Genomic DNA, 120,252 nt, shown 5'->3' on the forward strand with positions numbered 1-120,252 from the left:
TCTTCTAGGCATTCCAGAAATGAACATCAATCGCAGTTTAATTTACATAACCTTTTCCAAACGCCCGTTCAACCTGTGAGTGGACCAGGGCAATCCACACGTTTTCCAGCTGTTTCAGGAGGTCTCGGGGCCGCGGCTAAGGGTCTTCCGAATGCTGTAGAGCCAAGGTCTGCGAATTACAACCGAACTCCTCCCCCAGAGCGTACAGGTTACGGGGCCGCCATTAGCAGTAATGCTTTGCCCCCTTCACAGTTTCTGCGCCGCTAGGTTTTGATCGCCCAGCTACACGTAATTTGGGTGGTTGTGAGAGGCGTATCGCGTCTCCTGATTTTAACGTGTGTGAGGATCGTGATCGGGCTGTGCACGTGACTGAGCCCACTCAGCCCCTTAAGGGATATAGCTTGTCTTCTCCCGCTAAATCGAGTTCTCAACAGCAGGATTGCTTTTTTGAATACCAAAATAGTAGGACGTTTTTCGATAAGGCGGCCTTGATTGGTTACGATGGTAATAATATGCCATTTATCTTCTTTAAAAATCGTGTTACGGCCTTAATGGCAGCTTCGCCCTTTAAGGGGACTTGTTTGACTTTGTTACAAGCAGCTTGTGTTAGAACAGCTGCGCAAACGATTGCTAATTTGGTTTCTGACACCCCTGGCTTGTCAGAGGAAGACAGGATAGAAATGTCGTTAGCTCGCTTGTCCCAGCGTTTTGGGGTTCGTGGAGGTCTTTTCGCCGAACCAGAAATTAGAAAGTATCGCTACGGTAGCAAATTGACTTCGACCTCTTCCAGTGATCTGAAAGAGTTTAAAGATGAATTATCGTAGTGTTTGCTTTATGCGCAAGCTTATGGTCAGCGTGATAAATTAGAAGGACGTTTTGTTTTGGATTTGGCTAAGCGACTCCCGTTTGACGCTAAGCAGCGTTATCTTGACTTTTTAGGTGATCAGTATGGTGGCACTGATGAGCCTACCTTTCAGAGTTTGTTTGAATTTGTAGTACGGGAGGAAACGCGTAAGTCGACTGATTTTAGCATTATGCTAATGGGCGATTCTGGTGAGTCGCAGCAATTTAAAAAGTTTGGCAAAGGAAAATTGCCTTCATGTCCGGATAGGCAGACGTCCGTAAAACCCCATGATGATGTGATGTCAGGAAGTTCGCAGTACTCGACTGTTGTTGGCGCACCGCGCGGTGGTGAAGCCAGACGTAAAAACCTACCGGCATGTATTTGTTGTTCGTCACGTGGTCAAGTTGAATATCATTTTTTGTCTAATTGTAAAGAATTTTTGCGCTTGACACCTAAAGATCGGAGAGATGTCATTGTGAAAGCTGGCAAATGCTTGAATTGTTTGCGCCAGCATATGGTTAGGGATTGCGTTCATGCAAATAACTGTCGTAAGTCTGGGCCTAACAACGATAGGAAACACTATTTTCTTCTGCATGATTTTTATGTGACGTCACGTGATTCTCTGGATTCGGTCGGGAAAGATGATGCTCGTGCCAGAGTTCCTGTGCGTAATGTTAAGATTGGAAATGTTAAAGCAGCCTTTAACCGCGTTACTGCTGCTCGTGTTTTGAATCCAATGACTGGCAAATCGAAGTTGGTGTATTGTCAGCATGATCCTGGTTCGCAGTTGACGTTTGTTTCGAGTGATTTGGTGTGTGAACTTGATCTTAAACCGTACGATAAAGCGTCGTTTAAAATGGATACCCTGGCTGGTCAGAAAGCTACTTGTGCTGACCTTGTCAAACTCAACATCCAGTCGTTAGAGACAGATGAACTGTTTTGTGATGTAACTTCGGTGGTTAACCCAGCTTGGGCTGACGATGTTAAAACTTTACCGCATAAACAAGATTTAAATGGTTTCCGTCATTTTCATGACGTGAATATGTTTCATTTGAATGATTGTAGTACTGTAGATGTACTGATTGGCAACGACAACGCTTATTTGATGTGTGCAAAAAAAGAGCGTGTTGGTGAAAATCGTAGTGAACCACATGCTTTGCTCACTCCTCTCGGTTGGTTGGCTTGTGGTGGTAAGTCACCCTTAGATGAAAGCGTTGCTAAAGTGTGCAGAGTGCAGACGTCTTCAGAGTCGGATGTCATCTCTGGCTTTCAGCGTAAAATTGAGTCTCGTGATATGGAAATAGCAGACCTGAATAAAGTCATTCAGGATTTGACGTTGCAAAATGAAACCTGTGAATTGTCTCGCAATGATAAGTTGGCTAGAGAACTTATTGAACCGAATATTGAGTTGAAAGATGGTCGATTTGAGATACCTGTTCCGTTGAAGGAAGATATTGATCTACCTAACAATTTTGTGTTGGCGTCAGATAGAGCTGCTGCTTTAAGAAAGAAAGCTTTAAAACAACCTGAACTTCGTGATTTCCTTACTGACACCATGAAAGATCTTAAATCAAATGGCTATATTGAGCGTACTGGTGAAGCAGGAAATGTCAAGGGATTTGAATGGTATTTACCATACTTTGTTACGTCACAATTAAAAAAGCGCATTGTTTACGATGGCAAGTCTGAATTTCGAGGAACTTGTGTTAATGATGTAATGTTTTCGGGTCCTGACTTGTTAAACCCTCTGGTAGATGTCTTGGCTAGATTTCGGCTTGGTAGATTTGGTCTCATGGCTGATGTGACTAAATGCTTCTTTCAAATAAAGTTACCTGAGTCGCAAAGGGATTTGTTTCGTATATTGTGGTTTGAAGATGATGACCTTGAAAATGGTAGGATGGTACCATTTCGTTTTTGTGTACACCCTTGGGGAATAAAGAGTAGCCCGTATATCGCTTGCTTGGCTATAAAGAAAATGATCGAGCAGAATCCCAGCAGTGCTGGTGAATTGACTCTCTGCAATATTGCAAATAATATGTACATGGATGATTTTATATTTTCGGCTGATAGCTTAGAGGAAGCTCAGCAAATCACTCATGAATCAATTGCTTTGTTTGATAGCCGTGGGTTTAAACTTGGTAAATGGAGTGCTAACAAGGAGGCTATGATTGTCTTGTCAAATTTGGATAATGAGATGAGATAATGAGAACCTTTGATTCGTGACATTGACTTTCAGACTGAAAATATGACTTTGCCATCAGCGAAGACATTGGGTTGTGTGTGGCAAACCGAGTCTGACGAGATGCGTATCGCATGTTCCTTAAAGCCCTTAGCTAAACACACGCGCCGAAGTATGCTCAGTCAGCTTGGACAAAATTTTGATCCGCTAGGCTTTGGAGCGCCATTTTTTCTAAAGGCACGCCTTATACTTCAGCAATTGGCGATAGACAAGTTTGATTGGGACACCGAGGTCCCTGATAGCTTTGTTAAAGAATGGGAGTCGTGGCTTCGCTCTTTGGACCTGCTTAAGGATTTTTCGTTACCGAGATGGTATTTTGCAAACTCTGGTGTGTGCAGTCCGGATGATATTGTTTCATATCAATTGCATGGGTTTAGTGATGCTTCGAATCAAGCTTTCTCTTCTGTTGTTTACTTAGGTAGACTGGTTAACGGAGTTCCGAGTGTGTCTTTCGTTCTGGGTAAATCTACCATTGTTGTAAAAAATCAGTTTTCTTGGCCGATAGCTAGGAAAGAGCTTGTTGCCGCTTTGAATACAGCAAGACTCGTGAAGCAGGCCTACGAGGCATTGAAGATGCCCGACTGCCTTAAGTATTTTTGGTGTGATTCTCGTACTGTGTTGCAGTGGGTTAAAAACCCTGATTTACGTTTGAATAAGTTTATTACGCGTCGAGTTGAGCATATTTTATTGTTGTCTGGAGCCCAGGATTGGCGTTTTTGCCCTACCGATATGAACCCAGCTGATGTTGGCACAAGGCCAAATCTTATTACAAAGAAAGAATTTCGAGAGTTGTGGTTAAATGGTTCTAGTCTTCTCTACCAGTGTGAGGAAATTCCATCTGTAGAAAATGCCACTCCAGTACCTGTCCATAGCCTATATCTTCGTGACGAAGAGGAGTCGCTTGACGTTGGACAGGGTGGTCTTCACAGATTGATCGAGGCCGGGCCTTCTTTGTATGTTATGAAAAAGAGAATCGCTTATTTGGTTGCTTTTGTTGAATTTTTGTGCTGTAAAACGAGAAAGCGTAGCTTTGTGAAGCCAAAACTGGATGTATCTTATCTTAACAGTGCTTCAGAGTTGGCTGTGAAGTATGTTCAGAAGAGCGTGTATGGCGATGTGGTACATTTAATGACCAAACGATCGCCGGATGCCCTTGAGGAAGTGATAAAGCGAGGTAGTGTTGGCGTTTCGCAACGTGAGAAGGAACGGTTGAAAGAATTACGTTCACTTAAAAAGTACAGACCTTGTGTAGATGACGCTGGTGTAATCCGCATTGAAGGGCGCTTAAGTAATTCTCCCGAGATCTCTCTTGAAGCAAAGCATCCGATTGTTTTGCCTTCGAAGCACCCCTTCACTAGGCTTGTTGTACTGTCGCATCATAATGGAAATGCGCACTGTGGAGTACAGCACACTTTGTTGTCTACGCGACAGAAGTTTTGGATCGCAAATGGTAATGCCTCCGTGAAGAGGTATCTTAATGACTGTGGTGTATGCGCGATTGAGAAAGCTCGACCTATAAGGCAGCTCATGTCTGATTTACCTTTGTCTCGCACAACTGCGCATAGGAAACCCTTTTTTGATTGCGGCTTAGACTATCTTGGACCTTTAACTTTCGTTGAAGGTAGAAGTCACAAAAAAGCTTGGGGACTCTTGTTCACATGTATGGCATCTCGCGCTATTCATGTTGAGCTGGTTACGTCATTGTCGCTGAGTGATTTTTTACTTGCCTTTACAAGGTTTACAGATTTACGTGGGCAGGTTAATGCTATCTATTCCGACAATGGAAGTACCTTTCAGGCAGCATCTAAGAAGTTACCCGAGTTGATAGGATCAGCTGAATTTCACAATGCCCTGAGACAGAGAGAGATAAACTGGGAATTTATACCTCCGTATGCTCCGGCGCAAGGTGGCGCCTGGGAGGCAATGGTTAAACAATTTAAAATCGCATTTTTTCACATTTTGGACTCTTCAACACGTAAGCCCAGTTTTATTGAACTGCTTACGTACACAGGCAGTGCCGTTCGGATCGTGAACGAACGCCCTTTGGTACCTTTGAGTGACGACCCTAGGGATTTTACTGTCATCACCCCTGCCTCACTTTTGACCCCATACTTAGACCCATACTGTGCTGTTGGGCAACCACATGATCGTGACCAACTAAGAAGGGATTATCGGTTCAATTTGTCACTTTTTCATCAGTTTTGGAGTAAATGGATCGATTTTTACTTGCCAGGTCTTCAGGGCCGGAAAAAATGGCTAAAAATGGCCGAGAATTTGGAGCCTGGTCAACTTGTAGTGGTAGGTTCTCTCCAGGACATTGGTAAACGTGGGAAGTATCAACTTGGGAGGGTGCATGAGGTAGTTCCACAAATTAGGAAAGGGAAGCCTGTGGTTCGTAGAGCTAAAGTTGCCGTCTGCAACTATGATGAGAGTACGGGGAAAGTGAAAGTAGACTATGTGTTGAGGGATATTTCGTGCCTCGCCCCCGTAAAGAACACCTAAGTGTTAGGGTTTGAGCCTGGTTTTGTCTGCGGTGGCCGACACTTGTCTGAGCCCAGAACAGTCGGTTATTATCGCACCATGGTATATAGCGTCATTTTTTTGCGTGTACCTACTACCTATGGTACCAATTTCATGTATCGTCGTGTTTATTCTTATTGCTGTTCATTCTTTGCATGCCCTTTGTATTTGCGTATTAACTTAAACGTGAGTGATTCAAACAATTTGTGTATCATGTGTTTTTATTCATTGGCTCACAATTGTCGTCAATTCTTTTTTAGTTATGCCATGTCAGACTGTCATAACTAGGGGCCGCTATGTTACAGACGGTTGTTCGCCTGGTCAAACGTCATGTAGAAACCGTTCGGGTCTACTGAATATTACGTCATGGAAATTCCTAAAACATGAGCCAAAATTGCACCATCGTCCGTAAGACTCGTGTCAGACCGGTTTAAACCTGTTTCAGTTTGAGACCTGTTTGGACATGAAATATTGCGTCACACGAACTGCTCTCGTGCCTTTGAGTTATCACAAATTTTTCTGATTCATTCTCGAAGTTGTTTGTTGGAAGTCGGTCGCACATTTAACTGGTTTATTTGGTGCTTGCTAGCTGGACAAATTCTCCGTCTTTTATCCAAGTAATCTGTATCGTAGTGACAGTTTAGAGGTGTACGGCGTTGCACCAGTCATTTCGATAGCCGCGGGCTAATTTTACTGGAATACACTTTGAATAGACGTTTCGAAGGTGTGTTTATTTTTCGGTCATTACGTACAGACAAACGGATCCGGGAACTTTATGTTACAATTTTCCCACGAAGAATTATGGTTTACCGCTGTGACCAAATGCCCCCTTTGGCACCTAATGTTGCCCATTTGAAGTTCCCCTTGCTGCTCTATAAATTTCCAAATTTGGTTGGTTTTGTGGCGTATTTTGGAATTTATTTATTGTAAGCGCCAAACTTGAACACAGCTAATTTTGAATTTAGGGGATTTTTTGGTTTTAGAGTCTAAAATTAAAATTAAATTTTAGAGTCTAAAATTAAAATTTAGACTAATTTGTCACTGTGTGTCGCGGTGGTGCCGCCGCTTGTGTTTTAGCACAAGATCTTATGGTTTTACTTTTGATCTTGTGCTTTAAGTTTTACCTTATTTGCATAAAACTATTAATGCCAAATTCAAAAACTATTAATGCCAATTCAAAGCTTTTTTTAATAGTTTTATGCAAATAAGGTAAAACTTAGCATTTGATATAATTACTTGCAAATACCAAAATTGCTTCTTTTTGTAACACTAAAATATCGGTATCGGCCTAAAAAAGTGATATCGGTATCGGCCAAAATATTGGTATCGGTACATCTCTAATCATGTTACTTCTTTGTATTAAGGATAAGATACAATGTACCGTAGCCTACCATTGTTCTCGATTATAAGCTGTTCAATTGTTCATACGGTACTGCATTTTCATAATTTAATTTTCTCCATTTAAAGATGTTTATATCCAAATCATTCTTGGTCTGCCTTTGTTTCTTTTACCATTTATCTTCGCGTGTATTAATGATCTTTGTAATGAGTTTTGCTTTATTGTGTCTTCGGAATATTTCAATTTATCTAATTTAACTGTTTGTAAGTCAATTTTATTTCAATTGAATTTGGATAATATTTCATTGTTAGTGATATTTTGTTTCCATGAAATTTTTAACATTTGCCTATATCCAGAGCTTGAAGGCATCATTCCATTTCTTAATTTTTTGTGAGACTGTCCAAGTTTCAGAATTGTATAAAAAGGTTGACCAGATATAGCATTTAATTATTCTTTGACAAATTGCTAAATTTAAACTTTGATTGATTGAAACATTTTTCGCTTATGGGCAGTTCCATCGTGACGGACGTGCCATTCAGAGAGTTATAGCAGTCTATAATTGTTGATGAAATGGAAATCCAGGCAATTCTACTACATAGCATGAAAGGGTACCCTACCACTATGAAATCACCCCAAAAATTATTTCCTAGCTGCTTTCTGTAAAATAGATACAGCTCGTTTATCATGCGTGACGGACGTATGCAGAGAAACAAGAAATCATAAGTACCCTTCGTAAGATACAAAACGCTCTGAATTGTACACAGGTAACTGCAATTTTTTAACTTGATTAGTTTAATGAATGAATAAATTAACTCACAAAAGTTGTTGCACAAATTTATTGTATGAATTGAATACACTATGCCCCAGAATGTAACGTCACAGACATACAAAATTTTCGTGACGGACGTACGACTCTGAATTTTAAGCAAGAAAGGTGCAAGAAGTCTACTATAAAAGAAGTGAAAAATCGCATACATAGTTCTAAACTTAATGGATGGGCTATAATTGCCAATATGTTTTATATGAGACTATACAAGTAATTGCAATTATAGTTGAAAACTGAGCTCTTTCGTCCAATATTAAAATGAACTAATTTTTATATAAATGGTTTATTTTTCATAGTTACACACATAGTTATACACACATAGTTATAGAAAACAGCTTAATTTGAATTTTGGCAGTGAATTTCAATTGTTATCAGCGCAGTAATTTCCAATTATTGTGACTGATGTACATTGTACAAGTGTTAAAATTCAGATGGTAGCCAATACCGGTATACAATAGATCCACATAACCAGCGTATCTACATGCACATAAGAGATTACAATGCTACAAAACACAGTGCTCATTTCCATAGTACACTGAATACTGCAGTAAGAAAACTTTAACACATTTTGAGAAAAATTAGTGAAGCCCAGACGGAATCCCAGTTAAAGCACAGGCTAAATAACATATCATGTGCAGTTGTGCATAGCAAAACTAACAGTTTAACAACCATAAACAAACAAAAAACCAAACAATAATCATACAAAATGAATTCTACTAAACAATTTTTAAAGGCAGTGGCTATTTGACCGGCTCCGGTCTTTGAATCTGAAACACTATTTGACCGGTCATGACGTCACTACATAAGCGCTTTTTTCTTTTTCTCTTTCAAAGCAACAGACGAGAAGCGCCGATATAAGTTCTAACTTCAACACGTATTTTTCAACTCAGTCCGTGGCGCGTGCGATACGTCTCCGGCTGCCAATCTAGAGGAGATGAGTTCGATACTACTAGCATTCTTCTTTTTCATTTTTTTTTATCTGAATTTTGACCCGAAGCGCATTTTTGTGGTCAATTTTTAATTTGAGTAGCCTACAGCCCATTTTTTATGTCTTTTCAAATGTGAGTAATAATGTTAGAGTTTTTTTAATTTGCTGGAATTTGAGAGTTTCTCTTGGTAATTTTCGGATCGTCATAAGTGAACGTGTGTTGCCGAACGACCCTACATTTTTCTCTCAAGTTAGTTATATACAATACTTCTTTAAAAAATGGTTTTACCATTATCATTTCTTTTAAAAGAAGTATTGTATGTATTTATATAGCTAACTTGAGAACTATACTTGAGAACTATTAACTAACTTGGACTGTAGGCTACTCAAATTAAAAATTGACCACATAAATGCGCTTCGGGTCAAAATTTAGATAAAAAAAAAAAATGAAAAAAATAATGCTTCCGAATAGTATCGAACTCATCCCCTCTAGATTGGTAGCCGGAGACGAACCCTACGCGCCACGGACTGAGTTGTGTATACGTGATGAATTTAGAACTTATGTCCGCGCTTCTCGTCTTTTGCTTTGAAAGAAAAAAGTGCTTATGCAGTGACGTCATGACCGGTCAAATAGTGTTTCAGATTCAAAGACCGGAGCCGGTCAAATAGCCACTGCCATTTTTAAAAGAACTAGTTTGCAGTTTAGTCAACGTCTCTAAACTTCAAACTCCTTTAAATTTAAATTGTCCACTGTATCCAACCACCTCATGTTGATTCAATTTCTTTGCAACTTTTTCGTCAGTGTAAACAATTTTGTCCTCAGGTGGAGGCCATCGCCACACACTGCCACTTGTGGGCATCACCTAAATTTCGTAGTTTGTGCCGACTACTTGTTGAACTTCACCAGGGTAAAATCCACTATCATATTCAACAAGTACTCAATCACTTTTTTGATAGCAAACACTTTCTTCTGCTTCGTTTATGTCTTCATTAGATTCTCCATAGTTGGAAGGTATAATAACAAATAGGTATATAAGTTTGTGCAACAACTTTTGTGGGTTAGTTTATTCATTCATTAAACTAATCAAGTTAAAAAATTGTAGTTACCTGTGTACAATTCAGAGCATTTTGCATCTTACGAAAGGTACCATACTTATTATTTCTTGTTTCTCTGCATACGTCTATCACGCATGATAAATGAGCTGTATCTATTTTAAAGGAAGCAGCAAGGAAATAATTTTTGGGGTGATTTTATAGTGGTAGGTAAGGTACCCTTTCTTGCTATGTAGTAGAATTGCCTAGATTTCTATTTCATCAACAATTATGGACTGTTATAACTCTCTGAATGGTACATCCGTCACGATGGAACTGCCCAAAAATAACTAAGATTTGTGGTACCTGGTACCAATAACTTTTTAAATCAGTGACAGCATGAAATATATAGTGACAACATAATCCCTGCATTAAGCACCACAAAATGACTAAGTTAAAGTTAGTTAAACAGTATAAAAACCTGTGATGGACGTACATGACGGGCGTACATGATGGAAATTCCATTACGGTGTACATCCGTCACGCATTTTTACTTAGTTAAACAAAAAATTTTAGAAAACCATTTGGGTTGTAGGTTGGTATGTAGGAACTAAAAGAAGAAATGAAGTTTCAAAATTTTAATTCATCTGATAATTTTATAAAATAAAATAAAGGAAAAAATTTGTGACGGACGTACAGGACCCCCAGGTCGAAGTCCTACATGCTATATATAAGTCCAATGTTACATCCTGTTCAAAAAAATTTTTTTTAGAGATTAATCTTACACTCATTTCTGATTGTACAACTGCGGTATTGACAAAGTTTCTTGAAATATCAATCAGAAGCTTCAGAATTCAGTATATGAGTATTTTTCATGATTTTGTAAAGGAGCTGTGGGTAAAGGAGCTGTGGGTTTAATATTGTAAAGGAGCTGTGGGTCTGTGGGAGTGTTTGCTGTTTTGCATTAGTGTTTTTACTTCTATGTTAGAAATTTTGAGTTGTAGTGTTGACAAGGCACACATATACTTGAGACAGAAACTTATGTGCTAATGCAGCTTGTAAGTTCTTAATTCAGATTTTATTATTTTTATATGTATGTATAAGGTCATTCCATGCCAAGCGTCCTAGACCTATCAGTTTGACCCGTCAATTTTGCTCAAACTAGGTCAAAATGTTTTTTGGCATGAATTAGCCATGCATTACAAATTTTAGCTCAGTATCTATTATAGTTTTGGAAATATGATGCTTTAAAGTTTTAGGTACCGGTACCCTCTAAACTTTTCCGCATTCGTTTTTTTGGACCATTTTCAATTAACCATATCTTTTTCTCCGAAGGTTATATAAAGTTGATTTTTAGTAAAATAATTCACTTTTAGCTATATAACATGATTGCATTGTCAAAATGCAATTAATTTGTAGCATAATTCTTTTTTCACCAAAAACAAATTTTGTGCCATATTTGGAAGTCTGTAACTTTTTTATGAAAAGTAGGATGGTTATTATATTTATCATGTATGCTCTTTCCCTACCAGGCAACAACTTCACCAAGTTTGATAATTAACATTATATTTATTAGAAAGTTACAATGCATCAAAATATGCACCCAAGGCAAAAAAGCCCAAATAACGCCATCTTGTGGTATAAAAATACCCTCGTAAAAAAGTGTTTACAAAATAATCTTTTTAACCATTTGAAGAACATTACCTAAGGAACTTGTGTACAAAGCATTTTATCAAGTGTCTTGCCAAAGCACCAATGAGTTGTTTTAAAAGGATTTGAACCGATGCTCTGGCAAGTGCTGAGCAGATGATCAACCATAGTTTATTCATTGCTACACTTGGACAATTTTAGGATGGAATGATATGTGTCTTTAATGAGGCTTTTTATGTTATAACCAGGCATAGAATTGTCACCCTGAACTGATGTGTGAACGATGTCATCTAATCAACGCACGCCGTATCATGCACAACCGCAGATGTATGGGAATCGTCCAGGTAGAAGTGGTGGTGCTCCATCGCCATTCTCAGGATCAAGAATAGATCAAACTGCAGCAAGGAAACGACCAGTTCATTCTGGATCTCCAGTAGGACAGATTGGAGGTGCAACAAATGATGTTAGAAGCAAACAACAATTTAATAAAAAAAAAAAATTGGCTGATAAAATTCTTCCCCAGGCAGTTCAAGACCTTGTTCCTGAGTCCCAAGCGTATATGGATCTTCTATCTTTCGAAAGAAAATTAGATTCTACTATTATGAGAAAGCGATTAGATATCCAGGAAGCCTTGAAGCGCCCAGTAAAAGTAAAACATAAGCTTCGAGTTTTTATATCTAATCAGTATTACCCTGCAAAGCCAGATGCTGATGCAAAAGATGAAAATTCCAAAGCTTCTTGGGAACTAAGGGTAGAGGGGAGGCTTTTAGATGCTCCCACAACTCGATATGAGGGAGTTAAACCAAAACGCAAATTTTCTTCATTTTTCAAAAGTCTGGTTATTGAACTTGACAAGGACTTGTATGGACCAGACAATCATTTGGTTGAATGGCATCGTATGCCAAGCACGCAAGAAACAGATGGTTTTCAAGTAAAACGGCAAGGTGACAAGAATGTTCGTTGCACCATGTTATTTATGTTGAACTATCTGCCACCTCAATTCAAAGTAGATGTCCGTCTTGCTAAGCTTTTGGGAATTCATACTCAATCTAGGCCAATGATCATTCAAGCTTTGTGGCAGTACATTAAATCATTCAAGCTACAAGATAATCATGAAAGGGAATACATAAATTGTGATATTTATCTTGAACAAATTCTTGGAAAATCTCGGATTCGATTTGCTGAGATTCCACAACTGTTGCAGCCACTTCTACACCCACCAGACCCCATTGTCATCCAGCATGTAATAAGCGTAAATCCAGCTGATGCAAAGAAACAGTCGTGCTATGACATAGATGTGGAATTGGATGACAACTTAAAAACTCAGATGAGCTCATTTCTTTTGTCATCCTCCAGTCAACAAGAGATCGCAGAATTAGAAAGGCGTATCCATGACACAATTGCTACTGTGAAGCAACATCGAATTCAAAGAGAATTTTACATGGGATTTGCTGAAAGTCCTCAAGAGTTCATCGCTGATTGGGTTGCTTCACAAACACGTGACTTAAAAGCAATGACAGATGCTACAGGAAATAAAGAAGAGGAAAGAATAGCTGATTTTTATTATTCTCCATGGTCTCAAGAAGCTGTCACAAGGTACTTTTACTCCAAGGTTCAACAGCGTCGCCTTGAACTTGAGCAGGCTTTGAAAAGCTCCAACATCTGACTCTAAATGTTTGGCTCTTGATTTTCTTTTCCCATTGCATACATGTCGGAACACTTATTACACCCTAACATACTGTGTAGGGTTCATGACATTTTCACTTTATAGTTAGACCATTGTGGTATTGATTTAATTTGACATGTGTAGGCCTATACATTTATTTTGGCATTAGGCCAGTTAATTGGAGTGAAGTGCAGTTTATTGAGTAAGTGGTTTGTTTGTTGAGCACAATGCATTTTATTAATACACAAGTAGCAGTCTTATGTAACAATTGTACCACAGTATGATAAAATAGGTCCAACAACAAAGTAAAAATGTCATGCAACAACTTTATATGATAATGCAAAGTTGAAACAGTTCGTTTTTGTGGTTGATTTCATAAATGTTTCAAAAAATTCAATGTATTTCAATCAACTGTAAGACTACAATTTTTGCTTTTAGTGAACTGTTGTGGATGTTTTCTTCTAAATGTTCAAGCTTGACACTGCCTTATTGATTTATTAGTGTAATGTATGAAGCGTTGCTGCACAAAGCCAATTTCGGTCCAAATTATTGGACGCAATAGGTTTTAGTGTTTTTGTTGACATTGCTAACAATGTAACATGTTTATAGTGAATGTGGTACCGAAACGTGATATCATTAATTTTCAAAGCAATTTTGACTTCACAAGATAGGCTACTTGAATAGAGTGTTCTAGGTAGTGTCAGCTCAAGACAAAAGTAGCGGGAGCGCGCTACTTTTGATCCGAGTGCGGTAGCGCATAACTTTTCATCAACTGGTAGTAGAGGCGTGAGACCAGAGGGGGGGTACCCAAAAAATAGTATATCCAATTTTATTTTGATAGATAATTAGATATACTAAATCTAGGCTGTATACCAAATTTTAAGTCAAAATATTTAAAAACCATTCATTAGGGGCAAAAAATGTGATTTTTGACCCCAGTGAGGGAATTTTTTTCATAAAAATTAATTTTGGATATAAAATCTGACACAGTTGAGGGAATCAGTTCATTTAAAAGTGTATTCCTACTCATTTTTCAGCAATGAATCCATTTTTGGTGCTTAAAATCATCTATCTCAAGTAGAAAGTGGCCAAAACTTGATTTTTCTTCCAAAAATACCCCTCAAAAAAAAATTATTGTAAAAATTTTCTTGCTGTGCCCCCCACATCCCAATTCCAGTATTTTAAGCCCTCGTGTGAGATGGTCAGAATAAATGCAAACATTTTGGTGCAAGAAAAAGTGAAAAAGCTCTTGAAATGGCCAAATGGTGCCATTTATGGTATTATATACATGCAAGAATTTGAAAATTTGCTTCATTACATAGCACATAATTAACTCACATAATATATATGTACACAGTATATTGAGCACAAGGATAGACTACAGTCAGTGTTGTGTCCCAGGGGTGAATGTTCTTCCCCAATGCATGTGGAAATTCAAGGGTTTGTATTTGACTCCTTCTTTGTTTGTTTATTATATTGGTGGGGGGAGATTGAGAGATTAGCAGGGGATTATATCAGGTGTTTTGAGAAGAATATTCACCTCTGATGTGTTCCAATATTTCTATGTTGCCATAATGAATGTTTATTGTTTATGCATATCAGAATTATGTTCATTATTACTGATATTTAGATCAGCAATTGTGCATGATATTGATACACTTAGAAAGTAGGTTTTGCTTTGTTGAATAGAGCTTCGATTTCTTTGGCATTTTTCAAACAGAATTTGTTTGTTCTACCAAAGTCCCATTTTCCTGTAATAATAAGCCTTTTTTCATTTTCATTTGTAAGGATCTGTTCTACATCAACTTTGTCATCAACTGGTTTTTCTGCATGTACCCAGTAAACATTCTTTTCAGAGTCCTTTCTTACAAGATGTTCAATACTATATACAGTAGAACTTGGATAACTCGTCTTCGGAAAACTCGTCAGTTTGCCCAAGTCGTCAATGATTGCCAGGTCCCGGCAGAAAGCCTATCTTTTGTACACAATCAAGTTCGGTTAAGTGGTCATCGCATAATTCGTCAATTCGATTAAGTCGTCACTGTTTTTCTTCCCCTGGGACGTAAAATTCGTCTAAGTTGTCATCCACCCAAATGCTGGCGTGGCATTTACAGACTCTTTCGAGAAGAAATTACTGCGCTAAGACGTGTGCACGCACACACTCTATCGGGCCAGACGCACATGCGTGGAGTATGTAGGTCTGGTCGATTGCGGGTGTGCGAGCACCGCGCACGTGCTCTGTTGCCGATAAGAAAAGCGCTGTTCACCACGTGCGTGCGTGACAATACCGTTTCGTGTAAACAAAAGTTGCAGCAACGCAGGATGACGAAGAGAAAGGTAAAGTGCTTAAACTTACAAGCTAAGTATGAAATTGTAACGAAATTCAAAGAAGGCGAAATTAGGAACAAGACTAAATTTTCTGAAGAACAAGACCTACCAAAGACGACGTTGAACACCCTCCTAAAAAATTCAGAAAAAATTATTGCGGATTATGAATCTGGTAAGAATAGCACCTCAAAAAGGAGAATACCACTATCGCATTTAATTAGGTCGCGGAGCACCATGAAATTAATGCGACACGAAAAAATGGCAAAATTTGGCTGTTTGCATTGGTCGTCAGTTCGCGTAAGTCGTCACTTTTTCTGTTCCCCCTAGAGCAGGGGTGGGCACACTTTTTGAATTAGGGGCCAAAATTATTTTGTTCTTAGACTGGCGGGCCAAGTGATCGAGCCGCCACTTACATATAGTTTGTCACACGAATAACAAAGGGACAAAAAAAACGGAAGATTAAATTAACAAATAACTGAAAAATACAACCAAAAAACAAAATCGAATTTAAATACGACGTCTGACAGGATTGTCAAGCTTTATTTTTTGCCAAAGCATCGAAATTTGGCATCATTTTGGTTGTGGCGATAGTCAGGATAGATTTGAGGTGCGCATCACTCAGCTGAGACCTGTGGCTAGATTTGTTAAAATTCATCAAGCTGAACGTCTGTTCACAAATATATGTGGAACCAAACAATACCAGCATTTTTTGTGCCACCTTTCGAATTTCTGGAAATCTGGTGTTGCTTAGCGATGCGTAAAACTCATTTAGCTTCAGGGCTTCGAATTTCTCCTTTAAAACGTAGTCACTCTGAAGATCGATCAATTCCAACTGCAGTTCTTGTGGTGCTGTTGCAGCGACTTGTGAAAGTGGAGCCGAAATAATCTGAAATGGTTTTTGGAGTTTTTCGAAATCAAGAAATCTACGGCAAAATTCGTGGTGCAAATCATTTAGTGATTTGCTGTATTTATTTGCATGTTTAGGGGCTTCTTTCATTGTCAGTAATGTGGGGAAATGAACAAAAGAATTGTTGGACATTTGTGCTGAGAATAAAGCCAATTTTGATTTGAAAGCCGTAACGCTTGTGTACATATCGTGAGCGAAGAGTTCTTTCCCTTGCAGCTTTGCATTCAGCTCATTCATATGTGTTAATATATCGACAGAAAAAGCAAAATCACAGAGCCAATCTCTGTCCTCCAGCTCAGGAAATTCATCAGCTTTCCCGATTGACTTCAAAAATGAGGTAATTGCCTCTTTAAGGTTCCAGACTCGTTTACATGCTTTACCCAAGCTTAACCAGCGCACATGAGAATGATAAAGCAAGTCCTGGTGATCAGAATCAATTTCCTCAAGAAACTTGATAAATTGGCGATGGTGAAGTCCTCTCCCTTTTATGTAGTTGATCAGTTTTACTACTGCCTTCACTACATGATTGAGCTGCAGTACAGATTTACACAGGGCTTCCTGATGGATAATGCAGTGCAAAAAAGTTATATCCACCCCAGCATTTTCCTCATTCATCTTATCTTGAAGTCTTTTTAGCAGTCCAACATTTTTTCCTGTCAAATTTGGTGATCCATCAGTGGTGACATTCGTAAGTTTGTTCCATGGTAATTTAAACCTGTCGATCACACTAGTGACTTTAAGAAAAAGGTCCTCTCCTCGAGTAGTCCCTTTTAACGACTCCATTGCTAAAAGTTCTTCTATTATCTCAAACTTGTCATTAATTCCTCTGACGAAAATCAAAAGCTGTGCCGTGTCTCTTACGTCATTACTTTCGTCCAGCGCTAACGAATAAAATACAAAAGAATCTGCTTTTCCTTTCAACTCGTTAGCTAAGTGCTCATCAATTTGTTCTATACGGCGAGTTACAGTTCTGCGTGATAAACTGATTTGTTCATATTTGCTTTTTGCATCTGGACACAAGAGACTTGCTGTCTCTACCATGCACTGCTTGATAAATTCTCCATCGGAAAATGGTTTGCTTGCTTGTGCTATTTTGAAAGCCAGTAAAAAACTTGCCTTGGTGATTGACTCAGAAACTGCACTCTGCTGAAAAAGAGTGCTTTGCTGAATCCGAAAATTTGCCACTAATCTCTGAGAAACGTCCTTTCTTTGCTGAGTTGACAGGCTGCTATGATGGTTTGCATGATTGGTGTCAAAATGGCGGCGGATGTTGTATTCTTTCAAAACAGCAACGTTTTTTTGGCAAATAAGGCATACCGCAGTTGATCCCACTTCGGTAAAAAAGTATTTCGTCGTCCACTCCTTTTTGAACACTCTGCGCTCACTATCGACTTTACGCTTCTTCGCTGCACTCATTTTAACAATATAATTTATTAACAACTTAGCAATGTCTATTTCGCTTAGCATTCCACACTGACGAAACTGTTGATAAAAACACTAAACTAAGAAATATGGTACATTACTGGTTAAATTGACTAATAAAACTTTCTGTTTTTAGTGAACCTCCCAGCAAACTGTCCACTTGAAGCGGTTGACTGTCTCTTATCTATAGTCTCGTTCTGTTGCTCAACACAACAAACAGTTTACCAGCCTCATTTTTAACGAGACATTACTGGTTAAAAGCAGAAAGCACTGTTGCGTCAAGCGACGCACAAATGTACCTGTGACATCATAATGCTCTACATTCTACATTGTATCGCTATTTAGAGACAAGAGGTATCTAATCCTCCTATTAAAACTTCACAATAATAAAACTTGCAACATGTCGATAACATCCGGCGGGCCAGAATACAAGAGCCGGATTTGGCCCGCGGGCCGTAGTTTGCCCATGTCTGCCCTAGAGTGACGAGTTATCCAAGTTCTACTGTAATAATCTTTGGCTGAAAGCATCTCCTTGAAGTATCCAATATACCAAACTACAGTATCTCGTTCCACCATAATGTAGCGCAAAGTTCATTGACCTCAAAAAGAGAAATAGGAGCAGGTTGGTTCGAGATTATTGCCAATGCGTCTACATTGCTAGGCAATGCTACATGAGCAGATGATATTGATGTGCCATAGGAACCGCCTAACAGTATGCAAAATCACATTTTTTGCCCCTAATGAATGGTTTTTCAATATTTTGACCTAAAATTTGGTATACAGCCTAGATTTAGTATATCTATCAAAATAAAATTGGATATACTATTTTTTGGGTCAGAATGGCCTGTTTCGGTGAGTCCGATTCGGTGAGTCCGATCCCTTAACGGGGGATTTTTTCATTTTTTTTTTAAATTATCGGGTACCGTAGCCTAATTATCATTGCCGTTTTAGGGTTAGGAGTTAAGGTTAGGGGTTAGAAATTAGGAACTCACCGAATGGTAGCAGACCCTTTTTGGGTACTCCCCCCCTCTGGTCTCACGCCCCTACAGTGGTAGCGGAAGCGTCCGCTTTTGGCTTATTTTAGCGGTATCGCGCTACTTTCAAAGTATCAGGTGTCCATCCCTGCATCTATGCAAACTAACGCAGAAGTTCCATATTAATTAAGTTTGGGTATAAACGTTGAACATTTTTGCTTTCCCCACCTAAGCAGTTTTCATTTATGACCACCACAGCAAAAAATAACAAATGCGAAACATAGCAAAGGTCGAGAAAAAATTAAAAGCGGCAAATTGAAAACGTTACGTGTTTGATACCGAAGGACGATAAGATTAAAAATTGGCATGGTTGCAATACCAAGCATTTACACTTTACAGGCAATGGAATTTAAGTTGAATAGAGTCATTCTACAAAAAAAACTATTCTGAATCAAAATTAGAAAGTTGTGAGTTGTTGACAAACCTTCACTTTCAAATATTGTTCATTCAAATTGCTAAATGCTTTTGTACACTGTTTGAGGGATTGAATAAGTTACATTGTAGCCTACAGTAGCTTTTCATTGCCAGCGTTTACGTGTATTTGTTGTGTGAAAATTTGTCTTTCAAGACATTTCTTTCGTTCAGTTGCCTACACTTTTGCATAAGTTTCTTGTGTTCTTTTACTGACTTTCTGTAAAGATTGAAGGTACAATAAAATTTTCATTGTAAAACTGAGCATGATATAAAACTATTTTTTGATAACGACCGAAGGATCTCACTGGTGTCTACAGTCTGTAGGGATTGAAACTTCATGACGTATACCTGTTTATTTTTATAGTTGAAATTTGTCAAAAATCCTGCAATTTAATCTGCTTGCTACTTTTCACAATGATTTTATAACACGATGAGCACAAATGTTCGTCTGGGATTTTCACAATTGTTTGTTAAGTAGCATGAAATTTTAAAAGCCGTCTGATGTGAGCGCACATTTCCCTATATACACCATACTGTACTTCAAATCTGTACTAACACTGGAAAGGGGATTGATTTGATAGACGTGATGGTTTTAAATGGATCAGATATGTCTGATTATAAAGTGTTTCTGGTTATTTAAAATGACGCAATGTTTGCTGACAACCCTACCAACCGAGATAATTCTAGGTCATTTCCTGCTCAGTTTATGACCTATTCCCCCTTCCCCCGTGAGAAGGCAGTTAGAGTTGTAAGCACCAGGCTAACAACTTCTCTATCTTCTCATCTGCCGATGCTTCCAAAAGTATGGGACTACCTTTCATGGGCTAATCACTCTTGCAGATGCTCAACGCTGAAAACCGCAGTTACACTCGCTGGCCTTCAAACAGCCGATGACTTTCACTGCGATACTTTCATACTTCGTGCAACAAGATTCCAAAGAACCAGGCATAATATTACTAAAACACAGAGCCGCTTTCTTCGCAAGATTTTCCAAACTTAATAACTAATTTTATTATTTCATGGCGTAGAATTCAAGACGAGCGCCATTATGTATATTCACAATCATAAACCGTACGGTATAACAAAATGACACCTTATGTACAATCTGTGAAGTTTAAAAGGGTTTAAAAGATTAATTATTTATCCAGCGATTTCCAATGTTTCTGTACAAGTGCAACCTTCCTTTCATCAAAATTTTACAGCTTTTTTTGGTAACTTCAAAAACTTCAAATACAGTATCACAAGACATTTTCCGTACTCTTCTACATAGGCCTAACGCAATTACGCAATATGACTTTTCTGACAGAACCAAACGTTCGGATGCTACTACCGGATATTCTGTGCTGGCAATCATTAGCTTAAATTATCAGTAAAAAATCCAAACATAGCCATGAGTCAATTAACAGCACCTGATTTTGTCTAAAGTTTCCATGTCATACGGGATGTGGAAGAGCAAGAAACTGGCATCGTGTAATATTGGGAACAGATTTGATAAGGAAGTTGCTGTAATCTTCTGGACAATCGTGATTAACAATACTTAAATTGCATCACAGTGCTTCCAGCAATAAAAATAGCGATGATGAAAAATGCGAAAGGAGAAAACCAACGCTAACATGAAATTAACATTGTTACAAAGCCACTGCTTCTGAGACCATAGTATATTATATAACTTAATTGATTTTTCAAACATTTATATGCTATTCACTATCAGGCTAAGAAAGATCACATGGAAATTCAATTTTGAGGGTATCCCAGACGTATGAATCCATTGATGCAAGCCCGGTCAAGAAAATTAAGAATCTGAAGTGTGTTCCACCTACGACGTGCCGCTGGTAGAGATCTGTCAGTGAAGTGAATTACTAGGCACACGCCCAGAAAGTTCAATTAACTTCGTTTGATATCGCCGTTTCTTCGTTTGCTAGGCCGGCTAATATTCCGCTGACGTAATCGTCCCTGAGACGTCGAATCAGCAGATTTAATTTTTGTCCGTATTCTGCTTTTTCGTAGTCTAAGGGAACGTTCAAATATTACGTAACGCTTTCGAGGGGGAGGGGGGGGGTTTATGCAAAGCGTTACGTTAGCGTCACATCGGGGGATAGGGGGTTCAAGCAAAACGTTACGTAACGCTTTCGAGTACGGAATGGTAGTTTTTTGTGCTGAATTCGTAGTGAAAAAGCGTTACATGGGGGAGGGGGGGATTGAAAAAAGCGTTACGTTGGCGTTACATGGGGGAGGGGGGGGTCAAAAATTCGGAAAAAAGCGTTACGTAATATTTGAACGTTCCCTAACGTCGCTTCAAATTTCCAGACCAAATAATGAGAAAAAGTATAAGGTATGAGTCAACAATGCTACAATCAGCGACCACAGTCACCGTCGGAACAAATTTAGTGTAAGAAAAACGATCAAGCTTTTATGTACAGAATCTTCGAAGAAACATCCCAAAAAAATTGTTCACTGATACTTTCCATTGACGTCATCATACTTTGGGGGTGGCTGCTGAGCAGAGTACTGAGGAGGGAGGCTGGTCTGCGCCGCTTCAGCAGCTTTCGGATCTAAAAACAAGCGTTTTTGTAAAAAAAAAAAAAAAACAGCACAGCGCAACCCAGTTGAAGATGTACAAAAGAAAAATGTCTCTTCGATAAGGGGTTAGGATATTTTAAATAGCAATTAATATTCAACTCAATCTTAATCCTGTTGTTTGATCCTGTACATGCATAGCTGTATCGTAGAATGTGAGTATCAAACATTCGAAGTTAACCCACGCGAAAGGCATGGCCTTTGTATATTTAAAAGCTGGTCATATTCATCTACTAAAAACTTGTCAACACTCAACCAGGAAACGAAGAAGTGTACCAGCAAACGTCTATAGGATTGGCCCACGATACAAAAGAACGATTCACAGAGGATACAAACTGATGCACAAATCAACAAGTGACTAAAAAAATAACAGTAACCTCTCAAGTACATGTAGCTCCACACAAAGTGAAAATTATATGACTTTTGACTCTTTTTTTTTAAATTTTTTTTTGTTCAGTTGACAACAACTTTTAGTTTGTTACTCCAATAAAAAAAAAACATATGAGAGGCATGGTAGGTTCTATTACAAGGGAAAGGTAACATATTTCCATTATTATACATTCCTGCAATTGCTGCTCTTGGCCGATGAATTGCACGTTATAATTATTTCTCGTAGTGTTCTTTAAAAATGTCGTTTGCGTGATGATTCTCAGTCAATACCACGAAATAAATTTATATGTCGACACTAGAAGTACGGTCGGGGTCGTTCTGATCCACAGCAGTGAAAGTCACAAGTTTGTGTGGACTTTTCAAAACTTTGACTTTTATTTAAATTAGGTAATACAGTTAGGTAATACAGTCAACATATGTCATGTTACGGAATGGCCCGTTTCGGTGAGTCCGATCCCTATTCGGTAATTTTTTCAATTTTTTTTTTACTTATCGGGTACCGTAGCCTAACTATCATTGCCGGTTGGGGGTTAGAGGTTAGGAACTCACCGAATAGTAGCAGACCCGTCATGTTATACCTACGTCCTACAAGTACTGAGAGGGGTCGTTTTGACAGTAAACATAATATGAGTGATTAATAGTAAATGGTTTTACACTGTAGTATTAAATAGATTAATAAAAACATGATTATTCATGATAAAACTATTGAACTTGTATTAGTGGTCAAATTGACTCCTTTTAGTACTTTTACTATAAAGAATGTAAAATTGGCCACTGTACTTCTGGTGTTAAAGTTACGGCACCTGTCATATTATATCCGTCATTGTACATTGGCGGTGGGGCGTACGCAGGGGGATTTGGTTGCCCAGCATACGAGTACATCGGAGGTGCATTTGGAGCCGGAGAGGAGTAAGCGTTAGATGTGCCAGGCATAGCATAGCCTTCTACACCGCAACTTGGATACACAATGACTGTTGCTGCTTGTTGGTACATCATCTGAGGTGCTGAGACGAAATTATATATGTAATAGGCTTATAGAGTATTAAATCAAGAAGTCAACTTTTATAGGATCTACTATATAGCCTGCGGTACATCCCAGCTATTGGTTGCAATTAATGAAATAACGTAACTTTTGCCAAAAATAACAAATTTTGTCGTCTTTCCCAAACACCTGAATTATTTCGAGCTAATATTTGGACTCCGCCTCCTGAAGTTTTAAAAATCTAAACAATTTGAAAGGAAGTTTTATTCATTGACCTGTGTATGTGTAATGCAACACCAACAAAATTTCCATAAAAGTTTGTGCAACAGAATACCCAGTTAACCACATCTATAGTTCAAAAATTTAAGAAAAGGAAAAATAAGAAAAGGCTGCATGGTAGATTGGTAGGTTTCGAGAAAACAAATTTTAACTTCATGCTCAAAATTGAACCTTCTTTTGACGTATAAAACCTGTTTAAAACAATCTTGATTAATCCAAACAAACTTTGATATGTACCCGAGGATATAGATGCCTTGGAAACATATTGATATGATGTTATTGTGTAATCAACCTCGGTTATGGTACAACAGTAAAGAATGCACGTAAAAATACATGCAAGCAAATAGGTAATATATAATACATGCAATATATATACAGTGGGTGATACATACATCATTTCCATGTATGATACATGACACTTTCTACTCACGTTTTGTAGCGTAATGCACTAGTTTTTGTCCGATGTCGATAGCCCCTCCATTTTTGAAAGTCATCACAAAAGTTCCTGAGCCTTCCCAGCCTCCTACAATGTTGAATAATATGCTAATTTTAGCTAACGATCCAGAAATACATTCTGTAAATTTTGGCAATGCACAGTGCACACCCATTGCATGCTCTTAAACACATGTTTTAAAACTAAGAATGGAACAACCTTAAAATATTGTAATTTTATTACTGCAGTTAAGTGTTGCAACAAAAAACTTACTGATGAAATACATAGTTAAGTGTTAGGCTATTATAATATATACCCACAGGGGGTGCCTAATTAATAACTCTATTGCTCTTCTTTCTCTCCCTTTAACTAAAACTACAAAATATGACATTGCTCAACCTATGTCATGTAAAGTCAGTTCAGACTAGAGATGTAAATGCAAAAAAAACGAACCGTTTTTTTTAAAAAAAAACGTGTTTTTTTTCAAAAAAAACTTGAGCCAAAAAAACACTCGTTTTTTGGGTTTTTTTTGTTTTTTTTCATATTTTTCTGAAAAAGTTGCAATTTTTTTGCAATTTACAGCTTAGTTTCATTATAGTGCTCTTGAAAAACATTAAATTACTAAAAATAGTTTTATTGGTGTGCTGAAATTCCTAAGTGTTTGTGTTTGGCAGCATATGTTCTTGCATAGTCCTATGAGGACCTATGTTGTTTCGCTTTCTTCTTCATTCTCTGGCATGTTTGTGGCAGTAGACCTGACAAACATTGAATTAATGAAATTTGATACATGACATAATGTAGATGAGTTAATTTCTTTTTCCTTTTATGGAAGTTAGCCTATGATGTTAGTATACTGTGGTACTGGTTATTCTTGTACACACACAATGGGTTGACGAAATTTTGACAAAACAAGGTGGCAGTATTCAGTACACACATTTACCTTGTTTTTGGACGTGGTAATTTACTAATGCAAGCTATTGCCAATAGCTTGTTTAAACATGTTTTGTAACTGATAGCTTGCCAACGCTGTATATGCTTTATAAATGTTGAAACAGAAGTATTCTTTTCGTGTGTTGTAAGATCTTGGATTGGACACTTCGTCATTGATGCTTCTTGCAGATTATTTGGGACATATAATGCAAGAGACCTTATCACTGATATTTTTAGCTGTCAAAAGTTAGTGCATTTGTCAGAAAAGGTTTAGGTTAATGTTCCTTTCAAATGCCCACCACCCATGTTGACTATTGCTAGTAACTACCATTCTACCAACCTTGAATGAAGAAATTTTTCCTTTAAAGTGGAGTTTTTCAGCACTGCTCAGTGCTCAGTGTTCACATAGTGAATAAATGCTTTATAATGCTTTTCCTGACAAGAATAAAGTTTTACCCATATTCCCACAATGCAGGATAAAGATACAAAACAAACATCAAAGATGAAAACTTATTTTATTTGAGAACTAGGCCTACTGTTTTTTGAGATAAAAAGAAATTGACCTCTTGTCGTTACGCACCAATAAAACCATGATGCAAACTTTAATTTTTTTTATTGGGCAGAGGAAAGATTGACGAAAAGTTAGGCAAAAACAAAAAAAGTGCTAAAGTCTCAAAGTTCTGCAAACTAGTTCAAATTGGATGGATTAAGTGCAACCAATAACCATACTTCTTTTAAACATGTCTATGACAGCACAATGGTGTGATTAAGGGAAAACAAACATGACTATGACGTCACAAAGGATTATTGAATCTCTTCAGGGAAAATAAAAAAACATCAAAACGTTTCCATCTTTCACTACATTTAAATGTGATTTGGGCTAAAAGTTGGGACTTTAGCACTACACTGCTTTTGCCAAACTTGTCATCAATCTTTCTTCTACCCAATTATTTTTTTTTTTAATTTACGCACCATGGTTTTATTGGTGCGTAACGACAAGAGGTTAATTTCTTTTTAGCTCAAAAAGTAGTAGCCAAAACTTGTTTTAATATTCATAAACAGATAGCCCACGCCATAAAACATGGGGGTAGAGCTAAAACTTATGTAAATATGTTGAGCGGTTCTTGAGATATGGCCGTTTTTCTATTGCTCCTTATCTATAAAGCCACTTAGTGGCTAAGGTTATTTCACTTATAACTCGAGAACCGCTTGTGTGATTTTCATCACGTTTGCACCAAATGCACATCAACTGGAACAATCTCTTGACGTTGTACTGGTAATGGTGTGGTGTGCTGGTGAAAAGTGCCTTTGTGAAGTAGAGAAACAGGACCCTGACCACCTGGTCCTAACGTAACATGCCCATTAACCAAAATCCCAGGTGGCTTCGAAACTGTACACGAGTGTGGTACTGCATTTAACAACTGGCTGAACCAAATTACAGACAATACTTGAGATGTGCCAACCATAGGACACTGTGTTACTATTTGAGACGATGAGAAACCTTTATGGCTCGTGTGTTGAGACTTGAGAGACATATTGTCTCATTTGAAAGATGTTATACGAGTTATGAGACTATTTTTTTGTTGAAAGAGACGCTATTGCAATGAGTTTACCCTAATTGCTGCATATTGTGACATTTAATAAAAAAATAGGTAAAAAAAACAAAAAAAACAAAAAAAACGAATAAAAAACAAAAAAAACGATAAAAAACAAAAAAAACGAGCTCGTTTTTTTTAAAAACAAAAAAAACCGTTTTTTTACATCTCTAGTTCAGACACCTCCTCCAGAGGGCAATATTTGATGAGTTTCCTACAAGTCAGCAGTTGTGAACTGAACACATGACAGTTGAGCACGGAATGGCCCGTTCCGGCAAATCCGATTCGGCTAGTCCGACTAGCCAGCGTTTCTCAACCTGGGGGTCGCGACCCCCAAGGGGGTCACGAAGGTCATTTCAACGGGGTCGCAAAGATATTCATAAACAATTTTCGAAATCGCAAAAATTTCCAGATAAATGAAAAATCTTTGCAGCAATCACTTTAGTATACTTTAATGTCGTAGCAAGTGACTGATTGGTTACACTGTTACGAAAGAGAACGGATAGCTCGGTGGTAGGCCAATTTATCATCGTTTGTTCAAGTAGAACGTTATTTCTCTGAGCTCAAAGAAAGAGATGCCGCGTTTGTACGAAATCCGTTTTCTACTGCTTTGGATGTTGGTATTATTCCATATGAATTACAAGACTATTTTTATGATCTAGAAAATGATTCTTCCGCACGTGACGTTTTTCAAGAAATGCCACTCTCTCAGTTCTGGTGTGCTATGCGTAAATCATACCCACAACTATTTGAACTAGCTTTTCGAATATTATTTTCATTTGCCACAACATACTTCTGCGAAAGTGGTTTTTCTGCTCTTGTCCATATCAAAACGAAGGCAAGAAATCGAACGAAAGTTGAAGATGATATGAGATTGGCGTTATCAAGCACTCAACCACTAATTTCGAAGTTGGCCAAGCAGTTGCAGAGTCAACCGTTGCATTAAAAGTTGTGACATTCACCAGTTCTTTGAAATTAAATGTTATTGAAATGTATTTTTGTGCTAATTTGTATATCCATAGAAAACCTAGCAGGAAGGTGGTCGCAGGCTGAATTAAACTAAAAGGGGTCGTGAACCACAAAAGGTTGAGAAACAAAATTAGCCGATTCGGCTAGTTCCCTATTCGGCTACAGTTTTGAATTGTACTTTATTCCACAATATCGTTTCTTTTATAGTTGAAATTATCGAAGCTATAAATGAGTGGGGTTTAGACCTAACCACTGAGATCTTAAAACTAAATTTATTTTTGAATTATTAATGTTTGCTCAGATAAAATTGACATGTATACTGCGTCGCCGTCTGCATGCAAACTTAGAATATATTAGAATCCTCATCTATTACAAAATTCTAAATCCAACGACGCCTTCTGTTTATTTAGAGAATTTTCTATTTTATTCCACAATATTGTTTCTTTTATAGCTGAAATTATCGAAGCTTTAGATGAGTGGGGTTTAGACCTAACCACTGAGATCTTAAATCATATTTATGACACCGGAAACATCCCTAGTTCCATATTCATAACTTTACTAAAGAAAACCGGAGCAACAGAATGCTCACTCCACAGAACAATTAGCCTTGTGAATCATCTAACAAAGATCTTACTCCAAATCATGATGATGAGATTGAGACCAAATCTAAAATCGGAAATTTCAACAGCACAGTTTGGATTTGTTCCAGACAAAGGGACCACAAAAGAAATTTTTACATTGAAAATGATAGCAGAGAGATGTATGTCCGATTCTTCTGTTTATTTAGAGAATTTTGTATTTTATTCCACAATATCGTTTCTTTTGCATTCTTGCATTTTATCTAGTGAAGTGTTTACCTTTAAATGCCTTCCCAGACAGCAAAATCCGTCATTTCGACATTGTTTCAACGTCTGCAGACGTTGAATCAATGTAAAAATGACGAATTTTGTTGTCTGAGTTCGTTCAAAATAAGTGTTTTACATCAAAACAACATTTTTCATGATTAACAATAGAGGCTAATGAGATAAAGTCTCAGCGAAAACGTGTCAACGAAAAAAAGACAGTTGCCAAATAGCGTTTGACATAAAAGATGAAGTTAAAATTTGTGGCAGTTTAGAATAAACCTGGGTTTCGGCGTTACATGACCTGGAATATTCCTTTGGTTACTTCCTTCGTTAGACTCTCAGTTGATGTTACTTTATCATGGCAGAAAAAGACTGTAGCCGAATAGTAGCAGACCCGTTGAGCAAGTGACAACTGAGATGGCAACATTTCAGCAAAGAGCTGAATGCTGGTAAATTATGAAACTGAGCAAGCCGAAGCTTAGCATGTCACAAGTAAACAAAATCAGTTTATTAACAATCACGTCCGAGCTGAGAAAGTAAATCTTATTTGCGGACTTAGCAATTGCTGAAATGTTATTGCTGAGATAAAGCACTTGCTGAGTTGTTGCCGAGTGGTCTGACGACCATATGATATTGGAGTAATCTTTATTGAAATTGTAACTTTAAACAGTTTCCTTCAGTCAAAAAAAAATCGTAACTTATACTATGAATATTTGTTGTACATCCAGTGATCCAGATTCCAGAGTAATAATAAGAAAAATCCATGTCACTAGTTGTCGTTGTCTTCCAAGTTCGGTTCACAAATGATGAGAAATATCTGGTTTACAAACTATGGCTCTTACACGCCAGGAAAATTTTTATTTCATTCATAGATAACAATACTTCAACAAGCAAACATTTCACTTTGTTAATTTCGGTAACCAGGCCTGCATCAGTAGTTCAAAGCCTAACCAAGTACACTTATAAATGCGAAACTGTCAGTGATTAAGCATGCAGAGAAACTTTCTCAGCACGATCATAAAAATTCACACAATCAAATAAACAACTAGACGAGTCAATATACGGAAAAAAGGCACCTAACCCCAAAAAAATTGATACAAAAGATTTTTCAACGGATTCTGTTACCAATGGGCATACTAAATAACATACTAAAAGTCTACCAAAATCGGACCCCCAGAAAGGGGTCATTTTCAAGGAAACATGCGGCATATTTTTAACTAATTTTGCGTATTTGGTAGATGGTGGTATTCAAGTTGTTATTGTTCTTGTGTTTGTGACATCATAATCACATGAATGCGTGCATAGTCGCATCACAATGCAAGCGAAGTTATCGTTGTTAAAGTCAAAAAGATTTATTCAGGCAAAGTCACTCAGGGCTGCCAGAGCTTGTTTTTTTAATGCACTTCTGTGGTTTTATTTTTGAGTCTGGGGTTTTTGAACCATAATTTATAGGCTTTCATTTTGCTATTTTTAGGATATTTTAAGTGCTAAAACGCTAATAGTGTTAAGAAAGTTAGTTATGAAAAAAGCAACATTTTTTCGCCCCATCGACGCGATATTTGCTGCATAGTTTTATTTTGACCCTCCTGGAGCAACATGCTAGTTGCAAGAGTTTTGCCAGGCGTGCTATTTTCCCGCCGACTTTGGCTAGTTTGGCGTTTTTTGTACACAATCAAGCGGTATTTTCGGTGTTTTTAAAAGCTGGGGCTTTTTGTTTGGATCTGGAGTTTTTGTGGAGCCATGATCGGAAGTTCTTCAGAAAATCTCACTGGCACCCCTGAACTGGATGAAAAGCAGAGAGCCCTTTGGACCATGTCCAGGTCCATAACATCAATGTACAACATCGCTATGCAGGAGTTTACAAACTTGTCATTCACGACATCTGAACAGCACAAGGATTCAACAAAGGCAAGGATGAAAAGAGACGCTGCTGACCTGGAGAAGATCAGTTCAAAACTTGTCGTATGTTCACCTTTTTTGCAAGATGCTTCGTTAAGGAACGTTGTCACTGGTGTTGTAGCCGATGATAGTGTGAACGTGCACGAATATAAGACTGTTAGACAAAAAATCTTACAAAAAATGACAGGACAACCTGCATTCGCATACTCATTTAGTAGAAAAGATAAAGCCAGGACCCTTGGGCAAAAATCTGCTACCAAGGTCGCTCCTGATCGAACCATTGATACTGCACTTCTTTTTCAACGCTTCATTGTGGTCTCCCAAGCTGGACATCTATCACTGGAGGAAGTTATGTATTACGAGCTTAGTCCTTTCCCTCCTGCTTTCTTTGAATCGAGACATGTATTCCGAAAGCTGATAAGCCACAATTAGCACACGCGATCTGTGATCACGCAAGTAATGCAATCCTACATTCTGTGCCAAAAACGGAGTGCCAAGTACTTGATGGTGGTTCACTCCTTCACCGCATACCATGGCAGCGTGGACAAAGCTATGGTGAAATAGCACGGTCATATGCTGATTTCCCCATCCGGTAATATGGATCCGGTACGACCATTGTGTTTGACGGCTATGAAGAAGGGCCGACCATTAAAGACAACATGCATCAAAGAAGAGGACGTAATCTTCATCCCGTTGTCAACTTTACAGCTGAGACTATGTTCACAGGCAAGAAGGAGGAGTTCCTTTCACAAGATGCCAATAAACAAAATTTGATTTGGATGATAAGTGGTAAACTTTGGGAACAAAATTGCACCGTGGTAAATGCATCTGGGGATGCTGATGTAGAAATTGTGAAGGCCGCAGTGGAGACATCTCTTCTCCAGACAACAACGCTGATTGGAGAGGATACCGATCTCCTTGTGTTAATTGTTTACTATGCATAAGAAGATAGTAAGGGCCTTTATTTCAGGTCAGAGAAGTCCAAAGCTGATGGCAGTACCAAAGTATACAACATCAACCGTTTGAAAAAAATCTTTGGACAGGACATTTTGTTCTGAGTTGATATTTATCCATGCCATGACTGGTTGTGACACTACGTCTCGGATATTCAGTGTTGGCAAGAAGACTGCTTTTCAGAAACTTGTGCATGGGGCTCCTGTTCTTCGGTCTTGTACTAAAGCATTCACTGCCCCAAACCAGACCACAGAGATAATCGATGACCTTGAGTGCCAAGTAATGGCTGTCTTCTTTGATGGCCAGAGCACAGATTCCCTTGCGATAATGCGATACAACACCTTCAGCAAGAAAGTTGTCTCTGCTTCATCATTTGTAACGCCTAAGCGTCTGCCACCAACTGAATCTGCTACCCAATTTCACTGTCGTCGAGTTTACAACCAGATAATGGTCTGGATGGGAAAAGCAGTGAGTATGGATGTCATAAATTGGGGGTGGAATCTGCAAAAGAATCGGCTCATCCCACTTATGTCAAAAATGAACGCTGCTCCAGGCAGTCTCTTGAAGGTCATTCATTGCAATTGCTCCACTGCCTGTAAGACACTCCGCTGCTCCTGTAGAGGATACGGACTACCATGTACCGCTGCATGTGGACCATGCCAACTGCAAGAATGTGACAATCCACATAACAAGTTTCTTCTAGACGAGTCGGAAGATGATGAATAGAGACAGCCGTAGGCAATAAGACAACAAACGGGCTGATCACCCAGGTTTACGATTTACCTTTGTAGCCTACTGTTGTAATTCCGATGATTTTCTGAATGTGTCTGTGTCCAGACTTTAATGGTACGCCATTCTTTAAAACAGATTAATCCCCTGTATTCATCTACTGTAGGAGGCCAAGTATGAGCCTCCTGTTGGTTGCAGTTTTTCTTAGATGCTTGTATTGATAGTACCTGTTATGCCGCATGTAATATGCTGTTACGATAATTCCATCTTATTAGGGGAGATTGGGGATGGACGGATTTTCGAGTGTTTTGTTTTCGAAAAAAATGTTTTATTTTAAAGTGTACTGGAAACCGTTTTGCACCAATACATATGGAATTTATTCAGATGAAAAGTGAGGAGTTGTCTCTGAAAGTTTTACCACTATTCGGCTTACCAAGCTGCCAAAAGTATAGAAACTGAAATGTTGGAAAACCACTTTTCTCAAGCTCGTGTTACATAATGGAAGTCAAGATGATTTTGTTTGCGGTTTATCTCAAGCCTCAAGTGAATTTGCTAATATCGTGCTCTGCTCCATCTGATGTTGGCCTATCGCTGCGTCCGAAATGTCCCCGGGCTCCCCCAGGTCGTATATTATATACAAATCATACGTATCTCAGCAGATAATCAGCCTATCGTAATTTAACCTATTTAATTCGATTCATTGACCCCGAAAACCAAGTATAGACACCTAAACCGCCTTTCTAGCTTGAATAGCAATTGAGATCATCATCATCATAATCCATCGTCGGTTTGTTCCCCACTAGTGGGGGTGGCCGATTGTTTCCGCGCAGCAATTGTTTTAATCCCTTTTCTCCATTTCACCCTGTCCCTTGCATCTTCCTCCTTCAGTCCGACTTTTTTAAATTCATCCTTCACTTGTTGTTTCCACGTTCTTCTTGGACGACCGCGTTTCCTCTTCCCATCGAGATATAGGCAATATAACATCCCGGCGGCCATCTTGGACGCCATCTTGAAAATGACCCCTTTCTGGAGGTCCTATTTTGGTAGACTTTTAGTATGTTATTTAGTAGGCCCATAGGTAACAGAATCCGTTGAAAAACCTTTTGTATCAATTTTTTTGGGGTTCAACCTTATTATTGACTCGTCTAAACAGGAAATGCGTTCATCTGAAGCAAAACTGCTTTGCATAGTTTTCACAGAATCTGTCAATAAAACAGAAGAATTAACCACAGTTAGTCAAATTAACTGCAGTTCATTTTAGCAATAGTTTTCCCTCTGACCCAGGCCGGAATGGCCGTTTCGGCGAGTTCCCTATTCGGCGACAGCCTTTTTCGGCGATTTTTTGAAAATCCAACGACGCCTTCTGTTTATTTAGAGAATTTTGTATTTTATTCCACAATATCGTTTCTTTCGCATTCCGACAAAGAAAAATAAATTAAAATGAAATTTAGCGAAAAATGTTTGAATGATAAATTAAAATGTTTGCTCACATAAAATTGACATGTATCCTACGCTAGGCCACGATCCTACGTCATCCACCTTCTTTGCGTCATGTTTGGGTATGAGTATGACATTCGTCATGTCATTCATTTTTTAAATAAGTTATATGTTGATGTTATATGATATTTCAAAAATATTTTACATCAAAACAACCTTTTTCACAAAACGATGCTGTAAAAGTAAAACAGTCAAAGAATTTTTGATGTCAAGAAAACTTTTGCATGTAATGTAAAGGTAATTACATCGTTTTAACATCGCCAGACGTTGAAATCGTGTACAAAATGGAACTTTTGCTGACCACTGACCAGGTATAGGTTGTACCTGAGAAACATTTACAAAAGCCATTCGATTTGTTCAAAGAACCCAATTAGCCTAACAGTTCATATGTACATTGATTCCGTGTCTGAATATTGAATAACATTCAATCGTTGGATTTACAGAAGGCGTCGTTGGATTTTCAAAAAATCACCGAATAGGGAACTCTACGAAAAAGGCTGTCGCCGAATAGGGAATTCGCCGAATAGTAGCAGACCCGACCCAGGCCTCTAGTTATGCCATTGTCAATAAACTATTACTATCTCACCATTTCTCTCTGCCACCAGCTTTCCTTGGAGATAGTTTGCACCAAAAACTGGTTGTTTAATCTCAAAATCTTTGATTTGTGGAAAAGGCATACTCAATTCATGCAACATGTCACTTTTGTTGTCACTGACAAAAATTAGCTGAAATAACAATAGCTGAAATAACTGTGTATAGAATATAAATCCCTTGGGTCTTAACATGACACCGTTTATAAATATTTTGTATATACTACAAAGCGGCTTGCCCAAATATTTAAGTTTCTGGTTTTTAGCCCAGCACTTCTAACCGTTGCACCACAGAGACATACGCGCCGACTTCCGGGGGGGGGGGCGGCGCCCCCCGTAGATTTATGGTTGAGGGGCAACAAAATGGTTATTACAAGTGGTGTTTCAAAGATAAAACACTTCGCGAAAGAGATTTAGATCATTTAAACGGACTTAAAGAATGCCGAAAGTGAAAAATAGCCTACGTTGCTCTTGCCCGCAAAACAGCAGTTGATCGCATAGCTTTCTCATACGGTATGGAAATTTCAAAGTAGATGGTAGAGTAACTTACGCTGCTGGAATAGTTACATACCTATTCACTGCAATATTAAGTAAACCAGCTAAATTAGACGCGCTATTTTCAACGAGTCTTCCCGCTGTGAGATCAATTATGATTTAACAGAACGCATTGTTTTGTTCACGATGCGTGAGAATTAAATCGAAAACCGATAAAAGAAAAGGTGTTTAATGGTCTTGGTTGCAGATATTGCTTGCATTAACAACGTCTCTTACCGCTATTATCACCTATAGCTAAACTGACATCATTGTTTTATGCGACCGCATGGGTTTGACATCGACTTCAACGATCATGGAATGTTACGTAATAAGAACGATTATATCCTACACGCAAAAATAAAAAAATTAATCTCTTAAAACAGCTCTTCCAAAAAAACATAAGAGAAAACATTTCGCCGTTGTTAGCGCTTTGAAGGTAAGTAATTAGCAAAACGAGCGAAATGAAGCTAATAAAACTCATAGCAGGTTTTCAATCTGCTTGAGATCATGATTTTTTGCGTTTTATTTCGTAATAGGCCTATATAACTTCACTGTCTTGATTGTTGGAAATGAATCCGCTTGTTTTCCAACTGTTCCAATTATGAGCTAACAATATCAAAATTTTTACGACTAGGCGTACTGCATGCATAAAACTAATCGTTTCAAGCAGCAGTTCTAACAAATTCGGTTTGCGACCCAGGTTTCAATATAAACAAGACACTAAGGTTAATCAAAGACTATTATAATTGAGTAAAATAGCGTTATGGTTATGACGTCATCACCTTTCTCGCCCCCAAGGTTTTTTGAAAAGTTGGCGCCTATGCACAGAGAAGTTGAAAAAATATTCAAAGGAAATCTATTATTTTTAGAATTAAGGATAGAAAGAATACGTTCTTTGAAACTGAAGCAATGAAATGGGTAGTTCAGTTTATTAAATGGTATGATATTTTATTGGTCAGGGCCAATTTCTTTTCAGCCAAAGGTCGTGCTGTGTGCTTTTATGATGTCAAATTATTACAATATAAAAGGCTTTATTTCTTATGATTATTTTTGCTTTCATATTACGCTTAACTCATTGAGTACGGTATACATTACTTTAAAATGTAGTGCAATAAAAAGGCCTATGTAATAAAAACTTGCAAGCAATTTAGAAGAACTATACTAAAAAAAATGCATGCTTATTCAACTCGTATAACACAGCTTGTATAATTTTACAAACATTAAAGCAAATATGTTAAAAAAAGTGTTACCACTGTTAAAAGTGTTATTTAAAAGTTTTACCAGTAGCAATTTTCACACAACTTGACACATATATTATATACATGACATATTGACACTTAAAAAATTAGGCTGGTACACTGTTTGTTGCACTGAGTAACAAGGCTTATAGTAATGATACGAGACAGTCAACCGCTTCAAGAGGACACTTTGCTGGGTTGGTTCACAAAAACAAAAAATTTTTATTAGTCAACTTGACACATGTTACGCCTACGGATATTATGTGTTTGAGGAATGGCATTCATGGTGTACCCCGGCTCAATAGTGTAACAAACATCATAAAGTTCAATAATTTTTACTAATCACGTTCAATAAAACATTGCTCCCAGGGACATAAACAGGATGATACCAGATAAAATAATCATTGATTGCTTGAAAAAATTGTGGTTAGCTTACAGAAATCTTAAGCATACCATAGTCATACAAAGATATATATACAACTTTCAACAAATTGTAACTTGCTGCAGGTACATTTACAATAGGATTAACAAATGCGTACTTACCCGAAAATTAGTCAAGTAAACCCGCCCATGCTTTGTTCCTTTTAAGTGCTCACTAGAGTGGGAAAATTTTTTGAATGCAATATTAATTCCAGCATTGCTTAGAAGAACTCTGAAATATCCCCAATCATAAGTTTATGAAGTAAAAGTTTAAAAATTAACATATTTAACAACAACTGATAACAACTAAAATAACATGAGTGGATGTTATACAACTCAAAATACACTGTCACTCAACCCTTGTTACTCTGGATTTCAATTTATTCAGACAACAGATTTGGGGAGGAGTAGGTTTTTTGTTATTACTAAATAATTTATTTGTGTCAGACAAGAATGTCCATATTCAAACCACACAAAAAAGAAAAAGCATACACTACACCGCTACAGTAGTATACACGCAGCTGCGGCGCAAAAGTAATTGAAATAAAATTACAAGCTCATCTTGTTCAAATAGCCAACCAGTGAGATTTAACATTAGCAAATAATGACTGTTGATATCTTTGTGCCATGGCAACCATCAAAATTAAGTAACAGCATGTATAGTCTTATTGTAATGAAGACAGGAGTTCAATTTACGATAGCAGTCAGACCTCATCAGAGAGGCAACAATAAAGTTAGATGACGATTCGCATCTTCCAAAAAAAAACATATTGCTTTACTAATGCATCAAATATAAAAATGTTGAACAAGACTTGATGTTCACGAACACTATATTGTTTGGGCAAATTGTGAATAATTCTAAAAGTGTTACTTAAGACAACACGCAAGCAATCAGAGGTGGGCACCCGCTACTTTTAAAGTAGCGCGCTACCCGCTACCGCTACCAATTTACAAAAGTAGCGCGCTACCCGCTACCGCTACTCGGACCAAAGTAGCGTGCGCTACCGCTACTTCTTCCGCTACTGTTGTCTAATGACACTAGGAAACACTCTTCAAGTCCCGAGTGACGCAAAAATGACCTGTCATTTTAGAAGACACACGTCGTTATAGAAGACAAATTCCTCACAGGTCACAAGCTCACTGATCTCGGTCAACTTCTTCGAGCAAATTGTAATGGCAAGATCGCAGCTCCACACCAGAAAACGAGATTCCCAAAAGACCGAAACTTTGCAACCAAACCGATTAAATAGGCTATAGGCTAGGCTATATAATATCAGAGCCACCATATAGTGGCTCTAAGGGGCGGCTCGCTAGTGTGTGCTGCGGTGCTGCAGCACTCCCACAAAAGTTTTCATGAAAAGTTTCTCAAATATCTTAGCGTTTCTTCTGCCCAAAATGTAGTTAATGTTTTTTGTTCACAGAATTGCTGACTGTGTAAATTATATTTGGCAACTCTGTGTGCTGTGAAATATTTTGCGCAAGGTTACAATAAAACAAACACTCGATCGTGACGTCAACGGGCCACGTGTTTTCTTGAGTTGTCTGTACAAACGAATAGCAAACGCTTGTGCTGTGTTACAAGCAGCACATGAAGGGTTGCCAGGTTGACAATTTTTATGTTGTTTGGTATGAAAAATCCTGTTTGGCTTTTTTTCAAAATTTGGCAGTTTTTTGGCCAAAAAATTTTGATTGGCATTTTTTAATTTGGCTTTTTAAACGTTGTTCACATGACTAACCACTTGTTTGGTTTTAAGCTTTGCAGCTGTTGTTTATGACTGACCATTCAGGCCTGCCGCCTGTTAGGCTACTGTAATGAATATTAATATTTTACTTACAGTAATACTAACATTGTTTTACCAAGTGAGTTACATTACCCTGCGGTGCTCAGAAGCTGTGACAGCACAATAGCTAGAACGTGCTTTCACATTTGTTTGTTGATCGTCCCCTTCAAAATATTACACATTTGCGAAACTCTTAAAAAAGCCAGTTTATCTTAAACTTTTATCACAATTTAGAGCTGAAAATACGCTTAGAATGTACCTAATCAAATATGATTTTTCAAAATTTCTGGGGGAGGCCCCCCTCTGTTTAATTCGCCTTCGGCGAACACGCAGCACTCCCATTTCTAGAACTCACCAGCTGCCACTGGTGGCTCTGATAACACTGGTCAACACAACTTTTCTTGCATGGAGTTTTTCAATGGATTTAGGGAACGTTCAAATATTACGTAACGCTTTTTTTCCGAATTTTTGACCCCCCCCTCTTCCCCATGTAACGCCAACGTAACGCTTTTTTCAATCCCCCCCCTCCCCCATGTAACGCTTTTTTACTACAAATTCAGCACAAAAACTACCATTCCGTACTCAAAAGCGTTACGTAATGTTTTGCTTGACCACGCCAGCATTGCCAAAAAAACGAATATTTTTTTCACTTTAAATTAAAAAGTAGCGGGTAGCGGGAGTGCAACTGAAAAAAAGTAGCGCCTCTCCCACTACCGCTACTTTGGAAAAAGAATAGCGCCGCTACTGCAGCCGCTATTCCAACTAAAAAGTAGCGCCGCTACCGCTACTTTTACCAGAAAAGTAGCGCCGCTAGTAGCAGCGCTACAGAAGTAGCGCGCTACTGCCCACCTCTGCAAGCAATTAATGGCACGTTGATAGGCTAACTTTCCCACAGATGACATGCATAGATTGAGGTACAATATGAATGGAAGAGAACATTTTTAACTTCACGGGAGCACTTTTAAATTTTGATTTTAACTTGTTGGCAGAACAGTATATTGATCACACTTGTCGATTTATGTCCTTGTCATCACACATTGCCGTATCAAGAAATACACCCAGATATTTGACGCTATCTACATATTTGATTTGATATCTATTTAGCCATACAATTGGATTTAAATTCAACTTTAGATGATTGGTTAGAAAATACATAGCAAACGAGTTTTTACAGTTAAAAATGAGGTCAATACAAAGTGTATAATCTTTGCACACACGCAAGATATTCTGCAGACCATGAATACTTGGAGAAATACAACAAATATCATCTGCAAACATGAGATGATTGACAAGTGTATTTCATAAATAACAGTTCTGTTTAAATTGAGTAATTCCTTTTAAGCTCATACATATTTAAAAAAAAACTAGGCTGCTGTTAAAAAAATGCAATTTTAAGTGTTCTTGCTAGCGATCTGCTATAACTGCAAAATACTCATTTTATTTGCAATATTATTGTATAAATACATTTCTGTTACTCAGACTTTTCTATTATCTGGACCGGTTCTTGCACCATTTAGTCTTGAAAAACATGGGTTGAGTGAAATTGTGTTGTGTTATATGAATTGTGATGCAAACAATAATAAAAAAGCTGACAAAAGGTCATAAAAAGAGTACAAAAACTTATATATATATAATCTATATAAAAATATATTTAAAACACTTTAAAACAAAGTTGAAACATTAATACAGATAAAAATTACAAAAATATTTTAAAATTACCTTTCTCCCTGGTATAGTGCTAGTCCAGGACCAATGTGTTTATTCAACGACATTTCAACAAATTCTTTGCTATATCATATCAATTAAAATTGTTGCTGTGGAATGTGAGAAAAATATGAAATAAAATCAAAATAACCACTTGTATTCTGTCAATTTAGGTTAATGTGTGTACAGCGAAAATATGATTACAGTTTAGCTTACACAGCACATGTATTATAGTGTTTACATTAGAATTGTCAATAACAACAAACGGAGCTGGTATACAAGTCCCTCCCCCTTGGTAACTCATGACAAAGAGGAATTGACCAGAACATGTGGATTGAAGTATGTGAACAGTAAAGCAAAGGTAAAGTAGTTTCACCCTATATGTTTGGTCGAGTCCTGTCTTTGTTATGAGTTACCAGGGGGGGGACCTTGTATATACCAGCTCCCAACAAACTAATAGTAGAAACAAAATAGGAAGTGGCTATTTTTCCACACTTAATGCCATGGCCACAATCAGGTGTTGCCAGAGTTAGGATTAAAGTTAGGAAGGGTTAAGGTAAGGGTTAGAGTTAGGAATAAGATTAGGGTTTTAATCTTTGCCCAGGACGAAAAAAATTTCCAAAATACAAGTTTTTGTTTTCAACAGCTTTAAACTTTCTCAAATTAGGGCGACATTCCTTATCTGGCAACACTATTAAGGCTGTTATTACACTATATAGTGTAAATATAGCTACAGCCAACAAAATACTTCAAATCAAATTTTGGCAAGTGGGTGGTAGACTAAGTACATAGTCTAGGTCTACCGGTACCATATTTTCATCGCCTAACAAGAGGACACGTTTCACCAGCAAAGAATTTTACGCTTGAAGAATCTTTTACATGTTTTTAGATCATTACAGTATAGGCCTACGCAGGAAAAGTTACCAAAAAAAAAACAAGAAAACAGATTGACTGAACGTTTAACTTATTTTTTCTCATTTCTATACTTCCTTAGCCGTACCTGTTACTGGCGTAGACCCTATGGTCTCGCCCTCTGCTAATTCAGCAATTTCACATAGAAGCAGTGACGCTAGAAACCTGAGATTTCTTGACTTTTACTGTTTTTTCTTGCCCCAACTTTTAATTCCGATTATGTTGGTATCGGATAATTGTGAAGTTTACAATAAACCTTTTGTCACAGCCAGTTATGAAATGCAAGAAATTTGCTGATATTCAATAGCTTGATTGACAGTTTACTATTAGCGTGCGGTTTCATTTTGTGTTTGTCGGCGGCGCTAAAATTCCATTCTGTACCCAGGCAGCAAAATCCGTCATTTTTACATTGATTCAATGTCGATTTTGCTGTCTGGGTGGGGAGTCGCGATCTGACGCGATATGAGTCATTCTTTGCTGGCAGACAACAATTAGGAAGGTAATTTGTTATTTGCGCAAATTGCTTTGTAATGCAAAAAGTGCATGGAATACTGTTTGCACAGAAACGGAAAAAACAAATTGATGAAATTCTGTGTTCAACGCAAGAAGACTTTCAAAATAAAATGTGAACTGAGAAATTTGACCAAGAAATGGCGAAATAGGTCAAAAGCCGAGTCTATCACCTTTTCTACCTTAAATACACAATCACAAATATATTAAAATTGTGAAATAAATTGATTGAAGTGATAGATAAGGCATTTGACCAACAGCATACTTTTTCCCGTTGTTATTTGATATAAGCTGACGGAGTAATTAGCAATAAGAGAGACGTAGACCTGATGGTCTCGACCAGTAACTCGGCCGCCAAAAGGAAGCAGTAACAGATACGGTTAAGATAACAAATAATTTTATATTTTTAAAAGTCAGCAAAAAGTGAAAAAAGACCTAATTTTTAGACTGTTTCAGTCAGACAGCAATGATCACAAAAATCTGCAAAATCTGACAAATCAGCCACGGCCACCAGGTCAAGCCTTAACTTTTTTCAACAAGGAATGGTCAGCCTTAATGAAGTTGTTAAATTATTTGCAAGAAATATGAAAACAGTAGGCTGCACTGATAGCTCAGTTGATTAGCGCGTGACTTTTGGAACAAAGAAGCTTCAAGATCAAGCGGCGCTAGGTTCGACTCTCGGGGTGTATGCTTGAGCAATGCACGTTGGACTGCTCTCCATTCAGCGGCATCTAATAGATGGAATAGTTCCCCGGCAACAAAACTTCAACAATCGGAAACTGCACTCTGCCAATCTCGGTGATCGGGCCTACGCCAGTGATTCAAAGCTTACTACAAGCATGCGAAACTGCCAGGATTAAGCTCTGCAAGAAGCTTTCCCAGTCCGAGGATAAAGATTCAATCAAATCAAAATCACTGTGTGGAGGCCTTGAACCACTGACACAGACCTGGTCACTGAGGTTGACAGAGTGAGAAATGGAGGGGTTTGTGAATTCGTTCACTCATGAGTTGCTCCTGAACAAACAGCGTTGGAGTGGAGCACTTTTAGACATTCGTTTCGATTTGTTTCAAGTAACAAACGAGCTAAACTCGGTTGGTATTCAACAACGTCTACAAGCGTTGTATCAATATAAAACGTATGTACTGTAGCCTATTGTAGGTAAAAGAATAATTTTTTTTGTAAAAGAGTGAGCATGGCCTTTAAAACGTCGTTTAATATCTTACAATGAACCGCAGGCAATGAATGTTCAACAACAGTTCCATAAAATGCGCCAATTTCTTGTAAAATTTATAAATCAACATGTTAGGCTACATTGGTATAACTTATAAAATGTTTAGAAATCAAATAGCCTACAAGCCGTTGCTGAAACGTCATCAAGCAACATAGCCTAATCCCGTTAAAAATATCGTTGAGGTAAAAACCAAAATAGAGGCATTCCATTATAATTCAACAAATCCAAATAACCACTAAGTCTTCAATTTTGATAACTAAAGCATATGTCATAGTATGCGAAAAATGCATCTCTGCAAAAAAAAATTTTGAAAATTGGACAAGCGGTTTTCGAGATATCGCGTTCTGAAGTTTTGTGGCTGTCACTAGGTGGCGCTGTTGATGTTCCCAATGTTTTTTGATTTTAGGGTTATATTTGAGGTAGAAAGTCGTTTGAAGTGTCTATTCCACCATTTTTCATGAGGCAGAATTCAAAAATGATGTCAATTTTAGTCTACAAGAATTAGCTAAGGAGTTATGTGGCATTTAAAAAAAATTGGGGGACCAAATGCCAACCCCCAAATTGTCATGTGGGTAACAAGACATCCCAAAATTTTTTTTTGTTCTTTAAAGTTTCTTGCGTATACTTCATGATAATATACTGTTTATTTATGAGACTTTTATCCTTTTTGCACAATGCAACCTTTTATCAAAGACTTGCATGAGAAGTTATATGATCTATTAATGCAATATTTGAATAATGCATGCTTATTATGTCACAATTTAACAAATTACAGATTTTCCCAAAAACCTTTTTTCATAGTGAAAATTGCTCAGGAAAACCAGCCCTTGTTTCAAAATTGCAGTCAAATTTTGTTTTCCTGGGCAATTTTCACAATAAAAAAAAGTTTTTTAGGGAAATCTGTAATTTGTTATTGTGACGTCATAAGCAAGCATCATTCAAATATTGCATTAATAGATCTTTGATATAAGGTTGCATTGTGCAAAAAGGACAAAAGTCTCATAAAAAAATATTATACTATCATGAAGTATATATGCAAGAAACTTTCAAGAACAAAACCTTTTTTCGGGATATCTCGTTACCCACATGACAATTTGAGGGTTGGCATTTGGTCCCCAAATTTTTTTAAATGCCCCATAACTCCTTAGCTAATGCTTTTAGACTAAAATTGAGACCATTTTTGAATTCTGCATTATGAAAAATGGTGGAATAGACACTTCAACCAACTTTCTACCCCAAATATAACCCTAAAATCAAAAAACATTGGGAACATCAACAGTGCCATCTAGTGACAGCAACAAAATTTCAAAACGCGATATCTCAAAAACCACTTGTCCAATTTTCAAAATTTTTTTTTTGCCCAAGTTCAAATTTTGAACACAACAAAATATATCAAAACCAACACCTTTTGAAACCTAGTGGTTACATTTCTTTCTAAAATTTGTTGAATTATAATGGAATGCCTCAATAGTGTTATGTTCAAAATCATCAAACTGAGATAAACGCAAAAAAACATTTACTTTTTTGAATATTTTTGATATCTCAAATGGATCAAACACCAGTGCCACATACTTACAACCATACCATGCTCTCCTTGGTTTGCACACAACTAGATGTTTTTCAAAATTGTGTGCCGACCCCCATTTTTTTACACCCCTTTTTTGGACATAGCCCAGTGAGGTTCCCAAAGTAACAACCAGTTGTAAAAAACAAACTGAACATAGCCTGTTACACTGCCAGAATTGGATTTGATGTGGTGCTTTTGAAAGAGCATGGCATTGTTTGCAATCATGTAGTCATCTGTAAATGGAGTTTTGTAGCCTATTTCAACAATTTGTGATGGGGGTGAAGAGCTGGTGCCTTCTAACAGAAATATATTGTATGGTAGCATATCACTTTGTAAGTGTAATCCTCGGCAGATTGCAATAATTTTGCTTTGTTTTGCATTGGATAAATGATATAGTGATATTACTTTTACAGTGTTCAAATTACACTGGCCAACAAATTTTTTTTTTGAGTGCCGAAAATATTTTAACGGTTTCTGGGCAATTTTTGCCACTGAATCCAAAATTAACATCAGTTTCTTTGAATTGACTCCAGTTTTTGAGATATCAAGATTTTCAAATTTTGGCTAGAAAATATGTGCTAAGTTGGGCACCTCATAATCATATTGTCTGCAAAGCGTGTGTAGAAAGCCAGAGAAAGTGGACTAAAGGTAGGCTACACTTAAAAATCTTAATTTTAGTGTACCAATGGTTTGGAAAGAACCAAAAAGCCATTTCAATGACTGCTACGGTACTTCCTTTTGGTAGACATAGGCTACGTACAGGGGTTTAATCGTCACAAGAAAAGCACTTGGAATTACCCAGATTTAGAATCTTCTCAATGACCTGTGCCTCACTGCGAGAAAGTGCCTGTGCCTGCATTTAGTGATTTACCTGACATAGCCATTAGCCATGGAGAATGATGAGTTTCATGAAGAGGTAGAAAGTTCTGCAAGTATCAGTGGTGGAAGTGTGTTTGAAAGTAGTTCAGCTATTCCAGAGACATTCAAACAGAGAGGAGCTGAGTAATCTCATCAGGGATCTTAACCTATCCAAAGAAACAGCAGAAATGTCGGCATGTCAACTCAAAGACAAAAACTGTCCTGGAATCGGAGCTTCCATAACATTTTACCGTGCTAGAGAAAAAGAATTGCTTCCATATTTTTGCCAACAAGATGAATTTGTTTACTGCAAAAACATCAAAGGGCTTCTGCTGAAAATGGAAGTATACCACAATATAGAGCTCAAGAATGGCGCTTGTTCATAGAAACTTCGAAAAAAAAGTGTCGACTGCTTTGCTGTACTAGCTTCTTATCAAGGAGAAATGCAGCTATCAATACCTAAATTGCCATCTGGGACAGGTGAAGTTTTTGGTGTCAATACCATTTCACAATTGACAAAGAAGAAACTGTTTGATAAGCTATATTAAATGTCGCTTTGTATCAGCTAAGGTCTTAATGTAGCAATAGGTTTTCTGTCACTCTATCACAAGTGTGACTTGAACACAAAGCGAACCATGAGTGCAGGAATATCAGTATAGTGACTGTCAACCAGACTGGTCATTAACCACCTGACCAGAAAAGGATGGATTAACAATAACACGAATGCACGATGATACACCAGTTATCATACCATATCAATTCAGGCACTGGCGCCGACTTACGGGGTTACGGGTGGCCACGCCACCCCGTAACCGCTGTGGTGGGGTGGCAGTCACCCCGTTTAGGTTACATTACTTACTATAAATAAATGTAGTTTAAATCTTTTTTTGATCATTGGTTTTCGCTTCAAGTCAACGTAAAGCAAGAGGTGAACCAATACAGTATTGTGAAGAAAATGATTGTTTTTGTCACATGCATGATACTTGCGTAACATCAAGCAAGCTACGTGAAGATTACGCAACACATGGCTACAAGTTTTTTCCTTGTTGTTGCGATCGTTTTATTTGTTACTTGTCATAAGTCATTGTTACATTTGTTAGGTTTACATTGGGATTTATTAATCAATAAAATATGATCTTTCCATTGCCTCCCTCAAAAATATTTTTTGAAAATTTTTAAACTGCTCATAATATCGCTATAAATTATGCCAGCTATAAAATACTTGGAAATAAAATTATCTCGATGATTGATAGCTCCACCCCCTAAATGAATATCTATTTTCAAATTTCATTAAAAAAGTGCAATTTTCGAAACTTTTTGAGTTTTATTAAAAAGTGCACTTAGTAAAGTAGTAGTTTTAACGTTCTGCGAATTTACACGTTTATATGATTCTATTCGAAGAAAGCTACACCCCCTGCCAATTCCCAATAATAAAAGCAACCTTTTCAGGGTTGTTGGTATTTTACCCGACCCAAAAAAACCCGGGTGGTTTTTTTTAATAAAACCCACTTAAAAAAACCCAAAAAAACCCAGAGCATCATTTTTGTCCAGTTTTTATTCGAAAATTAAAAATATGAACAAAAACACTACAAGGCACTTAAAACAAACTTTAAATTAGGACTTAAGGATGAGATTGTGAAGTAAATTTCCAAGAATAAACTGAAAACGCAGTGGATATTGTACAGTGCACAAAAATCAAGTAATGTCACTTTGTGTATACTACACTAAAACTCATTTATGCAAGAAGGCATTATAGTTAAACTGGTGAAAGTACTATTCTACTGTAGTCTGTATATATGATGTGAAATGCAATTTAGGAGGCTATTTACCAATTACAGATTCTGGATTCTAACGCATGGCTGTTTCAGAGCATTTGCCTAAATGGCCATTGGCCACGCAATCGCTCAATGGCTCATCCATTACTATATATAATATATATATAAAATTTATATTATAAATGATAAAAAATATTTAAACATGATGGCATAAATGCTCCTTGCCTTCAAATCTAAAGCAAATGATGCAATAATGTGATTTCTACCACAGTAGCATCAACTTGGTATAGAAATCAGTGGATGATGCAACATCCAACTTGATCTTGAAATTAATGGAGGATGCAACATTCAAGCAACAACAGCCCTAGCGCATTATTTTATTGAGTTATGCAAGCATGTACTGTGAGTGAAAGGCACTTCATTCGTAAAAAGTAGTTTTGAGGTGAAATAAGCATGAATCTACCTTTTTTTTGCATCTTTTTTAAAAAAACCCAATCAAACCCAAAAAAACCCGGGTTTTTTAAAAAAACCCGGGCGGGTTGGGCTTTTTTAAAAAAACCCGGGTTTTTCTCAACCCTGAACCTTTTTCAATTGCTCAAGATTTTGCATTTTGAATTATTTTCCGATTTTAATTGGAGTGTACTGTCATCTACTTCATGCTTTAATTTCTACTTTGTTATCTACTTCATGCAGTAATATTACGTGTCAATGCGTGACAAACTGTGAAACGGGAATTTATTGGTCTGACATAGGAGTTGCTTGTTACATCATAGAAAAAATTACAAAAAGTCGTCCTGTAAAAGTCTGAGGAGGGAATTTATTGGTCTGACATAGGAGTTGCTTGTTACATCATAGAAAAAATTACAAAAAGTCGTCCAGTAAACGTTTTCGCCGACATTCCAGTTTTATTCAGCTTAAAGATACCACCGAAAAAGCGTTCAAAATTGCAGCCCTCCATTGAGTCATTTTTTGTTGCGTCTAGTCAGGATTTCTGCCAGCATGAAAGTGAGCCACTGCCAAAAGGCGTTAGCACGAGCAGGATAATCGCTGTTGAAGGGAGAAGCTATCAAAAACCAAGGGGAGCGAATTCCCGTGGCTAGAATACGATAGATGCAAAGGTAGAGCATTCTGTCCGATTTGCAACTGCTTGATCTATTTGCAAGCAATGAAACAATTTCATTAATGCTTCCAAACGTGGTCTGCATTGTGAAAAGATACTTATTGCTGTCTTCCACCACCTGCAAGGCGGAGCGATCGTTTAGTGCACTCAGGCGCATAAAAACCTACCTGCGATCTACCATGACAACTTGACCAGTTGATTAACAGTTGGATTGACAGAGCTGCTGTTCGCAAAAATACTTTTGCTAAATGTTAAGTGTCAGAGCTGCAACGTAACAATAAAATTCAAGACATACCTCCTGTGCTTGTTTTAAAGTTGCTTTGTAAATTATCGAGCTACAAATCAGGTGTGAAAAGACAATTGCATCTACGAAACACGCTTAGTAAAAATCAAACAAAAACATGCAGTTTGAAAGTTTTTAGGTTGCCATATTGTGCTATCCGCCACCCCGTGCAAAAATAAAAGTCAGCGCCTATAAATTCAGGTGCACTGCACAAGTTATTTTCACACAAATGTTGTTTGACAATTCAAATACAGTAGGTTACAATTCTATAGAAAGGACTAAATCTTTTGCATTTTTGTTGAATTTGCATCATGACCTGAATAGAAAATTGGACATGGATCCTTGGCACGATTCCATAATAAGGGGTTATGTCCATAATTTATGGTAGCATTAGACATAGACCTATTTATACTATCAAGCTAGAAAAGGGCTATGTCCACAGAATTGCAAATAGCCCAGTTTTGCTTTCAAAGTATGTGAGATATTTGGAGTATGTCCATAGCTTTCCCTTGAATTTGATTACATGCAAGGCTGAAACCTGGAGTGCTGGAAAGAGCTATGTCCAAAAACCGAGAAACTGCAATAAAACAAAAAACCTAAAAGTGGACATAAACCGGTTTGGTTTTACCTCAAAGATATAAGCATGAAAACCCAAACTGTCAAAAAAGAGCACATTTGAGCATTTTTTAGTGTCCTTGGAGGACAATTCCTTTTTCTTGAAAAAAGAGGACAAATCCTCTTAAAAGAGGACATATATGGTAGCCCTAACAACATAGTCACATGAGTCCGATATTGTAAAACTTTTCAGCTCAATGACTAGTAATAATAATGCCTAAAAACGGGTGCAACCTAGTTCGTACCCTGAACAGTTCGTACCCTCAGTTCGTACCCTGAAAAGATCAAGAGAAAAAATTAAAAAAAGCCGAAGTCGCTGATCGCAGTTTAATAGCACAAAGCCGAAGTCGTTGATCGAAGTTTCCGCAAACAACTCGAGGGTTAGGGTTAGCGGAAACTGCGGAAAAATATTTGCGGAAACTGCGATCAACGAGGGTTAGAGAGCATAGATTACTCGATGGTTAGAGTTAGGGTAATCGGAAACTGCGGTTAGCGGAAAATGCGGAAAAATGTTTGCAGAAACTGCGATCAGCGAGGGTTAGAGGATGGATTATTCTAAGGTTAGGGTAAGGGTTAGCGGAAACTGCGGTTAGCGGAAACTACGGAAAAATGTTTGCATAGAGCAGAGATTAGTCTATGGTTAGAGTTAGGGTTAGCAGAAAGTGCAGAAAAATGTTGCAGAAACTGCAATCAGCGAGGGTTAGCGTTAGGGTTAGCGGAAACTGCGATCAGCGACTTTGTCTTTGTGCTATCTTTCTCTCGATCTTTTCAGGGGGAAAATTGTAAAATGTTTGCGGAAACTGCGATCAGCGACTTCCGCTTTTTTTAATTTTTTCTCTCAATCTTTTTAGGGTACGAACTGAGGGTACAAACTGTTCAGGGTACGAACTAGGTTGCATCCCCTCAAAACACTTCAAAACCTGGTCACTTTTTGAATATTCTCTTGTGCATCATCAAGTTTAAATTACCTTCGCTGCAAGTTTTAATTGTAATTGTAGGCCTAAACTGTATCATCCTATTTTCACAATGCAGCCGAAATAAAAGGTTTTCTTTTTACTTCTCTCTTCTAGGTTTGGCACCGTACTGTGCAAATTTAAGATACGGTAGTGATTTCTAACCACTGTTTTACTTTTTATTGATGCATAGTTTAACCTGTTAAGTGCGTATGATGACAATTGTCATCCGAGACATTCGCTCTTGCTGTGCGTAAGATGACAATTGTCGTTTTCGTGATTGCAGCCATTCATGGCACTTTTAATTTCGCTTTCCTGTAGTCGCTTTGTCTGGAAGGCGCAATTATGACGTGTGAAGAAACATAGATGCATTGTTTACTCTACAATAACGATTGCAGCCTGACAGAAATCATTAATCCCTAAATCACTCTATTACAATATTAGGTAGCTTCTGCACTCACCTACAATATAACCACAATTGCAAGAATAAAAAGATTTCATCCTAAATATTTTTTTTTTTGAAATGGCTTCCTTCCGGTGTATAAAATTCAAACCACATCATGCGCGTTCAGACAGTGTGAAGTCATTTTGATGTAGCCTAATGTTGCAAGCAGTTTCAGAGATATTTTGTTGTGTTCGAAAACATATTTTGTCACATATAGTCTACAAAACAATAGGATTTTGTGTTGCTGCTAATGTTAGAACAAGCGTCAGAAAATGATGCAGTTTGAATATTTCCAAATTAAACTTACGTGTACTTTGTTTAGTGTCCTATAAATGCTTAGAAATTATTCTGTTCTGTTAACTGATTTATTTTTTTCTTCGTAATAAACAACTATATAGTTGAGTAATTTCACAATAGTGAAAGGTATATAATAATCAATTGAGAGTAATGTGATTACACCAGAAAACAATAGTCCAGCCGGAGACTTCTCCGCAATAGTCGATGAAAAGCAGTGCTTCCACTTTTGACAATTGATAAATCCTCTTCAGTTTCCTTTTTATCCTGAAAAATACCGTTTTTCTCAGTCGGAAATCTTTCATAATTTCCTTCATAGGCGAGGTTATTTTTGACGTTATTTAAGTTACCTACCGTAAAAAAAGTACCAATACAACTTTAAAGTTATTTTAATCTCACCTAAGTTACGTTTTAACCTGAAAGAACAGAAAATCAGTAAATTGAAGAAGTGGTACAGTATTCAAATCGCTACAAAAAAACAAACCTTGCAGGCAGTACCTAGCATGGCTGATTTAGTTGACAAACCCAATCTGATAAGATAAAGTTGCTGAATAAATTACAAAGGTTAGCTTGATTTTTTTCAGTAGCAATGGTATGTCGAAGCAACGTTGTTTAATTAGAACAGTAGGCAACACAAAAGCAGTACATATTTTACAATAACATGGTTTACTTCCTTTGTTCACTGTCTAGCCAAAAAACCGCTTGTCAGTTAGTCGGTTCTGGGATATTTATCACCTGGAGTCCTGGACATCATTTACCAATTACCACTCTCATCTTTCCCACATGGACTCTTTAACCTATCCCTAACACCGAAAATATACAGGTGGTAAATGTGCAGTAACGAATTATTATCCATCGATTACCAAATTTATTTTTGTGTTTAGTTCGGTTTTCCTTGATGTGCTAACTTGTTCAACTCAATAAGGCGAGGCTATCTCTTTTTTCTCCTTGTCAGTAACGTCTTCACAATCATCTGAGACTGATGAAAAACTTTAAGATACTAGGCCTATTCATGATACTGACTCAGTCTAACTGTGTACACCATACGGTACAATTATACGGGTGCCAGATGTTTCGTCCCTGAGATCTTTCGTCCCGACGTTTCGGCCCTACAAGACATCGGCTAGTTTGGTGGAAAGCGCGAGATTAACAGCGGCAAAACACCGCGACCGAAAAAAGGTTTTATTCGAAGTCGGCAAGGGGCCGAAACATCTCTTGAGCTGGCAAACACCGCGGGTGAAAAAAAGTTTAATTCTGCGGGCGAAAAAAAGTTTAATTAAGTCGGCAAGAGGCCGAAACATCTCTTAAGTTTTCAATTTAACAACCTTTGGGTTACGGCCTTGTGACACACGATCAAGAAAATCAATAACTTGCCTCATATGCCTACAATGCAGCCACTGCAGGATTCAACGTAACAGCATTTGATTATGAGGTAGATATAGACATGACCTTTAATTTCAACTGTCAGATAGTGGAAACGAACTAATAGTAGGCCTATCTGAATACAATTGTGATTAAAAAAGCTATAGGCTAGCCTAATTATCATGTCATATATTCATTGATTTAGACTAGAAAAAGAAACGCATGTCGTTTTTTTGGTTACCGGTATTCACAAACGTAGCTACTGTAGCCTATAGAACATTGTTTGAAAAAGTAGGCTAAAACAGCCACAGTAGGCTACATCATGTCTATTCGTCTTTCCATTGATCCTGAAGTAGGCCAGAACAATCAAGCAGCGACGATCGCTCCCTGCGGAGAAGCTGGATAGTGCAATCATTTGTAGGTACCGCGGTAACCTACTGTGTAATTTTTTCAAAACGACTTTGTATAGAATAAATATGCCAATGGTGTGTTTAGGAAAAAAAGACAATTGTTACGGTATTTCAAAATATTTATTTTACAATTTTTTCCCCATCATCAAAACAAGAAGTCGAACGCCCAACGTTTTCGAGTTCACGTTTTTTTATCAGAGTCTTGTGCGAAAAACGCTGGTTGTGGTCCTTCAATAACTCCGAGTTTTTTTGCATAGGCTACAGTTTTAAAGTTATAATGTTAAATACCTTTTCAAGTAGGCTACCGTAGCCTATATTACCGATTTATTATTTTTCCATATTTTTCATGATCTTCTGATGATTCCAAATAAGGGTAAAGCAGTTTGTCTACTGTTCAATAGATAAGATGGGCTATTCAACCACCGGGCTAACTAGTTTTGCACAGGCGTTTAACAGTTTGTTCGCACTTCTTTCGCCATTTTCATGCTGACGCCAATAACAACATAGCCTACCTTCTTATGGAGTGCAACATATTTCTTTCTTTGGCGACGCTTCAAGCATCCCATATCAAGGAGCTGAACATTTATTGGAATGTCGCCAGCTTCTTCACGAAGTAGAGTTACAAATAAATAAAATGGGGTGTTTGGACGGGCCTTCTTGTTTGTTTTGTGATGCCATCCTACAACATCGTTGTTTGTACGAAAGGGGAGGCCGTAAACGCTCCAATATTCTTTTTTCCACACACAATTTTCCATCCAAGTTGATTGCACATGGTTTGTCAGTTCAGACAGAGAAGCAGAGGCATTTGTTTCTTGCTCCAGAGCTTCGAACATTCGTCCAATATGAAGGGAAGGAAGATAGCATAACGCCATTGGCTTTTTGATAAAATTTCTTACCGGTATGTCGACATTATTGCGATGGGATGCCGATAATCCCAAAGATTGCACGTGTCTGTAAATGGCTTGGGTAAAATGAAACGAACAACCTCTAATTTCAACAGCAGGGAAAACGTTTGTGATCGCCTTCCACACAGCCGCTTCGAAATCCAAGATCACGCGTGTAACTGCAGGCGGTGTGACGAAGCCGGTCGTAAGAGCAGAGGTAAGAGCTTCAAATACAGCGCCGTATAGCCTTCTGTCTTCTTTCCAGTCATAAAGAAGTAAACAAGTGGAATTTGGACAAACTCTCAATTCTTTTATCATAGCATTAATGTCCTCAGACGCTTTCTATAAAACGACATATTTTAAGCACTACAATGATATGTTGCACATGTCATCCAAGTGACTCCTTGTCTTTTTGGTGTTTTGGATTTATTATGGACAACCTTGTCTGATACAAATAAATAATGAATGAAAACGTCCCATTTTCAATTATGTTATTTTAAAGTAGCCTATTTGAGATTAAATTTATTGCGGTGACGACATTTACTCATCAAATCAGAACGATTGTTCCGAAGGTAGTTACAATCGGCCTTCAGAATAGCAAGCTCCTCAGCAAAACAAAGACCACAATTGTTACGACCACCCCCACTATTAGGACGAGAATAACTGTGGACCATGATATGATATTGATAGGACCATGATATTTTATGATCCACACCCTTGTCTTTGAACAATCGTTCTGAATTGATGAGTAAATGTCGTCACCGCAATAAATTTAAACTCAAATACCGGTATTTAAAATAACATAATTGAAATGGGACGTTTTCATTCACTCTTTTTGAACATAAATTTATTTTCATTTCTACAGGTTACGTCAGCGTGCATCACACTTTGCTTTTGTATGACATCATAAACGTTGTTATTTAACATCAGTTCACGTTTTTTATCGGAGTCTTGTGCGAAAAACGCTGGTTGTGGTCCTTCAATAACTCTGAGTTTTTTTTGCAGGCAGATTTAAGGTTGTAATGTTTAATACCTTTTCAAGTAGGCTACCGTATATTACCGATTTATTATTTTTGCATATTTTTCATGACCTTCAGTGATCCCACATAAAGGTGAAACAGTTTGTAGAGGTTTTTAGAGAATCTCTTCAAACAGATTGATCATGTTAGATCAGTGGTGATCTGATCTCCCATACGAACTGCCTCCATTTTGATCTGTCTTTTGTTTTTATTAGTACTTCCGCCATGTTTTTTTCCCGTAATGTGCTTGATATTGTCAAAATATTTTATTTTTTGTCGCCTTTTTGTTCGTTTGCCTTGTAGGCTAGCATCCCAGTCAACATTGCATTTTCTACCGCGTTGTTTCTTGCAATATATCCGAAGTATCTCAATTTTCTGAGCCTGATGTTTTTAATCAGACTCCATTTATCGTCTATTTGATGGGAATCAAATTCTTTGTTTTTCTTTAGAGAATAGTAATAATTGTATTTGATATAATTCGCTCTGCTTGGCCTTTTACTTGGCATTGAGCACTTTTTGTAGTAGGTTACGAGCATTTATTGTTGAACAGTAGACAAATGTAGATCTGCAAACCAGTGCCAAACGATTACTATGAAACAGACTAATAAAAGGATGCATTTAAAAAGTTATTAAGCATTGCATTTGGATAGGCTACATCTGTGAATCACTGTAGGCCTTAAACTTCAAGCTTTCGGAAATAAATATTTTTGACTTAGGCCTAGCTAGCTTTTTTTTTTAAACGTATCGTAGTCTAGTTTATTTTGCAATTTGCATGTGTGTCACCCAAGTAACCCATGCTTGTATTTATTGTAAATCAATACACACGCTTTACACTACAAGAGTCTGCATGGTTGTCAACTTTACTAACCCAGCTATTGGTTTCTTACCATCTAGGCGTCACTTCTTGCTCAAGCTAATGAACTGGCTTGTCATCCCCCATTTTGTCACATTGGCTTACTTTACCTATTAGGACCTCCCTGGCAACATCCACTATGTTTCTTACAGAAGAATATTAGTGACTCAAAAAAGAAACCTTTAACCTACAGTGGGTCATGCAAGATTCTTTGATGTGGTTCCAAGCTATAGGTTACCTTTCTTGAACTGGAATCGGTAAGAAATAATAAAATAACACGATCGTTTTTCATACAACAATTGTAGCCTATCGGACACTGATCAGGATCGTCTTGCATAGAAGAAAAGCAGCTTTATGGCGTTACACAAGCCCACGGTTAACAGGCACACCCGCTTATTAAAGTCAATTTCAAGGTAGATTACACTTGAAATTGCCCGCAACAGCTTGACAGGAAGCCAGAAACAAAACCATTACAAGTCACTGCCCAAGATGTTTCGGTCCTTGCCGACTTCAAATAAAACTTGTTTTCGGTCGCGGTGTTTTGCCACTCTCAATCTTGCACTTTCCACCAAAGTAGCCGATGTCTTGTAGGGCCGAAACGTCGGGACGAAAGATCTCAGGGACGAAACATCTCGTAAGCCTAGGGCCGAAACGTCGGGACGAAAGATCTCAGGGACGAAACATCTGGCAAGCCAATTATACATGTCGTATACACAGCCTAGCTAGCCCTATTATGGGTGCAACCTAATTCGTACCCTGAACACTTGGTTTTGGTACCCTTATTTCGTACCCTGAAAACTAACTCTCTCACGTCCAATTACCAAAATGGCGAGAATAAAAATCAAGTGGTGGAAAGGCGAGAATGGGAAAAAGAGTGAGAGGAGGTTTCGGATGGCGAGTGGCGACGGAACCAGCTGATCATCGTTAATCGTTATTCTAGTCGTTTTGAGAACTTTTGAATGGAAATATTAATAAAATTTTCTTTAATATTGCTAAAAACTACCTACAATTCCCTTTTTAAGACAAAATTTCCTTGTAAAATTGTCAAAGATCCCTAAAAAATCCTTCCGATCTTCATTTCCCTTTTTTATCCTCCGAAGCGTTGAAAAATCCCTTTTTCGGGATAAAATCCTTCAAAGTGGAAGCACTGATGAAAAGGTAAAGCAATAGACTCAATCTCAAAAAGAAATTGAACAATTTAAGCGTATTGTGCTGTGTCATGGGGGTTCCCCAATATCCTAGCAAGCAATAATGCGACGAAAAATACTGCGAGTGATCAAATTAAATACGCACCGTAAGAAAAGTTTCGCAAATCTAATTACGCACTTAACGGGTTAAACTTTTTGGTTTTGCCATCGTTTTCTTTTGTTGGTGCCAAATTCATGTGTATAATTTGTAGTTCTCTACATGTTAGTGTCAGCAATGAAACTTGAAATGAAAATAGTCAATTCCAATTTCCAAACAAGATAACAACAAGGGACCTGAATACTGAAAAGTTTGGGTGTTCATCAGGACAATTATCGTTTCTAGCACTAGTTGCTACGTTCATCTGATGAAATTGAAAGTAAAATTAACAACAAACAAGATAGTTTATTGCTTCACTGACGTTTCGCGCACCATGACAATGCGCATCCTCAGAGCGAATAACATACAAAATAAAATTTCACCAGGTTATATACTGCAGTGCGATTGAAGACAAGAAAAATTAAAACACGCAATATTTTAAAAATTGGCCAATGATGTGTGAGCGGTTACTTTGCAATGTTTGCATGTTAAATTACGTAAAAACTTCCAACAATAGACATAAAAATTCGAAGCGGTGACGACCAACAGAAAAAGTGCAATTGAAGGCAAGATAAATAGAACACAATGTTTTAAAGATTGGCTAATGATGTGCGGTTACTTTCGACGTTAAATTACGTAAAAACTTCCAACAATAAACATAAATTCGAAGCGCTGAAGACCACTAGAAATTCGAGACAAAATTAGATTGCAATAACGTTTCCAACTGTGTTTAAGTAGGCTTGAAGCCTGCACGTCGAGACAACAATGATTTATAAGGTTTTGGTAAAAGGTTTCCGTCGTTCCGGTTGAGTACATTGCAATGTTTGGATGTGATGTTGATGAAGCGCACATCATTAGCCAATCTTTAAAACGTTGTGTTCTATTTCTCTTGCCTTCAATCGCACTTTTTCTGTTGGTCGTCACCGCTTCGAATTTTTATGTCTATTGTTGGAAGTTTTTACGTAATTTAACGTGGAAAGTAACCGCTCACACATCATTGGCCAATTTTTAAAATATTGCGTGTTTTATTTCTTCTTGCCTTCAATCGCACTGCAGTAGCCTATATAACCTGGTGACATTTTATTTTGTATGTTATTCGCTCTGAGGATGCGCATTGTCATGGTGCGCGAAACGTCAGTGAAGCAATAAACTATTTTGTTTGTTGTTAATTTTACTTTCAATTTCATCAGATGAACGTAGCAACTAGTGCTAGAAACAATAAGGGAACGTTCAAATATTACGTAACGCTTTTTTTCCGAATTTTTGACCCCCCCTCCCCCATGTAACGCTTTTTCACTACGAATTCAGCACAAAAAACTACCATTCCGTACTCGAAAGCGTTACGTAACGTTTTGCTTGAACCTCCTCCCCCCCGATGTGACGCTAACGTAACGCTTTGCATAAACCCCCCCTCCCCTTCGAAGGCGTTACGTAATATTTGAACGTTCCCTAAGGGACCTGTTAGATTAAAGTGAAATCAAAAGTCTGTGTTTAGGTATTTGCAAAAACTTGGCTTAAAGGGATACTAAAGGAAAAACCTGATTTGGCGATTTTCCATGTTCTTTGTGTTTAACATGCTACCATAAAACGATTTTCTATAAAATTTTGCCCCATTGCGGTCTGATCAGCATTCCGCGCGTGCTTTTGTCAGAGCTGTCAAAACGGGAATTTGCGTGAGCAGCGAAGCGTGCGACTGTACAGTAGGGTGGCTCATTTTCCTTGATGTTCTTTAAAATTTTTGTCAGTTTGGAATAATGTTCCATTTTGCTCACTGATATTTGCAAGCCAAAAATTTTTGTTGGATTTTGACCTTTGACCCTGGTTCACCCAAGGAGAAATTCTGAATTTTTCTGAAAAATTAGTAAATTTCGAAGTGGTTTAGCAGTATCTGAAGAGGGGATTTCTCAAAATTTGACCACATGATTTTGACGTCACTTCCTCTGTTAACTTCCACGTGGAACATCTTCACCCTACTCCAAGTCTGAGAGTCACTAATAGTGCATGCTTTTAGTGTCATTTTGGTTGATTTTACAGCCTTTTCGCAATCAGTGAATGTATAACATACAGACCAACAAATATTTTTGGCACAAAAGATGAGAGTCATTTTAGAGTATTTCAGGGCCCCTGATTCCGAAAATGCACTTAGTTTTTTCGAATTGGCTCTAGTTTTCGAGATATTCGACAATGAAAATATTTTTGAAATCGTTACTCAAAAGCTTTGAATTAGCAAATTACTTATTTTCAGCCCTGTTTACCATTATGATGTCATAATTGCCTTTGTCTAGTTCAATTGGTTCATATTGCACGAAAGTTCAAAACGCAGCAAGGGTTGAAATGAACTGTGTTTAACGTAAGGGAGACCTAAATATTCAATGAAAACAGTTGTGAATCAGTAGGCCTACATCACAAGAAAATTATCCCGAAAGTCATGTGTTTATGAATGCAGCTTTATATTGAAAAGGTAGGCTTACTGAAATGGATACTGTACAAAAGAAATTTTATTCTAAGCCTTTGCTAAGGCCAAGTCTTTGCTGCAAGAAGTTTTTTTCTTGTCTATAGGTTAAATAAATGGCATATAGGCTAATAAAATACGCCTTTGACAAGTAAGATGCTATACAAACAACCCAGATATATTTTACTGCATGAGGCAACGCAGAGGAGCAACGCATTCTGCGATAGACACAGCGCTATATAAAAACAAGCATTATTATTATTATTACTTTGACATGAAGCTGGGTGATCAAGATAAGTCCTGGGTTCCTCCTAAAGTATGCAAACATTGCACGCAAACCCGTTTCTGGGCTCAAGGCTAAGAAGTTCAGAGTGCCATGGCATAAAGAGAGCCGTGGAATCACCATGAAAATTGATACTTCTGTACGGTGAGCATGTTCGAAGGAAGTTGGAGCATCATGTTTACATGGAATGTGCAAGGCAGTCATTGCGTGGACGTTGCTATTTCTGTTTTTTGTTTGCCCTCTCATGTTTCAAGTGGTGATTTGCTTGAAACAATAGGAAAACGGGCATGACTGAGAGTAACCTCAATACCTTCAGTAATCTTTTGGAGCAAGGTCAAGCTTTTATCTCAAAACCATTTCTACCACCTACTGTAGTAGTTAAAGATTTAGTTATCAAAAGTGGTAGCTGGAATCTTGGCTAACTCAAAAACTAGAGCCAATTCGATAAAACTTAGAGCATTTTCAGAATCAAGGGCCTCGAAATACCTTAAAATGACTCTCACATGGGTTGCCTTCATATAAAAAAAAATTTTGTTGGCCTGTGAAAATCGATAAACATCGTCAAATGATTCAAGAAACTGAAAGCAGTAGCCTAGATATATTTACTACAGTGAACGGTGCATAAAGAAAATCATGTCTGAAATGTGGTAGAATTCGACATTTTGAGAGTAATACACGTGTCAGTGTTCATGGAGGTGCTAATTAAACCGCTTTGCTTGCTACAAGTTTGTGTTACTGCCTCTTATTGTGTCCATTAAGATGCTAGAGTGCATTAGAAGATAGCGAGTGAGCAGTTTCAGGGATAAGCTAAAATTCGATATTTTGAAAAAATTCAAAGCAGGTGAACCAGGGTCAAACGTTAATATTTTTTTGTGAAATTTGGTATAGGAGATACATTTACCAAAAGGAACAATATTCCAAACTGACGAAAAATTTAAACGAAAAAAAATTTTTTTTCAAGATTTTGCGCCAGCCTACTGTACAGCCTACGTCATAAAGGACAAGCAATCAGCTCATCCAGCAATATTTCTTACTGCGGGCGATTTAACTGTATGTATTCTCTTATTAACCAGAGTTTCTATGATTACAATCGATAGTTTTTATACTTGGAGAATGAAATAATGTTTTGTCTAGTTCAAATACTGCATTCAAAGAAATGGCATACACATGATTTTACACAACCAACCAACTCTACATTATGCTGCTGTGTAAATTCACGCTCGTCTGATCACATAGGCTACATTAAATGTAGCCAATTTTTCAATAAGAAATTTTCTTGGACCAACAAAATGAGCGATTTTATGTAGATTTAACAGAATATTGAATTGCTTTTCATAGTTTAGTGCATTTTTCACTCGGTGCAGACTTACATATTACTAAGGCTATTTTAATTTAACCTAAAAAAATTCTTTTTTGCTTTATTTTTACTGAACGGAATTGATAACTTGGAAACAAATAAGGCAATTGAATTGCTTTTCATAGTTTAGTGCATTTTTCACTCGGTGCAGACTTACATATTACTAAGGCTATTTTAATTTAACCTAAAAAAAATTCTTTTTTGCTTTATTTTTACTGAACGGAATTGATAACTTGGAAACAAATAAGGCAATTGAATTGCTTTTCATAGTTTAGTGCATTTTTCACTCGGTGCAGACTTACATATTACTAAGGCTATTTTAATTTAACCTAAAAAATGATTTTTTACTTTATTTTTACTGAACGGAATAGACCTTTTGCACATTCAAAATCACCAGAGCGTGACGTTTGAGTTACGCGGAGTCTGAGAGTTCAGAATCGCTTGTTTTCTACGGTTTATGAAGGCGTTTCTTGTTATTGCAAGCAAGCGTGAGGTCGCTGGCTGGTTAAAGTAAATTTTTTGTGTTTATGAATCGTTGTAGGTTATCGGTACACTTCAGTTCTTGTTCGTTTTAATCATCGTGTTGGCTAACAGACTGGGAAAGGCAATTTAGGACGGCCATTGTGGAGCATGTGCATTTTGACCGGGAATTATGGATCACGTTAGTGGTACCTTGTCTAGCAACATTTTATTTTCATTTTGCATAACATATGCAACAAACCAACCACACTTCATTGGTGATGCCAAGCATAGTCACTGGTATTTTCCTGTCAAAGATATGAAATTGACGAATTTTTTTTATGGCCCGCTCTCTATATGAATGCGATGGCGTGCAATACTTCGTGTATTCAACACTTCGTCTTCACTCATTTGAGGCTTACCTAGGAAGGGTGAGATATTCAAATGTAGACCAATACCATGCATGCTAAATCTTTTTCTATAAGAAACCCTTTATCGGCCATAACAGCATCATTGAAGTGCAGTTCATTAGCAGCTATTTTCTGCTTCAAAAGGTGAAAAATCCACTCCTCTGACATATTTCTTTGTCACTTACATTACCAGTGTACAACTGAGATACAAACATAATATCCCCATTTCTTGAATCAACTCCCACTAATCTAATGCCTTTGTAGTGTTCGTACTTTTATAGTTCGAGTACGTTTGCGACTGACGGTGAAGTGATCGAGCATGGTGTTTCGAGACGTAGCCTACTTCAGTGCAGTCGATGACGATCATGGTGCTTGGGTAGCCTATTCCTTTTTGAAGTCTGGCTTCATAGCTGCTATAATAACATCACGATGACGGAATATGTTCAAACTAATCAACCTTACATACATGAGATGCATTCATGAATGAAAAGTACGGTGTACAGTACCGTACGAATGCAGAACTAATACCAAACCCAGGCGAAGCTTCATCAACACCACGAAAAAATCAATCTTCCACCGCTAGTCTATGTAGCCTAGATGCAGTGCTCCTGTATCATTTTGAGGTATTTCGAAAGTAGCATCGTCATCAAGTTCTGCATCAACATTTTGATTTGCATGCTTAGCTTTTGAAGCTGTATATAATACAGGAAATTCTTCCTATCTTTGCCTGGCAAGATCGCTTCCAATACAGTAAAGAACTGGTCGAAGGTTAACACTTCTGTAGCCTAAGTTTACAACTTAAAAAGAGTTTTATTTTCTGGAAAATTATACTGAAACAATGATACACGCCTGTAAAGACCAAAAAACAACAGCTCAAGCAAACGTTAAACAATTTATTTGCCTGCAAACCACGCCACTAACCCTATCACACAGCATTGTGAACAGCGGCTAGTCGTTCACGACTCCAACGTCACGCTCCGTTGGTTTGTTATGCAAAAGGTCTATTGATAACTTGGAAACAAATAAGGCAATAACAAGTCAAGTCAATTTATTTTGTTTCAACAGTGCCATATATTAAAAAACAAGCAGAGTAAATGTAATCATGCATGTCCAATTGTCCATCTAGCATGTCTTTCATCTGTGCTGTATCTATCTCACAGTAGCACAAAGCTTGATGTTGTTCAACCATTGCCACACAGTGACAACATGAACACCTGTTGATATAAAATTTGGTAATAATTAGGGTGATTACTTTTTTACTTGTCAAAAAAAGTCAGAAATTCATCAAAATTGTAGCGTTAGATCAAAAATTGTCAAAACTGTTCACAAAGTCAAAATTGTTTACAAACTGCATTGTTGTGGTGTCGTAAAGGTTGCACTGTCAGTGAATTTTTAATTTTACACCTTGTAGCCTACTTTGGCGCAGAGAGATGGTGTAACGGATAAGAATTGGACTCACCGAATAGTAGCAGACGATAGTACCACTCGATCCTCCTGCTGAGAAACGTCAGTCACATCAGCAAGGTAAAGCTGATTGATCTCTGCCTCTGTGTACTCAGGTTCAAAACGATAGGGTTCAGGTTCTAGCATACTTTCTTCTTCATCATCACTTACTTCTTCAACCACCGTACTATCTTCCTCTTCGTATTGGAAACCAAGAGTCAGAAATTCTCCAATATGACACAAAAAATTTATAGTAACCTACAGCACCTAAAAATTAACAAAGCTATATAGCCTAAACCACGCATCAATAATGATGTTATAATTAAAGTAACTTGCGTTTTTCTGGTGACTATAGGCTACCATACTAGGTTGCGTTCTTCTGGTAACCTAGTAGCCTATAGTCACCAGAAGAACGCAAGTTACCGTAATTATCAAATGCCTGGTGAACCATTTCACTCTGTTTTTAACGATGTTATAGGCCTAAAGTGAATTCAATTCATTCAATTTTATTTTTTGCTGCTGGCGCAAACATGTACAGAATGACAAAGTAAACATACGAATTTGACACCAAGCAATTTAAGCAATTTTGTGAAGTTGGTTTTTGTCGCCGAAAAGTGCTTCAAACTGTGGTTTAGATTTTTGATTAAAAAATGTTGTTAATTCATCACGAAGATCAAAAACGCGTTTCCAAACTTTGCCTCTGGACAACCATCTCACACTAGTGTGAAATAACAGAACATTACAAAATGTATCCAATTCACTGCAAACTTTTGAAAATAGGCGGCTGTTTAAAGCACTAGCTTTTACAAAATTCACGACACTTACAACGCTTTTCATTGTATCTTGGAATTTTTGTGGCAAAGTTTCTAAACTAATGAAATTCTAAACTTTTCAGAAGGCCTCAGGTGACCCCAGGCAAATTGTCAGGCGACCCCAGTTGGGAGGTTGGGAATCGCTGCACTAGGTTAATGGCCTTGTTGTAAATTAGGCCCTGGGGTACCGTACAGGTTATCAAAACCTAATACTGTAATTCTAAATAAATACAATAAACCATAAAATCAACATTACTTCATTAACTTGGCGTCTTTTATAAGCTGGTCGCCAAGAAAAAGTCAAATGTGATCTTTCAGCTGTTGCACTAGTTTCTGGTGGAGAAGGAAATTTTGATGGACATGCACCGGGTTTCAAGTCAAGTCTTATAGAATGTCGCATTTGGAATTTAAGAAAATTTTTGAAGTCTGCTTCTTGAAAATGCAGACTACAAATTCTGTGGTGTGGTTTTGGTCCACTCCAATGACAAGTTGTGGTGTTGACAAATTTATTACATTTCCTTTTTTGCGTACTGTCTTTGGGAAACCCAAACATACTAACTTTATGCAATGCTGTCTTGTCACAGCCAAGCACAAAACAAAAGTCAGGCATAGTATTTGCTATGATGCAATATTGTTTCTACAATAAGGCAAACTATGATGCAATATTGATTATGGACATTATTTTTAGCAATGCTACTACATTTATACTACCGTACGGTACCTCACCTTTCTTGTAACATTGCTACTATTACTCAACGAGATATCCTAGAAACTTAAACAACGTGTAAAACTATCCTGCAAAACTTCTTGAAACGCAACGCGTCCAAACTTTTGAAGTTTTGATTATTTGATATTGCTGGAACTGGAGCTCTCGACCTCTCGTCTTTTGTTACGTATTCTCGAGCAGTGTTTCCACTTTTTGGTCATTTTGAAAAAAATAAAAAATAAATGAAACATTGGACTTTGGGCCTTGCCACTTGCCAGCGCCATTGAAAACCATTTTTTTCGGTAATTTTTTTTTAAATGTATTCTTGAGTGTTCAGTTTACGCATTTTAATGCTTAATTCCCGTTTGAAAATTTCCTTTACTAGGCCTTTAAGTACATTTATTTCTAATTTAGATTAACTTATAGTGTTGCACAAAGCAGTTTTATCACAGTAAACAAACAAAAAACACATTGACAAACACATTAATGCAGTTTTATCACAGTAAACAAACAAAAAACACATTGACAAAACTAGTAAACATGTCTGCAAAATACCAAATTTTTTCAAAAACTCCTTTGAAATATAGCTAAATTTTCTGAAAGCGAAAGCCCTTGGGCCTTAGCAGTCAAAATCACAGGTTGAACGACTGATCTGATCATCTGAAACTTAAAATGCCTTTCAAAAACTAAAAAATGCCTAAGTTGAATGCTATTGTAGCGGACGAGGTAGTTAGCACGCGCGCTCATATGCAGCCGTCCGTGCTGACGGCGACATTCCTGGGCAGAACCGAGATCAGAACTGGCGAGGAATGACCAGGACACGATAGTCTTCTTCACTGCCTATTTTATTGACTAGTTGACAGAATAGTAGGCCTATTTGACCACGAGATAGAATTCTTTAAGACTGCGTTGTTTATTAACTTGACTGGTAGTTTCAGAAGAACAGAATCCAAACGTAGCAAAAAGAAAACACCGAACTATTGACAATCCTACTACCGAAATACTAGCATGCTGCCGCATTACATTAGAAACTCCATCATAACAAAAATAACTTCAACTTTGGGTAAAGGAAACTTCGTTTACGACTGCATCTTCCAGAGAACAGAATTCTGCATGGTACGTACATTTTACCATTTAACATTCTTGATTACAAACAGAATAATAGCGAGTGTTGTGTGCGACGCGAACACAACAGGTACGGTAGTTAATTGCGCGGCGACGTCACGATTTTCCTAATCCACCCGGCAGGACTGAGCACTGTTAAAGCACGCCAACTTGAAGAAATCACTCGGTTTCCAATGACTGCTTCGCAGCAATGAAGTTTATACGGTTTTTCTGTCAAGAAATAACACAACATAAGACACTAGTCACAATTCAGCAAGCACAACAGTCGAACTGATAAACGTACCAAATTTGTTGACTAACAGTTCTCAATCCACTGTACGGTACCGTACACAAGTTCCACAGGTTGGCCAATGACGCACTGAATAAATAAATTCGCGATGTTACCTTACATAATTGTTACGTAGGCTACCGTACCGTACAATCATAACGCTAGGCCAATAATCATTAAAAAACAAAAAAACGTGGCAGTTCACATGGCCTAGTTAAGATCGGTTTAAAAGAATTAATTTCCATTAGGCTGACAAATTATTGGTCAATAATTCAGTAGTGAACATGAATCCACAATTCACGACACAAATCAATCAATCATACAATTCAGAATAACAAACATACCGATAGTATGACCGGATCAGTCATGCCAAATGATGCACTTGCACGCGAAGGATTCTATTGTGATTGACTCTGCAATATTTAAGTTTGAAGTATTAGCCTAACAACAATTTACGCACATCAGAGATACGTTACGTTTGTTTACGGTAGAAAGTCAACATTCAGCTACAAAACATGATTACATCACAAGTACGCTCACCAGTAAGTTGAACTTTGAGAGATAGCATGCTGCAAATATGGAATTCAGCCTACACGCAAATAAGTATTACCATAGCAGTTGTCAAACTTAAGTCCTATAGAAATACATAACAGAGAAGCAGCTAACAAAGCATAAACATCAAGCAATCAACTTTCAGTCACAAACCAGGGTTGCCAGATCCAAAATAGCTTTGCCTGCCAAATGTTTCGTAAAAACCGCCAAAAAACTGCCAAATTTTTCAGGGTTTCAAAAAAAATGCCAAAAAAAATGCCAAACTGTTATTGCGGCTTGTCCTGTTAACCAGCAAGGCCATACACCATAATATATGGTGCTAAATATAGCTCTGATGGTATATTGTCTTAATTTAACTTGATAGACCACTTAGTATGAATAATGAAACACAAACTGTATGTATCAAGCTAGTAAATTAAAACAAACTTTCAAAGGTTGTAGGGGGCAGCCAAATAGTTGAAGCTATCAAGTATCAACGAAGCGCATTAGAAGAAGGTGATAAAGACCAATTGGCCTGGGGGGAATCTATGGGGAAGGGCTGCTTTTCTAGCAGGTTTTATAAGTTTAACCTGCATGCAATAGCATTCCTCATTATCAGAATCACTGGTGGTGGTATGTTAGTTCAGGTTTGTTTTCCTTGCTTGGCGACACAAACATTCTGTCCCACATATCTACGGTAGCCTACTTTTTACAGTAGGCCATCCATTTAATGCATGCTTTATAACCAATCTAGCCAAAGTCTGAAAAACAAGAATAACTCAGTGTTAAACTTCAACAGGTGAAAAGAGGACAATGTCAAGAAACACCATTGGTAAATATCACAAAAACTTTTAAGGTTTAAGGATTTTCACAATGTTAATGGCATAAAGGAAATACACCCAGGGCCGGATTTAGCTGATGGGGGGCCCGGGGCTATTTTAGATCGGGGGGCCCCCGTGCAAAAAAATTTTTTGCTCCTACGGCGCGTAAAAACCATCTCTACGTCTACAGTAGCATCAGTCCAGTACTGCACAGCATTTTGCAGAAACTTTAAAGGTCAAAAGGAATAAAATAACACAAAATCACATTTTTTTCCACATAGGGGGGCCCGGGGCAACTGCCCCCTCTGCCCACCCCTAAATCCGGGCCTGAATACACCTACACTACACCTGATAACTTTACATGTCAAGAGGCTACAGTTATTAGCAGAAATGCATGGCATCTGCATTGACGCCGGTATGCCAAATACGTTCCGGTTCAAATTTCTACAAGGTCTCTGGCTTATGCTATGCTTTCAACTCAAACGGTGCGACATCGCATTATTAACCATAACCTGTTAACACTTACTAGTCCATTGGCAAGAAAATAAATGTCAAAACGCATCCCTCCAGCTGTCCAGGCCAACTCCAACTTTGGACTTGGTTGGTGACTGGCCAGCCGCCAGTGGCCTCTGGAGCTTCCATTTGAATAAATTAGGAATTCAGAGTTTCCAGACCATAAATTAAACTTTTTTGATAGACTTTCATTGATAAAAGTATTTGAAAAACTTTAGTGGTGAGTTGTTCCGGTAATAATTACAAAAAAACGCCAAAAGATGCCAAAAAAAACACTAAAGTACAAACTGCCAAAAAAATGCCAAACTGCCAAACGTAATTTTCTCCTGCCAAACGCTTTCAAAAAACGCCAAATTTGTGGAATTTGGCAGGAAAAACGCCAATATGGCAACCCTGTCACAAACTACAGTAACTAACAAGTTGGGCTAGCTGGCAAACTAGCAGCAAAAACGAAAACGTCTCGAAAGTTCGATGACTATCTCATGGTGAGTGTTGCCATTTGCAAAGAGCGATAACATAACAATGAAGGGGAAACGACGCTAGGTGGCGAATACACAAATCAACGGGAGTAATGCAGTAAAAACGAAAGGCAGGCTTTTCAAAGACCTGTTGAAAATCTAACACTCCCGGGCCAAAGAAGAGCCAAACTGGGTCATTCTTTTCATGAATAAAAGTTTTTCAACCGTCTATTGTCATGTAACAGTTCAGCCTTTGAAGTTTCTGCAAAATACCGCGCAGTGCTGGATTAATGGTCCTGTAGACGTAGAGGCGGTTTCTCGCGCCGTAGGCGCAAAAAAATTTTTTGCACGGGGGCCCCCCGATCTAAAAGTGCCCCGGGCCCCCCATCAGCTAAATCCGGCCCTGTAACTAACAAGTTCGGCTAGCTGGCAAACTAGCAGCAAAAACGAAAACGTCTCGAAAGTTCGATGACAATCTCATGGTGAGTGTTGCCATTTGCAAAGAGCGATAACATAACAATGAAGGGGAAACGACGCTAGGTGGCGAATACACAAATCAACGGGATTAATGCAGTAAAAACGAAAGGCAGGCTTTTCAAAGACCTGTTGAAAATCTAACAGCGAGTCTGAGTTGAATGATCCTCGAATCGTCTCGAACAGTATAGTATAGTATAGTTGAATAGCAGTCTAGTGAAGGATCATAGTTGCAGTTTCTTAAAATAAACTCTAGTTTAAATTGGAGAGGCGCATCCACAGGCATTGCCAATTCTACATGCGATCATCTAACGTAATACCAGAGGTGGGCACCCGCTACTTTTAAAGTAGCGGGTAGCGCTACTTGGGCCAAAGTAGCGCGCGCTACCGCTACCGCTACAAATTTACAAAAGTAGCGCGCTACCCGCTACCGCTACTCGGGCCAAAGTAGCGCGCGCTACCGCTACTTCTTCCGCTACTTTTGTTTAAAATGACACTAGATAACACTCAAGTCCCTAGTGACGCAAAAATGACCTTGAAAACGAATGTTATCATTCGTTTACGCTGTCATTTTAAAATAGAAAACACATTCTAAGGGAAATTTATTGTCACGCATCTTTCAAAACACGAGCATTTCCAAATGAGAGTCACTAAGTCCTGCCCGCTTTCGCTTAAGCACATCTTTTCCAACAGAGAAAAGTCTTTCCACCGCAGCACTGGAAGGAATGGGGGGTGTTGTATTTAATGAACAGATATGTTTTAACTCGGTATTCGAAAAGCTCAAGGACTTGCTCTTGTCCGAAAAAAAGGCGTCCACAATTGCTGCTTCCTTCTGCACCGACGTTTCACGGGATGGCGCAAACACTCCAAAAAATACATCCTCGGAGTCATGACTGGTGTTGGTGTCACTCTTTTCGTTATCAACCTGGCTTGATATCTCCCGCAACAGTCGAATTACATCTGTCTTGACTTTTTTTCGCGGTGCGTCAGCATCATCCGTGAAAACGTAGTGCAGAAATTGTAGCCACGACGTCTTGAAGGAGGGATGAAGATATGATGCCTTAACGCATTTTATGTTGTTGAAGCACTTGTTGAATCGTTTCTTCACCCCTTCAAGGACTTTCACTTTCAACTCCTCACAGGTCACAAGATCACTGATCTCGTCAACTTCTTCTCGCAAATTGTGATGGTTGGAAGCAAGACTCCGTACTATGCCTTGGACTCGCCCTGAAGAATGTCTAAAGCCTGGCAGATAGGCTTCATCACAGAGAGATATTCGCCGAAGAAGTTGACGTTAGCTAGAAACGACCGAAACTTTGTAACCAAGCCGATTATATAGCTGCTTGACCACGCCAGTATTGCAAAAAAAAAACAAGCATTTTTTTCAATTTAAATTAAAAAGTAGCGGGTAGCGGAGTGCGACTGAAAAAAGTAGCGCCTCTCCTGCTACCGCTACTTTGGAAAAAAAAAAGCTCCGCTACTGCAGCCACTACTCCAGCTAAAAAGTAGTGCCGCTACCGCTACTTTTACTAAAAAAGTAGCACCGCTAGTAGCGCCGCTACAAAAGTAGCGCGCTACTGCCCACCTCTGCGTAATACAACGGTGGATTCACTAGTCGATGAAATACAGTGGTACTGCGATTCAGGCACAATGCAAAGATTGATTACAAGACTGCATTCCGAAAGTACGCGGTATTTGTTGATTGGAAAGGAAGATTCTGGAATACGACATGACGTCACAGTGACGCGCGTTGCGTCAGAGAAAATTAGCTCTCGGGCACCACACTATTTAGTTTATTTAGTTTTCTTTTTTCAATTTTCCCTTTCGCCTGAGGTGTGTGATGTTCTAGTTGTTACTCCTCACGTGGTCCATCCTTTGAGTAGCCGAGTTCAATCACAAATGAAAAGGCGAAACAAAGCTCATCAACAAGTCAGAGAAAAAGACTACATTCACGACGTTTCACAGCAAAAAAAAACTGCCCTTTTCAGGGCATACGATCTTCACAGCTGGGACAAAGACCGGAGAGAGGAGGATTCGGCAGTGGTCTTTCAGAATCCTCCAGCTGAACGTCGAAGGACTCACGACCAGCTGGCTTGACATTGTCGAGCGGCTGGTCCTCGACCTCGAATACAATGCAACCACTCTACATGCCGTGCTGGAACAAAGAATGTGAAACACTCTTCCGCACCACACAAATCTCCACTGGCAACGCACCAGACTTAGCGGCCAGCAAACTGATCACAAGGCTTGATAACAACAGACGAGAGCGATGGGAAGATACGGTCCAAAACATCGACAAGTTGTCTTTTATTGTATAAAATTTTTTATGGAAGTGACTTCTTGTCCTTTGCATTTTAACTTTTAATAAGCATACGAAGCCGAGCAACGTTATCAAGTTTAACATATTAAAGATTACTACATAAAACGTAACAATCCACCTTTGAACAGACATTGTATGCTTGCGGCTCATCTTTCTTGCTCTCTGTATTTTAAAATTAGTTTTTTTGCACCTTGCCTTTCTACCACATCATGTGATATCTGTTCAACACCTTTTGATGCAGTTACCTTTGATTCTCGCAGAGCCTATATCGTTGAGTTTGAGCTAGTCAGAAGTGCTGTGCAGTTTTTGTTTTTTCCTGTTTATAGTTATAATAACCATTGTATTTTATTCAGATGTAGTAAAAATTGTATATAGCCTATGTTATTCCTGAAGAGGACATCGTGTGATGTCGAAAACGTTCGATATTTAATTGTTGCGTAGTTTTGTGTTTTTTGTAAATATATAGTAATGTTTAATAAGTTATGTTAAACTTAATAACGTTGCTTGGCTTCGTATGCCTATGGTTCAACAAGACAAACTCTCTACCAAAGCTGTAACTTCTAATAAGTAGGTAATTTGGTGGCTGTGCAAATTAAAAATATTAATTTCCAAACACTGTTTTAGACTTTTAGCGATGCATAGTTTAAACCAGCGGTTCTCAACCGGTGGGCCATGGCCAGGGCCTGATTAAGGCTCACGGGGGCTCGAGGCACAGCTAATTTTAGGGGCCCCCTATCGGCAATCGCTTTCGATTTCAAAGCAGGCAGGAGTGCTCAACTGTTACTGCAAAATCGTTACACAATTTGAAATTGTTACTCAAAAATAATAAGTGTGCACACACTGGCACAACAACTTTTACTACCTACGCCTACGGTACTAATGCAAAAAATGGGGGGCCCCAAAACCAGGGGGCCTGAGGCCTGTGCCCCATGGTTAATCTGGCCCTGGCCATGGCTCGCTACAGTGGGCCATGGAAAGATTTTGAGGTGGGCCACAGACCTAGGCCTATTTAAAATTTTCCAGAGTTAGTGAAAAATTTAGTTTCATTTGTGTTACTATAGCCTAGTTAATTTTACACTTGTGTGTTTTTTTTAATTGTTTTGATTGTAGCAACAATGAATAGTGCTGCTGTAATTTGCTGCAGAATGGTAATTTCCATTCTATAATTATTGAAATAATAACTTTGGTGGTGTGATGTAATCAATGCCGTCCGTTGCATAATATACGAACGTTGATTTTAAGCAGCTACAACAGTGTGATTCTTATAGGGAGCCACTTGGCTCCGCAAGGAGAAATTTTTAACTTAAAAGGGAGGAATTATCGTGTTGAAAGCAATTGGAAAGAAATGTAAATCAAATGTAAATTGATCTAAATAATCTATTGAAATGGTTAATTTATTTATGACTGAGCACATAGTTTTAGAATTAGCTCAACGTCGAGTTTTTACAACACTTTATGATGTAACAGACCATTTTGTGATTACCATCCAGCGCGCATTTGTCATAAAAAGAAGGATTCAGTGGTCCCCTGGGTTGATAGGAGTCTAGGAGACAGCGGGGTGACACTACAACAAGATGGGGCAACCTCTCATACCGCGAAGTTGGTCCAGAGCTTCTGCAAGGACAATTTCAAGGGATTCTGGTCAAAGGAACTCTGGCCCCCATCTTCGCCAGATTTGAATCCTACCGTATGGACTTTGGTGTCTGGTCACTATTGGAGCAGAAGGCCTGTGTAATCTCCGACAAAAATACTGATGCACTTAAACGAGCTTTGCTCAAATGCTGGGATGAAATAGATGCTAAAACTTTGCGTGCAACATGTGCCCAAGTTCCAAATAGACTCAGACGTTTAATTCATGCCAAAGGTGGATATTTTGAATAAATGGCGATAGATATTAATCAGTGTGTCTTTCAGGGGCGTTGACAAGAGGGTCTAGGTGGTACTTTTGGACCCGGGCCCGGACTATTTAGGGGGCCCGGATTTAAAAGATTCCCCGCGACTTCAAACATTATCAAGATCTTAATATAATCAGATCTAAAGGAATTGCCATCAGAGGTTAAAACAGCCACTTCAGCCGTCAGATGGTAAAGTAGCCTACCGGGCCCCCTTCCGGGTATAGTGATTTCCCTAACCACGATTTTTTTTTCCAAAACACGAAATTCCCACTCTTTAATTCTGAATATATATATTTTTTGGTGGTAATCACTTCTAGCTACTTGCAAATCATAGCCGTAGGAGGTGGGTGGGCAGGGGGGTGGGGGTGGTTGCTCCCCCGCTGAAAAAAAGTGTCACAAATTTGGGCAAAAATGTCCAGTTATTTGGGCAAATCAATCTTATCACAATGTTTCGACGCCTCACCAGTTTAGAAACTTTACATAATTGTTGAAATTTATGAGATACATTAATATTTTCCAATGAATGTAAATGTATTATCACCGACTTTGAAAACTGTTGCATGTGGTATTGCAATCTGGGCAGAATAAGTTTCGATTCGACAACTGCAAAATAGAACTGTAAAAAGCACAGTTGGGTAACAGAGGTAAGCTTATTACTGATATTCACTAACATGTAGGGCTGTAGGCTGCATTTCTTCATGGGTAAGATTTAAAAGCCTACTGGGTACTGGTAACTTTATGAGGTTTTTTGTTTTTTCTCAATATCCTACTAATGTAGTTGATTATAAAAATCATTTGGGAAAAAATGTCTAGTTATTTGGACAAATCAATTTTTACCATAAGTTTTCAACATTCTACCAGTTTACTAACTTTATAGTGTTGCATTTTGTATAAAAAACATTTTGCTTTGAATGGAAAACAGAGTATCAACAATTTTGAAAACTTTTATATTTGGTATTAAAATTTGGGCAGAATAAGTTTCGATTCAGTATTTGCAGAAAAAAATGCAAAATAATGCTTCGACAAGCTGAGATAAGCTTATTACAGATACTCATTAGAATATCACACTAGCCTACATTCCTTCATTGGTAGAATTTTGAAACCTTGCTGGGTTCTGGTGATCTTATGAAGTTTTTGTTTTTTCTCTATATCCCACTAATCTAGTTGTTTGTAAAAATATTTGGGCAAAAATATCCAATTATTGGATAAGTCAATTTTACCATGAGTTATACTATGCTCGCAAAACTTGACTTAAATACTACAAAGATAGCTTATCATTTTTAGATATGGTCAAACAAAATAAGCATTTGTTATAAACTTTAATAATCAACAGTTGTGAGGCCACATATACACCACTTTTGTGAGCATTGATCCCGGCCACTAACTGTAGTTATGTACAAAGTGAAAAAGTATATTAAATGAAAACAACTTGTGAATTTTCCTGGATTTAATTTCATGTTTTTCTGAGCTATGGTTTAACTGTTTTATATATATATTGATTTTTTTGTATAAACTGCTGTTTGTCTTTGCCAGTCCCAGGGTTGATATGCTCAGCTATTTACTATCTATGACACAGTATTAGAGCAACAACAATCAAATATAAAGACACATGTTATGTTGTTTTGTCATCCAATTCATGCAGTTAATATATCAGGCAATGTAAACAGTGCTATTTTTGTGTCATGTTTTGGTAGCCTAATGTGGTCTGTATTTTGTGGCAACGATTGAGTTTGAAGTTATTATCTGGGAGTCATTTTTCTTCAGTGCTTGTGATTAGAGTAGGCCTAGCTGCTTCATTGTGAAGTAAGATTATCTTTGTAATGATCTTCTGAAAAAACATTGACTATGATTTTATTGTAATATAATATCAATATTTTTGCTATAAAAAGTAGTTTTGTTCAAAGGTGGAAGTTTGATGCACATAGCATGGTAAACTGTCCAATTCTTTTCAGGCTGTAGGATTTGAAGCAGCATGGATTAAGTAATGTTACTGGTTTGATAAGTAAGCGGATTGTCATTTTAATATTTTTCAATGCAAATTTACAAATATTGAGTCTTTGGACTATCTTTGAATTGAAAAGATTGAGCTACTTTTGGTCAGGCCTTTTATTGAAGTTGGGCTGGAGATTTTCATATAATCTGGTGACATGAATATTCAGCAATTATTGTTATCCAGTTATTGGTGAAGTCTCAGTTCAAATTTTTTTGAATCCAGTTAGGCTTAATATACTGTATATTTTTTGTGATACACAAGAATGTTTTAATTTGATGGTTTATTTAATTGGGACACAGACAGGTCTATGAACGTAGATTAAAGTAAGTTCAGCCTTTTTTTGCTGTTGTAGGTGTTTTTTTTTCTTGTATTTCGTACACGGCCAAGTTGATGACTCTCAGAGATTGTGAATAATTTTGTATTTTTGAAAATATATACGCAAAGACAAAATTTGGGAAAATTATGTTCGCCCCCCCGAAATGTTTTACTCTCCTACGGCTACTCTACTTTACAAAGAATTAATTTCAGTCGAAAACTCCAACAATTTTAAACATATCGACGAAGATCGTGATTGAGAGCAAGGATTTTGCGGTTTATGGAGAAATCCCTAATGCGTAATTGCACAGTTGGGGAAATTCGTGGATGCAACAAATCTTTGAGAATATATAAATGATATTCCTCTTAATTTTCTACATTGAACGGCATGTGTCATCCTCATTTTAACAGCACATCAATAAAAGTTTGTACACAACCTTTATATTCATAACATTGTCGATGAAGGGGGCCCGAAAATAAATGGGTACCGGGCCCGAGAAATCCTGTCAACGGCCCTGGTGTCTTTGTTTTATTATTTAGCCCTCATTTAATGAAATCTATTCGATATTGACTTATTTATGACAATTTTTGTTTGTCTACACTTGGCGTTTACACCCTGTATTTTGCAGTTTTTTTCTTGCATAAACAATTAATGGGCCATAAGAATTTTTTTGCAACTAAAATGGGCCACGAAAGAAAAAGGTTAAGAACCACTGGTTTAAACATTCTGGTTTTGCCATATTTTTCTTTTGTTGGTGCCAAATTCGTGTGTTTACTTTATTGTTCTTTTCATTTTCGCGCCTGCAGTGAAAAATGAATTGAATTGAAATGAATTCCCCGATGTATGACATTAACTTTTTTTCGAGTAGCCTAACTTTTAATTTGTTTGCAGTTTGCATCACAGTTGCATTCACAGTTTGCATTCACAGTTGCAGTTTGCATTCTACTGTGCGGACGTGTTTCTGGAGCGCATGCAGTAATACGCTTTGGTGAGCGGTAAGAAGGGTAAACGATTATAAGAATCAGTTAGCAAATAAATCAAAGTATGTCACATTCAAAAAAGCAAACGTCAACGTCTAATAATCAGGTTACTCTGGAAAGTATACTTAAAGCAATAAAAGATACTGAAGATCGACTTTCTAACAAGTTCGAACAGTTGGAAACCAAATTAAACGGTTTAGAAGAAAGATTGAATTCTACGATTGAACTACTTGAGAAGAAAGTTGAGAGACAGGAAAATACTGTCAAAAACCTTGAACAAAAGTATGATGACGTTTGTGAGGAGTCGAAAAGGAGAATCTAGAAAAAGATCATTATAGTAAAAGAATGAATATTCTCATTCACGGATTTAAAGAAGAAGCATGGGAAACGAAAGCAAAAACAGTGGAAAAAGTTAAGAATCTACTGAATAATTCACTGAAATGTGACGACATTGTCGATTGTCATCGTCTGGGATCAACAACGAAAGGACGTACAACTGGTGTAAGTACAACCCGCCCGATTATATTTAAAGTTGGAACCATGCTGCAGAAGGAAATGATATTTAAATCGTTAAAATCTTTGAAAAATTTTAATATTTTTAACAACAGCAGAGTGTTTTTCTCGGAGCATTTGCCAAAATTATTATATAACAAAAAAAAATAATTGTTACTATTTGTGAAAATAGCCAAAACAAAGCGGTCAAACTTTCAAGTGGGTTAATTCGCCTGGTGACATAAATCTACTTGTGGATGGCAACCGAATTGATTTGTAATCAGCTACTTTTCATTGCGAAGGCGTACCAGTTGGCGGTTGGCAATTGGAAGGTTGCAGTTGGCAATTGGCAGTTTGGCAGGTTGGCGGTGGCAGTTGCAAATTGGCAATTGGCTATTGGCAATTGGCAGGCGGCAGACGAATTGATTTGCAATCAACTACTTTTCTATTTTACTTGTCTGAGCTTGGTTGAAATGTTTGTCTTTTGTCTATGCCTAATCTTAAGAAGTCTATATCTACTTAAAAACCCGGTCGGCGGGGTTTCTCAATAAACTGACGCTTATTGAATTATTGACCTTAATCAAGCTGTGATAGAAATCTGTGTCCAACCCTCATTATCTCACTCTTCTTACCAATCATTACCAATCGTATGTACCTAGACTCTACTCAAATTACTAACGCAACTCTACGAACTCCTAATAGATTTAACTTGAATGATTCACTTACGTCGTCATTGACATCTAATATTAAATTGTGCAATTACTATGATCCTGATACTCCAACCTTCAGTAATAATCGACAAAAATCGCTACTGGTATTGCACGTTAACATCCGATCCATACAAAAAAACATTGATTTACTACATGAATTTCTTGAATCCTTTAAGAAAGCCCCTGACGTCATCTGTATAAGTGAAACACGGATTAGAGATGAGCCATGTGTAAATATATCACTAACAGGTTATGATTTTGTATTTAAAAATTCTCATTTCTAGGCAGGAGGAGTATTGATTTATATTTCGAATAATTATAAATTTAACATTGTAACAGAATATCAAATTGAAAGTAACGACTGTGAAAACCTATGGGTTAGCATTGATACAGACTCTCCTCAATGTAACCTTATAATTGGAGCAGTTTATCGCCACCCTAGAACTAGTCAAACTAACTTTGTTGAAGCTCTTGATGCTACTTTGTCCAAACTAAACAACTCGAAGAAAAAATACTTCATACTCGGAGATTTTAATATAAACATTTCTGACTTCAACAGATGTCCCCTTGCAAACAATTATCTTACAATGCTTGCAAGCAACGGAGTTTATCCCTTATTAACTAAACCCACGAGCATAGCTGTACGAGACCAAACCATTTTGGGGGGGCAGAACGTAAATTTGCCCAAACCTGCACGCTTTTATAGAAATTGCCCAAATATAATGTATGCGGTGCATGGTAACAGTGACAAACTAACATAACAAGATCACCAGCTAGCTAAAATTTCTTACCAAAGTAATCAAGATAGAACAACTAAATTCATCTTTGAAGATACGCATGCAGCTTGTCAACATTTTTTGCAACCAGAAAAAGCAGGTCAAGTTAATGCAAACAACTAGATATGTCTCCACAGAACATAAGCCATGATATTAGTGAAAATAAGTGGAGCTGCCATGTTTCAAACAAGATCTTGCAAAGCAAATATTTTGCCAGCTTGTATGGCAGGTTTTGAGTTTGAAAAGCTTTGAAATAAATGAATATATTATGATTGGTTTGTGATTATATATTTCAGCAGTAGCATTTTAAATGTTGGTGAAATTAACATGACACAGTTGCATAAACAAACTAAATATTTTATTTTTTATTTTGGGGCGCAACTGCATCATTTTAATTTGGGTAGTTTTATAAAAGTAACCAAACAAAGCTTAGCAACACCACAACATTAACATTACATTTAACAGGTATAACATTTTTGTTAAATGTTGTAGCGTTGCTTATAGCTATGTCTGTTTATGGTTGAAAAAGTACTGTAACCTCTCCACCCGAGTTGTTTTATAAAAGTATTCACCAGATTTAATTTATATAAATTTATATTTTGTAGTTGCCCAAATCAAGATGATGCATTTATGGATATTATGAAACAAATTAAAGACTTTGTAAATTTTGATGCCGAGGCAACTGCATCATGCCAATTTGGGCAGTTTTATAAATAGACTATGATCAGATAATTTCATATCTTTTTGTTGCCCAAATCTAAACGATACAGTTATGTAAATGGGAAAAATAGCTAACAATAGATAACCATGCACCCCTTAGAAAAATCTCGCGTAAAAAGGCTAAATTGCATAGAAAACCCTGGATTTCTAAAGGAATTTATGTGTCCATTAAAAATAAGCAAAAGATGTATAAAACTCATTTCTTAAAGGGCAATGACATAAGTAGGTTCCTTTACAAAAAGTACTCCATTAAACTAACAAAAGTAAAATCTTTAGCAAAAAAGTATTACTTCAAACAAAAACTATATACAAATCGTAATGATGCCAGGAAAACATGGCAAACTATTAACTCGCTTTTACCAAATAAAAAATCATCCCAAGCCACTGTTGGTACTATTAATGTAGAAGGAACACAGATCTCCCAGCCAAATATTATAGCTGATAACTTCAATAATCATTTCTGTATAAGATTGGAAAACACTTGGCCGATAATGTTGAACCCAGTAATGATTATGATTATCTTAGGTACCAGAATAATCGAGTCCAATCTTCCATCTATTTCGAACCAACGGATGAAACTGAAGTAGACAATGAATTACGTCTTTTAGATACTAATAAAGCGTCTGGTTATGATAATATATCGCCATATTTTATCCGACTTGTATCAAGCATTATCGCATCTCCTTTGACAGCTTTGATCAACTATTCATTCACATAGGGAATTTTTCCGGACAAGCTAAAAATTGCCAAAGTTATACCAGTTTATAAGTCTGGTAACAAACAAGATCTATCTAACTATCGACCTATCTCGTTGTTAACGTGCTTCTCAAAAGTATTTGAAAAGATAATATTTAAACGGATTTCCTGTTTTATTGATAAAAATTCTGTACTCATTCCTACGCAATATGGATTCCGTACTAATCGCTCTACAACACATGCCGCTCTCGATAGGGCCTATCATCAGCACTTCCTACGATCAAATGAATACCAACGATTTTACAGGGCTTGCTTTCTTGGGTCTAAAAAAGGCTTTCGATACTGTTTGCCATAAACGACTCTTGCGCAAACTTGACCACTATGGCATCCGGAGAGTAGCAAACGACCTTGTCGCATCCTATTTGAATGGCCGTCAACAATATGTTGAGATTAACAATTACTCTTCCACTCATCAGCTTATTGAGTACGGCGTTCCGCAGGGATCCACACTAGGCCCACTGCTCTTCTTGTTATATATAAATGATTTGTCTAATAGCATATCATCAATACCAAGATTGTTTGCTGATGACACGTGTCTCATTATCAAAGATGAAAACTTAAGTCTGTTAGAAAACAAGCTCAACTCGGATCTAGTCGAAATCAATAGCTGGACAAATGCCAACAAGTTAAGTATCAATACTTCCAAATCAAATTTATTAGTCATTCCGCCAAAAAAAAACTACAGTAATTTTGATTAAATCAATGTTCTTTACAACGGTGATAAATTAGAAATAGTTGACCACGCTAAATATCTTGGAATAACTATTGACAATCAACTTTCGTTTAAACCCCACATTGATGATATAAAATTGAAACTTGCTCGGTCCGTCGGCATCTTGTCTAAATTGAAATCTTTCATTCCTCCGAAAACAAGACTTCAATTATATCACTCGCTTGTGCATCCTCATATAACTTACAATATGCAATAACAATATGGGGTTCCACTTTTAAGACACATGTCGACAAACTCCAAACATTCCAAAACAAAGCAATAAAAATAGTCGCGGGAGGTCGATGGTCGGATCGCGTGACTTCATATTTCAAACAACTAAATGTTCTTAAAATAAAAGATATGTTCAAACTCGAAACTTCAAAATTAATGCACAAATATGAAAACAATTCACTACCATGTACTTTTTCTAATTATTTTAAAAAAGCAAAAAATGTTCATTCTCGCAATATCAGAAATGCAATTGACAAGGATAATTTTTATGTTCCTCAATATTCATCTTCAAAACTTCAACGTAGTTTCAAGTATACAGGAGTGGAAATTTGGAATTCAATCCCATTGGAAACAAGAAAAAAATCACCTAACTCATTTAAAAAAAATTTATAAAAATTTACTACTATCATTTTACCAATGATAATGGCCTCAGGACTATGTAGAACTTTTATTAGATGATGTATTTTGTGTTCATTCAAACAATTATACCGTAAATTTATGTTGTAGATTCTTTTGCCTCGCTTCATTGATGTTTAATTTGTTACTTTTTCTTTTGTTGAGGGTCGCTGCTCGACTAGAAGACCTTCCAGGTCACTTCGCAGCCACCCGTTGCAGTATCCACACATAATACATTCTACGTTATCGTTTGTTTTATCCGAATTTGTTGAATAAGTGTGTTTATACTCGCAACAAATAAAATGTCAATCAATTGTTTTATTCAGAAAAAGTACCAACAAAATTGCTTGTGATGCAGAAATACAATACTGCGTGAAAGCGCACTTTGTTTATTGGATGCTTCGTTATGCTGTGAACTTCTGTTTTGTGAATTTGCTCTGTTAAATGTGTAGAAAAAAGTTCAAATGCGAGAAGTGTTTGTTGCGAATTATGTCATGGCGTAGCCTAAACGGTGACCTACGTTCTGTTCTGTAATTCATGAAACAACAGCTGCGCCAGTTTCGCTTGACACCGTGAGAACACACAATGCCTTTTTTCTTCTTTGGCATTAGTTGAAAAACTGTCTTCGTTGAGTAAAAATCGACCTTTGTCAGAAACGCTTTTCATCGAGTTAAAAATACTCAAATAAAGAAACTACAGTAGTTCAGAGCATGGACACAGTGCAGAAAAAATAGTTATGCTTGCGTTCGTATGATAGCTATAGAGCCTAAAGATAGCACTAATGCGGTAGATCCAACCTGAAATTAAAACAAATTAGATTAAGTTATTTCAAAAATTATATTTTTTTTAAATATGTCTTCTAAAAATAGTAGTCTTGGTATATGGTGTAGCCTACTGTAGAAAAGGTGTACACATACTGCAAGACATTATAAAGATAGTGAGCTTATAATTTGATTTGAAAATACTATCCTAGTTAAAATTAATGTAGCCTATTGTGTGGACAAATCGCCGCACGGATGAATAACTTGATTGACAAAGTGGCAGGACGCTTCGTGGTCGTCTTGTTAATCTATGAGATATTTTCTCGCCAGCTATTCCGATAGAAAAAGTAATGAGGAAGCTGAAGATAAGATAATTAGTTGCTTACTGAAAAAGTAATTAGTATTCAATCACATAGTTCTGAAATTTAGCAAATATCCTTATGCCCCATTGTGTCATTGTCATATAGTCTAACTTACAGGCCTGCGTGTTGAAGTGTTAAGTCGAAAAGAGAATAGAAGTTTAATAAAAGGAATTATCTGTGTTGTTGCATTAATTTTTTCACGGGCAAATGAACAGAGATGCAGTTAAGATAATATGCATTGTTAAGCCAATAATATGTTCGACGTTATAGCCAACCTTAAGATACGTTCTTTCTACGTCATAGCCAACCTTTTAAAAGTATAGGCTATTTGTTTTAGGCTAGTTTAAAGTAAGCTACCGATTAAACCAGGTTGCATTAAAACTTTTGCCTACCTTTTCCCGAAAACCAATTTGTAATTTTATTTTCAACTTATTATTTCGGCCAACTTGCATTTAGGATACAACTAGTTAGTGTTAAACGAATGTAATCAATCTGGATTCTTTTTCTTGAATTAAGCACTGAAAGCGTGCATACGAACTAAAAATGTACAAGAAAAGTTTGGTGAATTTATTTTTGGCTTATTCGATGTGGAGTTGGAGCGCTGAGCTAGCAAGCGCTACTTGGTGGTAAGTGAATGTATGCTAAACTACTGTCCCGGAAATTCAAAGGTACCTCGAATTCAAATTGATGATTTTAATTCGTTTAGAGTTTATTTTAGCAAGATAGGCTACTGTAATTGACCTGTTGGTTGTGTTGGATATAAATTACTGAGTAGGCTACGACACAAATTTTATAAAAAGATTTTTTATCCGGTTATAAAGCTATGAGCAAATTAAAGCCTGATCTATCGAGCACATGCAGATTGCAGAGCAAGAGGTATTTGGTGGAAGAAGCACATCGTCGAGAAGAGTGGTCTGTGGACAATGCTCCATTAGCTTTAGCTCAGTGGAGTCTGACACAAAAAACACTCAAGATCAAGCGGCGCTGGTTCGGCTCTCGGTGTGTGCGCTTGAGTAACGCATTTCAGGTCTGCTCACCATTCGGCCTAGTGGATGGAATAATGCACTGACAGGAACAACACTTCAATAACAATCGGAAAACTTCACTCTGCCAATCTCAGTAACCGCCCTGCGTCAGTCGTTCAAAGCCTCTCTGTAAGTGTGCGAAACTGCTAGGAATAACCTATCAAAGGCTTTGTCAGTCCGAAGATAAAGATTCAAAGCCAAACATATCATAATAATCGAACAGAGTATGAAACAATGCATAGGCCTAAGCCTGCGTACTTTCGATTTGATGGGAATAAGATAGTCGTGTAAGAGACGAAACAGGTTGCCCGTAGAATGGAATGTTTTTTCGATTGTGATGAAGCCGAACGGTGTTACAAATTAATGTGAAGCCAACAACAAAACATTTTGTTTCAAAACCTTTTTTGCGTCTCAGGTGTCTCATATCAGTGCGTTAGCAGAGGGTCTACTTTTGGACCGGGGATGATATTAGGGCCCGTAATCCTTCCAAGGGACCTGGGAGCTTGAAGAAAGCACCACGTATTCTTCAAATATAACACTTTTTGCTCAGAAGGGTCTTGATTTGAGACCAGAGGATGTCTTTGGTACCAGACCCAAATTATCTTTTAAACGGCCCTTGCCACATATCAATTAGTTTACTTGCTGTTAACTGTCCTTGGCGTCATTAATTTTTTCACATTGTTGTCATTCGTGCAAAATCCTTTTCCGCTTGAAATTTTTTCTTCAAACAATTTATAGACTCGCTAATTGTAGTCTATCAGTATCAGTTAGTCCTTAGTCGATAGCCTGTATGAACAATTTAGACAATGCAATTTTTAGATTGTTTAAAGAAAGCAATGTCCATGAAATGCTTGAACTGTAGAATTTCAAGTGGGCAACAGCTAAACCTAAAAATAGCTCGATTTACTCTCCAACGTCAATCAAACATCAAAATTTTATGACACAATTTTACAGAATATAAAAGACTATTTATTTGTTATCGGCAGCTTTTGTAACCTTATAACTGCAAGGTCCATAAATGTTTCGTCGATGGCATTAAAGTTTTAAAAGTGTTCTGGGACCACATGCCATTGTTAAGTCTGTTACATAAAATGGTAAAAAAATTTATGAGTGATGCCTAATGACAAGCATTTTAAATTACTTTAAGTAAAACAGAAACAAATGCGCTACAGAAAAAACAAGCTGAATGCATATCTTTTTAGCTCAGACGTTAATTTAATAATAATACCTTTATAAAAAAAATACTCTAAAATTTAAATTCAGCTTTTGAAGTTGAAAATTATAGGTTGCTGTCTACTGTATTTTCATTACTCTTTTTATTTGTTTTGACCACATGAGTAAAAGTAGATTGCTCGAAGAAAAGTGATTAAATGTCAGAAGAACATAAATCTACCACCAATCTATTGAATCTGCAATAAATTTTGTCTCAAAGCAAATAATATGGTATTTAAAGTACAAAGCGTTTGAAAAATACGGAGGCGGTATAACATATTATAGTCTCAGCTACATTTTTCATGACTTAAAGTTAGTCCTGGCATGCGATTACCTTCTGATGCTATGCTGATGTTAGACGTTGCTTGATTGACGTTTAAAATCATCGGTACCAAACGACTTTTAACGCCAGTCCTGCAATTCCAACTTTCTCTTTTCTTTCTCCATTGCGAAATTATCCGTTTGTCATAAAAGTTTATTTGCTTGCTTCTGACACACCGCGAAGAAAAGTAAGATGACACTTTTCGCTTTTACCCGATAAAAAACGAAATTGCCGACAATAAGGAATTGTATCAGGTCAATGAAGAATGAAGTTTCACCACGTGCGATGTAATCAACAAACTCAGTCATTTTTTTTATTTATTTAATTAAAAGATGATTGGCTACAAGCCATTGGGTTGAATAACATTATTGAACATTATAACGATGCAATAAAATAGAAAATATCCAACAAATTTCGAAGAACTGCGCCCTGGTCAGGAAAATGTTATTAACTGCACTTAATAAAGTTTTTAACAATAAATAGGCCTACCTATTAAAAGTTGTGAAAAGTGTTGCATTTAAATCAAATTTGACAAGCTTCATAAAAAATTTAGAACCGGAAACCTACTTTTTTTTTTTTTAGTTGATAGTTCATGAGTTTATTTTTCAGGTTGCTTACGATTCCTCCAAGCAAAGAACAAAGTCGCGATTCTAAAGTTGCCAAAGTGTATTGTGATTCATTACGGTTTTTGAAAGGGGAGCAATATGAATTTTGTTTAAACCATCCCACTCTTATGCATAAAATAAGCATAGGTGTCAAGTCCGGCGTTCGCGAATGCCAACATCAGTTTCGGTACGTGGTAAAATCAACGTTTGTAAGTTGCTGCATGCTCTACAAAATTTTTTGTTTTTCTTTGTCATTTTACGACTTTGCTGAAGTAAAATTTGTTTTTGTTATGAAGATACAACAGATGGAATTGCTCCACATACGAAGCTTCGCCACGTCATAATGCGTTCAGACCTATCCTCAAATCACGTGAGTGAAATTTCGATTAACAGACGTTGCTGCGTTTTCATTACATTGATATGTGAAGAAACAAATTCAAACTACAGCAGAGCAAATTTCAAAGTTGAGATAATTTTTTTCCCTTTTAAGTTTGAAAGATTTATTACCATAAAACCAGTCATACAACGTAAATAAAAAGTGTAGTTACAATATGACCAAAACCTATTTGATTTCCGATTCATGGCTGCCCTATGTGCTTGTATCATTAACAGCTTTTGAAGTAGCTAAGCCTCTCAACTCGATTACAAAAATACAAAGGCTATCATCTTTCAGAACGATTTTTGATTGACAGTTTACGTTTAAGCAATTAAAACGCAATTAATGCAGTTTATCTTTATCATCACTATGGGGTAGGGTAGACTAATACAGTGAAAATAAAAGACTGCCATCATTTATAATCTGGTTAGCTTCGAAAGTATTGTAACTTAAATCGAAAACAGACATTCCACAAAACAAGGTAATTTTTGAAACCTCACCATGCTCACTACTATGACGTATAATGATGTTTTGTTTCATTTAAAAAAATTTAAAGTTAAGGGTGTGTCGTTGTTGCTGTATTAATTAACTTCTGTTTGTATTTTTCTCTCTTTGAAACTGTTATAATCAGAGTGGGATGCATTTTTTGCTCTTTAAAGCTAATAAAACCTGTTGCCAAATATAGTAACATCATATCGTTAATTGAAACACCAATTTGAGACCAAAGTTTAAAGTTGTTTCTTACAACCGCTCAAAACACCACTTTTTCAGAACATTACGCAAAGATGCCTTTGCAAATTATATAATTATTTAAAACCAATTACAAGCATCAACAGACGCGCTTTAACGAGAGCTGGGCTGGGTGAAGTGGGCCGGGTCACATGTTTGTATCAATTATCGAAGGAACTCCTGTTGAAAATTAAACAATTCAATTTACTATCATTATAAGTACCAACTATTTTCATTGGATTTACAAGTATCCAAGAAAATTTAGTTTAAGTAAGTTCTTTGGCTGCAGATATTTGTTTCTAATCTGTGACGAATTTTATGCATTACGCTACTACCTGCTAATGACTAAGTCGATTTTTCATAGGCCAACCTAAAAACTTTAAAAGGTAACTTTATCAATTTTATTTCGAAAACAAAAAATAACAGAAATTCATCAAAAAGCCGCAGTTTATTCAATTGGCTCTTAAATTATGCTGCACACACTTTACATTTTCTGGCAGAGCATGTGAGGGTATGCACCAACTTAGAAGACACGTAAGAACACCACCAGACACCGGTTTGTGAGTTGCTACTTGCTAGCTACAAAGTTGTAGTGATCACTATTTAACCATACAAGGCTACAGTGGCGTATGCAGGATATTCTCAAGAGGGGAGGTCATTCGAATGTTGTTTCGAATGGAAAAAAAACGCCATTAGCTAATACTGTACAAGTAGGCCTAAGTCGTATTGTGTAGAATTAGCATACCATAGGCCTACTTACTTTGCATTGACGATATCTTTTTAGTTTGCAGCAACTAGTTACTCATTTAGATAGCTTTTGTAGTAAAAACAAGAAAATGTGATATAACCCACTTGACTTGAGTTCGCATATAATATTTTACGTAGACGACGTGGTTAGCTTACTCAACCCAGTGAACCACGCGTATTGAGGGTATGTTCAGTTCAGTGGCGTATGTAGGATTTCTTACTGAAAAAGGAGAGCGTGCGATATAACTTGATTATACGGTAGTTTAAAGTAGTATAGTCACGATAAGTATAATCTGACCAAAGTTTAAGGTGGCCGAGGGTATCTGTTGGTGAAATATAAATTCTCACGGTTTTTGCGCATGCCACTGTACTTTTTGATTGAATTAACTAACCGGGGTTTTGGAAGCTGTAAATAGGGCCATGTGTGATTTAAGCTATTGAATATCGAGCTTCTATAGCAATATTTACAACATTTTTTCATCTCGAATAGTTAAAAAAAATACTTAGCAAACTGACATGAGTGGGCCCCTAACCAACGGTGAACCCCTCCTCCCTGGAGATACGAGGAGCGGTTGATACGGCCCTGCTACCCAAAACTACTCTTGAACAATAACATGTTTGCACTACACAATAACAACAACAGTAAAATAAATACATTTTTGGAAGGGGGGACAATTAATGGCCCAATGGAGCCCCTGCGTACGCCACTGCCAGGCTATAGCCTATATTTGAATGAAATGTTTAGCTATTAAGAAAGTTCGAAAAGGTCATCGCAAGTAGGATTACGCTCCGCAAAAATTTGACTTCACAAATACAGCAACTATTGACGTAAAAACAGAAAAAGGAGGTTTTCAATGAGTTATTTTATAATTTAGTTCACATTCAATTTTATAACCAAAACATAACTTTATTCACTTTAAATCGACTTGTTAACAACATTTCAAAATGAAACAATGCAAAAAATACCCTAACAATTTCTTGCTTTTACTCTTACTGGTTTAATTTGTTTATTAAAATTAGGCTAAAATAAGAAGAAATCAAAGTAGCAAGCAGCATGCCAGCATTGGTAGTGCATTCCAGATAATGATATCATTGCTCATCGTACATGTTCTTTCAAATGAGATAATGTTACCTCATCCGCGATCAAATCAATTGGCAAACAGCTGGGCATTTCAATGCTCAAAACAAATCGTTTACGAATCAGTTCTGCAAGTATCATTTGATACCCTTGTCAAGATGTGCGAAACTCAAGATTGACAGCGAAGTAGAATCCCATCGCGTCAATAAAATCAATACAAGACCAGTGTTTTCTACGGCACGTTTTTTTGGTTGCGTAAAGTTCAATTTTAACCAGACACTGTGTTACTCCTCACATTATTAAATAATACTCTCTTTATTGACATAGCCTATAATTCATTTGGGGAACGTTGAGCCGAGATTGACAAAGAATGTGCAACACCTAGCTGGCAGCCCACACAAAAATACACGATCGACTGGATTGGCAATTAAACGGGATGGCCTTCGCTCTGCTTTGCCACAGGCTGAAAATAATGATAATGAAATGATAATTAATCAATTTAGTGTTTTACTGCTTCAAAAGACCATATCATCAGTAAAAGTTATAAAAGCAATGCCGCAAGTTGGCCGTAACACAAGTGTAGCCTACTAAGTACAGGAACGTAGGTTACGGGCTAATCTACAATTCTGCTTAGGGCTAACCTACACAAGCTTAATTTCAACTTTATGAAAGAGCTACAGGCTACTGTATTAATTTACAATACAAAAAAAATCTACAAAAGCATTAAATCAAATATAGTTATTACTATCTGAAGCCTTTACAAATTGTTTCACCTAACGGATCATCAGAAGGTCTGAAAAAACATGCAACCAGTAAGGAATCGATAATTCTGAAAAGATATTAAATATTACAACTGTAATTTAATCTGCCAAAAAAACCTCTAAACCTGTACTTCCTGAAAAGATATTAAATATTACAACTGTAATTTAATCTGCAAAAAACCCTCTAAACTTGAATTCCTGAAAAGATATTAAATATTATAACCTTTAACTTATAACAAAAATTATAATAAAATATTATAAATATTATAACAAAAGCATTATGTACAGTAAGTAAGTCATATACAATTTTGTTATAATAGTAGGCTAATCAATAATCATGTTTCGTCTTACACAGCACACTACAAATAATAGAAAAAAAACGAAAATCGTGTTTGAATTGTATATTTGAATGACCTTTAAGGAGTGTATATTTGAATAAGGACCTTCTGATTATCCCCTTTTAGGGTGAAACAGGCAGTAAAGGTTTTAGAAAGTAATAACAATATTTGATAAAAATGGCGAAGAGGTATTTTGGCATAGAGCCAGCTGCTCCCATTATGTTGGCATGTCATTAAATGTCTTGCACAGACACAGCTTAGTGCTGTGGAGTGGTGTCGAACTGACGGGTTTTTGAACGTCGCGTAGACGTTCTCACCACTCGAGCATGCAGCTGACAAAGAAGTGAGAAACTCAGTTAGGAACTTTGGTTGGCATCTCAGTATTTAAGGTAGCCTAAGTCCAAAATTATGATAAGGTTTATGCCTAAAAAAAGTTTACCATCTGCCCTGCTTGAACGTATATTACATTAATATATTCCAAGAAAAAGGTGGACTAAATTTTGCATTTGGTTTGTCAAGGGGAGTCTCCACCCCTTTGAATTACACCCTTGATCGCATTGCTTCACCAACAAAGGCTGTCGGTCTAAAAACTCGAAAAAAGTACTGCCGTCAAAAGTCAAACAAAGGTTAGAAAACACTTTTTGCCTTAAAGATGGGTCTTTCATTTTTGATTACGGGCAGATAATATCAACGTTAGAAATTCCAAGTTCTTTTCATTTAAGCATGTTTGTCCACTTTAAACGCTTGACCTGATATGCCACTTGACACTTGATCGAAATTATCTTTGCCATCTTTCCTTGACCATATGTAGCCGAATGTTTTAACGACTTTTTGCAAAACAAACACTCAACAAGTGAACCATGGTTATCACCTTGTATGGTAGGCTATATGATGAGGTGAAAAGATCATTTAATGAAAGTTATTATGAAAAAGAAACAAAACGTAGCGATATGTATCGAATGGTTAGTTGAAAACTTGAAAAGTCAACTATAATGCCGACATTCAGCAGATTGTTATGTCTTGACAAGATGCATGGCTGTTGAACCAACACATTTTCAAAAATTAGGCAGACGCTTTTCTTACTCGTGTAGGCAGCCAACAGTTTTAGGTTGTGTATTTACCAATTTCCTGCTAGTTTTCAAATAAACAATCACGGTAAATTATTTCATGTAAGTATTGCAATTAAAAATACAATTTGAAAAAACAAATGAATTGCAGCCTATAAATAGAAAGAAATTTGTGGAAGCGTTGTACCGAACGATTAAAGTCATGTTTTTATTTCCTGCATTCAGCAAATCGTGAAGCTGCATTCGTGCATGCAATCCTGGCCGCAGGTATCTCTTTCGAAGTGACTCGATCTTGCAGTAGAGGGGATCTCCCTGAAGAATGCGCATGCGCAAAGCATAGAAAGTCGGTTAGTAAACACAAAATGAATAAAAAATGGAAGATCTGAAACCTACTGCTGATGTGAATTTATATACTTGTATATTTTTGCTATTTAGAACAGATTTAACTGGGGTGGCTGTTCAGATGACATCAAATTTGGCGACGCTGTGTCCAGAACATTTTTGGACGGATCTGCCACAAGTAAAGGATTAAAACACAAATTACGGCTTTACAATAGCGAAGCTGGAAGAAGAGTAAGTTTTTTTGTGGTTACAAATTAGCAATGAATATGACACTATTTATCAAACAATAAAAAAAAAATTGTATCATACCCTTTGGAATATCATCAGCTACACTAGAGATAGTCTACAGGGTTGGGAAAAAGCTTGATTTGTGAACCTCTTGCGTATTCAATTACAGCTCAAATATGCAGATTTAACAGATAAACGCCGAGCTGTCAACGTTCCAATCACTCGTTCCAAAACAAAATGTGGTTTAATTTCAGTATAGGCCTGTTTTGCCAATCTTTGTTTACTGTCACCAGGTGCACTACTATAAAAAACAAAACCTTTATTTTGAAGACAAAACATACCAACTCCAGCTTTTCGCCTTCAGCTCAGTCAAACGCCCCCAAAAAAATGAATTTTTGACGTCCCATTTTAAATAATTGTGTTTTGATTTGTTGGTTTCATCCAGGTTACGGGTAGATAAGAACTGCGTTAAGTGGTTCTAAAAATCTTTTAGAAAATTATCCGATTAACAAATTTAATAAAGCATAAATTTTCTGCTACTTTGCAACAATTTTCAAGTTTTTGACATTCTTGCATGCGAGCTGTTGGCGTGGGAAACACCGTGTGGAAGTGTTTTTGGCTGCATGATCGATTTGTTTATAGAATCTGGTTGGCAAATTATAGAATCTGGTTGGCAAATAAAGTTATTTCCCTCTCTGTTGGGAGTGTGAAATTACTTGATTGGTCTTGTCATGGTTGAACCGATACTGTAGGCTATTAGTATTGTAACCGATTATTAGTATTGTAACCGATATATTAGTATTGTAACCGATATAGTAGGCTTGTGTTGCAATTTTACAATAAAGAAGTGCGTGGTGTGCCACAAATCCTTTAATGAAAACTTTTGATTTCATTTTTCAGGCAGTTCGTGTCAACGATAAGATTGTCTGCAAATGCCACGGTCTGTCTGGAGCGTGCACTCAGGTAGTTTGTTGGAAAACAATGCCACAACTAAGAATGGTTAGCCGTATTATAAAAGACAACTATGATGGGGCTGTTTTGGTGAAATCGAGCAAGCGGAAAAACAAGTTGCGGGCCAAAGTGAAAAACCATAAAAATCCTACAGCGAACGACCTCGTCTATGCGCACACAAGCAAAACCAACTTCTGCAATCCAAATTTAAAGTACGGTTCGTATGGGACGCAAGGTCGACTGTGTAATTCTACAAGTCGTGGCAGTGACGGTTGCGGTGTATTGTGCTGTGATCGTAGATACCACACTGGGCAAGTTGTGAAAAAAAATGCCTGCAACTGCACTTTTGAATGGTGCTGCAAACTGAAGTGCCAAACGTGCCTTGAAAGAGTGACAGAATCCCGCTGCACCTGATGTGCCAAAAATCACTTACCTGAGATTGAAAGTGGCACTCATCGATAAAACAGATATGACAAAAAGTAGCCTAAGCTTTCCGAGGGTGGTCATCTGAAGCTGTAACTTCAGACTGACAAAGACGGCCAAGAATTAAAGTTGCAGTCAGCATTTTTTCCTGATCACTGGCGTCAAAAATCTACCAAAAACGACCGCACTTAAATTTGTAGCAATTTTACCCTCAGTTTAGGAAAAAATCCATTCCCAAAGGAATCACAAAGAATACCCACTCCAACAAGCTACTCCATCGTTGGCTGTGCGGCCACTTTGGCATCATTTTGTTGCAATGCAGAGGTAGAAAAACTTACTCGATCCTTGACTGTAATCAAACCAGTGTCCAGCTAGCAAATGTTGATGTTTTTACGTCGATTCGATGTCGTTAGACGTTGAAACATAAAAACGTCGCCTTGTGCTAGTTGGGTGGTCTTGAAACTGGACTTGCGCATCATTTCGTCAATAATTTTATTAACTCTTCATTGTTGTTGCATTTATTGTGACCTATTATCGTTTTTATCGACACCATGTTACCGAAAACCAAAGTGACTTGTAGCTGAAGAAAAGCTGCCGTCGACGCTGCTAAGCATTTTAAATGTGAAAACATTAATTTTTTACAATCCGGAACAATATTTTATTGTAATGTGGAAGCCGTGCAATTCTTATCAACGCGAAAAAAATACTTGTAATCAGGGCTCCCATTCCTGGGTTTTTAAACCCAAATCTGGGTTTTTTTTTCTGCATTTTTAAATTTTCTTAAATATTTATTGTTTTTGCATAAAATTATAGGAATCACGAGCTGAATTAACTATTCTAAATAATTATTTCGCTCCAAAATACAAAAAACTCTAATTTGGAAAGCTATTGGCTAGTGGCCCCTTCTGATCACAAATAAAGCATTCACTTTCCAGTTTGAGTACGGTAGCCTGATGACTTTCAGTCAAGTTCAATTGCAGTTTTACCAGGCTAGTCTACTGAGTGAGTACCACTAGTTTTGGTTCAATCGCTAGTTTTGTTTTTGCAGTATAGTAATAGGACTGATTGTTTTAGATAAGTGAACAGTGATTTGCCTGCTGATTAATTATATTGATATTTGATATACGTATAAATATTTATGATGTCTGAAGCCGAAGGTGATACCCCACCAAGAAAGAAACCTAAAAGATGGTATGTTCAGAGTTTTAAAGACCAGTGGGTGAAAGACGATGAATTTAAAGATTGGTTAAAACAACGTGACAATGAAATCGGTGTCTGCTACTGCATATGTTGCGGTGCCAAGTTAAAAAATGCAAACAGATCAATGCTATTAGGGAACGTTCAAATATTACGTAACGCCTTCGAGGGGGAGGGGGGGGGTTATGCAAAGCGTTACGTTAGCGTCACATCGGGGGGGAGGGGGTTCAAGCAAAACGTTACGTAACGCTTTCGAGTACGGAATGGTAGTTTTTTGTGCTAAATTCGTAGTGAAAAAGCGTTACATGGGGGAGGGGGGGATTGAAAAATGCGTTACGTTGGCGTTACATGGGGGAGGGGGGGTCAAAAATTCGGAAAAAAAGCGTTACGTAATATTTGAACGTTCCCTTAGCACACAAAAAACCATCAAGCATCACAAAAATGAAAAAAGTGCTAAATATTGTTCAACATTGGACGGTTTTGCTTTAAAACCTAAGTCTTCAAAAAACGACCAGGTAGCCAAAACGGAAGTAACAATCAAGTTTCCGAGATGAACATTTGTTTTTATTCTTCTAATTCAAAGCAGAAATAACGTGTAAGACGAAAGTCTTTTGCAACTGGTTTTCATGCTTACGAATTAGGCTACTTCACCACAAAATAGGTTTTCGTTTTGTCGTTTACTTCCAGTGCAAACCATGGCCACATATTAAAGTTAATGAAATATCAAGATTTAAGTCTTTATGGAAATGGAGCTTTCGCTTTGCAGTATGCCAACAAGCTAGGCTTGATTCAAACTCGAAACACCAAAATTACTGTCTTCAGGTAGCCCACTGTCGTTGCTTATTTCTTTGATGGCTTGCGGTTGGCTAATGGCTATACCTTAATGCGGTTAAATCATATAAATACCAATCCAACTAAAATTAACGAGATACAGAGGGACAAGTGGCAAGAAAAGATTGTTCATCGGTTATATTTTTGGGACGATACAAGATTATTAGTTTCGTCGGCAATTTGAGCTCTATCCGACAAATAATCTAAGGCCACGAAGTGCCAAAGATCACATAACGACCTTGCAATTATAGCTTACGGGAACTGTGAACTATCTGGTTTTTCCACGTGTCACACTGAAATTATTGCCGATGGAGAGCTGCAATAAACAACTAAGCCCACAATGGTGAGTTGTTACGTCACGTCTGATAAATCTAATCAGTTGACCACTATACCACGCAGTCTCGTTTTGTTCATCACCGAGCGGCACCAGGCGTCAACAGAACATAGCTGTACTTCTCATGAGCCAACTGCTTGACCTTCCCGTGAGCCAACATATCCTGTTAACAGACACGATTTGCCGAATGATGCGTCACCATCACATGTCTGATGTGCTCCACTTGTAATACTCGTCTTTGACCGCTTGGGTGTTGGACAGATTTTCAAAATATTTTTTTTCGAATCCATTGGACCTATCCACGCCGTCCCAACGATAGCCAGGCTGAATCTTGTAGCGATTTGGTGCAGGGGCAGGACCTCTGTATTTGGGATATTCTGTAAAAACAATGCTGAATCTAAAAACGTTTTGTTGACATTTATAAATATGCAGAATCATAGGTTTTTATATAGCGCTGTATCAATCGCAGACCAGTGTTGCTATCAGCGCTTCGCCAAGCGGACAATCTCAGCGCAGGCGAATAGAAGCCAGATCTAGTGCATTGTTACCCTTAATCCATTCTTTTTCTTTGTGTCAAGCAAGAATGTGATTCAGAGCCACATTTAAAACGTGTTTGGTGTAACACCACAAAGTTTTAAAGTCACGTCTACCAATTAAAGGAGGACACTGTAATCACCATTCCACCGAGCTTGCTTTATGCAAAATGAGCCAATTTATTGAGACATTTATAACTTACAACGGAGAAAAGCATAATTAAAATGAAGGTGAATGACATTATCAGAGTCCTAATATCTCTCTCAAATTTGTGAAGACAAAATATCAATGACTCAAACAATTTCCAGAGGCATCGATGCTTTGAGAGGGGTGCATGCAGCAAGACAAAACCAATCAAATCAACCATTGAGAATATTAAACAAAGCAAATCCCGCACCATTCTTATGATAACCAGTCGTTACCTTTTGTCTCTCCTTTTTCTTTTCGCTTTTTTCTGGCTATGTATTCAGCCATGGGATCCCCATCACGGACCGCTTCCTTCCGCATGGCTTCAAGGTCCTCATCATCAGCATAACGGGTCAGAGTCTTATTGGACTCATGAAGGGTGTCTGCAATCGAATCTGCTCTCATCTCCTGTTGCTTTAAGCTGTAAAATGTTGTGCTTTTACCAGGGCTGTGGAGCCGAGCAAAAAAATTCACGACTCCGACTCCTCAGTTTATAACTGGCCGACTCCGACTTTAATGTACCAGATATTTTTAAACTAAATTTAAGTTGTGATCGAAATTGAAACATTATTTGATTGGGAAAAATGGGCCTTTTCAAAAGTGTAACAAAAAAACCTTCTCAATATTTCTTGAAAATATTATGTTGGAGAAAGTTGCCCGATTTCGCCTATCTTGGAGTCCAAACTGCATGGAATTGGTCTAATAGGCAAATTTCTACAATGTGAGCTTAGAAATACCTATGAATAATTGAATATGATAACAATTAATTAAGCATCAACGCGGGCGATACAAATCGACAAAACACTACAACTTACCCCTTTCCCCATTTATCATATAAATCTTCTTTCATTTTACGTTTTTGCTTTTCTTCATCATTTTCCTCTTTTTCTTTGTCTAAGTTTCTCTTCTTACCACTGCCGCGTTCTCGAAACACAGTAGCTGAAAAAGAAAAAAACTAGGAATGCAACAGTTCAAATTCCAATGAAACTTGACGTTTCAAAGTGAAAACAAAACGATTTAAAATCTCCACGCCTCTACTATAATACCCACTGTGTTGAAACAATTTATTCGTCATGAAAGGCAATACAATTTACCTCGAAAGCGAAAGATAACTTGCAAGGAATTAAAAAAAATATTCAGTTGAGATGAATTCTTATCGTTAATTTTATGCTGATGAAGACAACCAACATTACACAAAGCGAGGAACTATGTTTTCAGCAAATTTATATTGTATCTTCACTCAAATTCTTCGAAATTTCTAACTCGGTAAAAGCATTCATTAGCGCATGAGAGTTTCCCACAAAAAATAGTCAATGAACAGTCAAAAGAGACGAAAAAGGTGAGTAGGCTAGTTCTACATTTCCAGTTCTGCGTTTCTTACTGGTATCTTTGTATTCTTCCGCCATTTTTTTTACATGCGATTCTTGCTTTTCTAACTTCTTCATTTCTAACCGAAGCAAGTCAACGCTCGTCAAGCCGCTTCTTCCCCCACTTCCCATCTGCTTCTGAATCAAGAATAACAAATGAATAGTTTGTGGCTATCCACTCAAACTTTTCTATATCAAAGCTACTATAATATACTCATTAAAAACCTTAACAGCCCGTTTCACCTTACTAGAATAATCAGAAGGAACTGAAAAAATATGCAGAAATAATAAATCGGTAAAACTTGAAAAGGTATAAAATGTTATAACCTTAATGCTGCTTGCAAAAAAGCTAAGAATTATCATTAAAGAGGAACCACCAACGGATGTTAATAATTGATGTTAATGTTTCTTCTACAATTACATTGTACCGTAGTCTAATTCAACGGACAATTGAACCGTAAAAAGAAAAATATAAGAGAACATGCTTGATCCAATTCTAAGCAAACATATTCACACGCTTTCAACGTTTTAACAATATGGTACCTTTACTTTTGGAGAATCAGCAGAAGCGTTTTGTGATTTTCTTTGAACATCAAGATCAGAATCTGAATCATGTCTTGCATTGACAGATGAAGATTTTTTTCGATCAGAACTGGAAGTTTTTTCTTTTTTTCTTGCAATTTCTAAATCTGAGTCGCTGTCATATCTTCCTTTTTTGTGCGATACTTTTTTTTGTGATTTTTTTCTTGGTATGTTTAAATCTAAATTGTTATCATAGGTCATTGTTGTCCTGTGAGTAGAAGATTTGGGTTTTAAGTTCTTTCGGGGGATATCAATATCAGAATCGCTGTCATGTCGAATGTGGTTAGATTTTGGTCGGGGTAGGTCAAGATCACTTCCACTGTTGTCCGAATATTGAGTGGATTTACGATTTGAGCCGGCATTAGGTCTTCTTTGCAAATCTAAATCGCTATCAGAATCATGTCGTGTTTTACTTTTCGGTGTAGTTGAAGTTACTGTATCTAAATTCTTCCACATTTTACTCCGCCGATATTTATCCAGTTCTTTCTCTTCTTCAGTTCTATCATCTATCGTTTCAATCTGTGGCTTTTCATCTAAAGTCTTGCAAAGATAACAGAAATATATTAAAAGCTAAAATTATAAAAAATATTGAAATTAAAATAAACAAAAGCAGTAAAAAGTATACAAAACGCTTGGTGAATGAAAGGAGTACCTGTAAAAATGTGTAAGTAAAATGGTGGAACTATACGAAAAACTTACCGCAGTGGCTCTCAAGTTGGGTGACAAACATCTCTTCTTCAAGGTAGATTAAGGTACAGCTACCGCAAAATGACTTGAGACCTACCTTATTTTTAAGAAAAACACAGGTTTATTTGTAATAACGCTTTTATTAAAAATAGTCACTTTTGTTAATATTTTGTCATATTGCCCTTGTTTTTGATAACCATTTGCAAGCGTTTGGGCAAAGAGTCGCTTAAATTTCTAAAATAATCCGGTGTCATTTCCAGACACCACACTTTTTTCAGCTCTTCTTTAAGAGTATCCAGGTTAGGAGTTTTTTTTTTCGGCCATTGTTCTCTTCATTTTGTGCCAGCAATTTTCGATGGGATTTAAATCCGGGCTGTTGCCAGGCCATTCAAGAACATTTATTTGTTGGTGTTCAAGGAAGTTGTTACTTTTTTAGATTTGTGGCAGGGTGCACTATCATGCATGAATACCTCGGAGCCATGAATGTGGAAGAAATTGAGCATATGCTCCTCCAAAACTTGCATATAGAGATCAGCGTTCATTTTTGTGTTTTTTGGAAGAAAGTGCAGGCCTCCCCTTCCCTTCTCTCCAGAAAAACTTCCCCACACCATGACTGACTGTGGGTGTTAACAGTCGGAACCGTATATCGAGGATCAAAACGATCAGATGACCTTGGACGCCGAACCGTAGTAGACCCCATCTTAAAGACCTGGAAGTTGTTCTCATCAGAGAACATTACTTTTCTCCATTGCTCCGTGGTCCAATGGGCATATTTCTTGGCAAATGCTAGCCGTTGTTTTTTCATCCGCTCATTGATAAGAGGCTTTTTGACAGCTTTACGGCTCGGAAGATCCCAGTCCTTTTGGAGGCGGTGCTGAACTTCCTCTGAATTCTCATCACTACTTTATTCTAATAAAATGCCCAAAGCAATTCTACAGTAACATTGTCTTGCTAATAGCCCATTGTGTACGTATTATACATCATAATTGATTTGAGTGAAACAATTGCCTTTTATGCAATACACAATGGTTTAATACTTATTGCAATTAAAAACGTGTGAAAATGATCGAGGTCTCAAGTCATTTTGCGGTAGCTGTAGTTTTAAAAATGAAGAATAACTTGTGGAATGATAATGGTTTGCTTCAGACATAGTGTATTGATATAAGTGACATCAGTCAATTTTGAAGGGTCCACGTCTTTTAGGCGCAGACAGTTGGGCGCTGGTCAAATAGGCGCGCACACTGTGGCGTCTGGATATTTAGGTGCAGAGCCTGTGGCGCCCGGTCATTTAGGTGCTATTCCTAGTAAAGTCTGCAGATTGTATCAGCTTGGCAGGAGGGCAATGCTTTTCACACAAAATATTATATTGAATAAAAAAATATGTTGTTTTGTTAATGCGTTGTTGGTCATGGCTTCAGTGAGTGAAGCTGCTTAAACCGGCAATGCATTTTCACACAAAATGTTATATTGAACACAAAAATATGTCATGGCTTCAGTGAGTGAAGCTGCTTAAACCGGCAATGATTTTCACATAAAATGTTATATTGAACAGAAAGATATATTGTTTTGTTAATGCGTGTGCGTTGTTGGTCATGGCTTCAGTGAGTGAAGCTGCTTAAACCGACAATGCTTTTTCACACAAAATGTTATATTAAACAGAAAAATATATGAGTGAAGCTGCTTAAACCGGCAATGCTTTTCACACAAAATGTTATAGTATTAAACAAAAATATATGGGTGAAGCTGCTTAAACCGGCAATGCTTTTCTCACAAAATGTTATATTGAACGCAAAAATATGTCATGGCTTCCGTGAGTGAAGCTGCTTAAACCGGCAATGATTTTCACATAAAATGCTATATTATATGTTATAAGGCTAAAAATACAACCATGTTCCCAACTCTCCATACAATGAGACCTTTTCCCACGTCTTTTCCACTGTAGACTAGGCCTCCAAAGCCACATCCCAGACAGCAAAATCCGTCGTTTTGCATTGATTTAACATCTGCAGACGTTGAATCGATGTAGAATTGATGGATTTTGTTGTCCGGGATACGACTTGAAAACAAAACCAATGCTCGGACACGAGCTGGAGCCTACGACGACTATTTGTGCGAGTCAGCGTTTTTAACGTCGATGAACTAACATCATCAAAACTAAGCAACGTTGAAACCGCCTTGGGACCAGCATTAGCCAACTGAGCCACGGCTGGACTTGCTTTGTAGCAAAAAAACTGCCGCATCCATCTGAATAATTGTGTTTGGTTCTTCGTTTTGTTTCCAGTAAGCAGTCATTGAGTACTGTTATTTGAAAACCTTTCCATCAATATCACAAAAGTAGGCTATATTTCGCACTGTTTATCATTTTAACCGTAAAGGGTCGCGGAAAAATTTAAGAGATTAAAAGGGGTCGCAAGCAAAAAAGTTTGTAAAGCCCTGGGCTACGGTATGTTTTTTTTACTGATGTTTAGGCCTAGTGTAGTTATTATTTGACTTAACTAAAAGTGAACTCAATAATGTTCGGAAGCTTGAATAATTTATTGATAAAGCTTTCACCAACGCAAACCTGGACTAACAACAAATAAATGCCGAACACGCGCAATAAAAAAACAATATATTTTTCTGTTCATTATAACATTTTGTGTGAAAAGCATTGCCGGTTTAAGCAGCTTCACTCACTGAAGCCATGATATAACTTTCTGGCAAGCATGATATAATTTTCTGGCAAGCTGATACAATCTGCAGACTTTGCTAGGAATAGCACCTAAATGACCGGGCGCCACAGTGCTCCGCACCTAAATATCCAGACGCCACAGTGTGCGCGTCTATTTGACCAGCGCCTAACTGTCTGCACCTAAAAGACTTGCTCCCATTTTGAAATCTTAAGATGAGAAAAATTTGGCCAATACTAGCATTGATAGTTAGCTACTAAAAACGTTTATCAAAAGGAAATTGGCTCAAACTTTTCTTAAACATTGCATTTTTTATACTTGGCAATGATCAATTGTTTATTTTCTGAAATCGCAAAATCACGCTGATTTAAAAAAAACTAAAAATAGTCCAGCTACAAAAATTGGTCCATTTTACATTGATCTAGTATAATAATGTCTCATACTTACCAACAGTTTGTCGTTAATATCCTCAATCTGATCTGAAACAATGGCATCCAATCCTATATCATCATCAACAATTTTCATACCAACTCCTTTTCTGAAAAAGTGAAAGCTTCAGTAGACCAAACATAACCAACTTAAACTAATTCAAAATATTGAAAGCACTTGCTCTGCCATAGTAAAATAATAAGCTTGGATTAAAAATGCTCAGTTTTGGAAGACTCTCCATTATTTTATGACAAAATGTTGCCGATACATCATATTTGGTAGGGAATCATCTAACGTTTTTCTGTAGTACTGTCACAATAAATACCAACCAGAACTAGGGTACATGCCAGTTAGTTATTGTTTGGTACGCTTATATATCCATGGAGACTGGGCCATGATGATGTGGCTTGCAGTCTGTACTTTTCCACACCCACATTTAGAAGCCTCTACTAAACCCCAGGGTGACATTTCAGCACCCAAATGACCAACACAGCTCAACAACTACTTTAGGCAGGGTGAATATCGAAAAGCCAAGACTCAGTCAACTGTAATAAGTTTGTAAAAACAAACACCAATAAGTTTTGAAAAAAATACCATATACCGTACCATACAAGATATGTAATGCAGCAAAAGCATACCGGTACCTTAAATTCTGTGATTTCTTTTTTCGCTTTTTCTTCTGTTTTTCACCTCCTTCAGTTGGTGTCAAATATCGCTTCAGGTATTCTTCTTTACTGATACTAGTCATATTGATCGCACTCTTTTTAAAATTCAACAGACAAGTCAAAATTAAAGCCTATAAAAAATAAGGAATGTGTACAGCATGGCGACCTTAGTATAGAGGCCATGTCCAAATGCGAGCTTTGAATTTGACTGGAGGTCCATCTGCTAGGGTCTGCTACTATTCGGTGAGTCCGATTCGGTGAGTTCCTAACCTCTAACCCTAACTCCTAACCCCTAACCCTAAAACGGCAATGATAATTAGGCTACGGTACCCGGTAATTTAAAAAAAAAATTGAAAAATCACCGAATAGGGATAGGACTCACCGAAACAGGCCATTCCGCATCTGCTATGCTTGATAGTAGTAGATAGAATCACTAGTATAATTGAATAGTCTGAGACATTAGGCTACGGTAGTTAGTTAATTATTATAATAATTTATTTGCATCAGACAAAGCTGTCCATATCCAAAACAATGAAATAATACAAAAACTGCAAATGCACAAAAATTACAGAAAACCACTTTTGATGTCACTCAACATCTACTGTTACAAATTTAAGTTCAATGAGCATTGGAAAAAAAGTATTCAGAATGATAAATACAACCAGATGACATCAGGTCTAATATAAAGCGATTCGAGGAGGGAATGAAACGATTGACTAACAAAAACATGTTTTTATATCAGTGTTTGTGTATATTTTGGGATACTTTTTTGCTATTTTTACAAAACAAACATTGGTAAAAAATTTGGTAGTGTTGGAAATCCAAGGAGCATCTGAAGCTCAGGAAACAGAAAAGTATTTGCCTCTTTTTTGAAAGTATTTGCCTCTTTTTTTCTTGAACCTCAAATCACTTGATTTGAGGTTCTGTGATCACAATTTGGGTTCTCAAAAACTATTATTATTTAATGAAGAGATATGAAGTGCATTTGGCCAAGAATTTAAACTTAAAATTACATCAGACTCCAGTCATTATATTGGTTTGCATGTTGGCAAGGCCTTTGTATATAGGTCTGCAATGGCAACGTTTATCATATATAGTAGCCATAGCCTCTGGTCCCAGCGCTTCCACTTTTGTGGTAATTACCACAATTGTGGAATTTTCATCATGCTTGTGGTAAAAATGTGGTAATGAAAAATTTGTGGTAAAAATGTGGTAATATGGAAATTTTGTGTGGAAATGTTGCCAAAATGTGGAAATTATAAATTTTGAAAATTTGACATAAAATACTATCAATAAATAAGAGCATTTAAACTGTTGTCCTCCAAAATCGAACAGATATGCAAAAAACTACTTATAATAGCATGTAACTAGCATGTTCCGCTGTTTTCGGTTTGATTTTGGAATGCGTCCTGACTTTTAACTTTGAAGTTAGGGTGACCATGTGATCATATTCATAGTCAATATGTCTTTCAGATTCTAGCTGCGGTGTCAAGTACAGTACTTTGCAGTGGCGTAGCCAGGGGTGAGGTTACAACCCCCCTTTGGCACGCGTGTGACGTCAAGATATTGAGAATGATGCTTTCAGTCTCTATGTCTCTAAAACAAAGTTTGCCTAATTTTAAACGAAACTGCATTAAAAGAGCGAGTTTTTCGAATGCTAAACATTCAAATATCTCAGCCAGGAATTAGCAACAAGAAAACATAGAGACTTAGCTTTATTACCGAAAAATGCCCAAGAAAACATGATCTTATTCTTTTGCTATGCCACCAGACAGCACCATTTTACAGGAATATTTATACCCACATTTTTGTTGAAAATGCTCTCAGAATGCACCAAATTTAAAGTAATTTTTCAAAATTTTCTGGAGAGGCCCCCAGACACCCCGCCGCTGGGTGTCGCCTTTGGCGAAGAGGCCGGCGGCCGTCAAAACCCCCCCTTTCAAAATTCCTGGCTTAGCTACTGGTACTTTGCTTTCTTAATTCGGACGTTCTGTTAATAAACTGAGTACGATAGTTGTTTTAGGCCTTATTTTACACTATATAGTGTAAATATAACCAAATAATAGCGTTGCCGGATAAGGAATTCTGTCGTAATTTGAGAAAAGTTTAAAGCTGTTGAAAGCAAAAACTTGCATTTTAGAAATTTTTTTAGTTCTGGGTAAAGATCAAAACCCTAACCTTATTCCTAAGTCTTACCTTAACCCTTACTAACTTTAATCCTAACTCTGACAACACCTGATAGTAACTATGGCAACAAGTGGGTAAAAATAGCCACTGTGTTAATGTAAAAGTAAGTCGAAATACAGTTAAGATCGGGTAAAAAATCACAGTAAAAAATGTGGTAATCTGAGGACAAATGTGGTAATACAAGTGGTAATCTAGCTTTGTAAAAGTGGAAGCACTGTCTGGTCCCCTTCTTACTTGAGCATACAGCTGTTAAAAAAGACCTTGGTTCAAAGCTTTTGCAAGTATGCAAAACTGCCACGATTTTAAAGAAGCTTTCTCAGTCCGAGGATAAAGATTCCATCATCAATCAATAACTGTTATAGAATTTTGTTTACGTCTTACTGGAAAGACAATGCAGCATCAGCTGCTTTTATTACTACAGACGAAATAGGTTAATAATATACCGCTCAAACGTATCAATCGTTTATTTGAATCAAAACCTGAAATCACAAACCAAATCCAATCTAATGTTAAGTAAAAACATCGGTTAAGCGTATACCGCTTAAAAGAATAAGTCGGATAAAAGTATCAGGATTTACTTAACTGGTTTGCATACTTCATTCATTTGATCGAATAATTGTACCCGTAAGCGAAAAAAGAATGTCTCTTTTTTGCTTTACATAATTGTCTGCAATGTTCAAAGGCGAAATGAAGCAAATGTGAGACAGACACATGCGATCAAAACAAAGACAAGTGTCTGTAATCCCAGGCCATAATCGTATGTGCTAGACATCACACTACAAATAACCAATTTTTGCACAGCTGGGCTTCATTAAAACAGAAGAGCAGACAAAAGGAATGATCACACTTCCCAATAAAGAAGTTTAAATGCTTTTGATGTCATCCGCGAGTGACTGGCCTTCCAAGGAATGGACATGGACAAATTATTTCGGCTTGAGAGGGAAGTATTGGAAAGCATGTCCAAAAGTTTACACCAGAAAACTTTGGGGAATTTTTGTTTAAATTGCTGAAAAAAAGTAGCCCACTGTTGTGAAATGCAGTGTGAAATTTCCTTTGTGCAGTTTCGTTCAATTGAAGAACATTGCAAATTAATTATTTTACCAGACAGCGCAAAAGACTTGAAAAAAAAAACCTTTGAGATTTCAAAACAAACAATGAGTGTGACCCATGTTTTTCTACCATACCACTATTTTTGTAAGCCACGTTCCATACTCAAAACTACACAGCTGGTATGGAGCTAAAAATAGCACGTTTGAATCAAGAACTTTAATAGTCAAAGTTCGTGTTGTGGCATCACAGAGATCGGTGAGATTAAAAAAAGTCCGATTGCCGCAGTTTGCAGAAAAATGCTTTGATTGTACATGCTCTCCCAGTCAGCAAAGCTGATCTTTTTTACATTGATTCAACGTCTGCAGACGATAAATCAATGTAAAAAGGACCAGTTTTGCTGGCTGGAACATACAGCATAGCGTTATATAACACAAAACTAGTAAACTCTTTAAAGTTCAACCAGAATTGTAAACAGTTGTAGGAAGTATCAGCAGTAAATTGTAATGTGCGTTGTAGCCTAGTCAGCACAGACATCTTCTCAACAATTACGCCCATTCACAATAAACCTTTTTTTTTAGTAAATTGGTAAAACGAAGCAATCGTATAATCGCATCAAAACGTCTGGCAAATAGGTGATTCGATTAACCGATTTCGTCTGTAATAACATTTCATGCTCTCAGGCCTCAGCATTGGTTGCATCCCCAGTGGTTTTTGACATATGCTGTGCTGCTGTTTGGGGGTACCTCTAAATACGGCCGTCTTTAAATGTAGCAAACCTCGCAAACATTTAAAGAAGCAAGCCTTGCAGAGTTGCCAAATTCTACAAAATTACCCAGCCATCAACAAGTTTTAAACCAATCACCAAAAACAAGCCAATTTTTTTTTTGCAAGTAGTGTAAAAGGAGCCAAAGCATATAGGTATTTTAAATACACTTCAAATGACCAAAACTTTTGGAAAAAACGGTGTTGTTTACAAAATATCCCTTACTTTCTCAACACACACAAAATCTTGTCATTGGGAACTTCTTGGTTGTGTGTCACACGGCCGTAGCCCAGGAACTACGGTCGCCTGCAAATGTTAAATTTTATTTATCGTCTGCAGCTTGGTTTTTAAAGAACCAGTGATTAGTGAGCTCACCCAACCATGGTCTAAGCCTTAAGGGATTGAGTACCGTACTGATTCCCGAATGTCTGACTACCAAATATTGACTTGCGTTAATATTACGGGTCCACGTCTATTAGGCGCTGGTCTAATAGGCACGCACACTGTGGTGTCTGGATATTTAGGTGCGGAGCACTGTGGCGCCCGGTCATTTAGGTGCTATTCCTAGTTAAGTCTGCAGATTGTATCAGCTTGGCAGGTAGGGGCGTAGGGCAATGCTTTTCACACAAAATATTATATTGAACAGAAAAATATGTTGTTTTGTTAATGCGTGTGCGTTGTTGGTCATGGCTTCAGTGAGTGAAGTTGCTTAAACCGGCAATGCTTTTTCACACAAAATGTTAAATTGAACAGAAAAATATGTCATGGCTTCCGTGAGTGAAGCTGCTTAAACCGGCAATGCTTTTTCACATAAAATATTATATTAAACAGAAAAATATATGGGTGAAGCTGCTTGAACCGCAATGATTTTCACACAAAATATTATATTAATACCGTAGCCAAAAAAGGACAGGCAAAGACTATGGATCTGCCATGATTTACGACGTAGGGATACTTCCGTAGGATTACTTGCAATAATGTTCGAAAGCTTGAATAATTTATTGATAAAGCTTTCACCAACGCAAACCTGGACTAACAACAAATAAAACAATAATAAATCAATAAAACAACAATATATTTTTCTGTTCAATATAACATTTTATGTGAAAAGCATTGCCGGTTTAAGCAGCTTCACTCACGGAAGCCATGATATAATTTTCTGGCAAGCTGCCAAGCTGTTACAATCTACAGACTTAACTAGGAATAGCACCTAAATGACCGGGCGCCACAGTGCTCCGCACCTAAATATCCAGACGCCACAGTGTGCGCGCCTATTAGACCAGCGCCTAATTGTCAGCGCCTAAAAGACTTGCTCCCAATATTACCTTTCACTATCTCACAAATGTTGATCGCAAAGGCATTGCTTTGAACGTATTTAAATATATCAAAACTAACCAGTAACCAACAAAGCAGAGATTCTGATATATTTTTATAGATGAAAATAAAACATCAATATTAAACAAATAACATAGGCTATTCAAAAGGGTTTTAAAAAAACATGCACACCATAAATAAAACGCCAAAAAATTAAAAAAAAATACAATTAAAAAAATATCATTTGGCAACATTGTGGTTTGCGAGGTTTGCTACATTTAAACACGGCCCAAATACCCATTGTCAGGCATAGTGTAACAGGATGTTTTTAAGTAAAAAAGTTGATTCGAAACAATAGGAAATCAAAAGAATCGACTACATATCACAAGCAACCTGCTAGAAATTTCCGCAACTAGGAAGCAAAACTACCTCAGTTTGGCAAGAAGAACTCAAAGATCTGGCAACCATAAAAATTATTAGGCATTTTGAGGAATTAGCAGACATTTTAAAGGGTTGTCGGACCATAACGTCCCAATTGCAACCCAAACCATAATCTCGCCCTGATACGGTAGCTCAGTTGGTTAGAGCGTGACTTCTGGAATGAAGCTTCAAGATCAAGTGGCGCTGGTTCAACTCTCGGGATGTGCGCTTGAGCAATGCATTATAAAGAGTGATTTCCATTCAGCAGCATCAATTGGATGGAATAATTTCCTGGCAACAAGACTTCAACAATCGGAAACTTCACTCTGTCAATCTCGGTGACCAGGCCTGCGTCAGTGATTTAAAGCCTCTAAAGTCTACAAGTATGCAAAACTTGCAGGATTAAGCTCTGCAAGAAGCCTTCCAAGTCCGAGGATAAAGGTTCAATCAATCTGCAAAATTAGTCAAATTGGAACTGGCAACTCTGGCAACATTTGCCCAAAATGCTTGACAATGCCTGAATGGATAACCTACTTCAATGGCAGTTTTCGTATTTGTGGTTAACCTAGTTGTGTGATTTTTTTTTGTGTAGCTTCTCACAGCAGCAATTGTTTTATGCAAGATTTAACGTCTAGGCTAATCAGGATTCAGCAAACATTCTAAATTATGCAGCTTTCAGCCTGTAGCAAAATAAACAAATACTGTAATTGAGCAAAATGTTAACTGCCCAAATTAGAATGGCATAAGATTATTTTATATTTCTCAACTTAACATATAGCTCTAAGGTGTCCACTGTCCAGCCTACCTTTGAAATTTCAGTTCACATACTTTTTGTTTTGCAAGTTGAACAAACTAAGCCCAGTGACGCCAACAATGCAGCCTGAAAATTGGACAAAACTGGAGCTGAAAGCTGAATGAAGAACATTATTGTGGTGACGATTCTGAGGAACGTTCCGCAGCAGCTGGAAAAGTGGCGGAAGAGATGATGAGATCAGTGCTTCCACGAACATAATTTTTAATTTCCTCACAATTAAGTCAAATTGGCTAAAAATTTCCTTACAATTTCCTTACACAGAGCTTAAATTTCCTTACAAAATATAGTCGTATTTATAAGCACTAGTACTATAACATTGATAGTGGGCTACCGTATATAGGCTAATACGAATGCCACCGATGTCGTCCCCTGGACACGTCGTCCCCCCGATGTCGTCCCACGTCGATGTCGTCCCTGTTGCCAGATGTTCAACTTTTTTTGTCTATTTAAATGTAGGTAAAAATTATGGTTGTTTAAAACGTACTTTTTCAAATCAAAACGAAATTTTTGCTACCTTTTTCTTTTGTTGGTTTTGTTCCTGTACTCTACAGTATTGTTAAATTTATCATTACTGCTTTACTTGTTACAATATTGTTCAACTCAACTTGACTTCTACAAAGAAAAATGAAATTGAATTGAAAACAAAAAAAATCTTTCTTGCTCTGTTCTGATTCCTCATGAATTTCGCATTGCTTTTTCGTCTGAAGAACATGGATTTCATGTTCCTGCAATGAACAGTCGGCAGCCGTGGCCGAGTGGTTAGCGCGTTGGGCTCGCAGTCGAGAGCCTGCATGTTCGACTCCAGCCACCTGCACTTGCTGTTGTTTCTCTGGGCAAGAAACTTAACGATAATTGCCTCTAACTAGTGATCGATTTTGAGTTATGGGTAGTACCAAATTTAAGTCATAAGTAAAGTAGACAACCGGAAAACAGACATTGCCGTCGGCTGCAGCGTGGGTCAGGTGTATGTCGGAAGGTGTACACCGATGCATAGCGCTCAAGTCCGCTTTCCCGCAATGCAGGATAAAGATAAACAAACAAACACTCAATTTTTTTTCATGAACATTTATTTTGACATCGCTATAACGTAGCCCACTGCAAATTGGTTGGTTGTGAATCTTTATCCTCGGACTGACAAAGCCTTGATTGGTTATTTCTGGTAGTTACGCATACTTGCAGTGGTTCTTGACGCAGGGCCGGTCACCGAGATTGGCAGAGTGAAGTTTTCCGATTGTTGAAATGTTGTTGCCGAAAAATTATTCCATTCACTAGGTGCCGCTGAATGGAGAGCAGTCCTGAAAGTGTGTTGCTCAAGCGCACATCCAGAGCGTCGAGCTTGCGCCGCGTGATCTTGAGCAGGGCGCATAGCCTAACCACTGAGCTAACGGGGCGGACAATAAATAAACGCAATAAAGGGCGAAAATAAACATATCTAACCTACGACAAAAAAAAAACAGCTAAAAAAACATTAACTATGACTTGCAACAAGTGTGGTCGTACGTTATCAGGTTATGTAGATTAAAGATGTGCTTAACTGTTACTTTTAAATAAGTGTTAGTTTGAAAATCTGAACTGCTACTTTTAACTGTTAGCCTACTTTATAACAGTTAAAGAACAAAACCATGAAAGCAGCAAAAGGCTAGGCTACAGTAAACCTCAGATAACGTGTGACTAAAAAAAAACAATTCGTTTTGATTCAAAGGCATTGAAAATGCTTTTGAATCAAAACGAAAAAAAAATTAAAAAACGTCCATTTGCTAATAATAGCCGATAGGTTACTGGCATAGGTGGCCTACTCAGCTTGCATTGACGATAATGTTTTAATTTGCAACGGCAAGTTTACTCATTTGGATAGATGTTGTATTGAAAACAAACGATACGATATAACATTTTTAACGTCGCATTTAATGCCTTACGTAGACGACGTAGTTGGCTTAATAAACCCAATGAACTACGCGTATTGAGGGTAGGCTACGTTCAGTGGCGTACGCAGGATTTTGTTCCATGGGGAAGGGGGCATTCGATATAATTTGACTTATTTTATCAAGAGTTGACTTATGCTACTCTATAGTCTGACCAAGGTGGTACCGTAGCTTATTTGTTAGTGAAATATAGACTCTCCCGGTCTTTGCCTACCGTAGGCTATGTCACTGTACACAACACATAGGCTACCGATTTTGAATATGAAAAGCATGATAGTAGGTCTAAACGGAGAAGTAAAAACCATAATGCATGAGATCTTACGTAGGGCGATAAAATGACGAAAAAGACAATAGTGTTTTTAATTATCGTCCAGCAATAATGGTGAGAGCAAAATAATGATAAGCCGGAGTGCTGGGACTAAATTCACCTGATTAGAAACGAAAACCCCGAATCTAGGCTATTGCGTTTGCACCAAGGTGATAAACGCAACGTACACAATTAAATAAGTAATTTTAGACAAAGTCCAATCGTCGATTGTTCTTGCTAAACTCTGTTATTACGTCATCATAGTTTAGCTCTAACTCCCGATGAATGTACAATAATGCCAGTCCGTTGAGACGTTCTTCTCCCATTGTAGATCTCAAATAATTCTTTATGTAGCCTACTTTAAAGTACTGAAAGATCTCTCATTCGTAGCTGTTTTCCTGTTGTCACTGGTATAGTTGCAAATATTTGTATCAACGTTGCGATGTTGGGGAACGTTTTTAGGTCCACTGCGGCCTTGAAAACATCAATAACGTTATCAGGTATACATGAACTGTATCGCCAATGGATTTGCCATCTCAATTATTCTATTTTGAGCGAATCTTTTCCACATGAAAGAAAAGAGGTGTACGTGCTAACGTTTTTTTCAATGGCTTCAAATCGAGGGTTAAATAACAGAACGAGCCAAGTCACCCAAAAGTAGTTTTGAGAAAATGGCATTTTAAAACTTTAAAATTTTAATTTCAAATTTGGAGTCAAACCACTCTTTTTACTATGTGGCTATATTTTGGACCTGTGACGCCAAGTCGGCAATGATGACGAAATGAGCTATGTCACATTAGCTCATTTTGTCAATAGAGATGGTATAGATGCAGAAGCGGCACAATGAGCTATGTAGCAATAGCTCATTGTGTCGTATAGCCCTCTGGACTTAGTTTAAAATGAGCAGTCAGTTCTGAGAAACCTGTTCAGGCTAGAACTTAGCTCTTTCTGTCAGTAAAAATATGGAGCTTGAGAAACACTTTCCAGTATCTAACCACAAAAAATGCAAAAATGGACTTAGCTCGTTCTGTTATTTAGCCCTCGAAATGGTCGACTTGAACAATATTTCGGTAGCAGAGATTGAAGTGAAAATACAATAGTTGTTTGGAAGCTGAATCGTTCTCGCAATTGCAGAAGACAAGCGTCTAAGAAAGGATAAGAATACGCTTCTGCGGTAGTATTCAGAAGGAGTGTCAGCTAGTAGGCTACATTACTTCTCTGTTTTTGAAAGCGAGCTAATCTCGGTATAGTATAGGCTAATGGCTTCACCGTATAGTTCCTCAGATCGGAAAAAAAATAAAAACAACACTGTTAATTGCTTTGACAGTGCAATCCAAAACATATTAAATGCCTTAATCTACGTCGTGAACTACTAAAACATTTTAGGGGAGGGGCCATGGCTCAATGCCCCCCCTGCGTACGCTAGTGCCGACAACGAGACGACCATACGGTCTACTAGTCAATTGCCACCCTACCGAAATGACGAAAAATACAAGAGAAAAATAATTAAACGTTCCCGCGCTTCAACATAGCCTATACGCATCAAAAAAGCATATTTAAGATCAATCAATCATTTATTTTTCGTCATTAACGCGTCCGTACTTTTACCTAACTTCCTCAAGTTGTCAAACAGATAAAATGAACGCAATTCGTGGTAGAACACACCAATGTTGGGATTGATTCGCTATCAGTTTCTTCAATCTCTAGTCAGCATACAACCCAACGGTCACAAAACCCGCCGACATGCCAACAAATGTCGGCGACAATTTAAATTAATTAATATAGTTTTTGAAAAAATGCCGGACTTAGGTTGTTTTATTTTTATCCACAGATATCCCACGAAAATACCCGTAGCCTTATACGGGTCTCTCGGTCACCGACGGTTGCATCAACACAGCGCTCTATTGAGATGAATTGTAATTAAGTTAGCTAGGCCTATTAGGCGTACGTAAAAGACTACGAAAACATTTTGCGTAGGCCTAGGCTATATATTATAATTATAGACCAAGGCTTTTTTGTAATTTAATTTGTACTTGCCCTTTATAATTACAAATAATTACAAAAGCAGACCATGCAACAAACCAATATAAAGAAAAAGGAAAGTGGGGCTGAAGGGCGAAAGAGACGAAAGCTGCAAGCAGCAGAAGCTGAAAAGTCAAGCAGACAAACTTATGTCCGATTATTATGTCCAATAATTTACTTGGTAGTAGGCTACAGTAGACTATACACATAGCGTCACACAGTAGCGTAGCCAGGAATTTTGAAAGGGGGGAGTTTTGATCACCCAGCGGCGGGGGGTCTGGGGGGCCTCCCCCAGAAAATTTTGAAAAATTACTTTGAATTTGGTGCATTCTGAGAGCATTTTCAACAAAAATGTGGGTACGAATATTCCTCTAACATGGTGCTGTCCGGTAGCATAGCAAAAGGATAAGATTATGTTTTCTTCGGCATTTTTCTGAAATAAAGCTAAGTCTCTGTGTTTTCTTGTTGCTAATTCCTGACTGAGATGTTTGAATGTTTGGTATTGGCAAAACTCGCTCTTTTAATGCAATTTTGTTTAAAATTAGGCAATTTTTTTTTAGCCTGAAAGCATCATTCTCAATACCGTGACGTCACACGCGTGCCAAAGGAGGGGGGTTGTAACCCCCAAACCCCCCCCCCCCCCCCCTTGGCTACGCCACTGGCGTCACATGAAAAAGTAATAAGCCGCGTTGGCTAGTTTTTATGTGGGAAATAACTTGGAAAGGCGCAATAGCGCAGCATTCTATCAAATTGATTAGCTCCGCAGAGAACAAAATTTGCACGACGAAACAATCTCACGTGACTGCCTTTGAACATTATAAAACGGCAATAATACATTTATTTTCTTCATGATTTGTTCATAAAGGACTTGTATGCAGGCCCGGATTAAGGTCAAATGGGGCCCCTGTGCTAATGAATTTTATGGGGCCCTTACCAGCTTACGTGGAGCGTAATGGAAGTAAGCTGGTTTCGCTTGCAGAGGAAACCGAGCCTTGCTTGGGTAAGTTAGATAACTTTGAAATAGCACGTGATCGATGATTAAATAAGCATGTGCAAATTAAGTCAACAATGTTTACGTTATAATGGATGCAAAGTCACACACATTAAATCAACGAAACCGTGCAAGGGAAAACATTGTAGCAAGGGACCACTGTTAGTAGCCTACTGCACACTACACTGCAAATTGCAGTGAAAGGTTATTCTGAATTTCTATTCTAAACTGCTCTTTCATTCACTACTAACTACCAATTACTCGAAATCGATCACTGGGTAGAGGCAATTATCGTAAAGTTTCTTGCCCAGAGAAACAACAGCAAGTGCGGGTGGCTGGAGTCGAACATGCAGGCTCTCGACTGCGAGACCAACGCGCTAACCACTCGGCCAAATTAGCCTACACTGGGCAACATTTTACAACTTATTTTTTATTCTTTGCTCGTTTCAAGTTCAACTAGACTAATGTGGACATGCTGAATTCAAATCTGGCCTTAGATTTTTTCCAACACATCACGTTTTTACAACTTTACAACAATACAGGTAGGCTAATCAACACAGTAGCCTAATTGCAAGTGAAAATAACAACATTATCATGTTGTTAGCAGACGGTAGCCTACAGCAGATGTGAGGTGCCCAGTTCTTGTCTTGGTCACCAACTTTGCAACCAAACTAATACTTGTAGCCAATCTTGACCTTCCCCAGAACCCCGCTATTTTTTTCATCTTCAGTAAACTCGCGACCCCACTTTTACAACTCACATGCCATTACATATCAGTTGTATTAGGACTTGCAAGTATTAATATTTTGGATTTGTATCAAGGACTTGCAAATTTGTTGTTGCTGTCATTGATGAGCCTTCTAACCGCCGAAACCGTAGGCCTACAGGGTTCGTCCTTGGCGCTTCAGCGCGTAAACGACATCGAGGGCGGTGACGGTCTTTCGTTTTGCGTGCTCGGTGTAGGTGACGGCGTCGCGAATCACGTTCTCAAGGAAGACCTTCAACACGTCTCGGGTTTCTTCGTAAATTAAGCCGCAAATGCGCTTGATACCGCCTCGACGAGCGAGTCGCCTGATAGCGGGTTTGGTGATTCCCTGAATGTTGTCACGCAAGACTTTTCTGTGGCGCTTAGCGCCTCCCTTTCCCAAACCTTTTCCTCCTTTGCCACGCCCAGACATTTTCGTAAGATGGATGCAAACACAACAAAAGTTCAACACAAAGCGAAATTAACTTGCAAGTCTAATACAACTGATATTGTGGGGCACCTTGACTTAGATAACCGCATGATTTTTTCGGTGCCTCCATGGTGTAGTTTCCATATCAAAACAGCGATTTGTTATATCTACTGATGTGTACATTGAAAATGAATGTGGAGCTATACCGAAATAAACTTGATTGATATTAGGTGTTAAAGCATTAGACCTGTCCTATATGGTTCTTACAGAAATAACATTTCAAAAAATGTCGCCAAGCTTTCACGGCCCTTTTACCTAAAAGGTTTCCGATTACTGCTGTCAAAATTTTGTTTGCCCCCCCCAAAATATTTTACTCTTCTACGGCTAAGCCAACTTATGTAGCCTACCTACAGTCAATGCCCAACGTAGACTGGCTACATGCGTAGATTAATACAAACCTAAATGACAATGAAAAAAATATTTGAATCAATTTTAAGATATTAAAAAAGTGTCGCAAACCCCCCTTTTTTAATCTAAATGACAATGCCTCTAAATAGATTTGACTAAACTGCTCATAAGCTATAGGCTAATGAGTGTCTGAGTGACTTTCTTTCTGTCAACACCCTAGTTTAGATATTCTTGGGTCATGCGTATCGACATTAGACCTAGGCCTACAGAGTAGCCAACTTACACGTCAACAAGCCCACAAAATACAAAAATTAGTTTAATTTACAATAGTTAAAAATTCATTGAAAATTTTCAAGATAACATTTAGACGCTTCTACCCAGTCTGCAAAGCTGGTCCTTTTTACATTGATTCAACGTCTGAAGACGATAAATCAATGTAAAACGGACTAGTTTTGCTGCCTGAGTATAGACACTAGACAGGCTCCTGTTCAGCAGGGAGCTTAAATTTGGTACCGGTAATAACAAAATAGTAAAAAAATAGACCATAAAGTTCAAAAACGAGGTAGGCTAAGCTGCTGAAATTAGTCTCCTGACAAAAACAAGCAATCGTAGTTAACCCTCACTAAAATTTATTGGAGCTACAACTACAATACTGGACCACAGTGATTGCACAACAACCTTGGATAAAAAACGCTTTTTGAGATGGTGGTGTGAATTGGATAGCCAGATTGTAGGCTACCAAAGATTTGTGGTTAAAATAAATGAAGGGTAAAGTAGACATTGGGTAAAACTTTTGCGCTAGGATGTGTTTATGACCTTCTGCCCACCACGTGTAATCAAAAGATTGAAGCTTTTTTTGCTGTGGTTATCTCCCATGAGTCACAAGCACACTGCACGCATTCAAAAAACTAATAAGAGGAAAAGTTACTTAAACTTGTAGTGCACAGCCAGGACATGTATGTTTTGATATGTCGCAAAGATGTCAAAAAGCAGATAGCCGAAGCATTTCATCATCGGCTACTTTTTAGGATTCAAATGTAGAGTTGCGTTCGGGATCAGACCAGATTCTTCCAGCGTTTTACCATTGGACGAATGAGTTTGTTTGGGAAAAGTTGATATTATTTCATATGGTGTCTTGTGCCGAGGTCTGTGAAAACAAGTGAAACCAAGAGTGTAAGCAGGCGGGGTCGAAAATGTGATCTTGTGTCCGTATGTGCCAAGTAGACTACAAAAAATTAAATAAGCTGTTTCGAACATCATTGCGTATGCGTTTTCTATTGACTAAATTATTATTGAACTTGTGAGCATTCAGTTCAGTTTGTTTTCATTTCTGGCCATCATGGTGAAAACGATAGGTTAGGTTAGGCTACGTGCCAAACATAACAGATGTCTAAAATACGTAGCAGCGCTAAAAGCGATAAAGATGCATGAGGCTTTGGTGCCTGCCTGACCTTGGTAGACAAACAATAAGTAGGCTATAATGAAAGTAAATTGTTACCTTTGTCCATCGATGTATTTACGTAAGTCTCCAATAGTATCAGTGAATTTCATTTTTAATATATAAGTTTTTGCCCCATTCTCGCATTTCACGCGAATAGTGGTGACATTTCGAGCGCTTATGGGCCTTGCTTCAGCAGGGATATTCATCCTGAAACACCAAAAGTAGATAGGAAAAATGGAAGAATCAAGTATTGCTTTTTTTCAAAAGGCAACAAGTCCACGTGGCTTAATCCGAACCGATCGCGGCTTATACTTTTTAACTAGCTAAAACAGGTTTCAACGTCAAAGGTTAAATGATAAATAGGGTTGTTTCAATGATGAAACTAGTACCGTAATGATGATAATGTAGCCTAATTGCATAAAACTTCACAACTTTCTACAGGTAGGCTAACAGTCAAAAAATTCTCAATAACAAAAAATCTCTAGAATTTTTCAGCGCGTAATACCGTTACTGTGACGCTTTGGAAACAAGCTAAAATATTTTGAAAAATTCCTAAATGTAACATCTGTTTTCGTTAACATTAAAACTTTCGTTATTTGCTATCCAAAAAGCTTTGACAAATCAAATATTTTAGTGCAAAATGCAGTAATGGTCTCTGATGAGGTGATCGACTAATTTTGTGACGTATGGGGTGCGACAGGAGTGTCTCACTGACATCACCAAAAATTCCCCGTCGCAACAATTGACACAACATGAAGGCTATACACACCTTTTCTGCATTTCTCGTACAGTACTAGTTTCAACAATCTCAGTGGCGTTATTGCTTGAAGACGCTTGAGCAGAATTTCCAGTTAAATGATCTTTAATTGATGATCTAATTCCAACAACCTTCCCGTCATGAATAACATTTTTAGGAAGATTTTGAAGAAACTGTTCAACACTTAAACGTTTTCCCGGCAACTGACTGATAACTTCATGTCCATCAACTAAAAGAATTGTGAAATTTGAAATAAAATGTACATTCAAAATATTCTAATTTCTAGTACAGTAGATTGAATCACTATTATTAAAGTAGCCTAATCTTTACACAGTTTACAGCCTGTTTCGCCCTTTGTGGGTTCGTCAGAAGGTGCTGTATAGGTAAGGCTACTTTGATAATAGTGATTCAATCTACTACTTGAATTAGCACTGCTTAGCATTGCGCTTGGCCTTGAGCACTCTTTCGTGGTACCATTTATTGTAGTAAGCGTACTATTCTAACAAACCACTTTTTGAAATTTACAAAACCTGAACAATGCAAAAGTTGCCACGCATGCGTTATGTAATTAATTTAATTTGCCTATTCCAGGGGTGTCAAACCTATTCACTATCACGGGCCGCATCAATGATAAGATCATATCGGCGAGGCGCAAAAGTTTCTATTTTAAATGCAAAATAAAAACATGGTAAAAATAGTTCATTCAAATCAAGGTTAAACAATATTTTCTTTTTATAAAAAACAGAGACAAATATTTTGCCTCTAGTAAGATGAGTTAACAGATGTGTCAGTAGCAGATGTGGTTATACAAATATTAGGATAGATGTAACAGACTAGCGGCGGTCTCTAAACTAGCCAAAAATAGCTTTTCTGCTGCAAATTTAAAGATCATCTGGTAATAGTAAGTTGTATTTTACCACTCTAATCAGAGCAGGTAGCTTTGCATCTTACACCACTTAAAGTGGTTGGTTTTCCGCCTTTTTAAAAGCATTACGTAATTTTGTTATGTCGCAAAGACCCTGTTAATAGTTTCAGTTTTCCCAAACAGCAGGTTTCCCATCCCTGGCATATAGGCTACCATAGTAAGCCTACCGGTACCGATGTTTACACAGTAGCATGGACAGGGGGTAGCCTACTTTTGGGCCCAGTATAATTTTAAGGGCTAGGAATCTTTCCGTGAGGGACAACAAGGAAAAAGTCTTTAGAGTCTTGTCGTTTTCTATAAAAATGTAGGGTTTAGGGGGTCGGGGTTCCCATTGACACCGGACTCAAATTGTTCTCAACAGCCCTGTGTCTATTACATTGCAAAGCCTATACCTTGATTGTATTTTGAAGTGCTAGTGGATGTGGTGTCGACTTGTTGCAAGGAAGTGCTCGAGGAAGATTCATCACCAGCCGCTGTGCCATCATCCTCTGAAGGACCTTCCTGTAAGATTCTTCCAACGCCCGGGAATGACCTGCTTAATCTCGGATCTTTGAAAACGACTCCTCGTTTGTCAGATACCTACGACAAGCATAACAAGTTTAACAACGTAAAATTTTTGAACCTCTTAATAATCCTTTATCAAGCACTTTGACTCGTTCTTCAATCCTTCTCATGCACATTACACAATGTCAAACTTTCAGACAAAGAGAGTTAAAAAAATTACAGTCACAATTATAAAAATAGAGTGAAACTGTTCACCAGGCATTTGACAAATAAAGGGACTTCCGTTCTTCTGGTGACTATAGGCTACTAGGTTACCTCCTAATGTTAAGGATGATACCTAGCTTTTATTACCGACATTTCGTCTTTTATTACCGACGTTTACCTGTTCCAGCCTCCTGATAAAGTCAGTCGTGCTGACTGAAGAAACGTCGGTGATAAAAGCTAGGTATCATCCTTAACATCAAGAAGTAACCTAGTAGCCTATAGCAGGTGTCCCACTCCACAATCTTAATTTTTGTTATGATTTTTAGACAAAAATTGGCTTTTTTTATGATCTTTTTGCTTATTTTATGCTTTTGCACCGGCCACATTATATTGCTTAACTGAAGTTACATTCGTCAAAAAGTTTGGAAGCAATCCACATTACTGACGAGATACCAGCGACTTAAGGGAGGGATTTCACGCAATTTTGATTATTAACTAATATACCATAAGCAAACGAAACCAAGCAACAACACGGCGTTTATCATGATACACAGGAAAAATAACTAAAAATTGCAAACGTTTTCGGCTAAACATCTAGCCCTTGTCAAGCATTTTGAGAAATGATTTGTACTACAATGAAGTAAGAACTGCTAGAGAATTGATTACGCAACAAAACTGATAACGGCACAACATGTGATATTTAATTAAAGACGTTTAACAGATAGGAGAATCCTGCGGCAAAAAGCTGACTGTTAAGTGTTGGATTGAAAGATTTGATAAGCAGGGCTTCTTGAATTTTTGTGTCGAATTCAGAAAAGATTGTTACAATTATAAAAAACAGTTACAATTGTAGATGTAGGTTGTAGGCTTATAAATTACAATAAGTTATTGTACTTATAAGTTACAATACAGAAAAGCGTCACATAATATTATGTTATGCCACGGAACTCCAGCATTGTGCTAGAGAGCCCGGGAAGAGCAGTGACCATTTCCATACAACTCGAGAGTGGGTACCCCAGCACCGCACAAGCGGCCACTATTGCGGAGTACCATCAGTCGCCTCTTACGACTCGCTGGATGGGCGGCTTCACTATTCTGTCCCGGTGAAGCACGGGGGATTCGATCCTAGATGAACAAGTTTTACTTTTAGGTACCAGTAGGTATCCAAGACCACTTCTGCTTTTGAAAACTGTCCACATAAAAAATTAACTTTTTCAAATCACCAAATCAAATGAGCTGCAATTTTTATGATTTTTTATGACTGAGGTAAAATTTTATGACTATTTTATGGTTTTTTCAAAAAATGATAAATTTTATGATTTTTTTTTATGATTTTATGCCGAGTGAGACCCATGTTATAGTCACCAGAAGAACGCAAGTCACTTTATTTGTCACAATTATATTTATTGAAGAAATAGAACCTTCGAAAGCTTACTTGAATGGGAACGCCATCCGGGTATTGCTTCTGTAGTTCAGTTGGAAAGAAACCGTCCATGATATCCATTAAACAGCGTTTGGTTGTAACATCATTGAAAGAACGAAATGGCCCGTTAAACATCATGATCCCATTCGCAAACAAGGTCAATGGAACAGACTCTTTCACCTAAAATTCATTCGATTTAAGAAGGCAACTTGTTATCTTAAAATACCAGAGAAAGAGTGGGCTTCAGAGAATTCATTTTATTTTGGAAAGAGTCTACACAATTGCTAACCCTATAGTGTCCAATGTTTGCTGGTTTTAAACTTCACTGAAATCCATGAAGATAAACTATAACTTTGGGAGCAAAATAGTTGGAACGCTTGGTCAATCTAATCAAAAAATAAAGAGCCATGAGTAAGAGTATAGTATTTGTATTTTAGGCTCTTTAGTTTTGGAGTAGATCAACTAATTTCACCATGATATAAAATGATCAAAGTCGTACCTTTAAACGAGCACCATCTTTTGTTTTCTCTATATTTG

At 37.5% G+C, this 120,252-nt stretch overlaps 6 protein-coding genes and 2 pseudogenes across 7 annotated transcripts in view; 3 read left to right on the plus strand and 5 right to left on the minus strand.

Annotated features, from left to right (window-relative positions):
• The first annotated feature begins 11,662 nt into the window (after positions 1–11,662).
• LOC145783055 (SWI/SNF-related matrix-associated actin-dependent regulator of chromatin subfamily D member 1-like) lies at positions 11,663–14,877 on the plus strand. Its single transcript, XM_082594824.1, has one exon. The coding sequence runs from the start codon at positions 11,704–11,706 to the stop codon at positions 13,042–13,044; it is 1,341 nt and encodes a 446-aa protein (XP_082450950.1). The 5' UTR covers positions 11,663–11,703; the 3' UTR covers positions 13,045–14,877.
• A 1,027-nt stretch (positions 14,878–15,904) lies between these two features.
• LOC145782910 (general transcription factor II-I repeat domain-containing protein 2 pseudogene) lies at positions 15,905–17,695 on the minus strand (annotated as a pseudogene).
• Positions 17,696–20,149: 2,454 nt separating this feature from the next.
• On the minus strand, positions 20,150–39,607 carry LOC145783205 (WW domain-binding protein 2-like). The gene is made up of 6 exons (XM_082595007.1): positions 39,511–39,607; positions 36,134–36,242; positions 33,815–33,953; positions 23,808–23,900; positions 22,920–23,120; positions 20,150–21,701 (listed from the first exon to the last, which is right to left on the minus strand). The coding sequence occupies exons 1-6, from the start codon at positions 39,561–39,563 to the stop codon at positions 21,601–21,603; spliced, it is 696 nt and encodes a 231-aa protein (XP_082451133.1). The 5' UTR covers positions 39,564–39,607; the 3' UTR covers positions 20,150–21,600.
• A 2,285-nt stretch (positions 39,608–41,892) lies between these two features.
• On the plus strand, positions 41,893–45,037 carry LOC145782911 (uncharacterized; annotated as a pseudogene).
• Positions 45,038–81,946: 36,909 nt separating this feature from the next.
• Positions 81,947–92,535, plus strand: LOC145782913 (protein Wnt-2-like). The gene is made up of 6 exons (XM_082594674.1): positions 81,947–82,029; positions 84,572–84,754; positions 84,864–84,937; positions 89,889–90,010; positions 90,099–90,240; positions 91,138–92,535. Exons 1-6 carry the CDS (start codon positions 81,947–81,949, stop codon positions 91,596–91,598), a joined length of 1,065 nt encoding a protein of 354 aa, XP_082450800.1. The 3' UTR covers positions 91,599–92,535.
• Positions 92,536–93,121: 586 nt separating this feature from the next.
• LOC145783192 (uncharacterized) lies at positions 93,122–101,215 on the minus strand. 2 transcript variants are annotated; one of them, XM_082594992.1, is made up of 7 exons: positions 101,068–101,215; positions 100,442–100,532; positions 96,600–97,178; positions 96,071–96,194; positions 95,505–95,628; positions 94,926–95,110; positions 93,122–94,346 (listed from the first exon to the last, which is right to left on the minus strand). In XM_082594992.1, the coding sequence occupies exons 1-7, from the start codon at positions 101,169–101,171 to the stop codon at positions 94,171–94,173; spliced, it is 1,383 nt and encodes a 460-aa protein (XP_082451118.1). In that variant the 5' UTR covers positions 101,172–101,215; the 3' UTR covers positions 93,122–94,170. The 2 variants fall into 2 exon arrangements, with proteins under 2 accessions (XP_082451118.1, XP_082451119.1); XM_082594993.1 differs by having other exon boundaries at positions 100,442–100,527; positions 101,068–101,197.
• A 12,544-nt stretch (positions 101,216–113,759) lies between these two features.
• On the minus strand, positions 113,760–114,056 carry LOC145782804 (histone H4-like). The gene has a single exon (XM_082594567.1). The coding sequence runs from the start codon at positions 114,054–114,056 to the stop codon at positions 113,760–113,762; it is 297 nt and encodes a 98-aa protein (XP_082450693.1).
• A 705-nt stretch (positions 114,057–114,761) lies between these two features.
• LOC145783314 (UBX domain-containing protein 11-like) overlaps positions 114,762–120,252 on the minus strand; it is a 9,338-nt gene continuing 3,847 nt past the window's right edge. Inside the window, exons 6-11 of the mRNA XM_082595160.1 lie at positions 120,215–120,252; positions 119,728–119,895; positions 117,977–118,163; positions 116,672–116,888; positions 115,960–116,109; positions 114,762–115,608 (exon numbers count right to left, since the gene is read on the minus strand). The exon at positions 120,215–120,252 is cut by the window's right edge and continues 96 nt beyond it. Coding sequence (XP_082451286.1) covers positions 115,479–115,608; positions 115,960–116,109; positions 116,672–116,888; positions 117,977–118,163; positions 119,728–119,895; positions 120,215–120,252 — 890 coding nt within the window. The 3' untranslated portion in view covers positions 114,762–115,478. The remainder of the gene's footprint in view (positions 115,609–115,959; positions 116,110–116,671; positions 116,889–117,976; positions 118,164–119,727; positions 119,896–120,214) is intronic.

The sequence above is a fragment of the Aplidium turbinatum genome, chromosome 14 (genome assembly GCF_918807975.1).
Source record: "Aplidium turbinatum chromosome 14, kaAplTurb1.1, whole genome shotgun sequence".
In the NCBI taxonomy this organism is placed as follows: domain Eukaryota; kingdom Metazoa; phylum Chordata; class Ascidiacea; order Aplousobranchia; family Polyclinidae; genus Aplidium; species Aplidium turbinatum.

Bases quoted from the DNA above. Each gene is read 5' to 3' on its own strand.
- LOC145782913 (XM_082594674.1), top strand. From the start codon at position 81,947: ATGTACAAGAAAAGTTTGGTGAATTTATTTTTGGCTTATTCGATGTGG. The intron at 84,938-89,888 runs GTGAGTGAAATT...TCCTGCATTCAG, and splicing joins CAGACCTATCCTCAAATCAC to CAAATCGTGAAGCTGCATTC. The intron at 90,241-91,137 runs GTTTTTTTGTGG...TTTTTCAGGCAG, and splicing joins CGAAGCTGGAAGAAGAGTAA to TTCGTGTCAACGATAAGATT.
- LOC145783192 (XM_082594992.1), bottom strand. From the start codon at position 101,171: ATGACTAGTATCAGTAAAGAAGAATACCTGAAGCGATATTTGACACCA. The intron at 97,179-100,441 runs GTAAGTATGAGA...TATCTTTGCAAG, and splicing joins ATATTAACGACAAACTGTTG to ACTTTAGATGAAAAGCCACA. The intron at 95,629-96,070 runs GTAAGAAACGCA...TTTCTTTTTCAG, and splicing joins GGAAGAATACAAAGATACCA to CTACTGTGTTTCGAGAACGC.
- LOC145783205 (XM_082595007.1), bottom strand. From the start codon at position 39,563: ATGTCGTTGAATAAACACATTGGTCCTGGACTAGCACTATACCAGGGA. The intron at 33,954-36,133 runs GTAAGTACGCAT...TTGTTATTTCAG, and splicing joins TTTACTTGACTAATTTTCGG to CTAATTTTTGTCAGTGACAA. The intron at 21,702-22,919 runs GTGCCGTAACTT...GCTTGTTTTTAG, and splicing joins TGACGGATATAATATGACAG to ATCCGAAAGCTGCTGAAGCG.
- LOC145782804 (XM_082594567.1), bottom strand. From the start codon at position 114,056: ATGTCTGGGCGTGGCAAAGGAGGAAAAGGTTTGGGAAAGGGAGGCGCT.
- LOC145783055 (XM_082594824.1), top strand. From the start codon at position 11,704: ATGTATGGGAATCGTCCAGGTAGAAGTGGTGGTGCTCCATCGCCATTC.